The 130656-nt window shown below is 44.1% G+C and overlaps 1 protein-coding gene across 2 annotated transcripts; it reads left to right on the forward strand.

The window, feature by feature from the left end:
* The first annotated feature begins 36080 nt into the window (after positions 1 to 36080).
* Positions 36081 to 120373, forward strand: MAMLD1 (mastermind like domain containing 1). Of its 2 annotated transcripts, XM_075107047.1 has the most exons (6): positions 36081 to 37778; positions 85847 to 87116; positions 87330 to 87574; positions 116137 to 116283; positions 117789 to 117870; positions 118163 to 120373. In XM_075107047.1, the coding sequence occupies exons 1-6, from the start codon at positions 37725 to 37727 to the stop codon at positions 119179 to 119181; spliced, it is 2817 nt and encodes a 938-aa protein (XP_074963148.1). In that variant the 5' UTR covers positions 36081 to 37724; the 3' UTR covers positions 119182 to 120373. The 2 variants fall into 2 exon arrangements, with proteins under 2 accessions (XP_074963148.1, XP_074963147.1); XM_075107046.1 differs by having other exon boundaries at positions 85847 to 87574.
* Positions 120374 to 130656: the final 10283 nt, after the last annotated feature.

Genomic DNA, 130656 nt, shown 5'->3' on the forward strand with positions numbered 1-130656 from the left:
AATAAAGGAAGTGCCAATAGTTAAAGCTATAATCATCAGAACTCTAGGGCAGATAATCGACACCTATATGGCAATTTTCAATTCAATAAATAAAGCTAACCGAGTTGCCTAACAACGCCATTGAGCTGCGATTACAACTGGCAGCATTATGTAACTGTGACAACCAGACGAAGCGGGGAAAAAAATGAGAGAAAGAGAAATGCATATGTATTTTCAGTCTTAGTTACTGAAGGAGTCTGGGGGATGGAGCCCCATATCTGAAAGCTGCAGAGAGAGCATACTACAATCCATTTCGGATACTCCTCAGCAACACCCCAGGGATCTGCACACACAAAAAAAGGGGATTAGACAAAAGCACTTTTTTTCCCTGCCATGAAAGTGGCACCAGAACCATATTCTTTCCATTCTTTAAATAATGCAGTCTAAGTACACTTAAAGAACCTGGAGGCATGGCTAGCCTCGGCTCTAGCCACCAATATGGAATTTTGCACTGCAATGTTCACATGCTCAAATTTACCATAGCAACCTCCACATCACATTTAATACACAGAGACATCCCTCCTCTTGCCTGTTTAAAGAGCCCTTGTTAAGTGGTTTTGCTGTATTTTAGATGCCAAGATGTCGGTAAGATTGATGGAAGGGTGCACAATCAAACTTGCAAGGAGAGCCTAGCATCTAGCTCATTATGTAAGAGAATTAGCAAGGCAGTTCTTTTGACATGACAGTCCATTATGGCGGCTGTCAATCATACCTTAGCATATGCTTTTTTTTGTCCTCTTCAGTGATTTTTTTTTTTAAAAAAAAAAAAGGTTGTTCCATTCCTGTTCATCAGTAAGGCAGAGTGTAAATGCTTTGTGTGCATGCACAGTAGCTGTTACAGATCTAGATGGGCAGTGCTTTCTCCACAGTAATCACTGGGTGAACATATTATTATGCATGCATGTGTAATCCTTACTCGTGTGGCTCTTTGTCCCAATTACATGTGCGCAGAGGCTTTAATCTGCTATTGCTTCCCATCTATCTAATAGTTTCGGTCCTTTCATATGAGATAGTTTTGCTTAGACATTTTGGTGCAGAAAGTCTAGGTTTCTAGGGAAAGCTGGAGGAAAATCCATCTAGAAGGGCAGCTGTATTTATTCATTCCCTCTTCAGGAGAGAAGGAAAACTTGCACTGAGAGTTGTCATAATATGACAGCGATACCAGAATAATATCTGTGCCTCTACCACTTTTCATAAAAATACTTCCATATGACGAAGAGAGCTTAATTCACTAAGCCTGAAAGATGGTTCAGTGTTGTAGTGGCTGGTAAGTGGGGAAACAGAGGCACAGGGAATCTCAAGTTTCTGACTCTAGTTTGATATCCGTCCTGAAGTCTTCTACAACTGAGCCACCTCCTGTTAGAAAGGAACTACGATGGAAAGGAAACAACTTCTGAGACAGGCTCTTTTCATCTCCAAAAGAACATCTGAAAGGGGAGGAAGGGGAACTAAAAGGACAGATTGCCTCTGAAAAATAAAGAAGTTCATCTGTAAAGCCACATCTTGACTGGTGCGCTCAACTGAGGGAGATGGTAACTGGCAGTAATGCAAACTAGGGAGCCTGGGAAGTTAACATATATCAAACAATAGTGCATTTCCAAACACAGAATGCTTATTGAGGTAGAATTATCTTTTCATGTTAATTTTAAGAAAAAATTACAAGGCAACTCTTATAAATTGTAGCTGTATCTGCATTTGACTCACACATGTACAGCAAGCAGTACTGTTGAGACTAGATGTACACTTTACTAGATGTGATTTTGGTTCATTTATGGTAACACACAGATAGGTTGGACAAAGAAGCTTCATTGTTGCACACCCATCTTTCTGCCACTCCTTCTTTCTCAGTATCTTCTTCTGCCCATGTAAAACTAGTCTTCTGGGGCAACGTGAAAAATAACTACTAACACAAAGCTGCACCAATGGGAAAGAGGTAGCACATCTATCCTAGTAAAAATGAACTTCCAGAAGGGCGTTAGTTCACTGGGAAAAACAGGTTCAACACAGTAAAATGCTTTATCTTGGTTATCACTTCTATTAGGGTGAGTGGGAAAGTGGGATTGCACTTCAAAAGCACAGTGAGAGAGTAAGCGTTTGGAAAGGTTTCTTCCTAAAGCAAATGTTTTCAGAAAAGCTTTTTAAAATGTTCTCCAATTTCTGTCCTCCTAGTTTATCTAGGAGTGATATGTGAATATTGAAATAATCCGCCTTATTTAAATAAGACTTGAGGTAATTTATATGTATTACTTGTTTTTATGCTGTTACTTATAAACCTAGATAGGACTGGGACATCCTTGTGTATATACACACACCATATAAATACAGATAAATTACACCATCTGCCCCAAGGATCATACTGAATATGGCTTCTGTCCTGGAAATTGCTGACTGAGGCAAATACTATTGCTCGCATACATGGGCAATGATTTCAGGGAGGTCGTCCAGAGCCAAGGCTTAAGAGACCTTCCAGACGAATAGGTCTTGGACAGTTGGTGTCATAAGCAATGGCCTTAGTCTTTCTGCACAAATGGACCAAGCATCATTGACTTCATTGGTACTGCTCAGATGTGCACTGGTGTGCAGATGTTTGCTTCTGACCTTTCTAACATTCTTTTCCATTAAAAATAAAGAAATGATGCCCTGAAATACTAAACAGGAGTCCACTCACATTATTCTAGCTGACTGCAGGTTAGACTTTTCCCTTCTGTGCTATCATTTGATATTCCTCAAATAAATACTTACTATTCTTTTTTTTTGGGGGGTGGGGGAGGTGGGCGTGGATATATATATATTCACACACGCACATATACACACAACCTGTCAAACAACTTCCAAGGATGCTTCGTTCTACTATTTCGTCCTGAACCAGCCATGTGGTGACTCTTCTCCTGATCTGGTCTGCAATGAAATCAATGGGAAGTGTTCTGTTAAATTCATTTGGCTGCAGATCAGATGCTGCCATTGAAATCCATAATATAAGCAGCCTGGTCTTTGTGATAGCTACCATAATGGCACAGTGTGGTCCCAATCCTGCAGTCTTGCTCTGGGAAAATCCCTATTGACTTCAATGAGAGCTTTCCTTAACTAAAGATTTCACAATCAGGTAATGAGAAGCAATGAGCATACGCAGCCCTCTCTATTAGATCCTGTAGTCAGACTACTTCTGATAGGCTTCTATAAAGTGATTTTCTATGGCAATCTGTGCTTGCAGCAGCACCTGCTCTGTTAGTCTCTCAATTCTTCACTTAACAAAACAGCTTGACACTGCAGGTGAAAGATTCTGAAATGTTTTAATTAACTAGCTTGAACACCATTTGATTTCTATCTCCCTAGATGTTTCAGAAGTTCTAAACTGCTTGATTCCGTGACTGCCATCAAACAATATTTGAATGTATGAAATAGGCTTCTATAAGAGGAAAAGATGCTGAATTTATATTGGAAAGTTGATAGCAGGCCACTGTAAACAGTGTGTTTATGCAGCTCATTACCACTGGGAGATTTCCCTGGCAATATTTCTCTGGCTGCAAGAATAGTTCCAGAAATCATGGGCCAAATCTTAAGCTCTGATTTAGTCAAAACTCCTACTGATCTCAGGACTTTTGGTTTGGGACTCATCTTGAGTTTTAGAGAATGAAATAAAAGATCAATAGGAAGAGCAAAAAGAAAAACCACCTGGGGGGTTTTAAACTATTCATTTTTCAGGTTATAGGATAATATGCATTTCAGTGGGCTGACATTGTTCAGAAGCAATCAGAGCTCTCAGTCATAAAAGAACTTCTCTGTCATACAATGAAATAATTACTGAAATGTTCTGGCCATATTAGCACAGCTCAGCTCAGGAGGTCACTGCTGAGCACCTACTACCACACAAATAGGGATCAAAGAAAGGCAATAAAACACAGCGCCGGCAATCTTTCCGAGACAGCCCACACCAAGGGCTGCCACACCCTTCCCCGGCTGTTCGCTGCACAGTGGAAGAGCTGGAGATAAGGGCTTGTCTGAGTGCAAAGAAGTAGGTTCCTCTCAAAGGGCTCAAAATGGACCTGTATTTAGCAAGGGCATAATCTAGCAGGAGTAGCTATTAGCCTGGAGAAGACCGGTTTATTTGCATGTATCAGCCTCAGAGCTATTTGCTTACAGGATTTGAAAAAATGTGAAAAATAAGCATGTGAGAGGGAGGAGAGCCATCAGATGTCTGCCGTGGCCAGCGGGAACTTTTTTTTACTCCTGCCAAAATGGTGAAAATATACCTTCAGTTAAAAAGATAAAAGCTAAAATTCTCCTGTAATAACTTGCCTCCACAATCTGAAATATCACAATGCTTATAAAGCGATGAAAGTGTAACGGCAGCAAAGCCGCAGCGGACATTTGTGGAATCCAGGGTTTGAACGTGATTTAGTCTATATGGAACGAGTTTTAAATGCTCTAAACATAGTAAGAAATAGCAGTTACCAACAAATCTTTAATAATCAGTAAAGTGCTACTAGGTTAAAAAAAAGTCTTTGTTTGTTTTTTTTTTTTCTTTTTAAATCTGGGATTACAATTCAGGTATCTTTGCAGAATTATGTGTATTACTGTTCTGAAGACTTAATCTGTAGGTTTTTCCCCCTCACATTAAGCACAGTAAGCTAAATGAAGTGTTTTGTGCCCCATTGTGTCTTTTCATAGTTTCTGAACAGAAGCCAATTTAAATAGTTAAAATCCATTTACGGGTAACATTCCCCACAAACACGGCACCACTGAGACTATTTGTCTTTCTGAACTTGTGCTACTGCTCACTGCATTAGCAATTTAATCAGATTTGTTAATGAATAATGTTTCGCTTGCAAAGTATATCTTACGTGCATTAAGCTCTTAATTGCGGAGTTGCCACAAGCCCTGGATAAAAGGCAGCGTGCGCTGAAGAATCCAGGAATCCAGATCACAGCTGGGTTCCTGCTCCCCTTCGCTCCTTGGTGTAATTCCCACTGGCTGGGTACCAGACCCCGGTAAGGCCATTCCTGCTTAGCTGAGCTCTCTGGGTGAGAGCCCATTACTCGCCTGCTTCCCTCCAGTGCTTGGTGGGACTGGGAGTAGCAGGGCAAAAAAGGTGATTTTTCTGGTGTGGGATTTTTTGGTGATTTTTTGGTTTTGGTTTTGGTTTGGGGTTTTTTTTTTGGTAACTGGAAACAGGGGAGACTCCTGAAAAGAATTTAACCTGATAGAGTAGTTCCCACATTGCTAATCACAGTACCTTTCCTCTAGTCTTGGAGTTTTACTTTCACTCTTCAGCTTAGCATTATAAGAAATAAATCAAAAAATTCAAGTTTGATGTAGGTCTTCGGTTAACGTATTCAGTCTTGAGCTGTTTTAGCCTGATATTTCTTAATGCCCAGCCCTTATTTTCATCTTAAAGTTTCCTTCATGTCTTTTTCTTGAGTGGATTTAATTTATTAGTTAAATACATTTAGAGTTGGCCATCATAATTCTACACACTGGGCAGTCTTTTCTATTAAAGTACAAGCTGATTTTTACAATCTGGCTAACAATAAGTTACAGTATTGTGTATGAAACTAGTCATTTAATTGCAACATAGAACAGTGGAACAGAAGTAGGAAGTGAGATTTTATTTCTCTTTGAGGTTAAACACTCCATTTCTCATTTTCTTATCATGTTTTCAGTTTCATAAGCCTTTGAGATACAGCGATTATATAAAACACTGGTTTGAACTATGTCATAGAAAACTGTGCCAAATTTTTTTAAGGCCTGGAAGTACATATAAACGTAAGTTTTTTCTCATCATATCTGGTTTTGTGGGGTTTTTGGAATATAAACTAGAATATTGAATCAAATTTAGGCACTTGTTTAAGGACATAATGAAAAACAGAATTTATCAAGTACGGAGTCAGGTCCTGAATCCAGGTATTAGTGATCACTTCCTTCCTCAATTTGGTTGACAAAACACTTCTGCAATGTTTTTAATATATCCATTTTCCTCCACAGCGATTTCATTTTTTTTCCAGGGGAGGCCGGTATGGTCTCAGGCTGGATTATCTGAAAATGCCTTCCTTAAACCATCCTTTTCAATACTGTGCATTGTAACTTCTGTTGAGTCATTTTGAAATCTGTCTGACTTCAAAGAAACAGGAGAGACATGCCGCGCTGGGGTGGTTTCATAGGCTGTCTGCTTTGTGCCTTGGCTGTTGGGCTTTGACCCAGCAATGCGAGGAGCCCGTGGGCTGTGCTCACACCAGGGTGGGAAGCCATGAAGTGTCAAAAGCGCTCACGGCCAGTAAAATGAGCTTGGTGTTTGCTGTTCCTTACCTCAGGTGAAACCTCGAGTGGCTCAGCTGTAAGCAGAGGTGAAGCAGTATGCATGTGGGGGACCACTCGTGAAAGCCAATATAGATACCTCTCTTTCCCCCTCAGCCCCTTCCTGCTCTGTGTTGCTCTGCCCCCAGCAGTGGAGCTGTTGGCTCCCGGCCCCTGAGCACTTTGTGGGAGGCAGCAGCTAATGGTCCTCCACTCCCTGAATGTGATCAGAAACTGTCTACACACATCTTCCTCCAGCTGGCTCGGGAGGCAGCAGCCTCAGGTGAAAGGTGGTGCTGACAGCTGGGACTCCTGGCAGTAGCACAAGGCACTTACTCAGGCAGCTCTGTATTAAATGTTCCCCTCCGCCTGCATTCACTCACTTGCTCCTGCCCTTTCCCAGCTGATACTGGGAATTGCCCTGCTCAAGTGGTGCTAATTCAGGAGTGCGGTGCTGGCACCCTAGCCTGGGTCCGTGAAAATCTCCTGGGTTTTTTCCTCTTTTTTAAAAAAATATAAACAGTTTACCTTGGGCTCTCCTGCAATGGTTTCTCAGGTCTGGATCAGCTCGTGGCCCAGCGGTAACGCAGCACCACGGCTGCTTCCCAGGCAGGGCTGGGGCTTGGGGCCCTGCTCCCTCAAGGCTCCACCACCAAGCACCACGTCCAGCTGGCTGGGGCCACCACCGGCGTGTCCCCATGGCAGAGGTGAAGAGCAGCACTTGCTTGTGCCATCAGGCTCTGGCCGCAGCGGGCGCCTGGGGCTGACGCTTTAACAATGTGCACAGTGAGTGAGGCAGGGCACGGGGCCAGCGCAGGCCAGGGTCAAACGCACGCTGCAGACGTCACCATCACTGACTGCTCTTCTACTAGCCTTTAGTTCCTTCCTGGTTTTATTTATTCCTTGTGGTGAGCACCAGCTGAATGCTCCATTTTATCCCTAGCAGGACAGGGCACACCCAGTGAGGAAAGTTCATCGTGGCTCCAGCCAAGCCGGGAGTCTCTGCGGGGTTACTGTCAACAGTAGCTAGTGGGGCTCATGTGACTGGCAAAATACGACGAGTAAAACTTAAAGAAAGAGGCAGAGCCAAACCTGTCAGCTCTTTCCAAAGCAGAGCTAGGTAAAACTGCTGTTTATTGGGTTACACCAGCTGCTATAGCCCTTTCTTCCTAGTGTAAAAGCACAAAGAAACCAGAATGTGACTGAAAACCTGATCTTGTGTATTTGCTGCTCTGGCACTGTATTTTGGCTGTCAGAACAATAGAAATTGTTGAAATTAATATATATGTGACTGTGATTACTATTCATTGTGTTACTTCTCTGATGCTTACATACGGGTGGCGCACCCCAGTATCTCCTGCTGATTCTGAAGCTAACTACCTTCTGTTTTGAGATTTCTATGCAAGTTTATCTGGATGCTCTTCCTAATCACTGTAAGGCTTTTATTTAGCACCCATCACTGTGTCAAATTCTTTTTAACTTCTCCCTTCCAAATACAATGTATACCTGGGAGGCTGCTGAGCATCCCCCACCCCAGGAAGAGTCACAACTTGCCCTTCAGGTGATTCCTCTGCAGCCTCTGTGGCAGAGAAGAGTATTTCAACATGTTGCTAAGCTGACACCATTTTTCTGAAAGCTTCCCTCATAAATCCAGCAGACTTGGAGGAAGTAATTGCTCCATATTTGGCTGAAGATAACTTCTGACACCGTGTAATGTTTTATAAATACTCAAGAGGCAGGTTTTTCAGGAGAGAAGGCACACTACCTATTATTAAGTGCATGAGCAGTCAGCTCTCTCTGATTGTACCCTGGAATTTAGAAACTTCTGGAGCTTTACTTCAGTAGAACCAGGATTTCACCTTTTTGGTAGACATGGGACACTCTCAGCAGTTCAGTATGATTATCAACACAGTCACATCCACACAAAAATTATATGATTTCATTTCTTAGGTGTGTTCCTGCTTGCAACTAGATACCTCTTCCCTAATATTCCTTGGGTAGCTCTGGTATCTTTTTATGTACAGTCCTATTTCCTTTCTGGACACGGTACTGAAATATGACCAGGTGCCAAGCCATGGTGCCAAGGTATAAAGTGCATATGAAGAGCAGCCTAGCTCATCAGCACAGCAACTAGTACCATAGCCAAGAGTCAGTGTACAGATTACATTTTTGTGTGGACTGAACTATGCTATAAACACACAAGAGAGAAAAATCCCAAGTCAATGAGAATAGTTACATACATAAAGTCATATTTATTTCCTTGGCTCAAGAAAATGTGGCTAAAACATTGAGGGAGATCAAAGAGGCAAAAATAAACTTAAATAAAACAGTAATAATTGGTGAGTCCAGCTTCCCTATTATAAACTGGTCAAATGGGACAGAGCAAAACAAGTTCTTAAGTCCTTCAGTAATCACAATTCAAATATCTAGCTGCAGAGCACACAAGAGGGGAGGCTATTCTTAGCTATGTCCTAACTAACCTAGACAAGTTGGCTGAAGATGTACCTACAGCTGAACCACTAAGCATCTGTGAGTACAGTGAGAGGTGCTGTATTTTGTTTGAAAACAAAGCTTCCTCTTTTGCTAAGAACACATGGAAATACCTGGCAAAACCTGATTTTTAGAATACTTTAGGAAATGGGCAAATTAGATCTGACAGAATAGTGATATGTAAAATAATGAATGTAAAACAAAAGGTGCATCAGGGAATTCTGACACCTTTCATCCTAGCAAAGCCAAAAGCCATGCAAGATGTGGAAAGGTATTTTTCTTTCAGGCTATGGAATTTTTTGCTTTTCCTGGCATGTTGTTCCCACTCAGTGAAGTGGGAGCCTCTCCTCCATCCGCATGCAATGCTGGGTCTTGCTTGCACAAGACTTTACCAGTGAGTAAAGTTGCTCAGACTTCATACTCACAAAGTATTTTTTTTCAGCCCATGTGTAATGGGTGGAACAAAATATTGGGACCTTACTAGTATTCAAGAAAGGACAATTAAATGCTCAGAAACAGGTCATGAGCTTATCTACAGTGATATTAACTAGGATAAAAATCTTAAGAGAATTAAATGCTTATGATTCACAGCGTAAGTACTGACTGATGAGACTTAAGGAAATATTTCCCTTTAGGGCAGGCTTTTCCATAATCAACCATTACAGGCACACTTCGTCTGGTACACGATACCAGACTACAGGGACAGCTAGTGTGATCCAGGATGGCAGCTGCCATCTTCCTGCAAGGTAAAGTCTGTGGCTGACAATCCCTGCTCTCTCAGAGACATGCCTACTGCTAATGTAGGGACCATCTGGGGGTTTCATCAGGCAAAATGGGGTTTTCCACTTATTTCTTTTTCCCCATTTTAAGCTCCTGCCCAGGTAACCTCATTTAAAAACTTCCAGAATTACGGTGTGGGTTGATTGTTGATCTGATGTTACACCCAGTTAGCCAGCGACTGGTGTGAGCAAGGAGTGTTTGCATACATGTGTGTTGCTATTAAAGACCAGGCTGTGGACTCTACAGAATATAATTTCAAGAGGAGTTCCCAGTTAGCCTGAAAAAAAACCAACCTTATCTTGGCTGTATTGGGAAGTTACTTATTATGGTTTGCTTTGGGCAGGGTCTTGTTTCTGTAGTAATCACCTGCCTTGCTTCAAGACCAGTAGAGGCTGCAGGTGGGACTGGCAGGAGGGCAGGTGGGATTTTGAACAAGTGTGGTCCTGTTAGATCAGCAATGAAACCTGTCGTCTCTGGCCACAAAGGAGAGGGGTCCTGTCAGGCTGCTGCTTCTACGCTGTGAAACCAATCTATGGACACATTTGTAGGAAAATGTAGGGCTGTCTAATATAAGCGAGTAGCGGGGGATCAGCAGCTGGTGTGGGTGCTACATCTTGCACGTCTAAGGAGCAGCTTCGTACACTGACTGAAACAGCTCAATATCCACAGTAGTAACATGATCTATAACAAGACTCCTGTACTATGAAGGCATTAGAAGTTGAAATCAACTCCCTTTTCTGTTGACAGATCTCTATGATCCTCTCATTGGAAATACCGAAGCCTGCAGTTAAAACGGAAATATGTTTAAGAAGTATACTTTGGCCTGTATTTGCCTTGGCTAGAGGCTGAATTGAGTACAGCGTGCAACTGTGATGCAATGAAAGACGCTTCAAGAAAGAAAAGAGCATCAGATGTGTATGTTATAGATGTAAATATCACTAGCAGAGCTGCACTGCAGAATAAATTGAAAGGTTTGCAATGGGTTTCTGTCAAGAGGTTGCATAACGGTTAGAAAGGCAATACATGGTTCAAATTCACAGTTCACGTCCAGAAATAGCAGGAGATGGAAAAGTATTGATTTATATTAGTGACAGTAGAAAAATAAAGGAAATAATTGAGCTACTACAGCTAGTTTAATGTTAAAAGAACTGTGTTCACGTTCCAGTTGCTTGCTGCTACTGGGTGTCAGGGTGACTACAAGTAGGGATGCCTGTATTTCAACCACTGACTTCCATCTTTGAGCTTTGAGGGCCAAATAACTTAATTTTAATAGCAGTCAACACTGAATTTAATGGCATTAGTCTGTATTCACCTAGTGCAACTGGAAGCAGAATTTTGTCTTAATAGGAAACAAAACAAAAACAAATCTATATTTTTACTGGATTCCCTCTAGTAGCACAATTCTACTCAGCACTGGAGAATGGGGAAGATGTCAAAGATGCAACTATAACCTCCTATATGCTGATCAGTCTATACTGGCTGACCCTGGATGACTTAAAAATGATCATGAGATCACTCCAGTGTATACTACTGGAATGGAGTTTACATGAAATGGAGAATCACTGGAACAGCGTACCCTACATACCCCTTTTGTTCCCAGTTTAAATCACTAATGAGATTGGAAAGGCACAGAAATAATTTCTACTTGGTTTTATCCCTGTACTAAGGGAGGTTTTTTTCTGGTCACTTAAAGCAAAATCTGTTCCCTTGTGCCACTTGTGCAGGATCTGGCTTTCTAACAGGGTTTGTAAGTCATTTGTGTGGGGGCTGCATCTAGACTGAATGGTTTAGGAGAGTTCCCAGTGGGTCTGAGTCCCCCAGTCACCCAAACTGGTACCCGTCTGCCCAGGCAGCAAAGCTCCTTTCTGTGAAATCCAGGTGGTAGATTGCTGGGTGTCCCCTTGACATGGGCTAGCAAGACAGCTGAGGCAGGAATTTGAAATGGGAATGTGCTCCTGTAGCTTTCAGTTGAGCCTGAGCTTGTGGTGTAAGCATCGGAAAACACCTAAGCTGAAGAGCTGCATGCAAAGTGACCTCCTGCTCTCTCGGCTCCCGTTCTCTCCATTTGATTTCTCGCCTATCTTTTCGGAGCAGGAATGCTGAGCTGAAGCAGGCTGGGTTCCAGTTTAGTTGCACCTCGCACAGGGTACTGTGCTGCCCTCTGTTTCTCAGAATTTGGACAGAATTTGTCTTGCCTAAATGCAGCTTCTCTTGCAAGTGTAGCTGCCTGGAGAGGTGTACCTGAATGTAACTCCTGACATAACTTAGCCCTGGACCAATAAAAGGTTTGTAAATTAGGATTAGGACTTTAAATCTTACGCAAAAATTATTCAGGAACCAACTAAGGGTGTGAATCATGTTTTGCAAAACTGTGTTTTCATCAGCCTTCTTTGCACACTTAACCAATAAGTCACTGACTTCTCTAGCTGAAGTTACGCTACAGTGAGGTAGCTTCTGGCAGAGGTACCACAAGTCTGCCATAGCAGACTTGCTTGTATTCCTTTGGAAAGATCAGGTGTGTCCAGGGTTCTGGGGGTGCTGCTGACAGGCGTGCAGCATGTTCTGCCATTTTGCACCAGTCCATCTGCCCTCGTAAGTGGCAATGCAAAGCATCAAAAATAAGTGGGATTTCTGGGGGAACCTAGGCTTCTTCCTAAAGGAGTACTAATGTTGGCTGCTGCAAGAGCAGATGGGATTTGTAGGAACCCCAAGCTCCATCTGTTCACAATAGATTTGATGAGCCCAAGATCCAGGGCACAGCTGAATGCAATAGCTAGCCCAGCATTGTCAGCTGGAGGTGAAGAACAAGTGGGTCAGAGCAGCAAGATTAGAAAACAGACGGTAAAGGCTGCTTTCTCCAGCAAATGGCAAAATACACTTCTCACTGGTAGAAATATACCTGCAGTAGAACCAAAAGTCTAGCAAGGCCACCTTCTAAATATGACTAGCTATCCTTTGAACAGCCTTATTTTACCTTCTAAGTTGCCTACAGTTGTGGCTGCACTGAACAAATCAGCTAGCCGACTGCAGCGTACAACCTTTTACTTAGTGGGTGGAGCTGGCACAGCAGCATTTGTAACCTCAGAAGCTTGAATAACCCAGTTTCTAAAATCATCGCACTCGCCGGCCTATGCAAAGAACATATAATTAGAGCAGCCTCGACTATTTCTGTTGAAACAGCTCTTGCAGCTTCTTGTTAGTTCTGATAACAGGAATGTTGCTGCTTCTGCACTAATTGCTCTAACAATCTTCTGAGGGCTCAATCCTGCAGTCAGTATGTACGGTTCCTGCTGAGCATGCTGCCCTTAAACCTAAGGGACTGTCAGCCCTGGCAATAACAGGGAGAAGGGCTGGCTGATGTTCTGCAAGTTTTTCTGCATAAGAGGTAGAAAAGATATTATGACATGTTTTTGATACACTTCTTCATTGTAATCTGCTCAGATAAACATGTTTGCTTCCATCAGGATCTCCACAGCTAACTTCTATCAATGTTCATGAGCTCAGCTGTGACCTTCAGGAGCAGCCTTTCTGTACTGCAAAAAAATAAGCCCCCTTGGGTAAATGGTGAGTTCATCTAAGATAGCATCCCTTTGCTGATTAACTCATTACTTCATATGGTGAGAAGATGCTAAAGCTACCTTAACTCTCTATTACCTTTGACATGTTTACCATTCTCCAGGATGGGAAAGCTTATGCCTTATTTGGGCTGTGATTCTCAATTACCACCTGATATTTCCACTTCTGGAGCACCAGGGCATAGTTTGCCTCTCCATGGCATAAATTCCTAGAACTGCTCAGCCTCAGATGAGGCCACATTTGCAAGCGAGCTTGTTTTGTCAGCTGTATCATCTTGCCACTGCAATCTCAAACTATAGCTGTGTGTGCACAGAAGACAAAATCAACCACGTCTCCTGAAATGCCTCCGATCATCAGAACTTCCCTTCTAGAGCCTCTGCTGCTGTTGGTGGGGTCAGGCTAATGTATTAGCAAGCCAGGATCTCGCCCATGTAACATAGGTTAGAGTGGTGTATTTGAAATACTTTAACACAAATTTATCAGTCGCTGCCTCCAGGGAATTTGCCTGATATGTTGCAATCATCTGGATATTTTAACAGAGTTTCAGTAGACTTGCATCAAAATCATTTTGCCATCATCTTGACATAGTAATGTAGTCTCCAGTGACTGCAGTGACATTATTTTGCCATCATCTTGATATCATCTATTACAGCATTGTGGTCCCCATGCTCTGGCATTGCTGAGTGCTTTGCCTCATTATATTATTTTCATAAGCTTGCTCTGAAATTAGTGCGAAATAGCTGTGGTTTTCATAGCAAGTTACATGCAGAGGGGGAGTTCCCTGAAATCAGAAAAGATATTTCAAGTATACCAATCTGCTATTTTAAGAACACTCCAGATTTTTAACATTTTTCCTTTAAATGACCAAAATGTTTAATTCATACAAAACCGCCAGAAAAATGTTCACTTAGGAGGTAAATGATGTTTTACTCAGAGTTTGGCAGGAGTACTGAAAACTGGTTCCAAATTATGTTTTGTTCAATTCTCCATCATTAAAAGCAACATAAACTTACTTAATCTTTTTGGGGTGTACGCTGGAGGAAACATTGCTTATTGCAGCTTGAAATAGCCACAGTATTCTTGTGTTTGTGATCCAGCAACTCCTGTGTTTGGACTCCAGCTTATTTTGATTAAGTTCAGTCCTTTACTATATCATTTTAAGTTTTGATCACAAACATATCCCAAATATCTTCACAGGCACAGATAATTTCAGAAATGGATAGTCTTGTTGAATTATCTCAGATAGGGAAAAGCTTGAGTTTGGGCTTAGCCTAGCCAGGTTTAGCTAAATCCATCTTAAACTCAGCTATTTTTTGTGCTTGAGACAAACAGCTTCTCCAAGGGGATTGTTCATGCGAGTATGAAGTATGTACGTAAGTACTTGGAGAATCCAAGAGTGCAAGAGACAGATGTAAAGATTCCCACTTACTTCAATGGCTTTAAAATGGCTTCAGTACCTTTACATCAGGCCCTTAGAGAGGGTCCACTTGTTAATATTTGTAGAAACAGGAGAAAATTTTAAGCTTGGTGCATCGGTCAGTGCACAATGGTAAGCCTCTGGCAATCCTGTAAGTATTGGAGTTTGAAATTTCAGTATGGAAAATGCTGCCTGCAGTATTTCAGCTCTCTGTAAACACTAGGAATGAAGAGGCGCAACACTGACACAGCTGGAGAGCCAGCTGACACGGGACCTGACGCTAAATAGCAGTTCAGATTTTGTAGCCTTTCTGTAAGTTGCTGTAGAGCCCCTGCTTCTTAACACCCTGCCTTGGTGTTCTCATTCCACTGGTCTCTTTTTCACCTTTATAGTTAATCACATTTCTAAATAAAATAACAGTTAAAAGTAGGTGTCCAATGAAGGCATTAATCCTTGTTTTCATGCCTTCATAGGAGGCCATCAGATTATAAACATGAAGTTGGAAAAAGATGAGTTTGATTATTTCTTAATCAGGGGGAAAAATAGCTGGGGGTTCTTTCTTTGCTATTGATGTTACCCTTTTCAAAAGTACACGCATAGCAGGAGTTTTAAAGTTTCAGCTTTTAAAGTATGTTGTCTCACATTCCAGTACTGATCCTTGCAGTATTGTCTCTTGGTTGGCTGCCCTTTCATTTCTCTTCAATTACAGCTCCCTCAAAAGCTGTATAGAAAAAGATGCAAAAGAATAACACAGGCCATTATTCTAGGCTTTCAGTGGTGATAGACTCCACTATAGCAGACATTCAAATAATGACTGAACTATCACTTCCCTCAGAAGCTGTTCTAACAAAACACCACCAACAAAATTCATGGCGTTAGTTAATGTTTAATTGTGACAAGTTATGGGATGATATGGAATCACTTTTTGTTCAAAACCAGAATTATCTCATGGTTCTGCTGGCTATATTAAATCTTCATTAGTCAAAAAATGAGACTGAAATCAGGCCATTCATACACTGACATCTGCTGAGCTTGCAGATGAATAAAACTTTGTGCTTCTCCCCTACATTCAGTGGGTTGGCAAACAAATAATTATTTTCTGTTTCTATTTTGTTCATACAAAGCCACCAAATCTTGGTGCAAATACATGCGATAGTAAATCTCCCATTGTCCCTGACCGGAGCCATGTCTGTGTCTGTCGATATGCCAATTGTTAAGTCTGTCCTGAAAAACGCTGCCCGGTAACCCTGTTAGTATGCCAGCAATCATCAATGTGGTCTGTTTTATGGGGCATGCTGGAAAACTCCTTGTGCTAGGGAAAAAGTTACTGACAGAAGCAGCCGCTGTCCCCAGGTTGAGAAAGCAGGCATGTCCATTAGCAATTCCTTTGTCAGTAGAAGGAGCAGCTTATCTTCATAATGCAGCCAAGGGAAGTCTGAATTACTATCAGGAAAACAGGCGAGTAGCTACTGCTATAAGCTGTGTGAGAGGAGAAAGAGAATGGGGAGCAGGTCGCTGGGACTCTCCTCTTCTGTAGGGAGTGAGAGGGGAGTTAGATAAAATGAAAATAGGGTCAGTGTCAAAATGAGGATGTCTAATTAAGAGGCGGCAGCAGCGGAGTGAGCAGGGGCAGGAGAAAGGGGGACAGAAGATCACACGAGATAAAGGAGTTGTGGGGGAAAGGAACAAAGTCAAAAAGCTCAAGGGTCGTCTTCTAATTCTCTGGGTTTTTTTACAAGGAGAAACGTTACTTCTGGACAAGAATCCATGCAACACTTCAGCAGCCGTGCTGGTAGGAGGCAGGAGCAGCAGGAGGAAGGTCTGGGAGGGTTTCATTGATCCTTAGCAAGGGGGGCACCCTGGGGAAAGGGACAGGGCTGTTGGAGGGCAGGAGAGGCTTTGCGCGAGGAGCGCTTCTTACATTTCAGTGTAGGTGAATAATAGTAAATTTTCACAGTGGGGACAGGCAGGTAGAGAGTCCCTTTTCCCCAAGGCAGGGAAAGGCTTTTGTGAGCCTGCGTGCCGAAGCTGGTGAGATGAGGTGTGTGAGGAGCAGCTCAGCTCGAAGGAAAAAGGGCTTTTGCTCTGGGCCCCCGGGGCTGAAGCACAGCGCAGCGTATTTAAAAGGCTTCTGCCAGGCTCTGCTTACATCTTTAATTTTAAAACAATGAATATAGTTATTCCTAATTTATTGTAGGATTCTCAGAGCTGGCAGATCACCAACGTTGTCTCTTCTCTCCTTGGATTAACCCAGCCAGCTCTCTGTGTATTTCCCTGAGCTGCTGCTGCCAGTGTTGTTGTTTTGAATCCTGCAGCACCAGCTAAGTCAATCAATCACCACAATCAGTGCTGGCATCAAGACACAAAATAACATGGAAAAAACCCACTCTCTAACCCAGCGAAGGGCTGGGTGGCACTGTGAAATCAAGAGCAGACGCATCCTGCCAGTGGCTACATCAGCTCCTCGTTCCCCGCTGTGTGGATGTGTGTGCGTGCACGTGTGTTGTGGCTTTTCTCTTTCCTGCTACAAGTTTCAGAAACTTGGCCTGATATACGAGAAAAATGATCTACTAAAGCAACAAAAAATTTAATGCATCCTCTTTATGCCTTAAATCCAGTCCAGGCTAGAGCAGAATGGGGGACGGATTTGTGATTAAATAATTAGTTTAACTTACTCTTAATGCACACGTTATTAGTGTGTAACTAAGTGTTGTTAACTGAATGAAATACATTGTGTAACAGAACACACCTCCTTTACAACTGCCACCCTAAGAAATATATCAGTGCTTATACAGGAGGGGAATGCAAGAATTCTTGTACACTTTCCTTATTTACCAGCAGACGAGCTCTGCCTTCTTCTGACATGCCCCCCCCCCGCCCGATTGTATTATTACAGCAATGTCAGCTCACACTGTATAAGTTCAGATACATTAACTTTCTCATTTATTGGCCTTCTGCAGCACTGTGGCTTCAATGGGCAGAGATAGAGTAAGGTTTGTCTGGGGCTTTTGGGGGTGGTAGGGACATAAATATCTTTGTGACTGAAAAAGTGATCAAGATTCTAGAGAAAATTTTAATGGAAAAACTCAACAACCGTACTGTTTAGTGCGTTCTACACGTGGCTAGGTCTGGGTTTAAATGCATTTGTCACAGGGATAAGTTCTTGGCTAGTGGCCAATGATGCAATGCCTCCACTTTGCCTGGGCATTACCTACACATTGTGCAGACGCTCCCGAGCAGGGCGGGAGGCATAGTGGGTAGGCCATGATCTGCTCTATGAGAATGTAATGTGGGCTTCAGCATTTCTGGATTTTAATGACAAGTGTCCGGTACTTTCTGTTTCCCTCTGAAAATAATTCTTAGCTGAAGATTAGTGTGCAGGTTATGTTTTTCTCCCAGCAGTTAAATCTCCTCTGGAAATGTGGAGCAGAACTATTCTTTGAGCAAAGCCTCTCTGTGGCCTTCAGAAGCACTGCCAGGCTGAGCACGCTGCCACAGGCCCAAGCAGTAGGTGGTAAAAACTTGGACAGTTGTGCTGCAGCTTAGCAGGGAAAAGGCTGCTAATTTAGCCCCCAGTTCAATAAAGCATTGAAACGTATGTTCAAGTACAGAAACGCCTGCAGGAGGGATGGCCTCTCTGCTTGAGGTGAGGCACCTGCTTAAGCGCACTGCTGAGACTGTGCCACTGAGGGGCTGGGGCAGGGATTGCTGCAGCATTGTGCCATGCCAGCATCCAGGCAAGGCCTCCGTTTCACCAGAGTGAATTATCCTTTCAAACTGGGGGAAAAATAGTCCTAGTAAAGTGAAGCGGATTTTGAGAGGTCATCCGTCTGCAACTTTAAAAGCATAATTTCCAGTCAGTGTCAGTCTTGCATACTCTTGAAAACTTCCAAGGAGATGGGTTCTGCAACCTCCCCAGGCGACCTTTTCCAGTGCTTAACTAGCCCTATTATTACCAAGTGTTTCCTAATGTTTAACCTAAATTTCCTGTGCTCCTGGTTAACCCAAACCCAATACTTCTTACCCTATCCACAGTGGATAACGAAGGCTACTTACTCCTTCCCTCTTCATGTGCATATGTATTACATAGTAGTCCTTCTCAGCCTTTTCTGCAGACGATATGAGAACATTCTTTCCAGTTCTCCTTGCAGGTTCTGTTTCCTAGACCTCTGGCTGCTCTCAGTGTTCTCTGCTAGATCTTTTCAGTTTGGTATCTTTTTCTGAAGCTGAAATGTGTTGCCCCAAACTGGGTACACTGCTCCAGCTGTCAAAATTCATCGTATTCTAAGCAAACATCCTCAGACTAGCCTGCTATCGCCCATGCTGCCCTTCTCACTTTTACTGTATGCAGAAAGTAAGTCACTCTGTTCTAACAAACAAGACTGCAGTAGAAGCATTTCACAGAAACAAATCCAGGGCAGATGCCTGCAGAAAACTACTTAGCAACATCCTTCCAGTTTCACAGAGAATTTTGTAGGTGGAGGGAGACCGTATTTTTCCTAGCTCACTTACAACCATGAGGAGGCTGATACTGGAAAGCTTTAATAAAGTTGAGATTTATCTACTGCTTCTCCCCTATTCCCACTGAAGGAAATTAAATTGGTTTAACAAATCTGTGTTTTTGACAAAGCCATGCTAGCTGTTACTCATCTCCTTGTTATTTCCTGAGTGGTTACAAATAATTTGATTGTTTCCGTATTTTTCCAAAAACTGACCTTCACTCACTGCTCTTTAATTCCCCATTACAATCTTTTCCCTCCCTGTAAGGAAAGGCACTGTGAGCCAGTTTTATGTCTTCTGGATATTCACCCATCTTACATAAGCTCTTAAAGATAAATCACTAACGGCTCTGAGATTGCTTCAATCCAGTAGGATATGGTCCAGCAGGATACCTTAGGACGAATTGTATTGGACCCAGCCAATCTGAAAGGTCTGATTTATCTAAGTACTATTTAATCTGTTCTTTCCTTGTTTTCACTTGTGTTTCTACCCCTTTGTCACTAGTGCTGTTTCCTGCCTGATCTCATTTGACTCTTTTAGTAAAGATTGCAGCAAAAAAGCTTTAAGTTCTCAACATTTTCAGCATCACCTGTCAATAACTTCCCCGTCTCATTCAATAGCAGGCCAACACCTTTTTCTCATTTTCCTCTTATTATGAAATATGTTTGCAGCATGTCTTCTTGTTACCATTTTTGCACCAATGTCTTCCCTGTTCTCACCTGACCTTCCCAGTTTGGGCCCTACACTCCCTCTTTCCCTTCTTCCATCCTGGTCTTCAGTAATCTGACCTAGGTTCAACTTTCTACGCACTTCTGGTGTTTGAGGTCAGCAAGGAGTTCATGATTTAGCTAAGGTGGTTTCTTACAACACTTCTAATAATTTTGCTGCTTTGGGATAATTTGCACTTGTGCCCTTAATAGAACTATTTTAAGGAACTGTCAACTACTCTGAGCTTGTTCCTCATGAGATATTGCTTACCAGTTCTCTTGAGTTTGTTTAAGATGGGTTTCTTCAAGTCTGTCGTTTGTATTTTGCTGTTCTTTTCCTCTTCCAGAGGCAGCGAGTTTTCTCATTCTATGATAACTATCACCCAAACTGCCTTCTATTTTCATATTTCTAAACCTCCTGACTCTTAAAATCAAGAGTAAGGAGCCTTCCCTTCAGTTGCTTCTCCAGCCTCAGTAGGAAGGCACTGGCAGCATGGAGTCTGTGTCCTGTGGTACCCTGTGTCCCAGCAGGTATCTCCATTAGCCTCCCTGCATGTGCCCCCACCGTCTCCAAGCCCAGTGCACTCTATGTATGATTCATCTTGCTGCCCTCCAAAAGAAGTAGCTCCGTCCATCTGTTCCTTGTGGCTTTACTCTAGGCACCCTACACACCCCCATTGTGAGAGCACCTGCGTTCATGCCTCCTGTTATCATCAGCTAGGGATTTTCAACTGGTTCATCTCTTTCTACAGTTTACACTGTGGAGTGAACGTGTCTATGGACAGCACTTCATCATCCTTCTTCTCCCTGAACAAACTGTGATATCTATGTTAATATTCTAGTCATGTGAATTATCCCAACAAGTTTCTCATGCCAATTAATTCATAATTTTGAGCACGTATTAAAACTTCCAAGTCCTCCCCTCCTGTTTATTCCCTGTATTTCTTGCATAAGTTCTTGTTATTACTTTTTGTGATTGCACCCAGCATATATCAGGAGTAACTCTGTGAAGGCAGCAGGTCGTGTTGCGCTGTCATTTACATGAATGTCAATCCAAATGATTCTACTGATTGGCAAGAAGTTATTTCAGATTTACTTTCATGAGCGTAAAGGAAGAATTTGGCCCATTGAAATGAATTCTATGTGAAATAGGTCTAGGCCAGGAGGATTAAGCATGTTTGCCTAATTGCTAGATGTGTTATATTGTATGTAATCAGTGTAGTGGCAATAAAATATGATTGCCACACCCAGCATATTTCATCAGAGAGCTTTTTGGATCCTATAATTGTCCTTCCCTTGCTACTGTGCTGACATTAATAAGGTGGTGTTTTACATAATTGGGAAAATAAATTTTAAAAAATTTAAAACTCTAGCTGAGGTGTGCATGCGAGCAGACTATACCATGTAGTTTGTGCTACAGCAAAGCAGCAGAACGTGAGATAGAAAAAGTCGGCTTTTGAGGTTTTATTACTTTTTGCTTTGTGATGACTGGCTTCGAGCCCACACATTTCTTGAATACACAATAGGGAGTTGGGCAAGACTGCAGAAATAAATTTTATTAACACACAATCACTGCAGCACCAGACAGAATAATCTCCTTTAGTCTCCTCTAGCTGGCAGAGTCCTCTTTGTACCAGGTCAAGTCAATTAGCAGTATAATGTACGACAGGTTTTATTTAAAAAGGGTTTAATTAAAGTTTTGTTACAAAGCTCATACAAACTAACAATCTGTCTTTTAGGGATATGTATTATCTAGAAATTGATTTTAACTTAAACACTAATTTATTGACTGTCCCCTTTAATAAGTATAATTCCTTGGAAGATATTAAGGTCCTCCTGCCCCAAATAAATTCCGGTCCTGATTCAGCAAAACACATAATTACTAAGGACTTCAATGAGGCCACTCATGCACTAAAAGCTGAAGGTGTGCTTCAGCACTTCCCTGAATTGGGGCCTTACTGTACAACCACTGCCCTGATTACACACATTGTTCAATTCAGCCATGTCTTTACTGAGAAAGGGATTTGAAAGAATTAGTGATGTCTTTAAAATATCTCATACAGGCCATTAAAAATGGGAACATGCTCTTCTGCTAGATACAGTTGGTTTTTCACTAGTCCTGGCATCTTCTCAGTTCTTACATCTAAATACAATGATTTACCTGTGTATATATTTTTCCCAAAAAATATTGACCCCACTAATGCTTTTTTCTTCTCTCTGCAAGAGAGCAAAGGCTGTCTCCCCAGCAGATGTAGGTAAGTATAGCTGCATTAACGTAAATGGAACTACGTCAGTTTACGCCAATTGAGGATTGCACCCCAAAAGTTTAAGTAGACTTTCTTAATGAAAATTGGCTATGTGATTCTACTGATTGCTTACTGCAAACTTTCACCTTATTCTAATCCCTTAGAATAATAATACCCCCAAAAGCTGAAGAATGTATCACATTTCAGGGTACCTTATAATTCATCATTGTATATGGGGGTTTTTTTATTTATTCACAAGCTATATAATCTAGAATAAGAAATGGGTCGATAGAAAGGATTTCTGTGTAGAAAAGATCTCGGGTGTTTTCCTGGCTCTCTCCTGGGCAGTGTGGATATATTACATCAAAACCTCTGGATAATTAATTTGCTCAACGGCCAGCAAGAGAGGCAAACTGGGTTCTGTAATCAGCCTCGGAGACACCACAGAACTTGCTACACATTCGTAGCATGTGCAGGAGCCGGGAACGCTGGACCCTGCTAGGGCAGTCGAAATGGGTAGGTCAGATGCCCTCCCTGTGCTGTGAGCAGCGCTGGGAAAGACCCAGCAGCACCCGGTGTGTCAGCTTACAGCCGTGAATGCGCAGCAGTGGCCGGAGACACCAAGAAACCTTAGAAGGCATCTGTCTTCTTTTCACAGCATAACTGGGGAAGTTGTGCCTTTTTGTTGTAATGTTTATTACCAAAGCAAAGCCCCCTCATTTTTTATTTTTACTTTTTAAATCTTTGAGACACATGGAACAGTGGGCCAGAATTTGCTTTGATTAATCTCCAATCTGGTTCTACTGTGTTATTCCCCATGGTATAAATCTAGACCGCAGCTGGTAAGGGGTTGTATGCTTCAAAAAAAAAAAAGTCACAGCGCCAAAACATTCAAAGTAGCAAGCTTATGTTGGCTGCTTCTAAGTCTGAATAGTCTGAAAACCAAAATATAATTCAAATACTACTTTTTCTGCAGCCTTCTGCCTGAGCCCAACGAAGGTGAGGCAGGGAAGGCAGGTATGCATTTGACATGTGTGACAAAAGAATAAAATGGTGGGCAAGCAGAGGGAGGGGGAAACAAGTGAATTCAGAAAACCTGGAGAAAGAACCAGAGAAAAACTTGAATACAGAAAAAAATTCTGTGAGACAAGTCCTGCACTGATGGCTACTGTCACAGATCCCCTGATTTCAATGAGGCCTCTGACAGTACAAGCTGCTCAGGCTATTTTGTCTTGATGGCCTTACTTGTTTCAGCATAGCTGTTGGGTGGGGATGCCTGGCCCTAATATACATCATAGGCTGCCTGCTAGCTAGAAGAACAGGCTTGCTCATTTAAAATTGAATCAGGCTTTGAGCTTATGCATGCAGCAAAGAAGCATAAGAAATTAAATAGTTTGCAAAAAAAAATCTTAACCAATCTGATAGGTTCTCAAATGAAAATCTTCAATATTTGTCCAGGATTAATAGCCCAATCATCTTGCAAGTTAAATGCACGCTGGCCATAGCATATTTGACAAAAACTGAAAGCGCCTATGAATTGTTCTGCGAGCCCTAGCGCACAACAGGGTGTGGGGCTCTGCTGGAATAGCCATCAGGCTCAGGTGTGCTGGGAGGCACAAGGCATAGCCTGTGCTCCCAACAGAGGTTACGAGGCTGAGGGAGGTCTGACCCATGCAATTAAAGAGAAATATTTTCACTGATTGGATTTCTTGTTGGCCAGTCAAGAAGCATGCGGTATTTTTACTTGCCATTTTACAAGTGTAAGTCTATGTATGACCACGTTGTTCATAGTATACAGGATTAAGGGAGAGACAAGTATTTAAGGACTCGAGTACTATTTTCCTGGCTCTGTGTACATACACACACAGGTGTGTGCTAGATGTGGTGGATTGGCTGTGTTTGAACGTGTGCACACCCTTACAAGTGTGAGCGCTGACGAAAGGTCGCGGCTGATGGTATGTGGCAGCGAGAGAGGCAGGGTGTCAGGGCTTAGCTGCTGTGTAAGCTACTGTCTGATGTTGCAAGATGCTGAACACTAGCCAGTGCCAGGTGACTAAGCTCTCAGGTACATGGTTAACTTTTAACGTCCTGCAGCAGGTTTAAAGTTAAGTGTGTTTTTAAAAGTGCAATTGGGTTTGGGACCAAACTGATCAGCATTTTAAGAGTTCAAGCACAAAACTGTAAAGCAGAATAAACGCAGGCCTCCATATGCAGGAGCCTAATGAGTTAGCCCACTCTTTCATCCACCCTTTCCTTCCCTCCCCTCCAGAAACAGTCTCACCCAATTTTACTGTACTGTAATGGAAAATAGGAACCAGAATGAAGTTGGGCCTCCTTTACCAATTTTTTTAATGTCCAATTAGGTCCCACAGAGCTTCTCTCCAAGTGATTTTGCCTCTCTTAGTCAAAGTACCCATGTGGGAGAAAATACGAACAGCATTAATCCTAACAGACACGGTACAGCAGAAGAAAGAGTTGCGATGAGAAATAAAATATCTGCAAATGACTTTAGCTACCACCCGCTGTCCTTTTAACGTTTAGAGTGATCTTCCTCTGAAGAAAAAATAAATTAAAGTCAACACACAAACTTCCTCTGCTTCCTGGAATTCTTACATATTTTCACTATGATAACATGATTTGTGTGTGTGTAAATGCAAGGAGAGAGGCAGCCGAAAGCTGGCGGAGAGCCCCCCTCCCCCTCCAGTCCTGGGAGAATGCCTGAAGCATGAGCTCAGCTGTTCAGGCTCCGTGCATGGTGTCATACACTTCCACAAGCAAATTCACAGTGACATTAAGAAAAGAAGATCTGGGGCCCTAGTCTCAAAAGTGTTCAGAGTGTCCATGAGACAGCTTCTACATAAAGGGCTGTTTATTTGTTGAATTATCAAATTGGTACCCGTGGAGGGGGTTGAAAATATCTGAGCAGTCCTGGGGTTTTCTTTGGTACGTTCACAAAAATGTGTTTTCTTCTATGTTAGTTTTCTCTGACAGAAACCCAGGTCTTTGTATTTTTGCTTCTCCCCCCTCCTCGCTCATATATAAATACCCTTGAAAAAAAAGGTAGCCCACAATTAGCCATTAATTAAGTCCTTCACAGGTTTAAAATAAATAGTTGATGAAAGCTTAGGAAGAGGATCTGAGCACAAAGCATATCTGTACGACATGGTGTGCTTCTGAGAGACAGAATTTAAATGATTTGCATATGGCCACCTAAATATTTAATGGTTTTGCCGTTTAGGAAAACAGGCTTAAAACTATGCTGTGCAGTCTATGATCTTATCTGGCTCTGCTGGCTATGTTGGGTCAAACGGGGTGTTGTTTTGGGGGCCTGATCCTGGAATTTCAGAAGCTGTCGGAGCACTTCCCACCATTTTAAACTGAGGCTCCTCTTTGGTGTTTTATCTGCACGCAGCTGAGGCTAGTACACGTTCAAGTTTCTAAAGCTGCTGGAGTGTTTGAGACCCTTTAAGCAAAAACCTGACAATGTTGTTCCCTTCACAAAGAAGTTTCACACCAGCATCGTATCAGTTCTCAAGCTGCCTTACAGCCCCTTCTTTCTTTCCCCTGTCCCCATCCCCCAGCCGTGGCCCACTATGTACATGCTCCCAAACTCAGCTAAGCATTTCATGAGTGTGCAGGGCTGAATGCACATTCACAGGAAACAAAACCGTGAGATACTTTCAAAAATGCAGACACACAAAACACTTCTAGACAGCTACGGGCAGGTGCGGAGTTCACACTTCAGATGACTGTCCAGTTTTAAAGCGCAGGACAGAGGCGTTCTGATGAGACTGCTCTTGAAGGCCACAGTAAAATATTAACCGAACAGAAAGGTTAAATAAAAAGAAACAGCTCTTCCCAGTGGAATTGTAGCATTCTCTCCTCTTCACATTCTTTTGAGCTCATTCATTCCTTTGAGCTGCAATAACAAGTCAGCTATTTGTATATGGTGAGACTTGTAATGGAGAAGAGAGAGAAATTCGCTCAGAAGCAAAATCCTGTCTTGCTGCACTTTTTGCAGTGATCACTACGCTTCTTCCCCAGCCACAGATAGACTTCTCCCCATTTACACTTCTAGGCAGCCTAACTCTTTGGCACAGTCCCCTGGTCCCTGTGATTTAGAGACCAGGTCTCCCGTCACAAACACACACCCTAATAACCAGTGTTTTTAAAGCCCTCACTCCAAGTACTCGATCAACTAAACACTGGGGCTGAGGAGGCCGATAGCCCTGGGGATTCTTAATATCATGCAGAGTCAGGTTTTACTGGCCCAAAATTTTCCTAGTTACCCAAAATTCCTGTTAAGACCGATGGGAGTTGCAGGTGCTTGGAAACCTCTCAGACACTTGAATCGCTTCATCATTCAGCTGCAGCCTCGTCTGGACAGGAAGACAGTAACCTTTAAAGAGCAACACTTCACAACCATTAAGCAACTAATATTTTATGCATTTGTATCAGTTGGCTCCAAAGCCAACCTTGGCAAGTGTCTGGGGCTTTCTCTTGAGAGTCATTTTTTCTGTTTATACTGCTGTTCTGTTTAAGGTGTTTAAGGGTTGTTTCCCTGATCCTTCTTCATTAGAGGTAATTGAATAGTTTAGAAGCCCGATCATTGTTTGGCTGAGTCTTCCAGTCAACAACCCACTGATTGAATAATCGCTCACAAGATACAGAGGCACAGAAAGATAAGTTTGTCACAATTTTCTAGCACTCAGAACATCTTCAAAGTGCTTGGCAGACCACTAATTATGTTTTTATAAACAGCTGCAGATTCAGATCTTGCTAAAATGCAGAAAGATTCCTGTAGCCCGTCATTTCAATTTCCCTACAGCTTCACTGGTGACTTGGGCAACAACATCCTTCGCACAGGCTCCTCATCTGGGGAAAAAAAATTCCCTCCAGTTGCTTTGCAAGCAGGTTCTGTGCAACCCCAGGTGCCAGCCCTTCCTGCAAGCTTCTGAGCAGCTCCATGCTCTTTCTGTGCTAAGAAATTTCCTTTCACCACCCCCAGCGAGACAGAGTTTACCTTCTGCCTGAGGCAGAGCTGCAGCTCAGCCATGCCAATTATAAAAGATGCCTCCCAAACGTGTATTCCTGGTTTCCAGAGTGACTCTGAGGTGCTACCACACCTATCTTTAGAGTGGCTAAAAGTTACCAAGAGGCAATGTGGTCACAGGGAGTCACATACCATGGTGATGAGCATAACATGAATTGCTAACTAGACGGTCACAGACACTTGGATTCTCAACCCAGAATCCCTAACTGACAAAGTCAAATCTCTTTTTTTCCTCCATACTAAAAATATGTGAGTGAATTGCCGTTTGGCTGTCCTTGCACTGCTGGGACACACCGTACCTTGCTTCCCTCATATGCATTATGCCCAAAGTTGTGCTTGCCTGTTTCCCTCCCTCTTCAGACTGCATGGGCAGTCCCAACCTGGGGTGGAGGTAGTCAGAGGATCAGCTGGCCAAGTTGTACGGACAGGTTCAAAACGGCTGTCGTAACAGGGATCATTAACACTGAAGATGTGAACCATCATATTCAAAGACAGAGCTTTCTGGAAAGAAATGTGATAATTGAACATTGTACCCACTGTGTTTGTATCGCAGTTTAGCTGGCATCATTTCCGTATCAGAGGTGAGCCCCAGCTGAGAAAACTGCTCTTAGCTCCATGCTGCTCCATTTTGATGTCACTGACTTCAATTCAGCTGTCTTGAAAATGCTTTCCCATAGCCCCTACAGAAACCGTGATACGTGTTCATACTAGCATCTTACAAAAAGCCTTCAAAATAGTGTGAATCCTGGTGAATTCTGAATGCATGACTGCTTTCATCCTAGGACTGCTGACTCCCCAAAAGCCTCTGAATCATTGCACCAGAAATTGTGTCAAGATCTGTGATAAGTGTCCAGAGGGCGATGCAGCTAGAGCAGAGTGGTGTGACTGCTCCATACAGGGAAGGGAGTACAATAATTTGGCTAGCAGGCTAGCGTTAGGGTCACCTGTGCTATAGGTATTTCAAATCCATCCAATTAAACAATGTTAATTAGTGGTGGTGCTTTTTTCTAGAATAGTCATAGCTGTTCTTCCCTGTCTAACAAGGGAAGAATGCCACCAACTTCAAATGTGATTTCTAAGGACTGATTAAGGAATATTTGTTCAAGTTGGAGGAGAATGAAGTCCTACATATATGTTAATACATCCCCACTAACACAGAATGGCTTTTTGTTGTTCTCCTCTGTCTGGAACGTGAGCAATTTATAGTCTGCTGCTGCATCTAATTAGTGGTTCTGATCCCTAAATTGAAGCGGTAGAGGCTTGTGATTTTTAAGTCCAACACTTCCAGGCTCTATTATTGAAAAAAAAAGGCTTAATCAAAGACTCAAGACATGGAGTATTATGATATTTAAGTACCAAAGTCAGATACAGCCAGAAAATAAAAGCGTGATCTTAAGCAGTTGCATGGCTGTCTGTTAGTTCAGATTCACAACACAGAGAGAAGGTAAACTGCATTCAACATAGATAATGTGGGAAGAACTTGGCCTTCTATAGCTCCCTCCTTGGTACTAGCCAAGATAAAAATACATCAGGATTACCAGCATCTAGGAAACTAGCATATGGTGCTACCGCAGAGTGTAATACTAATATGTTTTAGAAAACCATTATTTTTCTCTTTTTGTGCAGTTCCTCATTAATCTAGGTGCTATTCATTCTCTGCCTGGATTTTTCCCGCATTTTTCCCATGAAAAGAGAGGATATGCTTGAATTAATTTAGTTGCCAAATGTTTTGTTCAAATAGCTGTGGCAGAAATAACTTTTAGTGGCCAGGTTAAATAGCCCCCTTCACTGCAGCAGTTAACGCTTATTGTTGCTGTCAGCCCCTCTTCATTGATTCAGGATCATACCGCTATTAGTGCTGAAGTGGCTTGGGAAGTTGCAGTGCTTCCTTTTCTCTCTCTCTCTCTCTCTCTCCCCCCCCCCTTTCTTTTTCCTGCAAGAGCAAGAAGATCTCACCATAATCTGGGAATAAATTGTTTTCAAATACTTTAGGAAGAGCCAGAGTGCTTAAAAGGAATTTAGAGGCTCATTTCCAAGCCGGCTGAAAATTGTCTTTGAACGAGCAGGCCTGATCCTTCACTGGTGTAAATCACCACGCTTCCGTGGGGCTGTACTGTTTACATGAAGTAGGCGTCAGCCAGGCGGCATCCACCCACCTTTTCCATCCTCCCATGGCAAAACACAACTTTTCTTGATTTAGTGCATAAGGTGCAGTTGATGCTGCTCCAAAAAGCAACGGGTGCCCAAGAGCTGCAGAGCAGAGCAGGGTGATCACCGGCACCTTTCTGACAGGGGAAATGCCTTCCTCGTCCCATCCCCAGCTGCACTAGCCATGGCGGAAGGTGGGGAGGGAAGCGGGTTCCTGTACCTCTCACAGTCTTTACCTGCAGAGGTTTGGCTGGTCGCATGAGGGCTGCGCCTTTTTCTGCTGCTCCCGAAGTTAATCTATTCTGCACTGCACAAAAACAAGCGAGGGTGAAGTGACAAGACAAAAGAAAATGCAATCCTGTTGATTCTGTCGTTTCTGCCACTGCTGTCAGCCCTGAAGTTTTTGTATTTTAGTAAACAGAGAACTCATTATGACATATAGGTGACTTGAGGAAAGTGATGGTAAAACAGAGATTTCTTTTTTGGAGAAAAACATAAAAACAAAAACATGCACCGAACACCGAGATGGGTATGCACCAGGGAGAGCACGCAGCAGAGTTGTCAGTATCTTTCACCAAATCCCACAAATGCCATTGAACTTTCATAAGCAGCGAATGACTGGACTATAAAGGTCCAAAACCTCATGGACTCTTTTGTTGGTCTGTAAAGTCCACCGTCAGCGGGCAGGTAGCCTGCTGCTGAGTCCACAGTGCGGTAGGGCACATCCTGGCAGCAGCGGCGTTTAGTGAGCAGTAAGTCAGAGACACACCCGTCTCCACCCAGGAGCGTTTCCCTTGGGGAAGGGAAGGCAGCGGAGTGGGTAGCTGCGATTAAAGGCATGAGCGCAGCAGGAGGACCAAGAGAAAGTCTATAGGAGTAGTAGGGGCACATGAAAAAACCACTGTGCAGGAATGTGTCAGGTGACCAGGAGCAGAAGGTGGGCAGGAGAACAGCAGGACCCGGGGGGACAGCCTGAGCAACGCGCGTGCCCAAATTCCAACGGCTCATGGTCGTATTCCCCTTTCTTCTAATCTGTACGGCGCTGGCAAGTCAGCTATCACTCTTGGCCCTAATGAACAGTGGGTTGCCATCCCCACCGTCCTTCTGCACTTGCATAACTTGCTTGTGACAGATCTGTACCTAAAATCAGTTAAATTCAAGCTGTTTCTTGAGCTATATGAGAAGTCTGAGGCTGTACCTGCCTCGTAACTTACAAGATGTTCTGTGAAACCTTTTGAGTCATTTCCTTGGGGAGGTGGGGGGAGAGAGTGGTGCAATTTCTCAGGACAGTGCCTTCTTATTATAAATTTTAGTAGCAAAATGTATAATTCTGGATGGATGCCGTAGTTGTGCAAGTCGTTGCTGATGTTTTATTGAACATAGAAATGTATCGTAATAGCTGGTATTCGTTCCTGCACTGAAGGGAAGTAGAGCGTTATTTTTTGGCTCAAGAAATCTGACACTAGTTGAGACAACACACATTTTTATACAAGGCTGCAGCCGCTAGCAAATGGATGCATATTTATATGACAGGATATGCTCAGTAGCCCTGGGAAACCAAGATTTGAAATCAATAATTTCTAGTAAATCACAAACTGACATTGGCAACATCCTAGTCTGGCTGAATATCTGTATCATCACAGACACTCTTCTTTAATAAACAGAACATACAATGTTTCACGCATCGGTTTTGCATTTTCTTGACAACTGCATAAAAGTATAATTTCTATGCTTGATCCAAGGGATCTCTGACAAAGGGAAGAGGGTAACATTTGTTTCTGTGGGCTTTATGGGTTTTAAATCTCAGGGCCAATTCTGCCATCAGGTAGTTTATGAATATTCATGCAAATTGTTTTGAGTTGAAGAATATGTAACTTTGCCATGTATCTGGCATGGAAAAAATAGTTTGACAGTCATGAAATAGAGAATGCTTTAAAAAATAGTGTCAGCTCTAGCAAGGGCAGGACAACTCTAGGAACGAAAGGGAAAATTAAGGGAGAAAGGTGTATGTTTTCTGAGGGAAGCAAAATTATGTGACCCTGTCTTAAAAATGATGAATATAAAACTATTTTTGCAGACTTAGATATTTAAAGCAATTTGGAGTCTCTTGTATGAGGTATGGGCCAGAACCTGCCTTTCCATTGCCTTCTAGAGGAGTTGAGGCAGGTCCGTAAGTCCCTGATCACTGCATGTGTGTATGAACTGTCTGATCCAGCAGTGAGAAAACAGCAAAACTAGAATTATTACTAAGACTTTTTTTGCATTATTATATCTTCTGCATAGTGCCTTACTCGCAGCCAGGTACAGGAGACAAATAAGGGTGTCCTATTGCCCAGGCCTATTGTTAACTTGGAAATACGGCAAGTGACACCTGTCACTGTTTGCTCCTGATCCAATACCCTTCCATGGGCTGGAAGCTGCTTCTGTGCCCACTTGGCTGCGGGAGCTCTGCAGCGACTGACAAATGTGAGAACGCTACTGAATGTAACACTTGGAGAAAAGGCATCTCCTGGGTAGTGACAGGCACTGCAAACACAGGCTCATTTAAATGATGCCTGTGTATTTGCATGTACACTTTCGGTTGAGCATATGATGGCTTTTATTCTTCACCGAGGCTGCAGGTGAAATGCGCGGTGGCCTCAGCGCTGCCATCCCGCGCCCCTACAGCCCAGCGCCTTCAGTGAGAAAGGCCAGCGGGCAGGCTGTGCTCACCGGGCAAAGCCAGCAGCAGCTGCGCGGGAGCACACATCGTAAATCAAGGGGGAAAACGTTTTATGCACCAGTCAGAACTGGAGAAATGCCATTAATTAGCAAACTTTTTCAACGCATTGTTGCTAACAATACAGCTATTAAATGTGATATCATGTTCACTTGTATCATCTTCTGTATTTTTAATGGAAAATCTTATTAGCTGCAAGACGATCAGAATTTAAATGACCGTAAGTCCTGTACAAAGATAGTTAAACATGTTGGTCATAATTCAACCTTTCTACAGAATGTTTTGGCCTTGATGAAGGTGTATCAGGTACTCAATATTCTTCTGGCGCTGCTTCCTAGCCTCAGTCGTGGTAGAGATCTGCACTCAGAGCGCTTTGCAGCTTTGTAAGGCCTGATTGCAAGTAGACATGAAGGGAGGTAAAATATTGCAGAGCTAAATCCTGCAGGCCAGAATTCACTCAAGCGAAAACGAAGTGCCTGGAGGAGGCGAACAGACTTTTGTTCACATGAAAAGATTCTGAGTAGTGGTCTTGAGTTCGGCATGTCAGTAGGGCTGGGATTTTGCCTCATGGAAGCAAGACTTGATCACACCAGTGCTGATGGTGCAGGTGTATATTTGTGCTTACGAAAGAGCTCAAGTAATCCCTTCAATTTCTGAGAAAGTCACACATAATGTTAAGCATGTGCTGAAGTGTATCTCTGAGTTACGCAAATAATTGATTTCCGTATTTAAAATGTAAGTTCAAAGTAGATCAATTTGGAACAAGCATTTGGCAACCAAGCAGCCATTAACATTTTAACCTATACATTAGTAGAAGCTACGTACTTTATGCTATGTACCTTTCTATAAAAATATGAAGAAATTACTAATAGCATTGTCATCTCTTAAATTCTGGTTAGATCTGTGTCTGGTTTTCTGTACAAAAGACAAAATCAACATTCACTTTGATTTATATAATTTCGTAAACTTGTTCATGTACCCACCACCTATACGCTCTTCCATGGAGCATAAATGTAATGACCTGCTGAAGGAAAAGTTGATCAACTGTGTTCTTCTTTCGTGTCTAAATCAATGAAGGCCATGCTGAAACCCTACAATTAACTGCTTACAAACAAAAGCTTTTTCCTTGAAGCTTCATATTTTCCTAAAAGTAATGTTTCCTTGAAAAATTAGAATTGATACATTAACAATTATACATCTTTTTCTACATGACTTATAAAATTACTTGGTGTAGCAAGTATCTACTGAGGAAATTAAAAGTATTTATTGGAGCAATTTACCTATTTTCAGGTATTTCCCATGTACTTTTACTAGGGAAAAAAAGGACATCCAATTAAACGCATTCAGAATTACCTGAGATGCTGTTTTACTCAACACGTGATGTTACTGATGCTAATGGTATAATGGGTTTCAGAAACAAATTGAAATTTTGCATGCATTAGAAATCTCATCCCCAGTATATTATAGCATGCTATGGGGGAAGTACACAAAGGACATGAGTCCACCCCGGAGGAATAATCTCATCTTTTTGTATATTCTTCCTTATCGCCCTGTTTACATTCGGCCTAATAATTACCTTTGCTGTGGGATGGAGTTACCAATATCCCAGTTTATACATCACTCCCCTGAATTTTGCACCTCATTCTCACATGATAAGGGTTTGTGCTTTGGGTAGAATTAGGACAAACTCTCCTGGTAGCTTATGAAGACTTGTGTATATCTGTAGCAGTTCACATGATTTTACTCCCCAGGAGCTTTTCTGTGCATTTTAGCTCCCAATAAACATACATTCAAAGTGTATTTCAGTCAAAGCCATTGATTTTACCTGATTTCAGGTCAAAAACATGCAAGCAGCAAGCATCGCATGAGTTCCATCCATCTGATTCTGGGTCACTGACAAATTTCTGAATCCTTCAGTGAATCTGTGGTGAATCCTTGCCCCGCTCAGTTGCTGCTTCCCTTCAGTGTATGATGTGCTGCGGAGCAGCCCTTGTCTGCTTGCACTTTTGTTGTCCTTACTGAAGTCAGGAACACCCAGAGGCCAGCCGGGAGTCGGGCACGGTTCTCCTGCGAGAACAGAGCCCCAGCATTAAGGTTACCTGGATGCTCAGTTTTTAGCATGTTTAGTTCACACCAACCTGAAGGATGCAAATCTTTCCTCTGGCCCTTGGCTGCCTCGTATTGGCAGTGCTTGTGGCTCACACAACTCATCAAGATTGTCTCAAGTGCATGATCCTTTCACTTAGTGAACACAACACTGGGCAGTTATTTAGCACATTGCAGCTTTCCAACTAACAGTTCTCCTCAGATAGGTAAACAGATACCACTTTTTCAAAAACTGTGGAGTACAGGACAAGCATTAGTCCTGTTTGGGTTTTTTTCTGAAAAGATACACTTCAGTGCACTCCTTTCATCAGTTTCTTGTTTTTTAGATACAGTTATAACTTCTCAGCTCTCAGACTCCATCTTTTGAACAAGACATCTCTATTTGGAAAGAAATTAAACTATTTTTATTAAGTGAACAAAGCAAATTATATTTTCTGTGGGTGTTAAAGATGCTAAGTAAAATAAGGCAAACTACTGTGAAATGGATAAAGAACAGGATTAATCCCAGCCAGTCAGGCCTGGGTTTGACACCCAGCCTTGAGGGAAGCATTTGAGCTACTAGGATACCTTCTGGCAAGCCTCAGCCATGGCCGTAACAACAGCCTTGATGCCCTTCGAATTCCTTCTCTTCTGCAGAATCCCCCAGCTCACCTTTTCAAAATAAGACAGAGGCATAAAAAGACAGTCTGCAATTTGCATAGGGTAGGCCTAACCTAGGAAGATAAAATGCTGCCCTGAAGAAGCCAGTGAAAGTTTTGTTATTGATTCCAGAGCAGCCAGGGATTCCCCCAGGTCAGCTATAGTAACTATGCCTGAAGAAAGGGCTCATAATTTAATCACCAAAGACCAAAGTTGCACCCCTGAAATCCCCTGCTTAGCTATTACCCATCACTGAAAATGAGTGATCTCTGCAAGGGTGTTACTTTTCTGCTAAATGCTCACGCTGCCTGCGCTTCTGCGCACACCCAAACCTGTCCTTGCTGTGACACTGTTGAGCATCCCAGCACTTACCTTACTGCTTCGCCTGATTAGTCCAGAGCACGCTGCCCCTTGGCAGCATGGGGACACTTGGCAGCGGGCTGCCGGAGTGAAATCCAGACCTCCGGACCTGCTCCAGCCTGAGCCAGTAGGTTCAAAAAAAAGAAAATGTTGCCACAGTTCTGTTGCAGACTAACCAACCGATAGAAGTACTTGTCTCGATTTGATTTCCATCTGAGAGCGTATCCCACCTTACAGAGGAGAACACAAAGCACTCTCTGGCAAGCAGACCCCCTTGGCCACTAAAGACAACAGCATCGTTCCTGCTACACGAGCAGGTACAGGCAGGACTCCTATACACCCTACTCATGTTGTCTTCCATTTGGGGAAGTCTTTTGGTCTAGTTTTATGATGTGAAGACAGCAGATGACAGTCCTTATGGCTTTCGCCATTTGTCATGAACTTTGGATGTCTGGCAAGAGTCATGAATGACACGATTTGTCCAAAACTTTGGGACGAATGACTAGTGTGCACTGTAGGTGCTGCATAGAAAAACTGACACGGACCTCCCATCATCTGCTGGTGGTGCTGGCAGGAGGTCCAGTGTATCCACAGAATGTGGGAATCCCTGTGTCCCCCACATGTTTCATACATGCATATTTTGGTCCCAAAGCTCAGGCAGATAGATGGGAGCCCTTACGTGCACACACATATACCTTCAGGGGAGGGTTCCAGACATTGCATACTGGGCAGACAGCAGCACCTCCTTGCAGGTGGAGCTTAATTCATGCATGATGAACGTGTGTCTCCACGGAGCTTGCTCATTTACGTGACTCCTGCTCAGCACGATGGGTCTTTTAGATCCTATGCTGATGCCCCAGTGCTGTGTTTGAGTCCTGGCACCTCAGGCAGGGTTGCAGTTTCGATCAGGGCAGCACAACAAACCCAAACCTGAGGTGTCAGTATGCCTCTCCTTAGACACTGAAACCTTTTGAGATCTGGCCCTCAGAGTCTGTAGAATTCAGGGTGCTCACATCCACACAAGTTTATTATTTTTGTGCTTCTTTTTTTTAACAGGCAAAATACACTGATATATTTTTAAATAATATAGAAGGAAATATCATTAGAAAAGCAAACCAACAAACTTCCAAACAACACAAACTGAAGAAACACAAGTGCTGCTCAGGGGAGCAGGCCCATTGTTGCAGCAGTCATGGGAAAGCTCGAGGCTTCAGTAAAGGCAAAACCCAATTTTTCTCTGTTGAACTGGTATTCATTATAATTATTAACTTGGTGTACACAGATGGCTTTGGTCTATAAGTTAACTGCAAGTCGAAGATGATTGCTGTATGGAAAACTTTCGGGAAAGTGAGGCCAGATTCTGTCTCTATTTGTATGTGTTTGGCCACCTTAATTGAGTTTTATTCAAATAACTTTCTTCTTAATTTTATAAAGCATAATTTACTAATATTACTATTTTAGGAACAATTAGGAAAAATTAGACATTTTATTGGAAATGGCACTATGTCCTCTGCATCTCATTCCCTGAGTCAGTGTACCGGGACAGGGCTTCTAGCATCTCCAATGTATGAGCCAGGAGTGACAGGCGTACTGATTTAGCAAGGTAATGAAATGAAATTATACCAGCAATTATTTGTGGACCCAGTGTGCTCTCGTAGCCGCCTGCCGCTTGCTCTTCCCAGTCCTTTCTGCACAATCCAAGAGGAGGTCTGAATAGGTTCTCAGCTTTCAGCCGATGGCCTGCCAGAATTAATATTCAGAGATTGCAGCTCGTAACAAGCACATTTATAGTCATATGAGAAGTGCGTGCTTTTATGGGAGCTCCCTATTCAGAATTGTACCTGTCTTCAAAAATACACGTACCTAGCACAAAGGGGGAAAACGAAACAACTCTACTGTTTCCTTCTTGGTAACCTGGGTTCACCTGTGTGAGATGAGTTTAACCCTTTGATGAGAGTTCTGAGTGCTGAATATCGGATCGTAATGGCATAAAGAGAGAGGAGACTACACTTTTTAAGAATAACTCAAACCTTCACACCTCATGCCTCAGGCTATCTTTTCAGTGCTCTGTACACTTTGATCGGGGGAAAAAGGAATCCACTAATTGCCAGTATATTTCTGAGCTACCCTACTTCTGTACTAAATGAGCTTGAGGCTCTGCAAAGAAGGCGCTAAAGATGCTAAGCAGCTTTTTGCCCGTTCGAGTACTGTCCGTGGGCTGCGCGATTTTCGCCTTCATGCATAGAAGGAAAAAAAAATAAAATCCTTGGATCCGTGAGGTTTCCAGTTTCTAAACGCAAGAAAGCGTGACTTCCCCTTTAAGCCTGGAGCCGTTCGTGTGTGTGCGAGCGTGTGTGTGTATGTGTGCGTGTGCGAGTGTGTGTGTCTCCTCCTCTTTGAGTGACACAGCACTTAGATATGCCTATCAGTAACTTAAACCCCACAAACTCCACCTTCTAAGTGAGGAAGCTGTGGGTTGATGGAAATGTAGTGAGCAGATTGAGACAGACAGTGAATCATTAGCAAACTGCAACGCCAGGATGAACTTGTCTGGAACCTAAAAGGAGAAAACAGTCTGAGAGTCCTTCGCGGTGCTGGGTTTTGCTAAATACAGCCGAAGTGGATCTAAAAGCCGGTTGATCCCCAGTCCAAGATGCTGCTGGTTTCCCAGCGGGTAGAAGCACCACGCATGGAGCCACATATTCCAGTAAGTAGCGTTTGAAATCGATACGGACTGGAAAAGTAGGAGTTGATTTGAAAGGACTTAAACGCCCGGGGAGTAGCTGCTCGCCCAGCCCCGGCGCGGCCGCAGCCGGGGCCGCTCTCGGAAAGTTTGCGGCGGCGGTTCGGGAGAGGCGGCCGCCGGGTGCCGGCGCTGCGCGGCCGGCTGCGCCCCGCAGGGCTGCGCCGGGCTCCGCGGGAGGAGCGACCCGAAACTCGGGGGGAAGGTTTCGCCCTCCTTTCTGGTGAGAGCTGGTGTCAGTCCAGGGAGAGGAGGGGGCGGTCGGTGGGCTTTAAAATGGTGGTGGACGAGGTGGTCTCCGGCGGGGCAGCCGGGGCGGGGGCAGCGGGGCCGGCCAGCCGCGGCCCGGCGGGACACGCTCCGTGGGTTTCCGTGTCATCGCTCCGTGTGGCGACGCGCGGGGGTCGGGGGAAGGGGGGGGTGGGCGCTGCCGGTGGCGGCCCGGGGGCGAGCGGGCCGGGGGGGCTGCCGGCGCGGCAAGCTCGGATATCCCTCTGTAAACACCGCCGTGCGGCCGGGCTCGCTCAGCCCGCGGCTGCGGGATTTTCATTTAAACTTCGATCGAACAGGCAGGGCAGGCTAAACCCCCCCCGCGCAAGGGGACTCCTCCGGGGAGGCGTCACGCGTGGAGAGGCTAGTGCTGGTCCGTAATATGATTTTTTTAATAACTCCCGGTACGTGCGTTGGCAGCGGCGTGCCCGGTTATTTTGGGAGTCTGAGGCGCACGTTATTTAGGCAGGATTTTGAACAAAAGGCTCCGCCGAGCCCAGGAGCCCCCGGGTATCCCTGCGAAGTGGGGAGCCCGGCGGCCAGCCTCCGTTTTGGGGAGCCTGGCTCTGGGGGCGGCGGGGCGTGTGTGCGCGGCTCGGCACGGGAGCAGCCCGAAAGTGAGGGAGACGGTGCAAGCGCGGCGTGTTCGCCACTCTCTCCGAGGCTATCCGTGTATTCGAAATAAAATGCATGCTGACTCACGATTTAAACTGTTTTGGTTTCTCATCCTGTGATTAAGATCGGGGTTTAGACCAATTGCAGGGTAAACAAGGCGCTCGCTGACTCGGTCCCACGTCTCCCTCTGAGGCGGGGGCTGCCCCTCTCCCCCGGTCAACGGGCGATCGCTCCTCCCGCTCCCTCCCCCGCCGCCTCCCGGCCTGTTGCTCGGCCCGGGGGAGCGCCGGGGCCGCGGGCACCGCGGCTTTTGTTCGGGGTTGGCTGGCGCGGGGTTGTCACCAGGGTGACTCGGAGGGATCCCGGGGAGGACGGCCGTTTCTTGGAAGAAAACGGGCTTCGGTTTCCGTTCACACCGCCGCCCCCCCGGAACAATAAATTAAAAGGCCGCTTTTGTTTTCCCCGGCGCTCCCGGCGGGGGGGGGGCGGCGCTGGGCAGCGGGGCCGGGAGGGGCGCGATGGGCCGGGCAGCGTCCGCGGTGCGAGGCGCGATCGCCGCGCCCCTTCCCGCAGGGAGCGGAGGAGCCTCCGGGCAGCGGCCGCCTGTAGGGAGCCTCCCGGCACGGGCGCCGCACGAAGAGCCTGCCTCCTCCTCCTCCTCCTCCTCCTCCTCCTCCGGCACCGCGGGGGGGGACACCCCGCAGTCCCTCCCCCGACCCGCCAGCGGGGAGATTAACCGCGTCTGGCCCCTTCCCCGCGCTGGGGGCGGGGGCGCCGGGCTCCCCCCGCCGCCGTGCGGCCGCCCCGGCCTGGGTGGGAGGGGGGTGGGAGCGCCGGGAGGCGCGAAAGGCTCCCCCCCTCTTATATAATGTGAGTGTTCCCCTGCTTAGCCCTGTAATCCCCGAGTAATGCCTGATGTCCGTGCCCCGGGGGGCTGGGGGGGGGGGCTCCCCCTCCCGGAGCTGCCCCTCCGGGCCGAGCCGATGGGGAAATAAAGCTGCCGCCGCCGCTGCTGTGCGAGCTGGACCGTATGGTGCCTCCAGGAGAGAGGGAGCCCGAGCGGCCTTGAACCTGCCGGCCCCAGCAGCTGTGTGCTGCCCCCCACCCCGTAGGCGGCGCAAGGGTGTCCCCCCGGTAGCGGGGCCCCTGAGCCCCCTCCGGGCGGCCCCTCCCCGCCACCCCCAAACCGGGCTACCCGCCGGAGCGTGTTTTTGTGTATTGCCGTGCGAGAAGCCGACAGCAAGTCGAATCCCGGCGGGGGTGGGAGGCGGCTGTCGTGCGGGGATGGTGGGGGGGGACACGCGTGCGTGAGGGGTGGGGGAGGCTCCCTCGCGCGGGGGCCGCCCGCCCACGGCCGCGCTCTCCAAGCGAAGGGCGGGCGAGAGCAGTTTGAGCAAGTTATACGCTAGCGCCTAAAAAAGCAGCGATCTGGTTCTGGCACTGACCATTTTCAGTTCTCTCTCCCTGCCATATGTTTGGGGGGGGGGGGGGGGGGACACAACCAGAAAAAAAGCAATTTGTGAAAGATGCTTTCAGCTGAGGGGAGGAGGTGGGCTGAGGGAGCGAGATACAAGGAAATTCCATGTTAGGAAAGCATTAGCAAGGGGTGACTTCTAATGTTTTCCTGCCACTGACGTTGACAGTGACACACATGTGTGGGTTGAAATTGGAACGTCACTGAGTTTTTAAACTCAACCAGGAAATAGTCTGTTGCTCAGGGATAAAAAACAAATAGTATATGTACTGTAAGGCAGGTAACATGCAGTTAACAGCTCCTCTCGAGTGACTGAGAAGCTGTTTAATGTTTAGAATTGAGCAGCTCAAATTTAATTTAGCTTTTTATTTTCAGAGGTTGGTTTGGTTTTTTTTTAACTTGAGGTTTTTTCCTCTCTATTTTTAATCCTTTTAACTAATACTTCAGAATCAGAAAAGCAAATATTGACAGGGCTTCACTTTTACTCCCTTGTAACCAAGTAGTTCAAACCTGCAAAATCAGGTTGGGGGGGATTAGTATTTTCAGGAGGCAGTTGTATTTTTTTTGAATCCTTTTGTATGGCTTCCTGCTACACAGGTAAAAGTGTTTTATAAATACAGTGTGTTTGGTTTTGGCTTTTTACTGACCTTGTTTCAAATGTTACAATGTGGTAGCATTCAGAGATTTAGAGTGGGATTAGGGAGCTATTGTGCTAGATGCTTTCTGAACATACAGAAAGATTTACTGCGAGAGTTCGTGATCCAAGGTGTCAGGTTGACACTTGTCCCCTGACTTAAATGGTCGCTAACCTGCCTGGATGCGACTGTAGGACAAGGATCGACCTAGGAACCAGCTTTGTGAGAGAGACAAAAGTTAGGAGGGCAGAAGGTAACACAAGGGCAAGGACAGCAGTAAGGAAAATCCCTGAGTCGTCCTGTGGGTTAAGTACAGTTCAACTCACTGGTTCCCAGTCACTTAATCAATAAATGTTCTATGTTACTTGCTACTCTGACGAAAGTCGTCTTAAAATAACTTTTATGAGTACGTAGCCATGGGAAAGTGAAGTAACTCTTGCAGAAGCTGTGACAAATGGATTTATCCAAACTGGGGGACGGAGTAGGAGAAGGTTGTCTGAGCTTCTTAAGCTGGGGAAAAGGCAGGATCCCCACGTTTTCACTGTTCCCTCGTGCTGGCTGTTTCTGAGTGTCAGCATTTTTCAACGTTTAGGCAAAGGTGACTATAAGTTATGATGCATTAGTAATTGGTACGGTCTCCAAATAAAGATAGCTATATCGGTTTAAATGATGCTGGCGCCTCTCCAAGGCACTCTCTTTATATCTGACACATTTGCCACTCACTTCTTTTAGGAACAATTAATATTGTACACTGCTATTTTTTCCTCTATGGGAAGAGCAGTAGTGTAACCGATTACGAAGGCTTTCTACCTGACGTTCCAGTTTGACTTGCCATGTTTAAAAAAAAAAAGTATTTTGAAGGAAGCAGAAGAGACACCAAGGGTTTGCGTTGAACTGTTTTATATCAATATTGATTTTTTAAGGGGGTTTGTGTTATAAAGAGGGAGCTTTTATCCCCCTGAGCTCTTTGGCAATTATCTTCCTGCCATAAATGTTGATACGCACATAATGGATGTAACTAAAAAACCTCCTTATCCCAGCAGAAAAGGCTGACTGTTTGTTGGAGCAGAGAGAATGCTGAGAGTGTGAATAGACAAACCCATATGTCGCTGGTGAGAGAGATAAATGATGGACGAACAGGAGTTGGTTACTATGGATCAGCACAATAAACCAATTCCCATCATACACCTCTCTTAATAATATACCAGTTTCAATGCCATTGACGGGTAACCTAGGTAGCACCAGTCAACTGTAAGTTTTTCAACTGTTCTTTTATACATCTCAAAGAACAGTTGGGACTGTTCTAATTTTTTCAGATGTTGAGTGGTAAAATTATGCAGAACTTCCTTCCTTGCCAGTAATTTTGAAGGGGAACTTCAGAGCATTGCTGTAAAATGCCAAATGTGCATGATACCGTTGTGTACTCACAGGCAGTTTTGTTTTGCGCACCCGTAAAAGGGGTGCACTCAAAAAGGTGATTGCTTAACAAATATGTGGGGAAACTGTTTAGGTGTTCAGTACTGCCCTCATTAGTGTTGTTTCAGATTGGATCAGATATTGGAAGATATTGTTTTAATCAAAAATAGTGAAAGAACAATGCTGGTTTATTTAAAACCAAAACCAAAACAGCCCTGCAGAATAGGCAGTGATTGATAACAGTTTTAACTTTCTGTAACCCATTGCAGGGCAGCCGGCACCTGAAGGGAAACTTTGCAAAACAGTCTGTGCTTGCATCACGATCTCCTTCCCATGTTCTCTATTATTGCTGCTTGCTCTTCGCACAGAAAACTGAAGTCTTTGTCAGTTAAAGGTTTCACTTTATGTCCTTGTCTTCTGGTAGACATTTTTTCATTGCAGTTGCTATGGACCGGCCTGGTAGTCCTGTTCAAAACAAAAGTATATCTCAGGGTGACAGCGCAAGCAGGGCTGATGGCTCATGGGATATGACTCCATAATTTTCAGAGTCACTAGTTGCACTACCAGAGAGTGATGCAGTCAGAGAGGGATAACTAGCAAATGCAAATGAGCTATGAAGAGTCTTTATTCCTCTTGGGAAGCCTCCTCGTTGAGAATAATTTTTGTTTTTTAAATGGAAGAAAATGTATTACTAAGTCATTACTTTCCTGCAAGAGGAAAACACTTATTTTGCACAGCATTCACTTGCAAAGTTGCAGTAGCTTTTTAGAGCTGTTTACTTTGGTGTGCATCTCGGATGAACTGAAGGGCGTTTGTTAGGCTGGGCGGTAGGAGAGTACACCAGTCTTTCTACAGTCAGGGCTCGGCCTAGCAGTTCTTTTTGATTTTATAGTAGACGAGACTCAGATTTGATCCTAGAGTTAAGGGCTCAAGGATCAGGCCCTTGAGTAGGGAACGGGGATCGTTACATGCCCGCCACCCAGCTCACTCTCGCCTGTTGGAGGAAGTGAAATGGAAACGAAGTAGGTTTAAGGATATTGTCTCTGCAGGCTGAATTTTAGCCGGCCCTTTGCCCCTGTGGGGGAACAGTTGTGCCCAAAGGGTAGAGCAGGGGAAAGAGCTATAGGTTTCCTTCCTCCCCCCCTACCATGCAGCCCGGCCAGCTGGACTGGCTGGGGGACGTAGACTGCCCAGGGAGGACACGGCCGGCGGCTGTTTCCGTGGGGCCGGTGAAGTGCCCGTGGGGCCCAGGCGTGGGAGATGCAGGGGGATGCGGGATTTCGCATGGCCCTTTACTCCGAGCGCAGCCTCGTCGCTACAATGAGCCATTGGCGAGCGCTGACCTGATTAAAGGGCTGCTGCTCACGGGAGGCTGGGGTGCGCCCCGGGCTTCGAGCGGGGGCTGCCGGGCTGACCAGAACTGCTCTTTGGGAAGGGTGGCCGGGCTGAGGAGAGGGAAACCAGAATTCATCGTCGTACCCTGTCCAAAGGGACATGTTGTACTGTGACTTGTTGAGATCCGCTCTGCTTTTCCCTGCGAGGGACTTGGCAGTCTTATTGATAAAGAAATGTTACATAAATACCCCATCAGGCATGTCCTAATTTGTTAATAATTAATGATCTGGGTAGTACAGAAGTACTGGTGATGTTAATGCACTCCCACACTGATCTGCAATCTCCACAAGCCCCCTTTTGCTTTTACTTCAATTGTAATACAGGTTTTCCCTTTTTTTTTCCTTCTTCTTTTGAATTTACCTGGGGATCCAACCACAGCTGCCTGTTGTGCTTTCCCGTTCAGGCGGGGACAGCTGGGGGCTCAGCCTGTCGCAGACATGATATAGATTACCTCTGCAGGGGAGGGTGTTAACTGCGTTATTTTTTCGCCCCATGTCAGGCAATCTACTGAGTGGCATCAGTGTTAGCCCAGGGGGAAGCCAGTTTTTTGCACCTTCCACCTTTGGAGGTAAGGTGTAAGTCGAGTGGGATGCACGCAGTGATGCGTCTGCAATTCCTGCGCCAGGATTTGTCCGCGCCGGGAAGCCAGGGCACTTTTTGCACAGCACAGAGCAAGCACCCTTCAGTTTCTGCCCTTCTGATAACAGGCTCTATTTTCCTGGATTTAAAAACCAGCTACTTTTGCCATGCCACAGCTAGAGAGATTGGAAAAAACATTTACTTCCGTTGACACACACAAACAAGAAATACTTAGTGGATATCATCAACGTGATGTGGCTGCCTCTTTTGTCTTACATTGTTCTTCTTTTGCATTTCTGCGGGAGTTTCTTTTTCTCTAGAATTAAGTGCCTCAGAACTCCAAGCAGGTTTGGGAGTTACACCTACTTGAGACACATCTATTTACTGTTTTCAGAGTAACACAGCACATTTATTCTGTTGCGGGCAATGAAATCCATTACCTGCATTGAAATCAGAAGCAGCAAGGTAACTTTCTAGTTATGTTGTGAAATATAATGCCATTGTTCGCTTTTATTAACGTCTCAAGGTTGATTATACAGTGGTTAGAAGCCTGTTCTGCTGTGCAAAAGGCTGTCTTTAATTCCAAGTGGTTGATCCTGATCAGGCAGTTAGAGCGGCTGCGGCAACAATTGCTTGGAGCCCTAAATCACATTTGTCACAAGATCTGCCTGGTAGTACTGGCTGCTCGAAGACTAGCTCCGACTTTTCAGCATTACCCTTCGGTTGGATTGCAGTGGTGAGGCACTTGCCAATCTTGCCTGTTCTTTGTGCCTAATTCTGAAAGACTGGCAAGCTTTATGCTATGTTTTCTGAAGAGGGCCCAGCTTTACTAAGCTGCCTGTCTGTCAGGGATTAATTTAACCTCTAATTACTACATTTTCTTCACAGTTTGCTGCACATGAGCGTGTTATAACAAAAGCACAAAGAAGTATGTCATTTTATTTAGCCACTACTCTGAAATTAATTTAGGGGGTATAGAGTCAGATCTGACACACTTGGTGTTAAAATAATTGTGCTGGCATTAGAATTAAAGTACATAATCTTGTTGTTTCTAATGATACAACAGTACTAGTGTAAATAGTGTTGTTAACTCGTTAGTCATAGCCACTGCAACAGAACTGATACCTAGTTACAGAGAAATACTCAATAAGCATGACAGCAAAAGTTTCCCCAAAATAATGCATGGTTTGTGCTTGATTCCCATCCACCATTTGGGTTTAGGATTACATGTCTAAGAGGAGTTCGTTGTTTTTTTCTAAAAAGGTCTTCCAAATTGCAATAAACAAACATTTACGATAGCTTGGCTTTCTTCCAGCCTGGATAATGATTTTTGAGTTTTGGTTTTGTTGTTTTGGGTTTTTTTAACATGCAGCATCTTGGGAACAGTACAAAAGGCCGTATGTCCTCTTCTGCCTGCTCACACTGCCAACCGCGATGCCGCAGTTCACGTTGCACTGAGAGCAGCATGTAGTCTTGAAGGAAGGGAGCAAGTCTGCTTCTTATGAAGTAGAGGATGGATTTCTTCTTATCCAGTTCTCTGTTCTGTAATATTTACAACCCAGGGTTTGTTGTTGGTTTTTTTTTTTCCCCCTTTGGGAAGGTTTGGGTTGGGAAATGCAGCCAATCTCCAGTTTAGGTGCATGTAGTTCACGGAACTGTTGCTGTTCCATAAGAAATTTGCAGTAGTTATCTCTTCGTCCTGCCCCGTGTTCACCACCTCTGAGCAGGCTTGTTGAAATGTCTTTGAGAATGTAATTTCTCACATAGGGTTGGATCTGCAACATCATTGGTTATGTACTGATGATTTTGCTAGTGGAAACAGACCATTGGTTGTATATTTTTGTGTCATGCATTCAAGTTATAAATCATGGGGCCAACTCAGCAGTTCTCCTTCAGTAAAAACTGTAACTGCATTGGATGGGAAACTTCCCCCAAAGATTCCCCAAGGCCAGATAATACACAGTTACGGAGTCAAATCGTGTAGCCCCTTTCTCAAAAGGAGAATTAGTGTGGCATCGTTTTCCAGGCTTGTGACAACAGTGACACAGGATTGCCAAAAAGACTAATGGAAGGAGATGGGTGATTGATTCTCTTTACAGTAGTAGATCAGGTTATTTCTCTGAATTCTTTCTTCAATTCTCTCAATACCCAAACTGTAACCAGTTACTGTAATTATTTACTCTAATAACTTCCAATCTACAAGTAAATTGAACATAAATTAAGATCAACGGATGTAAGGGACAGGACGGCTGAGTGAGCAGACAGTAAGGTGTGGAGACGCTTTTGCTGATCAGAAGTTACAGGGGTTGGCTGTTCGATAGCTGTGTGGAGTGAGTGGTAAGTCCCTGCTCTAATTTTTGTGGATATGAGTTTTCATATAACAATTTGGAGATCACCTAAGGTAGAAACCAAGCCCAAATAATGCCTGCTCTAATTTCAAACTGTCAAGATTTTTTTTTTCAAAGGGTCTGAATATCCACAGTAGTCCCACAGGCCTTGAGAAATGGAGGCAACTTTTGGAGTAAATAGTTCCCAGGTTCTTACTTGTCCATTGTAAAATGGGAATAATGTTGCTTTACCTTAACCTTCACACTAAGCATCCCTAACTAGTTAAATATTTCGTAAATCGTAAGTGCTTGTTACTAGCCATGGTCTTTAGGGACTTTTCACATAGTTGGAATTTATATTAAAAATAAAGGCAGGTACATCTTACGCTAAGACCCCCTCAGCATGAATGATAGTTTTATTTCTTTGCTTTGGCTATAATGCCGACACAGGATGATTTTTTTTTTCTTCCATGATATCACATCGCTGTATCTTCCTTTTTGCTGAACCTTCAGAATTTGATAAAGAGGGAAAGAAAATATTTAAATACAAAAATGGCATCTACTCTTAGGCATGTGGTTTAATGTTTCGTTCTCCGTCACAAATCTTCATAGGTTAGGTTTTGGGCAACAGTAAGCAAATGAATATTTTACAAAGACGTTTGTCATACACAGTTCCACTCACACACAAGGAGCTTTTTCCCCATACATTATTATGTAATATTTAGTATGTAAACAATTTCATTAGTTTAAGAATAATTATGCAACACTCATTTCATGCGGTTATCAGAACTGGTACTGAGTTCAATTTCATTTTCCTTTGACTAGTTACTTTAAATCTTACTGGGATTTTCACAATTCCAAATTTCTATATGGAAATAATTTCTGAATTCATCTGAAATTTCAGTAATCCAATAGATCATGCTGATGGTCAGGTGCTTTTAAGGACTTCACTTTTCTTGTTCTTTTAACATATTTTCTCAGTTAACTCTGTTGGTTTAAATAAAGTCACGCAGACTGAAAAAGCCCCAAGTATATACAATCTTGCAGTCAGAAATACAGGCAAAAGGTTTTGATCTCTGACTGCCAAATGGTGACTCATTAAAAAGGAATTTCTGTTCCTCCCTTTTCAAAGGGTTACTCACTACCAAGCAGTAAATATCTAGTTTTGATGCTGCTGCATTGAAATGCCTGACATTGTTGGTGTATTAAGTCCAAACTCTGTAAGATTTGATCACAGGCTCCATTAAGTTTTGTTTTGTTGTTTTTCTTGATTAAAAAAAAAGATCTGTTGCGGGATTTTCTTCAAGCTTTACCCTGTCAGTTTGAGTACAGTCTGAAATGAAATATGTTTGGGTTTTAATAACAGAGGACCCTTTCCATACTTTAAGCAGTGGGTCATTCAAATTATTTTTAAACACACAGGACCATGCAAGCACTAATTTCTTTCTAGCATTAGACAAGGACATTGGAATTCATCTAAATAAAAAAAATTCTCTTTGTCTTCCACATCAAGGGTTGTGTGCTATGCATTTTCTAATATTGCACTGCATAGACCTGAAAATAAACTGTACTGAAGAGACACAGTCAAAATCCAACCAAAGACATGGCCTTTTTCTCAATTTCCATATTAATCTTGACACTCTGAGCCATCTCCTTTGTCTTCCTGTTCTTACCTATCCTACCTATTTGATGGAAGGGCACAAAGGCATGCTTGAATCCTCCATCTCATCTCCTCTTATTTATGGATTGGTTGGTTTGAACTCTGCATAGTGTTGGAAGGATGTTTTCTTGGTTGCAGCAACCCTTGTGTTTGACCTGAAGCAGCAGGAGAGTGCGTTTAGGCTTTTCAGTCTTCATGAGAAGTGAATCTTGGTCCCTGATCCCAGAAGGTAGATCAGCCTTAATTTCAAGTGAAAGTCCTGCATCTTCAAATAAATTCCTATGTCAGTTAAAGTTCAATATTCTTGAATTCCAGAGATATAGATGAGTCAAATCTGAAGTTTAGGGCAAGTGTGAAGAATGTAAGAGAAAATGTAGATGTTTCTTCTGATGCCACTCTCCCCTCCCCTTCAGGGCTCCTACAGTCTGTCAGCTGTAACGGAGTGATTTGATTACTTTGTAGTGTTAAGCTAAAAGAATAAATCTAAGTGCCTTGGGAATGGGGAACCAATCCAACAGTCAAAACCAAACAAGTTAATAAATGTGAAGCATTTCTGCTCGGTGCTGCTGCAGAAATGCTACTTCCAGAAATGCTTGGGGCAGCCATGACTATTGGACCAGTCAATTAGTGTAAGTATGTTCACTGTACACACCACCATTAATTGAATGCTGGGGGGTGCGCTCTGTGTTTTGAAGAAGTGTGTGTCTTCTGTTGGATATAAATTATGGAAATCTTGAATGTTGCAGGCTGAATTGTGTATTGCTCACCCCCTTTCTTCCCTGCCACTCTAACATACCTGGAAAAAGCTTGACTGAGGCAGTCTTCATTGCCCTTTCTTTAAAATCATTCTGGCTCTACACATCATCCACAAATTCTTCTTTTCCCCTTGACAGCTCTTCCCTCCCTCTACCCTGGCCCCCCAGAAATCTAGCCAGAAATAGAGCATTTGAGTGAATGTCCACAGAAGCAGTCTGAAATCCAAATTACCCACTCAGACTGGTTTCTGATACCCACGTGCCGGGCTATGTACGGCCTGGAGCAATTGGTAAGGACAGTGTGCGTGGAAATACTGTGAGCTACAGCAACAGTGTCAAGTGCTGTTGTGTAAGAAAACCCCTACTACTCGCTTGCATGGAACTGCTTTTGGATGTCAGTACCGGTGCAGATAAGGCACAGATTAATTGCTGGAAGTCTTATGCCAGCCTGTAGCTTTAATTTTATCATGTCTAAGAATGGCAGTAGTGGTGGACTAGTGGGTAAATGACCGATTCTGGCTGCCCACGTGTCCTCCCTTGGAGCATCTATATTGGTAACTCTACGTCTATTATTTCAGGATTTAAAATGGTCACCCACGTTGCAGCCTTCAGCTAGTCCAGTGAATGTCCCTTCGTTGGCATTCACACCCAGAACAGGAACAAGTATAGGCCTTTGTGTGAGGACTGCAGAGAATGTACCATTGAGTGCTTTGCCATCTGCTACCCAAAACGTAGTGAAGCAAACTGTTAAACTTCACGTGGAGCTTAGGGCTTGATTAATTTAAATTACCCTCCTGTTGTACATGTTTGCAATGCCGAGGGGATTAGGTGGCATATACTTTCAAGAAATACATGTTCATTATTAAGAAAGGTTAAGCAATAACATCCAGTGGTCATTTCCTTTTGGAGCATAGCTCTGTGTCTGTAGTGTAATTTGTTTGTTTTTGCATACTGCCGGATCCCGGCAAGGAGGTAGACCAGCACTACAGGAGTGAGCTGAGCTGCTCTGTGGCGCTGGGTGGCCCGGCTGCACGGGCTGGTGGTGCCGAGCTGCTGATGGAGAGCCAGAGACCTCAGAGCGTAGAGGTGAAGAGGTCCAAAGTACGAGGAGGCAATGGTAGGGGAGAGAGAGCAGGGATGGGCTGGGACCGAAGGGAGGGAAAAGCCAAGGAGTCAGGAGAGCTGAGGAAGCCAGGCAGGTATCTGGGGGGAGGATGGAGGCACAGCAGGTCCAGGGCCACCTCAGGACTAGACTCGGGAGTGCTGTGATCCCTCATGTGCTTGGTCTGCCAGGTCCAGCATCTCCTGTTGCTTCTGCTCAAGCGGTCAGTGTTTCCTGTGTGCAAACTTGTTCTGTGTTCCTTCAACACTGACTTACAGACAGTGCTTTTCTTTATCTCCATTGTCTTTTTTAAGTTTGCGACTCTCATTTTTTCCTGGTACTCTTGCTTTCATACCTTTGTTGTGATTGCTGTGCTGGAGAAACTGGACTCTCTTAGCAGTGGTGAAGAGATACTCCAGGGAGCTAACCCTGTGTCACCTCTTCAGAGGCTGGCGGAGCTGTGGCAGGGAGCAGTCACAGCGCCGGGGCTGCGCACCTTTGATTGCCCTGTGATCACAGGCATGTGTTGGTTTGGTTTATTTTGTTAGAAGGATTTTTCTTTGGATGAGAGCAATGCTTAGGCAGCCCAGCTACTGAGCAGCTGACCAAAGCACGCAACTGCTCTACAGCGTGCAGCTGCGGTACGTGCCGGTTGGCTTTGGGCCGGTGCTAACACTGGGACAAAAGTCAAGGTATGTCTGCACTGCTGTCCTTGTGTACATTCACTGGTTCACGCAGAAATATCTTGAAGACCGCTTTCACCTGGCTAACCTGCTGGTTACTGCCGGCAGGACAGCTATGGTTGCACGAGCTAAGTTTGAGCTGTAGAAGTTTCTTAAGACATTAAGTAAATAATCTGGCACTTGACCCACATGGAACAGCAAAAGTGCCCAGAGCAGCGTCAGTAGCCTTCCCCAGGCCAGCCTTGCGGGCACGTCTGTGTGGGATCAGTGAGCCTCGCTGTGCCCGGGAAGCTGGTTCAGAAGATCAGCTGAGCTGCTAATGAACCATCTTCCCAAATCTGCTTCAACAGAAATTTGGGATCTTAAGGTGGCCTTGGATTCTGTCAGCCTAAGATGGTAATGTTCTCTTTTACAGCTGGCTCTGAAGCATTGTAGCTTCTCTGAAGTAAGGAGACATAATTCAGTGTTTATAAAGGCAGATGGGAAAGTAAAAGATTCTTTGGTTCTCTCTGAGAGCTTTTTCACACGTAGAAAGAATGAGTCACTCGACATTTCATTATTGAATAGGAGCTGATTTACAAGTGTGTATGCTCTAAGATGAATGTCGGTGGATGAACTCCTATCGTTTCCTCCATGACCATGCTGTAAATGGGCTTCAGCCAGTTTGATGTAATCCATTCTGTGGCACTGTGCTGTCTTTTGAAATGAAAGCATCATCCTTCTTATGATCTTCTGAAGGCTAGAAGGCCGATTAACATGGGAATTCTTGATTAGCTTTAATTCAGCTCTACTACTCCAGGAAAGCATAGTTCCTGAATTGCACAAAGAAAGACTCTTCAAACACGGATCCAAATCAGCGTACTGGAGATCCTGTTGGTAGGTGTGGTGACTATGATTAATATTTACTTGATGCCTTTCATCTTCCAAGTACTTTACACAGAACAAGCATTTCATCTTCACAAAAGATGTATGAGTTAGGTGAAATAAGTTGTACTGTCTCTGCTTTATTAATAAGGCAGGGAAACTGAAGCAGAGATTAAAGTAGTTTGTTCATGATTACAAAGGCCAGTGCTGAAACGATGTAACTTCTGGTTTCTATTTCTGTGTCCGGACTATAGTCTCTTTTGTGTAAGAAGAAGCAGCAGGACAAACTTTTGAGTAAGAACATCATAAGAATTCAGTGAGGCAACTTAGCAGATGTTGCAGCTGCACCTGCGGCACTTGCGCTGGTGCCCTGCTGAGTGAGGCGCTGTTCTCCTGCCTTGGCGCTGCAGTCTCTCATCACCCTTGTGGAGGCATCACCACAGATTGCTGCTTGAGTTGCAAAGCATCCGTGGACGTTCTCTTAAGCTGATATAATGGCTCGGTTTAGTCACCAGTCCGGCTGGGCCATTGGAGACCTAAGTATGTGTGGAGATTCCTGGGGTAAGGGTTTCTGCTGGAGTGAATATGGTGAGGTGCATACATGATTTTCTTCAACTCAATGACTTCTTGAGATGTTCCTTTGGAGATGCACTAGGAAGTGCTTAAGATATATTGTTGGATTTTAAGCATGCAAGCGGTCTCATTAATATGGAAAAAGTATTTGTTTGCCTTTAGCTTGGATAGGGCTACGCATAGAGCTCGATTTGAATATATGCTCAAGTGCATTGCTGAATCAGGCCCTAGTTAACAGCGAAGGCAGTGCCACCCTGAACTGCAGGCTGGCAGAGTTGTTGTTGAGGGCCCAAAGGTAGAAAACTACTACTGGTTTAAAGAGCTTCCTATCAAGATGAGTCAGTGGCCAAAGCTTAACATCTGAGAAACTTCTTATCTGAGAAGGCATCTGACCTTTTGAAAGAGAAACCTCCTTTGTAGATGCGTACGAGTGGTGTGCACCCTTTATCAAATTGTACAGCCGGTTGACTGTAATGGAAATCCTCTCCTGGGGAGGCAGCGCTGGCCGAGCGGGGAGCCTCCCTCCCTCTGGGTGGGGAACAGCAGTTGCGTTTTAGTTCCTTCAATCCCACCTTAATGAAGGAAGAGAAGATGCTCCTGCCTGCAACTGGAATCTGCTCAGAGATGGTAGCTGTAGAAGCCACTTCATTTAGTCTAGATTTGACTGTAAATTCAGTGTCCTGTTTCATGTGGAGTAACGATTTTTACGCTGCAGTGAGGAATCACTTGGTGAGAGGAGGGAGACAGGAGAGCAGAGCAATGCAGCCCTGCTCTCCTTGTAAGGCCATGGTTCAAAATGTTTAATTAGTTGTTTCGAAACGGTGGCTCTTCTCCTTTGAGGAAGGAATGATGTATCAGCAAAAGCTGACCAAATTGATGTAGCAAATCAATTCTATGGTAATCCGTTTATTTAAACTTTGGTACTTAATTTTATAAGCTCTTCTCAAGTGTTCCTGTGCTCCCGTTCATTAGCCGGTATTCTTTTATGCTATTGCTTGGAGGTTTGTGCTGCAGATAGCAAAACGGCCAGGACATGCCACTCAAAACTGCCTCTAAATGTAATTCAAGCAGGTCTGCAATAACAGTGCTAAAAGAAGAGCTATTTAGCAGCATTATTAATGGGCAAAGAGTTCAGGCAGGATTATGAAAAAGTAAATTTTTATTAAGAGTGGAGGAGCTAGAAGAATGGACTGATTGCCCTGAGTCCTCTGGGCCCTCAAGCAATCAATTTCCCTTTCTAGTATTCAGTTACTTGCTAATTGTATTGATTTTTATCAAATATGTGTACAAATCAATTTTATATTTTAGTGCTGTTAAAAGCTTCCTTCCTTCCTCGCAGGCAGTGCTGCTCTGATCATTCTCATTGTCTTCTTTTATTTTAATGCTTTTATCTTAATGCATATTTTCGTTAGGACACACATGTTTTTCTTTAGGACGTTTAACCGGGTAGGGACTTTACCTAGATGTCAGGGCTGGAGCAAATAGGCGTCACTCGGACCAAACCTCTGTGAGCTCAGTGGAACTGTCTGCCTAAGTAAAAATTGCAGGAAAGGGATGTGTTGTGTCGTAAAATGGGTGGGTGCAAGTGACCATATAGTGTGACCCCCTGAAGAGCAGGAAGCACTGCTAGTGCAGGAGGTGGATTGTGCTGCGGAAAGATTGTAACTGGAAACAAAGAAGGGGATAAATGCTGAACATGACGCACTCCTATTAAATAAACATGAAAATGAAGTCAGGGCGACAGAAATTAAACTCCTGAAATAATGTGAGCTGTTTTATCAGTACAGCCTCCATCGTTTCTGAAAACCGAGTCACTCAGGCACTTCAAGTAAAGTGGATGCTGGAGACATCTCTAAGCAAAGTGAATGTATTGAGCTCTGAACAAAATAAAACAACATTCTCCATTTGTGTTTGTTTATGCCCATGGCGGTTTAAATTGTTCCTGTCAAACGTACCTATTTTCTGAGATAGCACAGGCTGGCGCTCTCTTTTTAATGTGAGCTGCACATTTCGGAGTTGAGGTGAATCTCTGTGGCTGTGTGTGTAAGCCTGAGAAACTGACTCTCATAACTGAAATGATTGGGGTATGTACAGCGCTGCCGGAGATGGTGGGAGAGACTTTAACTTTTAATGGTGTGAGCAGTAGTCGTGAGCACAAGGAGAGTTAGAGCTCCGCTTTTCCACTTGCCTCTGACTTAATATTACACTGCAGAGTTTATGGGACTGTGTTTTCTGCTCTTACTGCCAAGGCACTTAAAAAAATAAATACTCATCCTTTTCTTCAGGAGGGAAGAGTTGCATTAGCAAGTGCCCAGGTATATACATGTATCCAGTAAAAATACACTTTACATTAAATAATCTAATACAGTGGTAGAAGCATAAAGCATTTTGTATTTTACATTGATGACTTCGCTCTTTCTGGTTTTGTTCTCCTCCCTGGTTCCACTGATGTTTCTTCATTACACAGCGATCCCAGCTGCCAAAGCCAGCGGAAAGCACAGGGTTCTCGGCCTCTCTTGTCTGCCTGTAACTGCTCCCAAAGACAGTGGTGCTGTGGTACGAGAAGATACCCAGGCCCTCCTGCCGCTTCCAACAGCACGTAGGAACCTGGGTGGTGGGTCACCAGGAGCCCCCAGCCAACAGCTCAGTAGGAAGCAGGTGTCTTTTGTGCCCCATAACACGCTTTTGCTGTGCTCCCCAGCTGCCACGGCAGCTTTTCTTGCTACGGTGCTTGGTATTTTCAGGTCCAGCGTAGGTACATCAACTATAATCATGAGTATAATGTTTTAGAAGCTGGTTAGGAGAAACCAGTCTTATTCTCTTTTGATCTCTGTGTGCGGTGAGATTCCTCCCTGCATTCCCAGCTAGAGTGCGGGGGGACGTATTCTGCTTACGTGAATAGCTGCCTGCCCCTGGAAGCTGGCAGGCTGCGTAACCCGAAGGGCAAGGGCTCAGCGGGAGGAGAGCCTCTGCTAGTGCTGCCTCTAGCTCGGCATCATCTCGCAAACCGTGAGCGTGTTTTTGTCGTTAGGTTTATGCAGCACCTCTTGTACGAGAAATCACAAACTGGATAAGCTGTATGAGGGGTCATTATAACACAGAGAAGATAAATGTACCGGTTCTGCTGGAGGCTGTCCTCAGGCTGTTTGTTATGTGTCTCTAACACTGTCACTACATCACACACTTCCTCGATCTCCGTATTACCCTACAAGCCTGTCTAATGGGATCCTCTGTTGCTGATTCCAGCTTACCCTGACCTACTTCTTTCTTGTGTCCCAGCAAGCTGTCAGGAGCTATCAGAGCACTGGGAGCTGAAATAAACACTCACTGAGGGGAAAAGCAAGGCTGTCTCTAGTGAATTTAATTAGCTTTGTTTAACTGGCTTGTTTGCTTTGTAAATCACATCATTTTTAGTCAAATTTAAGGGATAAAAAAATCTGTAATTAAAATCAAATGATGCACGATCTTATTAAAAGTCAAGGATTTTGGAAGTTCAGTACAAAAAGTCATTTAGTTTGTAACACATTTGCAGCACTCTGAGTATTTTAGGGGGAAGTGGGATGAATTTGAGATGCTTTTTGGCTTTGGGGTCTTTCTTCAGACAGGAGGGAGATTGTTGTTGTTGTTATAATTGAGTCGATACCTTTACCTTTCCTTGAATTTGAAAAAAAATCACAGTTGTTTTTTTTTTTAATTCCGATTTGAGTCTTCTCATCAATATTGCAAGCCTGCTGGATAAAATTTTTGATTCCAAATAAAGATTCTTAGTGTTTCTTTCTGTCATGTGGCCTAAGCATTAGTTTATTATCCATAGTTTGGATCCCTGCTGTTGTGTGAAGCCATGGTTTAAATCACAGCTTCCCTTTGTACTTCTGTTGCATTTCTGAGCATTAGAACAGAAATCATTGTAATTTTGGCTCTGCCAGACAAATGAAGCATTGACTGGGCAAGTCATCACTGGGTTGAATTTGAAAGTGCTTAAAGTGTTTTTATCAGACAGTATGTTATGTCTTTCAGGTGCTTTACTGTATTTCAGTGTGGCACATATTTCTTTTAACAATTGATGTTCTTGCTCTTGTCAGCATAGGGTCTAATCCTCTTGCTGTTGAACATGATAAAAGCCCTATGAATTCCTAATATGTCTTATCAAAATCTGGCTAAAATATAAAGCGTCTGACCCCAACTTCTGATCCTTCTTCAGCAGAAATATGTTTCTTCCTTGCACCATGCATGCATATTGATAGAGCCTCCTGAGTACATGGCTTATAGAAATATACCCGTCCTTGTGCTGAGCTGCAGCATGAACAGAAAAGGATTAAAGGACCACTGAGAAAGAAATGGGTATGGATGAACTTGCAGCGTGCAAAAACGTAAAATACAGGATCAAATGACTACCCGAGAGTATGAGAGGAATTCAAAATCTGTTTCACAAAGCTGCAGTACTTCTTCCAGTCCTTTGAAAGGGTTGCAAGGTAGGCCAACCTGTAGTACCGCACTGAGAATTACTCGTGGTAGTAATTTCATTGAGGAGTATAATGAGCAGCCCGATTGCTCAATGACTTCTGAGTAACTCGCTGACTTACTGATCGCCTGGAGATTTCGAGGGGAAAAAGAGGAACGTTCTTTCCTCAGCAGGAGTTTCGGAGGTGCCTTGGCTCCACCGGAGCGCGTGGGGCAGGAAGGTCTCTGCCGTGCCAGCGGTGGGGTCGTATGGAAGTCTTACTAAAAGAAACACACTGGGAGGCTTCAATGGTTTGACAAAATTGAATCAAAACGAGAATGGCCAGGCGAGTGGGGTAAACCAGCACTAAGCTGTTGAAGTCAAGTGAACAAAGTTTGCTGAGTTACGGCAGCAGGGAATGAGGCAAGGAAAGCTGAGACACCCTAGTTCGTATTGTCACATCCCACATATTGTCAATGACTCCACTGAATGGAGACCAGAAAATATGAAGTAATATAACTTCAGAAACTTTGCTTGCATTCTGCTGCTTTACCAGATCCTGTCTCTCCCTTGTGGATTTAGGTCTTAAGTATTTTTGGCATCTGTAGCTGCGATGTGTAGAGTGGGAGGAATACAAGTACTTTTGCTGGGTCATCGCTCCACAGAAAGTGGGTGATGCTCTAATGTTACATGGCTTAGCAATCCTTCTGCTCCCCTTCTGTTTGTAATAAGTGACAAAAGTACGGCTTCTGGCTTGATAAATGGGTTCACAGTATTCACAAGTGGGTGAGGTGGATATCGTGGAGCTTTTATCGTAGGCATGGAAGCAGACATGTTTTATAATCTGGTCCAGTGTGAATAGCAAGAAGAATTTTATGGTCTTAATACCCTAGCAGGAAGATGAGTGGTGGAGCAGTGACATAATGAGGGGGCTAAAGCTAAATGCCCTCTTGGACCCATTAGCTGCTGAGTGCAGCTCACTGCAGCTGAGAAACGGGCGTGAGGACAAGGAGGCTTCGGCACTGTGGGAAGTGGGAAGTTAGTGTGTTTAGCAACAAATGTGATTAATAGATGCGTGCCTGTCATCTCTGTGATAGCACCATAGCCCCTCCATTCATCTCCTGGGCCACTGGGGGAGGGGAGTGGGAGACCAGCTCCGGGCTCAGAGGGCATGTTTGCTCTTGGTGTAAATCAGGGGCTGAGAAAGGGATCTGTCCCGGCGCCTCCCTCTGCGCTTAAAAAAGTGCCTGGCATGTTTTGGGTACCGCTGTAATCTGAATAATAAACACTCAATTCCGAGCTCCTCATATTTGGCTGAGGTTGTTCTGTTAAATGATGCTTTGCTTAGAGGACACGGAAAGGGGCAAATGTTCAGTAAGACTTGAGTCGTTTAACTTAAATCAACCTCCTCCTACCCACTATTGACATATCAAGAGAACCAATGAGGCATGTTTAATTACACATGCACCGAGTTTACAATTAGTCTGCAGACAGTGATTTTTTTTTTTCCTTCTGACGCAGCAAGGAAGGATTTGATCCTGCACGAGCTCTTATTAACTGTAATACGAGCAGCGCTGGGTTTTTTTTTTCCATTTTAAATGTAAGTGGAATGTTTTTATCTTCTAGGTCAAATGATTTAATCTGATGCTCTAATGTTACATGGCTTAGCAATCCTTCTGCTCCCCTTCTGCTTGTAATAAGTGACAAAAGTATGGCTTCTTGCTTGATAAATGGGTTAACAGTATTCACAAGGCAGGTAATAGAAATCCATATTAATAGGTGGAAATTGGCTCTTGATGCCAGGCAGGAGAGTCTAATGAAAGTATTATTGTTTTAGCTTCCAGCTCCTTTGGAAGCTGAAAGCTAAATGCCTGTATTACATTCTTATTACCTATTTATCACACCATATAGCTGAGTGGATGTTTATTAAATTACATTCATGTTTAATGACTGTTTGTATACTTTTCACTGAACATGTTCTCAAAGGAAATTTTCTGGAAGCATTTCAGAAATGCACAACTATTTTCCCATTCTCTTTTTATAAAGTAAAACCATTGTTGCCAACTGTCAATATACAATTGGCTTGGAAATTAAATTGTTTCCTCCTAAGCTGTAAGAACCAGCTAAACCTGCTCTATTTAATTTAGGAAATAAATATTTAAAATTCTGAAAAACACATGGTGTTCTTGGGTAGTGTTAATTCTATTCTAGTCTTTGAAAATACCCAAGATCCCAAGAGTTGGGCTTACCTAGTTTCAGCTTTAATTTAGCATTAAATTGCTTCATCGGGGATTTTATATATGACCTGCTGTATGTTTGTGATTCTTTTAAGAATATTTAAAATAGTGCTGAATACCATCAAAGATAAGAAATTAGGAGCCTGTTTTTTAATATACCTACTTATTGTGCTTCTCCAGTTTTGAATTCTTATTTTCTTATTAAGCAGCACTTTCAATTCATTCCACCTAGATTAAAAAAAAAAAAAAAAAAAAGAAATGGGAAAAAAAACCCAACCCCAAAATCCAGCACAGCTCAAATATTCCCATGTAGCTTTGACCTGGAGAGTGCTGGGATCTCAAGGGCTTTCTGCAAGTTCTGGGAGGAAAAAAAGGGAAGGTGAACTTGCATTTTCTTCCACCTATATTAGCCACAGCTCATCCCCCTCGTCAGAGCACTGTGACCCAGCGGCATGGTGGGAGCGATGCAGCTTCGGTCACAGTGTGCGTCAGGTGAGGACCGTGGCTGGTAGCCAAGGGCTCCTGGCTGTGCCTCTACCTCGTCCGGCCGTGTCACAGCACATCCTTTCCTGACCCAGTGTCCTGCCGTGGTGCCTGTGTCCTGCGCTTACAAACCAGCCAAGAGGGACGCCCAGCTTTTCTGGAAGCTGCATTTGCTAGTCCTGGGCTGCAGACACCCATGGCTGGAAATCTGTGCCAGTTTATTGAAGCAATCCCAAACAGGAGGTTTGACTCCTGCTCTCACACTGAGAAATATCTGTAACATGTAGAAATCTGAAGTGTGTATTCTTTCACTTCACCAAGTTATTAGCAGATGCCTCAGAAATACCTAGGGCTTGGTGCAGATGACCCTCTTGTGCTTGTAGAGAGCCTCAGTGGCTCTTGCAGGCACCCTGACCATGGGTGAAGGCAGCCTGAGTGCCGGTGAAATGCAGGGGCTCCTGCCTATGACATCCTGCCTGGAGAATCAGGATGTGAGATCTGGACTCAAGTGGCAAAGACCAAGGGGTTTTTAATCAAAGACTTTGATAGCTCTTGTCTGCTTGAAGTTTAAGTTTGGTGGAATATTGTATTGATCCAGCAATGCAATCTGTTAAATGCTGCAATCTGAACTGTGTTTATATTAAGAATAAATAAATCAGAGCTGGTACATGCATTTCAGCTCTCTGCTGTGCAGATAATAATGCACTCCCACTTCTGTAATGAGCAGGTTAATCACTTGATCACTTTTCCTAAAACTTTGCTGCCACTGCCCTTTGAAGAACTAATCTTTGCCACCAGTGGGTCCTAAAAATGGACAGTGAAGATACTTTCAAGTTGGAGAGACTGAAAAAGAATCTGTGTAAAAGAATGTCATATTATGCTCCACTTAGTACTGATCTACGTTATTAATTTAACAGAACAATTCAAAACATAGTTGTAATCATGCTACCGAGTTTCTTAAATGGTGGGGAGAGAAACAATAAATCAATCTCCTAGAGTATGTGCAGCATATGAGAAAATAATATTTTGAACAAATTTTAGTAGGTTTATTAGGTTTTCAAATTTCAGCTATCTCGCAGCAGCAAATATTAACATTTTAACAGCCATTGCAAGTGCTCTTTAGATTTTGTACATATTTATGTCAAAAATATATATACACTAAGAAAAGTCAATATATATGTGTGTATGTATGTATATATAGAGAAACTCCATCTCTGTTAAGCATTTTAGATGTCATAGGAATAAGCTCTTTAAACTGTTATCCTTTCCATTTCAATAATCCTAAATTCCTTTTCAATACTTGCACCTCTGCTTTACCTTTGTGTTCACTCAGTTTGATAAAGGCTCTCTGGACTAATTAGCTTCATTTCTGCTTATGGCTGGTCTCTAATAGTTTTCATTCTTCTGGCTTCTCAGATCTTGATCAATGCTTCAGTATGTTTGCTGTAAGCACTGCAGGGAATGATTGTTCTCTTTTCTGCACCTCAGTAAAACACATGGCAGCACTTTACTGGTTCCCCGATTTGTAACACCTTTAAAATATGGATCTGTTTGAGTCAAAATGCATACAGTGCTTTCTTAAATCATATTGATAGAAACATTGTGTAACAGTACAATAGAATTTGTAACATCGGAAGCCATCTGAAAGACATCCATAAAACCACTAATATTTTCTGACCTGCCTTAATTTCTTTTCTTATGCCAGACATCTGTAATTGGCTGTGTTAATTTTTTTTGTTCAATGAAGTCGAGACTTTGCCAATTGGTGTTTGGGCAAGTCTTTTGTAAGATTTCTTTTATTTTCTAAAGTTATTATCTTACTCTCCAACAGTCTGTGCATATTTGAGTTATGTGAGCTTGGATTCTGTCTTGGAAGTCAACATGAAGTGCTTAGGATGAGGTAGAGATCTCGTAGATCCTACACGTAACATGAAAGCAGTTTGTGGGACTGCAAACACCAGCAAAACCACTTACGGGTTTAGTGTGTTTGGATAGGGAATGCCCAAGGAAATGTACTTCCGGGCCCCGTGTCGTCTGCAAGCCACGCTGACGCACACCGAGGGCCTGCGGAAGAGTTCAGGAGCGGCAGAGCTTGGTGGTGTAGGGAGCAAGGGAGAAACTTGTCCGTGGAGCATTTCTGTTGAGATAGTTTGTTAGCTGCTTATTGACTGCACAGGTCATTGGTGAAAGGTCAACAGCTCTGCTGTGTCGGCAGATAAAGATAGAGGAATGGCATGTTGAGGTCACATTGGAAAGGAATTCAGTCACGCTAAAGAAAGAACATTTTAAACCTTTATTTACTCAAAAAGGGTTGTGAGGTATTGAGCTCGCACATTTACAACCCTTCAGTGTAAGATTATGAAACCTTATTCTCAGCTTTCCCTACGAGTTTTCCCCTTTGCTTTACAATCTGTTTTTAGAGTTGAACAATTTTTAGCTTGTTACCGTAATTCCTTGTGCCTGCTTTTGTTTCTTGCAAACCATTAGAAGGATATTTTCTTATGCAAAAAAAGGCTGGTAATTTTTCCTGAACTACCAAATTTTGAAGAGATGATGCTCTGATTAATTTAATTTTTTTTTCCTTTTTTTCTCAAAGTGCCTATAGAGCATGCAGCACTGTTTATGCAGTTTATTTCTATTTTGTTTTGCTTTCTTTTTTTTGCATGGCAGAGCTGAGATTTAACACATCTGAAAGGTAAACGGTTTATGTTCAGGAAAGAATTTAAATGAGGACGACTTAGGTCTTTTTGGAACAAGGGGGTGACACAGATTATCAGCTGGTGTGTGCTGTGGTTTAGGCAGGCTGGGAAAACCCACTCCTTTTCACTTTATTTACCTCCATTACAAACCAATTTAAATGAAAGCTGATAGGCCATTATTATACTTTTAAAAAAGCGTTCTGATGCAAGCAACTTAAGTTCACACTTTTCACTAATCCAATGCAGATTTGTTGTGCAGGTAAGGTGTAAGTAGATGGCTAGCTATTTTCCAGAGCTGGGAGCCAAAACACCTTCCAATAAACATGGTACTTTCTCTAATGCAAAGTCCTGATCCAGACCTTCCCTGTCACCAAATTCCACTTAATCCCTAAAGTGGTGCGCAGTCCCTTCAGTAAGGGAGCTGTACCCAGACACAATGATAACCTTGTGGAGAGAAACCTCTGTCAATCCCTTGGCGAAGTGGGTGGCAAAGAACATGCTTGTTTCCTATGTTGGGTTTGGCATAAAGGCAATATGAGAATAAGATTTGCCTTTATAGAAGATGTGAGAAAAGCTTTGTATGTTGGAGACAGTGTTGCTTTGACTGATGATTTCAATATTGCCACTTATTCTGGGCTTCTAAACTTAAAATTGCATTTTAAAAAAATCCATGTCTCTTTCTCCAGTGACTCAAAGCCCCTGAGTTTATGATCAGGGTAAATTTTTTAATATTTTAATATTAAAACTAATAAATTCTGCCTGTTAGATGTCAAGACTGCTCATGTAGTTTGCTTCCCCCTCCCCCAGCCTCTCTGCAAAGCACTGTGTAAAGACAAACACTTCTGCTTTCATGCAGTTCCATGAACACACTCAAAACTGCTCTAGAGAAGATGCTAAGGAGCACGTCCAGGCTCTGGGCGTGTCCCCGCCAGCATCCTTGTGCACCCTCTGCATCAGCGCTGCCAGCCAGGGCTTCTGCTTGCTCTACTTGATAGGTTGGTATTTTCAAGTGCAGCCAGTTACTTTCTGTACCAGGGAACACGGTAAAAAATAAATGTTTCACTTGTGTTTTGCAATCACCTTATCTCTGATCTTCCCCAGCAGCCCATGTGTGTGGGTGGGAGATGATAGTATTCTTCCAAGCTCTGCCCATGGAGCAGGGTCCACTGGCCGGAGGCGGCTGATGCACCCTGCGCTGGCACGGTCGTAACAGGACAGAGCAACAGAGAGGCTGCTTCCAGCTATTGGTGTAAGACAGCTGTGGTGGGGGCTGCGTTTTTGGTGAAATTTTGATAATATATGGAAGAAAGTCTTTCAGAGGCTAGGACTGATGTGATGCCAAGTGCAGGATTTATTTTGTGTTATTGATGTGTGGCAATACTATGATTCCTCATAGGTCTTCTGAATACTGGAGGAGAGGGGTTAGAGGTGTGTATGATGTCAGATCAAGAGTGACTGTAATAAAAAAAAAAGACCAAAGTAAAAATCACTAAACTAAATTTTAGTTTAATTTATTAAGAAAAAAGGAGTCTAGAGGGTGCAAGGGATACACTGCTATTTGCCTGTAGTTGCTGAATCACATCCTGCTCCATCCAGAAGTAACTACATGTTGGCATCTAAATGCTGTTGAGTCACCTCTGCAATATGAACTGGTGATTTACATTCATACATCAGAAAAATATCTCTGTTTAACAGTTAAAAAAAAAATAAAATCATTAAAACCCCTCTTTTGCAAGGGGCCGCCCCAGAAGGAAAATCTCTGCAAGGGGTTAAGATTTCCATTGGCAACAGGCAGGGAAAACTTTGTGAGGAACCTGCCCCACGTAGCTGCTGGGAGAGGGTGCGGAGATCGCAGATACCCAGCTGGAGTGTTGGCCAGAAACACATCCAGGCCGTCGGCGCTGAAAGCGCAGGAGCTTCAGCTCCCTCTTTTACTATTGCACGGTCCCGAAACCTGAAGCGGAGCCTGGGGAGCAGACTCCTACAACTACCAGCAGAGTAACTTGCCAGCACCATGCTCAAAACACCGTGACTGTGTTTTCTGGTGTGCGTGCCCTCCTCTTGCAGAGAATCAGGCCTTTGTCTGAACAACTCCTTTCTCCTTTTCTTTCCAAAGTTTTCAGTTGGCGACTAGGAAGGCGGGGGGTTGGGGGCGCAGCCTGCAAAGATGAAGCAGCTCATGAAAAGAAAGCTGCTGAATAGGCAAATTGTTTTATCTGGATGGGTTTTGTGTTCCTGACTCTGCGTTGCAAGGGAAGGTACAGTAGGGACAGTGTTCTGGCTCCTGGGCTCCTGCTCCGGCCAGGAGATCGCTCTTCTCCTGCTGCTTCTGATGCTCAAAAGCTCTCAGCGTGTGTTATCTTTTTCCTCCTCCCCCTAAAGAAACCCACTCGCTGCTGATGGCATTTCTATTTAGTAACGGCCATGTTTACACACTGTAAAAAATGTGAACTAGTCTCAAGGATTCTGCAGCTTTGTGCGCCCCCGCAAAGTGGTATTTCCTATGGCAGTTGACTCCAAAAAGGTCCTGTGTTTCCAACCTCGTTTGCTTGACAGTCTGGAAAGAAAACTGCAAAGTTAAGGATAAATCATCTGCTGAGCTTTAGGAGAGAATTTGAAAGCCCAGGCTCAAGAGCGGGGATCCCAGCTTGCTCTGGCACTGGTTGAATCTTCTGCTTCTCTCTTCTTCCTTCAGAAAAACTTTAGGAACAGCTGATGCTCTGGTCAGCTGGTGGTCGCTTGGTAGCCTGTGTAATCCCGGGCTCCAGCATAAGATGTGTTGATAGTCTTTGAATCGGAGAGGCGGTGGCCTCTATATTATTAAAGGTCATCAGGCATCTGGTACGAGCTGAAGGGATTTTGTGCTGTGAAGGCAAAAGAGCAAAAATGATGTTTAAATAAAAAAAAAAAAAAAAAAAAGAAAAAAAGAAAAAAAGAATGGCAAATTTAGTGCCTCAGCTTCAACACTGGGGAGGGACTCTAAGGTGGGATGCATGTGCCCAGGCAAAAAAAAACCCTGATTAAGTAAATCCTGTTGATTCAGGGCCCTTGAAAAGAGAATTCCTCATCTGATGCAACTGGGTTTTTCTCCCATCCTGAACTGTGTCAGTGAGACACTGAGATCCTCATCAGCGGTGGGGAATGGAATGGAGCTGCTGGCTTCTTACATGTTGAAACTGTGATTTAAAAAGAAGGGGGGCTTTAGGGCTGCTGGAAGTTTTCTGGCTTTTAATCTGAGGATAAAGTGCTAAGGCATCCCCCCTGCTCAAAGGCAGAAAAACAGGGAGCAGGACTCTCCGCAAACACAATGGCTCTATCTTGCTCTATTATGCCACAAAGGAGTGGCTTGCTTAATCTCCGAAATTAATAGAGCAGAGAGGAAACGGCTCTTAAAGAGATGTGTGTCTGCTTCCTTCCTGTGCACAGCACGGGGAGCCTGGGGCTGTGAGGTAATGTCATTTCACATAACTAGAGGGCTCTTCTTATAAAGGACAATTACAGTAAGTGTAGCGAGTCTGGAATTTTTGACTTTTCAGTATTTTTTCTTGCTACGGTGGTGGGGATTTTTGTTTAAAATCTGACATATTATTTTGGTGAAAGCTGATGCTGTGAGAGTTTGTCCCACGTTTGATTTGTTTGATTTTCAAGAGGTTTGGGGTTTTTCTTGGTGTTTTTTTTGTGTGTGTGTGTGTGTGTTTTTTTGTGTTTTTTTTTTTTTTCTTTTTGGTCTGCCTCTTGTTTAGTGACACCAGAGAGAAACCAGCCTGCTGTTCCCTGCCACGCTTAGTACAATAGTCTAAACACGTTTTGAGCCGTTGTCCTAGGAGAATGTCAGTTCAACCAGAATTAACGGAGTGTATTCTAGTAGAACAGCTCCTTTTTCACACAGTGTTGGCCCTTTATAGCAGCGTGTTACTCTTGGTGGGAAGCCAAATCGACTGATAAGCAATGGACTAGATTTTCCTGCACGTGGTCAAGGCTGCTCACATCTATCCAAACGTTTTTAGCTTTAGGAAAAAGACCTAGTACTTAAAAAACTAAACCCCACCTAGCCATTGTCGCTTCGGAGGGAGTGAGAGAAGAGGAAAAAATGGCTTGCCAAGAAGCCTTCAGGATTTTTTAATTGCTTCAGGGAGAAGGATGGGAAGAGCAGGAAGAGATACCACAGGGACCAGGGCTCCTGGGTACCGTGCTGCCTCCAGCCCGTTTGACTTGGGAACAGGCGGATGATACTCAGCATGTTCCAGGAGCTGACTTTAGTTGGACAGATGAAGCTTTTCTCTGCTTTCATTCCTTAACTTTTGTTAATAATTGATGTGTGATACTGCACAGAAGAAATAGCCCTCCAACACTGCATTTTAAACCACTGTCTAGAGCAGCGTAACATAATCCAGCCATGTTGTGTATCCTGTGCATTTATTAAAAAGAAAGGATGCATGAAACGTTTGTTTTCTGAGTCACAATCAGGGGGAATCTGTAATAAAATGACTATCTATAAAATGCAGGACAGTTCGTTCCCTACTAGCACCATGATGTATTTTGCATATGAACAGTAGGTTGCTTTGCAGAAAATGTGTTTTTGATATAAAGATTACCAGTGCTGCCACCCCTCTTCTCTTGTTTATTATTGGACTCACCACAGCAAAATTGCCAAGCTCCAAGTGCTTTTTCAGCTTTCATTCAGCTGCATGATTTGTAATGACTGTTGTGAGCTGGGGAAAGGAGGAAGTTTAAATTTGGGCAGTTGTGCATCTATCCACAGTTAACGAGGCATCTAATTTCTCTGCAAATTCAATACAGCTTTACCACAGTTCTGGCTGTAGCTGCAAGTATGCTGTAGTATTTTTCAATTTGATTCTGCACCTTTGCTGTTATCTGTGTGTGTTAAGCTCCATCTATTTTGGATTTTATTTACCTGAAAGATGAGATAAAGAACTGGCTTTGTATCAGTGCTGCTCACTAACGGCCATGGAGGCTCTGCAACCTTTCGGCTGCCTGCCTCCACACTGCCTATGGACGCTCCTAACCAGATACTGAAAAGGGCCAATGTTCCGTGGAGGTGGTATCGCTGCAGTGTCCTTTTCCTCTCGATGCGTTTTCAGGAGCACAGAGTAGCTACATCCATCTGCCTGAACCATCACTTTAACGCCCTGCACCAGATCTCCCTTCCAAGTGTCAACAAAGCTTAGCTTCAGAGTTACTGCAAGCTCTTGGGTGCAGGGACCATCTTTTCTGGTTTTGGGCAGATGCGTAGTGCCGTACAGTTGTGACCCTGTCTGTCTTGCAAGGAATTACTGTGATTCACGTAATACTGACTAAGAACAGACAGCAGCACAGCACAAGGTGGGATGGCTACAGTTTAAAATAGAAGATGGCTTAATGAAGTTCTTAGGCTAAATGCCAACATAAAATTAGCATTTAACCACCCCCGTAGTATTTGCCTATTAATTGGGTGTCACCATCTATATTGGCATAGGTTTTAGACATTGTTACAGCAATATTAACATGATTGAAGTGCATTGCATAAAATTATAATATCCATCAAAGTTTTGTCCTGGTTAGTGCTTGGATCATCCAGGCCACAGCTGGGAATGGTATTATTTTACTTGTTCTATTATAGACACCCAGACACATACGCAGCCCTCAGACTTACAAGAATGTGTCTGCAAGGTGAAATAATAAGCATATACTAGACAGTCCACAGGATTATCAGGCTATTTAAATGAGAAGAAAAAGTTGGGGGCAGAGATGAGAAAGGAGGGAATTATACCTCTTGTAATGACACCCTCTTTTACCTTCCAGCTGGGACTTCTGAAACCGGATCAAGGCACTGGGCTTTCTCTTCTTAAAGCCCGGCCCATGCATCCTGGAGCAGGTTCAAGAGAGAGGATTTCCATCACATCCTCCTTTGGACTTTTTTTTTTAAACTAAATCTTAAAGCAGTGCCTTTCATTAATTTTGATGTCAAGTTTTACCAACTTGCAAAAAGTTTCCCCTTCCGGCTGTCCTCCCAGAACAGTGGCCCTGAACTGCTGTTGTTGGGCTTCCCTCTGTGGCCCGGGCCTTTCTGAAATCCCGTGAAGCTCTGGAGTCCAGTGTGTGTGGGGCCACCTCTTCGTTATACATCGCAGTGCCTCCCGAACGTTCCCATACAGTCACCGTCTCTCTTTGGGGGCCCACACGGCTGGCCTGTGATAGCTCTGCCCATTCATTTTCCCCAGCTCCGTTTTTCTCCCCACTCATAACCAGCATGGAGTTAGAAGGAGGCTGGGGCTAGATGCAGGCTCAGGGGTCCTGTGCCGTACACCACAGCAATACCAGAAGGCAGGCAATTTGCATTTTAATAACTCCCTCATTATGTATTTGTCTGATCTTGTCAATATTTTGCATTTTTAAAATTTTGCTGACTGCAGACGTTGTGGACGAGCAAGTCGATAATTAGATTGCCTGATTTTAAACACCTCAGTTATAAATCAGAGCAACCCATTTGTATAGCCCAGTGCTTTGGCTGGAAAGCAGCTGTCCTGTATGTGGAAGGCAAAAGATTTGAGGAAAGCATTGCATGGAGACGTTGTTAGGAATTCCTTGATGAGCATACTTCAAATGTGGGGGGTTGATCCTTTTTCAGAAATAAAAAAGTTACAGGAATTAAGTCTTTATTACAGGATGTAGCATCACCTTGCCTGTCAAGTGAACGTGGTTCTTCCTGCACCGAGTAGGAGTGCCGCAGACTTCACCTTCAGTTTATTCCACCTGTCTAATGAGGTTTTTTTTTTGGTTTCACCTAAAGCTTGAGCTAACAGCAAAAAGATTAAATGCAAATTGCACCTTCAGGGCCCCCTTTGAATCGCACAGCACAGCTTGCACTGCAGCTGATGCTAGGTTTATCTCGATTGTTGTCTAAAGCTTTGGAATTATAAATGTTTGTGTTAGACACATACTTTCTCTTCCGTGTAGTGCAGTTCTTTGTATTGCACATGGGGTTTGAAAACAGTCAAATATGGTGAGTGCAGAAGCGATAAAATCTCTTTATATGCGCAGGTATGCAGAAGGTGAGAATAAGCGCTGGTATCATTATAAAAAATGTGGTGTGATCATTTCATTCTCAAAAGAGCTAACTGTAAGTAGTTATACAGAGAAACACCCACTGGAACCAGCTGAAAAGTTTCCAGTTGTTTCAGCAGCCCAGGTCCAGTTATGAAACAGAATAGAGATTATTCTGCATATAGAATATCGCAAAGACACTTTTCCTCAGTGAGGAAAAGACCAAGTTTGGTTTTATTTAAAAAAATATTACTGGCAAGCACTGAGATACCCAAACTGAAATGTGTTTGATGCATGAAGCAGTGGAGAGCCTGGACCCGATGAGACCTGCAGTTGGCAGAGGAATGTGGCAAGATGGGTCCTGGGAGGACATCTGCACAAGGGGCATCCAGGAACAAGTGAGCATAGAAAAAGGCAACTTTTGGTTCTTTAAATTTGTGTCAGGAACCAAGGGAAAGTTGTGTTCAAATGTGTTGGAGAGGGAGGCAAAGACGCATTAGAGGTTGCATTATTTCTCTTACTGTAAATAGCTTTTTGTTCAGCATGGAAGGACAGCAGCTCTTCCTGGGGTTGTTTGCTGTTCTCACGTGACTATTTGATGGTTCAGCTCGTTAATGGACCAGGTTTCTGTTAAAAGTATTTTGTTGTTTGACAGCAGTGTGCTTCAGAAGCCAGGACTGTATTACATGCTGGTGAAGGCGGCTGCTGCTTTCTCATATGGAGATAAACATAAACAGATATTTAAGGGGTAACAAAAATTCCTCCTTGTTCTTGGATTACCCTTAGAGTTAAGCACAAACCATTAGCAAGTGAAGCAAATGCACTTGAGGTTAATTCTCCTTCCCTCCCATTCAATCCAGGAGCTTCTACGCATTTTAGGGGGGGAGGGGGGAAGCTTGACCTCTTTTAGAAACCCAAAATTAATATGTGGCAATGAGAGATCCAGGCCGTGGCAATGCGAGAGCTGTTTAGGAATCCCGTTGCAGCTCCATTTTGGCATAATTAAATGGACAGTCCCGATGAACCGGTGGTTTTCAGAGTTGTTGTGCAAGAGCTGCCAGAGGCGCCCTCCCGGCAGCGCCCCGTCCTGCCGGGCGCCGCGGCACCCACGCCGCCCTGGAAGCGGGAGGTACTTACTGACAAGCAAAATCTCATCTTGTGCAACTGCTTGGTGAACAACCGTGGTGACACCGTGTCTGGTCAGCTCACACTGCCGTTCTTGCAGGGAATCGCAGTTTCTTCGCTGGGTTGAGGAATCGGGCCTTGCACTTTGCTGGTGCAGCTCGCTTGCAGGCAGCCTGCTAAGGTCCTTCTGTGCAGTTTGGTTTCATGTCACACATTAGAAACACTATATCGTAAATGAGCAAAGTTTATTTTCAGGGAGTTACTCATATTGACACTTCTGACATTGTCTGTCTTGTTACAGAGCAGATTTGTCTTGCAAAAACCAGGAAACGCCGTGTAAGGGAACACGCAGTGCGCTGCTGGAGAAGAAACTTGCTTAAATCAAAAGTCTACCCCAATGTCACCCAATTTCTCCCATGCGTTATTTTTGATGTCTTGTTATGTACTAACATCAAATACTTCAAATTGGGTTCAGTATTGTGAGTTAATTCTTAATTGGTCGTGACCAAATATAACACAGGCCTGATTTTTCAAAAATTATCAGGAATACAAATGGCACAATCCAGAAGATACTGGATGATGATCAGTTAGGGCCTGCAGATTCTCCAGCGATATGATAAAGTGAATATAAAATGCTGCCAGGCTAGAAAAGTACTATTTTACATCCATTGCCCAAACGATTGTGCAAAGAAGCAAGGTGAAGGACTAGGTCTTCATTGGTTTTCTGCCTTGGATTTTTTAATGGAAGCAAAATTAAGATGACGGTAAAAGGTAGAGGGAGAAATATAACAGCTGAAACCTCCTAACTCATGTGCTTAATCATAGTACACCTTTTTGTGCATCAGCGCCTCTCACGTCTGTACAGAGCTCCAGGAATATCAGTTCTTTAACAGTCTTTATGTTGGTACCAGGAGTAAAAAATAGGTTGAATTTTTAAATTCTTGTTGATCTTACAAAATTAATGCAGTTTAAAATGCGCCATTTGTTTTAGATTTGAGTACAAATAGGTATGATACAGGGTGTCAGCCTTTTTCATTAAAAAAATTAGGCAATATGTTTGGCTTTTTATTTGTTTTTGGCTCTAGATCTGACTCAAATGTTTGTGTAAGACAGGCCGCACTAAAAAGTGCAAGGTCAGGTCTTGGTGTGCTGCTCAGACGTGACATGGAGGGAAGGGGAAGAATTGGTGTGATACGCAAGGTTGACATTTCCTGCCCATTTCCTATATCATGTCTGGCAAATCTAGTGACTGAAGCACAGGAAACTAGGTGCAGTTTCTCTGCAGTGTCCGTAAGCAACTTCAAAGGCAAATAGATGTTTTGTAGAACTGGAGCTCTTTTCCTCCAAAGCAACCACGGCGGTGGGATGAGGTGTACGGGGCTGGGTATGCACAGCGCCACGGTGTGGTACCAACGGCACTGGTGGGCACTGGGGGGGTCTCTTCTGAAAATTTGGTTCAGAAGAGAAGTTGGCTCTTGGTTAGGAGCTCAGGAATGGGAGACTTGTGAAATGCATATCGATGCTCATGATGCGTGCTGGAAATACTGTCAAGGATCAATGCTAAGCTGGCAGGAGCTTTGCATAGCAGTAATTATGGAGGTGAGGGGTTGCAGCCATGGTAAGCACTTGGAAGTCCTCAAGTTACTCCATTTGAACAACTTGCACTCCTACAAAGTAGTACCTCTGTGCCACTATGAAATAAAATGGTTACCCTCAACGACTTTTTAGGGGCTAACCTGCTCCAATCTCCATTGCATTTGCAATCAGTCAGTGCTTCTCAGATCGAGTTCAGCAACTTCCACCTGGGGGGCTGTCATTTCATAATATAGAGGACAGTCATCTTACCATGTCTAAGACATCCCTGTTCACCAGCAACTAATAAGCTAAGGAGAGTTTCTCTCGTTGCAATTCAGCTTGAGATTGCTGGGGCTACCTGGGCGCAGCACATGCAATGTCCTGCGAAGGTCCCAGCGTGACCCAGTGCGGTGGGTCGCATTCATGCAGTGCTCGCCTGCGCTAACTAGTCCCAGAGCTAGCTCAGTACAGCCTTGGCTTCAGGATGTGTGAGCCCCAGGGAGGGAAGATGGTCTAAAGTGACAAAGTGACCTCAAGCAGCTCTGTTGAAGCAAAGTGACCTCACCTCTTTGGGCTAGGGTTAAACTGGAGCTCCTTCAATTACCTCAACGCCCTGAAACTTGAAGGTGGACACAACACTGTGTTTAGAGACAGATCAGAGCATTCCCAGCAAATCCAGACTTTTGTCCCCACTTCACAAGGTCCTTGCAGCTCCCCAGTAATGCTCCATAGTGCCATCTGACATGATAGTTGTTTCCTGATCGTTACAGCAGTTATATCCTCACTAGACTGTACAACTGTAATTGAAAGAGGAAGTTCCTCCCCTTCTTTCAGAAAAAATGAAGAGCTACCCACCCTCCCACTCTGCATTTTAGGAGATTTCAGAGTTCTTTCAGGTTTGCAAAGTTTGGTGCGAATGCTCGCGTGTGGCTCGCCTGGGCAGCAGCTGGCCACCAGCTGCTATCTAGGCAAGTTGGGTTCCTCCAGCCCCTTCTCCTCCAAGGCAGACAGGGCTTCCCCACGCACATATCTGCTGGCAGCTGAAGCCCTCTGGAGAGGAATGGCTGTGTTCTTGACAAATCACTGGATTTGGTGATGGCTGTGATAAGTTACTACAGAAAAAAGTTCTACCTTCACTTCCCAACACTGGGAGAGAAGCATATTCTTGGGCTTGAAAACTTTTAGGGGAAGTAGTGTAATTCTTGTGGGTAAACTGAAATGTCATAACTAAAAGGCAACAACAGCTTTTTTCATCCTAAACTAGGTACATACAGTTTAAGTGTTCTGACCTTTCAAGAATGTGTTTGCTCAACTCCAGACATCGTGTCTGTATTAGAAAATGGAAGGTTGATGTTCAAAAGTATGCAGTGAGTTTTCCTGTAATATCATTGTTTCTTAGTAAAGGGCAAGTCTTGCAACCCACGTTTTTCAATTGAGGAGCCCTTAGTAGGATGAGGACCATAGCCCAGGATGCCAACCTCATATCCTGGGTGGAGGGGAAGCCTCTACTCATTTAAAAATTAAGCCCTATAAGAAAGGGCTCAGAAAAACAGAAGTACTTCTAGGTTTTTCTTCTTTTCTCCTTAACCTGATGCTCGTGTTACATAATGCAAATATTTCAAATTAATAACTCTGATATTCTTGATTGAATACATGCTATGCTTAAAAGGAAAAAATAACAACAACAACAAAAAAAAAAACAACCAAAAAAACCACAAAAAACCTGCCAGTTTATTGTAGACCTAGAGCACATGTGCTGCTGCTTGCTCCAGTGCTGCTGGAGAGCCAAGGGACACCCTCCTAGCCCTGATGCTGTTTCCCCAGTTCTCACGCCTCCCAGACATCCAGCCATACCTGTGGTAGGGTAGAGGAAGCTAATGAGCACAGTTTGTTTGGAAAGTCCCATTATCATTTAAAGAATTTTAATAACAGAGTGTTTGATAGCATGTAGTAATGGGAGAGAAGATAAATGTAAATGGGGAAATGAGGAGCCCATTTGTGAAGCACTCACAAGGTCTAAGGTTTTCTAAGGGTTTTCAGGTTATCTTGTCCCCTTGAAATTAAATTGGAGCCAAGTGTCTCGGCTCATCTGCAAACCTCAGCTAAGGCACTTAATGAAAAAAATAGTTCCTTTACATAATTCCCTTCCCTTCACCATTAACAGGATATATGGGTTTCCATCAGTACTTCCTCTGTAAATCAAGATATCGGAGGCTATTGTCTCCATATGCAGCTCCAGCTCAGTGTGGAAAGCTTTTCAGATTTGAAGCTTCAAAGGTCAATCATCTGGTTAATCCTGCTATTCCCATGATGAGTTTTTTTCTCTCTTTGTGGTAAACCTGTAGTTTTGAAATGCCTGATAGAGATGACTCTAAAATGTTTCCTATGCACTCAGACTTGACCCAGCTGCTATAGTTGCATGTTGGAACTGGTGGTGCTGCAGCCATTTTCAGAAGTTCCTCTAGGGAATGAAGGAGCAAGCTTGGGGCCGTGCCCCAGCCCCCCAGGAGGCTTCTGCGAGATAGTCCCACTACAGTCAGCAGTAACTTTCAAGCTCTTTTTTTCACCCTGCAGTTCATCTTCTTCCTAGAGTTTTACAAAGAGACCAAGACCATGTAAAGTATTCCTGAACCGAGCAGCATGCTTCGTTCTGTGTATTCAAAACTACCTCCTCTGTTATGACAGATAACTGCAGTCTGGCTACAAAATCTGTAACAGGGATTGGTAACCCTCCAGGATGATACTTGGCACTCAAGAGCTAACACATGTTTTTGTTACATGAGCATGAGTCTAATAAAATGGCTCACTGGTTTAATATGCCTCTTCGTAAAAACAAGACGCAGTCGGATTTAGAAATTGTGATGATTTGGCAAGTTCGATTATTAACTTCTCTTGCAGGGTTAAGCTTTGACCAGAAGTTTGCCATGAACCCATGGGCACATCCTGCTAGGAAACAACGTGCAGAAATCCTCCACTGTCCTCCTTGATTTATCTACACAGTGCAAACTCGGAATGTAGAGCTGTATTTTCCCTGGAGGAAGTCACGGCAACCTCCATCCCCACTCCGGAGCAGAATGCTCTCATATTTTAATATTTTAGTACTTTGATACAGTTCTCCTCTGCTCAAGATGTTGCATCTATGGAGACTTTGGCAGGCCCTGAACTGGCCTGTTATATAGTCTGCTTTCACCATGTTTTGGGAGAAAAACTGAATGTGGTGAAGAGCCCAGGCTATGTTAGCTATGCAGTGTCCTGTGGGATTGATTGTGAACACAGCAGCTAAAGATAGAAATGCACCATAGAGATGCTAAAAATACTGTCCAACTCTACGGTGGTTGTTTAGCATTTGGAGCGCTATAGTTGGCCTTACACAAAGGGAAGATGGAGTTTTGCAATTTGAATATGCAAATGAAATCCTGATCTTGCAAATGTGCAATCATATGCTCGAATCTAAAAAGACCGCTTGTATTCCTGAAGTTAAGCATTGGCAAGATTAAGAGTTTAATCAGTCAAATACGGTGTCATCAGAAGTTAGTGTAATTGCATGGCAATGTGGAGACCTTGCTTCAAAAAACAACAAAAAAAATTATGTTGCGTGATTAAGATCAGATGTTTACATTCCACGTGTTGATACTTGGAACCGTGTTGTCTGATAAATCATCTCTTATTAACGCAGTAGGTTACAAACAGTTTCTTCTTTACATTTATATGCATGATTCAGTAAACAGTATTTTAATATCAGTGGGAACACATGCTATGCTTCATAGCTTTCAACTGTGTGACCTTTAAAGGCAGAACAAAGGCTTAGAAATTAGAGTTTACATAAAACTGAGAAGTGTAGAAAGCTTGAAAGGCTGTGTAATTTACTTCTGCAGCAAGAACACCATTTTCTCTAACATTGTTTGCACAAGTCAGCATTTATGTTGTCAATTTGCAGTGATGAATGTGTGATTAACATTGCTTCTAGGACAGAGGGGAACTGGTATCTATAGCAAGTCGAGAGGTTCTCTGGTTAAAAACCAAGTAACTTAAGCATCACATTTTCTGCTGGAGAGAATTTCTCCAAATCCTCTGTATTTTTAATTCACTCCTTTAGTTAATAATATTGAAAGGGCAAAGAGTGAAATCCCATCCTTGCTGAAGTCAGTGTCCCAAAATATTTATTTCACTGAGGCCAGGATTCCCGTGGCTTTATACAGGATGAGGGCTTCAGGGCTGGGCGGTGGTCTGGGATTGGTTTGGGGTTTTTAGTACCACTATTTTGCAGAATCCCTTTAAAGGTCCCTGGGCAAGTAACAGGTACTGTTCAAAGAGTGTTGTAGGAGCCAGAGCTGCATGCTGGTCACCTCGCTGGGCCAGGAGGAAGGAAGCCTACAAATAACATGTTCATGCCAATGAACTCTGTTCCTATTCCAGTTAGTGCAGGCTGAAAAGAGTGGAGTGTAGGTAAAGATGAAAGTGGTAGGACAAATGAAGTAGTGAGAAACAAATGAAACATTCACTACCAGACTCTTCTGCTTTACTAAACATTTCTGCTTCTGGCTGTACAAAGAGTTCTCTTACACCCAAGTTCAGTGGGAGACTCACTAGATTCGTGATCTTTTTACTGTAAGCGAGGCTTGGTTTTATGGCTCTGTATTAATCAATAAACTGTTTATTGCTTAATTTTTTGAAAGGCAGAGGAACATCCAGGAGGCCTGGAACATCCAAAGGCCCTGGAGGAATGGGTGGGAGAGGAGCCATGCGGGGTGTTTCCTTTCCTTGCCCGTTTGTTCCATCCTCCTTAGAGTTGTGCTCCAGTTTCTGATACCACTTAGGAGAAACTTCAAACTGCTCTTTTAAATGTTTTGTCCCCCACCAAGCCTAGAGAAGAGCTCTGGATGCAGTAGTGCCTTGCCTTCTGATACAGAAAGTAAGCGGAAGGCCACTCAGCAGTCAGACGTAAGGCTGCACAGGGTTAGCGTTCAGGCGCAGCCACAGAGGTGAGGTTGGAGCTATTATTCTTTGGGGGAGTAAGTGTGAGTACTTCAGCTGTTGAAACAAAAATGCTTTTTTTCCAGACTGAAATCCCATTGTTTCTTATTTTTCTGAGAATTTGAGAGCTTTTTGGCCCCAGGTTTGACCTAATTGAAGGCTTTGCCTCCAGGCTCTTAATTCCCCAACCATACCTTCTGACAAAATGGAACCTGTAGTTTAATAAAACCGCAGGAGTAGGTCTTCTGGGATTTTAAAAAATAATGCAATATGTAGCATAAAAGAAGTGTCAGACTGGGTTTTACCTGGTTGTCTAGTAAATGGTAAACCTATCTCATAAATTAGGAACGCCTGTTTCTTACACTTAGCTCCTCTTAACTTGTGGTCATTGCATAACCGTGCCAATGTTAGGGGCTAAAAAAGAAGAGAGAAAAGTGTCTTTCAAATCCCAGTAGACCGAAGTAGCAAAAACATCGCTTTTTGCTCAGTGGAGAGGATCTGCAATTCTCCAGCCTAGCTATTGCCATGAGAAATTAATGTAGTCTACAAAATTACTGCAAAGTGTTCCATAGGACTTTGAAATTAATGGACTATAAAAAAAGATATAAAACAATACTGCTGGTATTAAAACTGAGGTAAGATGAGGTAATAGTGATGGAAAGGCGTTGAGTCTAAGATTGATCTTGATTTACAGCCAGATATGAAAGAAATGCTCTTGTACTACAGCTTAAAAACTGAGAGACAGAGAACTTGTTCTGTCTTCAGCTGTCTAGTTAATAACACTTGTCATTAAATGGAATGTGGAAGTTACAGCCAAACAATATGCGTGATGTGATTGCTGTGAGTCTTCAGATGACTAATTAAGAGGCATCTGTACAGGGATCTCCTGCTACCAGTACAACACAGGAGCAAGCAGTAGTCCTGTTCATCCAGATCCATTTGTCAACAGCAATTTTTCTCCTGGAAAAACTTCCATTTTAACAGTGCCATTAATATCAAAAGCAGATGAATTGCTAAGGAAAGGCAAGATGGGGAGGCTCTGAACATTTGTTTTGATAGGGCAGATCTCTGTTGGTGCCTTTTAAATGAGATTGGTAATTCTGTCTGACCTGAAAAGGAGCAAAGCTATGGTTTGGGTTTCTTCCTTTTTCCTTTTATTTACAGTGAATGTTACTTGGTCTCTTGCATGTGGCTGGCTTGTGTGGGATGGCAAAATAGGTATCATCTTGGCTATGTTTTTTTCCTCCTTGGAACTGATCCTACACTGATATCTTCACACAGATATTAGTGATGTTTCCTGTAATTTTACACAAGGGTAGTCAGAAGAACCTTGCTCACAAACTTGCTGCTGTGTAGGCTGTAAGGTGTTCCAGTTTAAAGCAGGATATACATCAGACAGATTTCTGTCATTATGAGCATAACTGCATTCACACAAACCGATACAAGAAAATCGTAATTGCATTTCCTTCCCTTTAATTTTTGGTTAATATTTAGGAAAAAAACCTAATACCTTAGGCTCTTGGCAGTCCAGGTTGAGTTTCCTGTTAGTTTCTGTGGTTTAAGCTTATGGTAAGATCACATCTTTCCGGTTTTGTATAGTCATGATGATTTGGATTTTTGTGCTTACCAGCAAAACGATGCAATTCTGAGTATTTGCAGCCAGGATTACTTCCTATGCTGCATGGTGACTTGGGGAAGAAGGCCACATAGATGAAAGAAAGTGCCAGGTCGGCACTCACCATCTAAAAGTTCACATCTATTCAACAGTCAAACAAGAGACCTGAGTGCTGCAGCAATGTAACAGGGGAAGCTCCTGTATTTTTGAACTCACAACAGGGAGTGTTGCCACCTTTATTAAAGGAAAGCACGCACCTTGTTTTCTTCTTTCTGTTTTAACACAGCTTGAGGTTCAAGCTTCACTGAGGGAATAACTGGAGAAGATCACAATGAGTGGTGACAGTAATGGGGCAAAGGATCACAGCATGCTCCTGTCAAGTCAACTGATGTTTGCTCTACTGATGGGAGATCAAATTCTACAAATGTAGCAGTGGTGTTTAGGAGGTGTTTTACACCTGCATAGCCTAAGTAGCAACTTCCAATCTATGTTAATATGCTTATTTTAAAGATGGCAAATTTCAAATTGCCACTGTAAATTATAAATTGGGAGAAGCTGTAGTTCCACGTAAAAATAATCCACATAATGCATGCAAGCTAGCTAATAACCAGTGTCCTTTCATGGTTAGAATGACTGCTTACATCCTCGGTTCCTCTTCCTACATCCTCCCTTCCAGTTGCCTATTTCCATGACCGTGATGAATAGAAGGAAATCCACCCTGTGAATTTTCCCTATTCATAATCCTTTCTCCGCTACCACACCTCATTACAAACGGATCTGCCACCTTTCCAGCCTATAAATACCCAACAGACCCCAAAGCAGGCTTTACCCTGGTACCCCTTAGCTGGGGAGTTGGGGTATTGCTGTTTTTAAGCATAGTGAAGCACATCTCTGGTAGCTTGGAATCGTAATGTGATCTCTTCCCTGACAATGTGAAATGACAACTTTATGTCCATCCATGCTGAAATCGCTTAAAATCAGAAGGGTCAAACAGCCTAAAGCAGTAGGAAGAATGTGATTTTAGCTTATGTTTAATCTTAGTATGGAGAAAGTGAACGGTAGTTTTAATTGCTTAGGCCTCCTTGAGTTCTCCTTGTAGCCTAAGATGTGACTTTGATAAAGCATACTTCATGTTCCTCGCAGTCGTGGACTGCTTTGGCTACTCACTGGTCAGCAGGAGGCATTTTTTCTTGGATTCCCATATATAATGGAATTTCTGTTACCAAACTGCAGTTGGCATGCATGAATGGAAACTTGCAGATGTGCTAAATGCACTTAATGCAGTGCCAGGTTCTGCTGTAGTTAAATGGGATCTTTGCCCATGAGCACTTGGGTTTTGTTGCTCATGTGCAAGCCAGCCTGCTACCGAAAGCAGCGCGTCTGATAGCTCAAGCAGGGCTGTAAGTAACTGCTGCCATTTAAAAGGTAATATTATATCAGATCCACTTTCCAGACTCCAATCACACAGTCAAATTCTCACCTCTTGTTCATGAACTGACCTCAGAGATTAGCAGGACATTGAAATCTATCTAGAGCGTGGATAAATGAGCAACAGAGAGCACAAACCTTTCCAAATTGTATATTTAAGGCACAGGAGAAAAAAATTGTGATGTTTGCTTGTTTTATGTGGAAAATTGCCAGTTTCATTTTCTCATTACATGACTGTTTTTGTCAGAACAGATAGAAACATTTTGGGCTGATGGGCAGATAGCTCTCGCTGAAGCTTGTTGAAGCCACAGAGACTGAAGTCTTGATCGCTGAATGCTGCAAACAGTTTGCTTCTGGCAATACATACTTTTAATTTTGGCAGTGTTTAGTGTTTGAAAGAGACAGGGAGTGATAGATTCTCTGGTCGGCTCTGTTGAGCAAACCTTAGACTCAGGTCCTACACTTTGCAGAGGGAAAAAAACAGTTTGCAGTATACCTTGAAAATAATACTGGAAAAAGACTTCTCATCTCAGGCTGCTGCGGTGCTCAGCCCTTCCACCAAAAATTAAACATGCTCTCTCTGTCAAAATAATTCAGATATGCCACATCTTAGCAGCCTGTTGATGACCTGGAGTCCCCAGGTTTCTGAGGCACCAGTGTCTTGCTCTGAAAGGATTTGTGCAAAGCTGCCCCAACACTAGCAAACCCTAGTATCTGTGGTGGGATGGAAATTTTCCCCACCTGCCCTGTATCTTTTTACCATAATTTCTCTCTTTTCCTCAATCAAGCAAACAGAAAAGCCAACTCCTGGGATTTCCCAACAATTACAAGGGTCTTGAGATTCCCAGTGAAAGAAGGTTATCTGGCTCCCATTCTGGAAAACCCAGTTATGGATCCATAGATTTCATGCTATTAAACCAAGAGAGTCTCCAGCAACGATGGTGCATGCTGGAGACAGGGGGGGGTGGACTAGCTGCTGAAGGAGGACGCAGCGCAGACTCTACAGACATCGGTTCAAAATGGCAGCATCCCATCAGGCTCAGCTGTAGCTTGAAGAAGCTGCGTAGGTGTGGGAATCACTGCTGTAGGTTGGATCTCTCAATGGCAGTGAGTGGGGTGCGGTGGTTGCAGATCAATAATCAGTAACCTGCGGTTGCTGTAAATCAAGGTTTGAATCTCTGACAGGCTGCAGAAGCCAGGAAGAGGCACAGAAATACCTCACCTAATGTTTTAACTATCATTTCTGCATTACGTTGACCTAAGTAGGAATCTCTGGTTAGGCTTGGCTTCTTTCTGGCAGAAGGGGGATCATTGGAAAGCTGGAGAAGCGAGGCTCTCCCGAGCGGGCCATGGTGGCTCTTTCCTCCCAGATACCGTGCGGGCGAAGGAGCAAGTGATGGGTGGAGAATTAACAGGAGCTGGCAGCAGGGCCATGGGGCAGCCAGGCTCACGTGGAGAGCTGGAGTGGCAACTGAGGACAGCTGATGTATTAAAGAAAGGAGGAAAGCTGAGCGAGAGCGAGGCAGGGAGCCAGTCCAGAGATGCCCATTCGGTTGGTTATTAAAAGCCAATGGAACCACCACAGTGTGTATTTATTAACAGTTTGATCTCTCTGCTTCAGTTTTTGCTACTTCCAGCCCTCCTTTCTCCCTTTGTTGAGAAATAGTAAGTTATGCAAGGCCAGCAGCACCTCCTGAGTTTGGAAAGTGCCTGACGCCAAAAGTCACCCGAGCGGGCAACTTCAGAGAGCTCAGTCTAGGAGAGGGTGCAGCCGAGGACTAGTTTTGCATGCCAAGTCTGCCTTTTCTTCCTTGCACAAGAGAAGCCTGCGGAGCACTCTGCCCACACATAGGGAATCAATTCTGTGTAACAAGGTACCGTGTGACAAATTAGATGTTTGTAACCACAGCTGTATAGCTTCCTTGGATGGAGCAAGGTAAAGTTATTATTTATTCTTGTTATACTGCCATTGCGAGCTAGCAGCACTACTCACTTGTGACTTGGGTCTTTCCCAGAAAGACAGCCTGTTGGTTTTGAGGGGATATTAGTGCTGGGATCACAGAATCACAGAATGGTAGGGGTTGGAAGGGACCTCACTCTCACTTCTAAAAGCAAATCTGAGATAGTGGAGACCTCATAACCGGGTATTCCCCAAATCAAAGGGCCTGACTTTGTTTCCCAGGTATTCCTGAACAGAAGTTAGCCTGTGCATGCTAATGCATTTTAATGAATTTTGACAAGGTCACAGGAGCCTATTTGCTGTTTGTCTGCTTTGTCCTTGCTTGCACATATGAATGAAGCTTTTCCCATACTTAGCCGTATACAACCTCCAGTCAGCTTAAGTGTGTGTGTGTGTGTTTATATTTTAAAATATTTCTGTTCATTTGTCAGGTATTCAGTTTGAAACAGCTGCGCAATATACTAATCAGCAGAGAAAGGGGAAGAACATATTTTGGTGCTCCTCTTATTTCTACTGATTTTGTCAAATAGCACAAGCCCTCTTGAAGGTGAGAAAGAGTTGGAATAAATCAGCTGCTTCCTGGTGAAGCCAGGGCCAGATGAAGGGAATGGGCAGTGAAAATGTTTTTAGTATGGGAAGAGTCTAGCACAGGATAGATAGGCTTTAAAGAGATGGTCTTGAGACATCTGAGAGCACAGGAAGATCTGCAACAAGCAGCTTCTTGAATAAGTTAGATCAGGAGCTCCTGGTCCTAAAAGTTGTAATGCCGCGGTGATGATGATCTCCCACCGTTGCTGTTAGCACGTCTGAGCCAGCCAGCCTCCCTGTAATAAGAAACTGCACTGGTCCCCTGCACTGGTCAGGGCTGCCACGTGGCACGTCCATGGAGAGCAGTCACTGGGAGCTGGGGAGAAAATGCTGCTCCTCACAGACAGCCCCAGCGCAGAGCATGCTGCTCGGGAGTAACCACCACGTGCACTTCAGTGGGGAACACTGACGCAAACCTCTCAGCTAGCCAGTCCAGCCCAAGAAGGGATTTCTGTATGTAGTTGATACTTCATACTTAAGTGCCTGGTTAAATACTGTAGTCTATTTTTTTCATTTGTGATATACTTGAAGCAGAGGGCTGATGATACCTGGACCTCCCTTCTAATCAAGACCATTCTATGATTAGTTGCTTTAACGATGGTATCCTTCTCTCTCACATTTGGGGCTGTGGTCAAATCTATCTTAAGCAAAAGCAATGCTACTAAATTGTGTGAAGTTATACCTGCCTGCACTGGGGGAAATTGGTCTTCTGGATTTTATGGTCCCTGTGTATATATTCACCTGGGAAATAGGAGCCTTGCTTTTCAAGACAACATAACACCCAGCTAATTTCACTGCCTCTCTTACAGCCAGGCTTGTCACAAGGGCTAAGCAACAGCATCCTATTTAAAAATCCTGTCCCAGTTTTGGAATGCCCATGCTATCTGAAAGCTATGGCCTGTTTATATCTAGTAATAGTCTTGGGGAAATGGAGTTTTGTTTTCCCATCGCATTTACTCCCCAGTGCAACAGTTAAAAAACCTATTTTTTCAAAGTGTTTAGAAAGCCCAAATTTTTCCCCAATAACTCAGAGCATAGGAATGTCTTATGGCAAAAGAAGCACTGGCAAGGACATGCATGCCAGCATGTCAGCTGGCCAAGTATGGGAGATCCCCCACCACTTTCTGCCTGAAGGTTCCCAGGGTGCAACTTGGGAACACACTGTGTTTATTTTGGATGTGTGAAGCCTCCGTAAAGATTCTCTGTACATGTCTGGGTTTAAATATATGAAGTTATGCTCTACTAACATGTTTCAGCCTACACGGGGCGACATCTGTTGAAACATGCAACTCTGGCTTAGTTTTAGCAAAGAAAATGTAGGAAAACAATTTCATCCATCATTAGACCAACACTTGGGAGAAGATTTAGGCCTTGTTCCATTTCCTAAAGCTAAGCAAAGTTTGGCCTCATCAGCCCAGAGAAATAATCAAATCGCTGATGCTTTAGCTGTCTCCGGCTGTGATGTACAGGCAGCTCTCGCAGAGCAACGATTCAAACCACACATAGCACTGCTGACCGAAGAGGGCTGTCGGGCAACCAGCGAACGGCGCTCTGAAAGCAGCTCTCCCCGTTCAGCGTTGATTCTCACTTGGCAGTGGTTTTTGAGTGCAACCCATGTTAAAGCAATGCAACTGTATGTTGCAGGAGAGAAGCACTGATTGCTCTAGTAAGGGATAACTCTTAGAGGGTATGGGGAAAATATCTGTGTAGAAAGGTCTCTTTGCCACAACGCCGTTCAAAACTGCTGTGTCTGCTGATGGAAGGTAGGCGAACTCCTCCTAAAACCTGATGGGTAGCTGTCTGTAGTACACAGACCTGATGGAGAGATGATCACGTCCAATTAACTTGTATCCTCTTACTCTCCTCCAAATGTCTAAGGTGGACACTAGCATGGCAATGTCTGATACTAATCCTAAACTGCATCTATAGCCTAAGCAGCTGTGGGCACAAATCTGCCATCTTCTCTCAGCCCACCAATTTAGAAATAAGTGATGAGCAAGCACTTGTGTGAGTCCAGCTGAGCGAGGCACTGGGCAACTCTCCCATGTTCCCAGGTCAGAACAGTGCACGTTTGTGGTCGATTGCCTGAACATAGGCTGATTTTAGGGGCGGACACCGGCCGTTTGCACAGTGACCTTGACGTGCACATTGCAGAAGGAGCCACACACAGTGTGCCCACCTTGTGCCCTGAAGCGCCTGCAGACCCTACAATGATCATCCTGTGACACTGTTGTCTGAGAGCACCAAAGCTGCTGGCCATTGCGTAGTGACTCTTAGGCAGAACTGTGATGTGCTTAATTAGTGTAAAATTTAGAAGTTAGTCATACCCACCACAGCCCTAGAGTCGATCTGGTTACACTGGGGTTAGGTGGTGGGGCTTTTCTGGTGGTATGAGCTGTTATTAGATGTGAATTTTTTTTGTGGTTCTAGATGACTGGCAGCACTTGCAACTGTAGGCCAGGGCTGGGAGAGGCCTTACTGTGAGCTGGCTGAGAGGAACAGTGACTTTCTATGGTTTTCCCATTGCTGATTAGATACTTTTCTAAATGCTACCTCCCTCTATTAATAAACAAGGACATAATCATTATTTCCCTTAACTTGAAGCATCAATGTTAATGTCTGATTAATCCTATGACATACAGGTGATGCTTGTTAAAATTGAAAGCCACAGTTGATTATATTTGGAGGAGATTGCTATATCACACTGAATTAGTATTAAAAGCATTGTTTTCAGTTTCACTTTCTGTATGTGTATAAGGCAGGTTTTTTCCCTAAGATTTATGGATTTAGGACTCTACCATTTCTTATAGATCAAGATATTTATATAACTGTATTTTGAAAACACTTCCATTTTTATGAATGAGCTGCAATCCTTCAAAAGAACAAAGCCCATACTGCCTTAGACTTATTTACTGGTTTCTGAAATCTAAAACATCTGTGATTAGGAAGCTTGAAAGTCTGTTTAGATAGACAGTTGAGAATTCGTTTTGTTTTGGTTTGTTTAGAAAGTATGCCAGTTATTTCAGATGTTCTGCCTATAAAGAATGTAAAACAATTTAGTTGTCTCAGGTCTGAATTTAATCCGAGTCCCTGGCAGAAGGTCACTAAATTCAGTCCAGGGTTTCATTCAGATCTGCTATTGTTTAGACCTAAAAAATGTAACCATAAAAATGTTGGCATGTTTGCTATTCAGGGAGTATAATATCTTAATTGAAATGGTACCAGAAACTATTTAAAAAACTTCTATTACAGTTCACATGACAGATAGTATTTTATAGCTTTAACATCTGTTTTAAGGCCAACATGTGAGATTTAGCCCGTCTGACTATAACTCTTTTGATTTCAGTGAAGTTGCACCCACTTAAATCCTGATTGAATTTTTCTCACATGATTGGTTTTTTAATTGTATGATTTAATTTTCTTTATCTCTAACCCAGTGTTATATTATGGAGCTTCAGAGCATGTTAGAATAAGGTCAATAACAGATCCTTTCTTCTTCCTTTTTTTCTTCCCAGTTACAGGGATCCATTAAAAGAAAACTGGAAGATGATAGCTCTCCTGCCTCCAGTGGCGTGCCTGATGTCATTTTCCCAAATGACAGTAAAAGACTTTGTCTTGATGACGTAAACCTTGCCATGGGCCAAGGTGCCAATCCCAATGTGGCGTGTCCAGAAATGCAAAGTTCTCCGTTCTCCACCAGTCACAGTGCTTCTTCCCTGGGAGTCGCAGGTCATTCGGTGCTCCTCGAAAACAATCACATGAATGGCGGTGGCATTGGTTCCCCGTTTTCAGTGCCACCCAACACGGAAATAAATCAAAAGTCGTCAATAGGAGGGCAGAACAATAACATTGCCCACTATGATGAGAAAGGAAACAGCTTACAGTCTGTGGACCAAGAGCTGCAAGATCTGTTGGAAGAGCTGACGAAAATGCCTGATCCTTCTCCCAACGACCTGGATCTGGAGAAGATTTTGTGCAGCAAGGCTGAAGAGCCACTTGGGCTCAATCATCCTCAGCCAAGCATAAGTACCACTCCAAAGTCCTCGCCACAGAATTCCCACTTGGAGAACCATGTTGCTAACAAAGATTTTTCTCCAGGCTGCAATCCAGCCAGTGGAGGATCTCCTCAGATGAGACCATCATCTGCTGGAGCTAACTTCCAAGTTCCACCCTCAAACAAACCTGCTGCATCGCCCATCTCTACAGCAGCTCAGAGCAAGAACCAGCCACCACCTATGCTTCCAGTACCCTTACCCAACATACCTGGCTCCAACTGGCACGCTCAGCAGCTAAAGCAGTTGGCAGCTAGCAAGCAGGTGTCTACTACTAAGCAACAAGTACAGGCTCCCAGCTGGCCAACTATGTCTCCTCCTGGTCTCTCTCCACCTTACAGGGCAGGATCATCCCCACACCATCAGCCTTTCAGTCCTCAAAATGTTATGGTGTCTGGCATGCCTGCAAATAATTTACCAGGAAACAACATTCAGAGTCCTCAAAACACTCTGCTTTCAAGCATGACTTCCAACAACACCCCATCCAATGGCCCCTCTCCTCCTTATGGGTCTGAGAAGCTCTCCAGTCCGGCTCTGAACCAGCAGCCCTTCAGCCCACAGAGCTCCATGCTGCCCACTCTGACGGCAGCCAGCTTACCAGCCAACAACATTAAAAGTCCACAGAACAACTTGGTTGCCAGCATGGCCTCCACAAACACTGGACCTTCTCCACCGTACAGGCCAGAAAAGCTGTCAAGCCCAGCTCTGCATCAGCAGCCCTTCAGTCCTCAAGGTACATTAATCTCTAACATCACTCCCACCAGCAACCCCACAAGTATGCAGAGCTCGCTTTTTAAATCGATGACTACAAACCAGTCCAAAAATATGAACATTATTATGCAACAGTCATCCAGTAGCTTACAGCCAGGTCTGGTGAATGAAAGCCCTGTTAGCCAAGACCAGTTTTCTTTCAGTAACACCAAACCACTGTCTCACTTTGCCTCAGAGTCAGCTACTCAAAAGATGTCACCTCTGACAGCAGGACAAGGGCAGCAGTCTCTCATTCACTATCTCCAGCAGCAGCAGCAGCAGCAGCAGCAGCAGCCGCAGCCGCAGCCGTCTCCAGCCACGCAGCAGTCCCAGCAGGCTAACAGTAGCCAGTTTCTCCAGCAGCAGTTTCGACAGCTGATACAGCCACATCGTATGCAGAGACACATGCAGCCTGCATCATTGCCATCTCAAAGCAGACAGGTGAGAACGTCTCTTCTATCTTATAGGGCTTACGTGAAAATACCGAGTCATTTATTTTCTTATTTTTACTTTCCTTTGTGGTTCAAAAGCAATGTCACTAAACTTCTGGGGTGTGCGCAGTGTATACAAGGACAAGGCGGTAACAACATCCTGGTGTTACTAGAAGTAACTTTATTTATTTCAGTTGAAGTGTACTGTAATTTCACCATGCATTGTCTTCTTCTAGCCCAGTGGAGAACTTGATGCTATAAGGCAAAACACATTTTGTACCACCAAAAGAAATTATTTTTATGTGTATAGGTGGTATTCTTACTTAGCTTATATTGTAAGATGTTGAGATGTTCCCATACTATGTTTCCCATCATCTCTTTAGTGGGAATATATTTTTCCTTCTTAGTGCCCTTCAATAACTTAATCTCTGTGTTATGCTTCTGAGGCTAGAAAAGACCAGGTGGGGTGAGAAGTGAAGTTAAAATATGACTCCTTCATGGACAGCAGGTCAAACAGTACAAAGAGGCAGACTTGAAATACCTGTTACCAGCATTCACCAGAAGCAATGCCCTGCTTTGGATGAGGGCCATTCCCCACCCTTTGTTGATCTGCGATACCAACCCAGCTGGTAAATGCAAAATGCAGCTGGCAGGAGAGACACAGCCCTGATTTCTCTCCAGCAACCTTCTTCCTGAGACTCAAGGAGCAGTGCGAAGCACTATCTGCTACTAACCTGGGTAAGAGAGGTTTACTGTGAACAGGGACTTCAGAGCAAGGAAGGGCTCGGGGACTCAGTCTGGGAGCAGCTGGGATGTGAGGAATAGCCATCTTTTTGTTACGAACAATAGTAGGAAACAGATTGAACCTCACCACTGAAGCCATGTACCTTGTTAGGCTGAACCAGTACTTTGGAAGTAGAATCCTTCAAGCTGCTTAGCTGTGCACACAGGCAATCCATCAGCCCCTTGTGAAGGACTGAAACACTTCTCACCCCGCAAACCAGAGGCTGATCTCTGAAGCTCTGCTAGGATCCACTCAAGAGAGTGGTGCTTAGCTGGGGAATACACTCCAGAGCCTGGGTTTCTTTGCTCTCCTTCCCTGCTAAGTGACTGGTTCTTACAGAGGTGGATTTCTTCAGTGTAGGTGACTTGGTGTAACCTTGCCCTATGATATCAATGAGAAATAAGGGGATAGTTACTAAATGTCAGCTTCTTAGTGGTAAATCAATGAGGTGCATTTCCACTGTGCCACTTTACGATCAACTCACTCTTTTCCATGTTGTGCACGCTCAGTACTCCTTTGCTTCAATACAGCAGCTTAAAACAGCTGTGAAGGACTGGCGACTTGCTGAATTTGCTTATCCAAATAAATAACATGTAATGCTTTGCCATATATAGTTCACTTTAAAGGGTTATCAATAGAAGGCCCCTAATTCAACAAAGGCCTGAAGAAGTTCTGTTGCTTTAAGGATGGGAGGACCCTGTTTGTGTTCAGTGGGACCCAAATTAAACACATAGCAGGGGGTCCTGCTGGCTTGGGATCTAGAAGTATGGATAGACACATGATTGAAAGTGAGTAAGTTCCTGCAGCTTCATGAGTTACTACTGCCCATCAGATGTTTTACTCTGGAGGCAGTGTGGGTGAAGAATACATTCACGGTGTTTTACTGCACCTCAGATGATGGCTGGTAAGTTGTTAACCGCAGTAACATGACCAGTTTTGGTCGTATGTCCATAATCTTTGAGCACTTTTTTTTTTTCTGGCTCCCCCACTGGGTGTGTGGAATTGCCACATCCCTGCTGGATTCCTGAGGTTTCCTGTGCCCTAGTTCTCCTTGCTTTGCATTTTTATCTTACAACTCCAAACACCCTACATCAATGATTAGCCAAAAAAAAAAAAAGGGGGGGGGGGGGGGGGTTTGGAGAAAAATACCTGCAGTGAGGCTCTCTAATTGGCCAAAATGGCCCTTCTTCCAGCGACTTTCCTAGTGCTCTGCCTGTGCTGCATTTTTAGCTGATTCTCACCATCAGAGAGACAGTTGTTATACTTTTGTGGCTATCAGTAAGGATCAAGGACAGTTAAGACAACGATTACAGGTGATGAGCATTTTACATTTTCAGACTAGTTAGGTAAGCTTATGGTGCCTCCCTCATTTTACAAGTAAGACTTATTACTATAATTATACACCAGATGACAGTGCTTCAGTTTTACAGTCTGTTGAGCTGCCGAAGAAAGATGGTGGATGTTCAGGAGTGGAACATTTTGTTAGGTTTTGAAAACTTTGTGGCAAATCTCATAGAAGAAAATGGATCCTGAGTGCTGATTTAAAATAAAAATTACATGGAAAAAATATTCTAGGTAGGAAACCTTAAAATTCTGGGATACTTGCTACGTTTCTTTGAATCTAGCATGTAGATCTGTTATTTGTCTGCAATAGATTTCTTATTTACATTGAGACGTTGATACTGAAGTTTTGGACCCAACCTGCTGTGTACCAATTTTACTCCATTATAGCAAAGTAGCTTCAGTGGCTGTGGTTTTGATTTCCAGCAGTGTACCCGGAGCTGAATTTGAGATTTGCAGAATCTCCGTGCCAATTCTCCCCTGAGGCAGGTGATGAATGGGACTTTTCAAGCAGAGAGCAGTTGTTTCATTAAAAGGCAAAATATTAAAGATTCAGAAGACAGGGGAGACAACTTCTGTATCTTCAAAAATTGGTAACCTTCTGGTGGCAAATTGCCTTTTTTAGCCTCATTCACAGAAATTTGCTCAAAGGAAAATAACAGCATTCTCTGGAATGTTGTTTAGTGTTTAAAAGTCATCCCCTTACTCTGTGTGTGTGTTTGCAAATGTGACTAAAATTTATAAAAAGAAGGCATAGTACTCTCTTCTTTTGAACAAGAGGTGCAGCTTTGTACAGAAGAAGAATGTGGATGGTGGCCAGTTGGAGGGAGAACAATAAACCATGAAATTTGATCCTTGTAGCAGGCAGAGCAACATGGGGAAGAGAGCAGCGGCCGGGACATAGACCCAGAGTGAGCTTTTTGCTGTTGTTTTAATGCGTATTAAAGCAAAGACTCCATACTCCAAAAGCTGGGTTACTAGTGGCACCTCACAGCTCTACCATTTTTGTACTTAATGATATATCTCTTAAGTGTAATCAGTCTCCATCCCAGATCCTGGATTGCCTGGACAACTGGTAAATCTGATAAGGGCTAATATTTCCCATCTGAAGCGCTATGTCTTTATTGTCGAGCATTGACAGATATTGATTGAGGCACTGACAGTTTGCATTGTGCGATATTGCAAAGCCTGCTGGTGCTAACATTGCTCTTGTGGATATGTGCAGGTTTTCATTTTACTCATGTAGGACTGATACTCTCTGAGTTAAATTATACTCAAAGGTCTGGGCTCATAAATCCACAATATAAAGATGGTAGTAAATGCCAGAGAGTCAAAGTTAGTCTCCAAAACTATCACACACTGTTTTCTGGGCTTAAGCTTAGCCATTTGACTTTATTGGCAGTTTCCAAGCGTATGAAAAGCTGCATTTGCCCAGGCAGGTTGGATAGTTGGGCATCTCCCTGATTTTCATGTCTAAATACAGTTTGTACTTGCAGATCTCCTATTCTGGCATGTCAGATATATTGGGCCTAATTCTGCCTTCAGCAATGCTGATACAACATCACCACTCCCAGAAGAGCTCTTCTTTTACTCCCACCAATATAACAGACACAGATCTTTGCGAAGGGAAAGGAGGTTTCCCCTGCAGGCAGGAGAATGAGCCGGTGATCTCTGCGGTTTAAGTCAGGCTGGAATAAAAGAAAACCTTTGGGTGGCCATTACTTTTCCAAACCCAGGTTTGTCTGGGTTAAAATTTGAGAGCCTCAGAGAGGAGGGCAGTATTGCCCACTGCTCTGCAACATGGTGAAAACCAAAACACAGCTTAGAAGGTTGTTTTTTTGGGGGATGTAGCTAATAAATAGCCATTGTTTGGGTGGGACACACTGTGCATTTCTGAGCTCCGCTTGCGCTGTAGGAACCAAATGTGCTATTCTTAGAGCTCTCCACATTCCTGCTGACATCCAGATAGTTGTATACTGGATTGGCAGTGAAGGGTATGTTTGTTTCAGCTCCATTGCCAAAAATGATGGTAGAGGAAAAATTATAGGAGAAGAGACAGGGAGAAAAAAAATACTATTTGCAGTAAAGATGGCTATATTTTACTACACGTGGACTGCATATGAGATAGTGAGGAAGATGCTGAAGACTTAAAAAACCTTTGAAAATGACTTGTCAGTGTTTCTTTAACTGTGGTAAAAGCAGCAATACAGTATCTGAGTTGGCAGAGTAAATTATAGGTTGCAGAGAAACACCAAAACCCCTGAGCTAGATTAAACATACTAGGGGAAAAAAAATTAAACAAAAAAAATCTTATATCTGAGCATGAGTTCTCTAAATATAGAAACAAAACTGAAGAAGAAATGCACTGTTATAAAGAGCAAACTGACCCAGAGCTTATATGTCAAAGGTTAAATAAATATAATGGAATACAAAATACAGCTTTTATTAATATAAACAGAAATTTTAATACCACAGACTGATTCCTGGGTGTCCTATGTTATGTGAAGTTATTTCTGCCCATGAAAAGTCAGCGCATCATGACTGTTAGATGAGACTGTTCTGATTCAGCAGCACTTTATGTTTATAAGCTCTGATGCAGATTGATTAAGAGTTTGAAAAAGCAGATAACACAGCCCACAGCATTTGAGTACCTACAGTCCTTTTGTAAGTACAAGAAAAAAACATGTCTTATTTGGAATTTCTGAGATGCCACAAAGAGTCTTCCTAACACATAAAACAACTACAGTTTCATGTATTATTAATAAGACCAAAAGTACAGGCCAGATTTCATCTGCAGTTTCAACCCCCTCCCCTTTTTCTTTAAGCATCATTCTCTTTAAAGCCGCTTTGAATGAAGTTCCACTGGTATTTCCCCATCATCCTTCTCCTTTTCCTTCTTCTTTTCCTTCTTTTCTTTCTTCTTTTCTGTTTCCTTTTTTCTTTGTCTTTTTTCTTTTTTCTTTTCCTCTTTTTCTTTCTTTTTCTTTTTCTTCTTCCTTTTTTCCCTCTTTTCCTCTGGAAAAAGTTTTTAAAATATTACTTCTTTTTTTTTAAAACTAATGCTGTGGAGAAGAAAAACAGATTTGATTTCAAAGGGCAATGGTAGCACAATACCGAAGCAAAGCCTTTGAGGGAGTGGAGAGCTTTTGAAGGCAAAGCAACAAGCCCTTCAGCTAATTAAGTGCCTGTGAATAGGCGAATAAAGGAAGCTGGTGATGAATCTGGAGTACAGGGAGCAATGAGGCTGAGCCTGGAGTTTGACCTCTCCCCAGATGTAAAAACATCTTCTTGAATGGTCATTTCTGAATTTATATTTATCCGTGCACTTGCAACTGAGTTGATTTTTTTTTCCAAACTTGGAGATTCTCCCCTCCCTTCTTTCAATCGAGTCTGAAAGGAGCTTGACTGAAAGTATTGGACTGCCATCTTCTCCCTTCCCCTCCCTCCCCTGCAAATAAATAATGTAAGATAAGTTTTGGAAAGTAAGGAGTAAACTTGTGGAAAGAAATGGTGTGTTTGGCCTCAACAATTTGGCCTACAACATTTTCAGAAGTGCAGTAATCAAGATAAACAACTTAGTGCACATCTGATCTTAGCCCATTGCTCTTTTGCAGTGTTTTTTACATCATGTATGTTGTCTTCTTTTGTTAGACTACAGGTATTTCAAAGCATTCCCCTGTTGTAGTGGAGCTCTTGTAGCCATGCCTTAACTTTCCCAGTTCTTTGGCTTGTATTTTAAGACGTTTACAGGCATTGATATTTCTAGCAGCTCTGCCTAATGCACTCATCATTCCTTCCAGTTTAGCTATCTGTTGTGCTGAAAGCACTTTTGGACACCACATAGCACATCATTAGGGGAAGCAGTCTGCAGAGAAGCTTGTAAATAGACCAAGTCCTTCTGAACACTGCGTAGGGAGCATCCTCCCCCACCCTCACTATCAGGCCTTTTGGACCTGAAATTAATGTGGACACTGCATCAAAGCTGCAGCACTTTCCTCAATCCAGCCAGGTCTTTCCCTTAGTTATGACCTGTTTAATAAAATGGGTGGTGCTCTGCCAGCAATTTAGCACTTAAGACACAGACAACTCTATGGGAATCCCACGCTGGATAAATTAAAATCCTCTTGGAAAGAAAAAAGAGGCTCGAGAGGTACTATAAACACCAGTGAGGGGTGCTGGGGGGTATTCAGGGAAGTCCTTCTTTTGTTACCTGCAGGACGATGAAGTGACGTGCGTGCGGGCTGACAGGGTATTTTCCGGGTTTTCAGTGGAGAAAGACAAGAGGAAGTAGTACTTACGTACTGTGAACATGTAGATGGAAGTGTGACTTATCCCAGAGAAATTTAGGACAAGGCGCTGAATTTCAGCCTGACGCTGCTTTTAATGAGCTTCCCGGTGCCCAGGACACATGTCAGTGCTGTGTCCCCCCACGCCGTGCCCGGCAGGGCCGGGCGGCCACGGGGTGAGCAGAGGAGAGTGTGCCATCGCACAGAGGCTCTGCATTAACTCTAAAAAAAAAACAAACTTGCTTTTGTGGTTTTGAGCTTTATGCAACAGACAGTTGTTTCCTTCTGCTCTGCAGTGGGGGGTGGGAAAGAACCTCTTCTCTCAAAGGTGTAGGGAAAGTGGTGGTATCATGCTAAAAAGTGTCTGATTCATTTGATGTGGAACCGTATTCTGACACCCATTTGTACCAAAACCACTCTGATCCTGCCAGCCTAGGTGGGCAGTTTCAGGTTTTCTAGGCAGCTTGGTAGCAGTACTCGCAAGTTTTCCTGGACTAAACATCGGCTGAATCAGGCCCCAGCTGCAGATTTTCTTGCTTGCTTTTTTTTTCAAGTAACCCACTTTGCTTTCTTTATTACCGCAAAAAAAAATAATCCATATGCAGGAATCTTTAATTTACAAGCAGTTGAGCAAAAGGATTTGAACATCTATCTTTTCTCAACTGTGCTCTTAGATGCAATGAAGTTATAAGCATCCTAGGAATCTAGGGAAAGACCCAGGGACCTTCTCACCGTGTGGCTTCATAATGAATGCCATAACTTCCTTGTATCGTTCTTGAAAATAACAATGTGAATAGTGGTTAGTGATGGGTAAGACACTACTTGCATCCTCACTTCCAAGCCAGTGCACTCATAATTCTTATACTGGAAAAGTGTGTTCATGGCACGGTGTGCTGATGAATAGCAATGAGGAAATGGTTTCCATGACCCTGTTGTACACCCAACTCATTTAATCGGTGCTGTAAATTCCCATTAAAATCAGAACATCTTAATTCCATTTTTCCCCACATTTGTGGACGATAGGTGTGTTCGTTGTCTGTATTTTCTCTGTCTTTCTTAGTAAATGGCAGTTTGGGGAGCTTATTTTGAGCTAACAGCAGCCTGGCTTTCAGAAAATGTGCTCACTTCCCTAAAACCATGCCCTTCTTACTACCTCAGATTTGATGCTGAAATTAATAATTAGTTTTAATACTTTTTGCTGTGATACTGTGAAAGCACAGTCTGTACCCTTGATTTTGGGGTGGTTTCTACCTATTATTGTCTTGTAGTAGTCTAAAATTACATCTGTATTCCAGAAGGCAGAAATACAGAACCAAAGTCTAATTTAACAATTAGAATAAAAAGCAAACAAAGAGCTAAGAGAGTCCCTCAGATGCTGTTAAATCATGTGCCTGGCGCCGGACGGTGGTTCGGCAGGGTGGGGTGACTGGAGCAGCCGACTTTGTCCTTCTGCTCTGCTCCTCTGTCATTTCTGCCTGGCTGCAGTAAACACTGCACACAAAATAAAAGTACAAACATGTTTTGTTTCAGATGCAATACCTAGAAATAACTTTCCTGGTAAAATGAACTCAGTCTCTTATTTCTTTTTCTCTGGGCATTTTGGAGAAATTTCAGCGTGTGGGTGGGGGAAAACAAAGCCATGGCTGTAAACAGGAACTGATATTGTCTCCGTGTCTGAATGGGGAGAGAAACTGAACTGGCCTCGGTGGTTCTCTCGTACATCTGCGAGTCTGGAAACACTGGGATGATTCACAGTTTGCTGATTAATACAGGAGCAAGCAAAATGGTGTGAATTAACGGCCATTACAGAGCTGCGCTGGATGGCAAATACCCCCCTAGAACAAATGATGTTTCATGAAGATTGCTTAGAGGAAGAGGTAATGGGTCTTAAATACAAATTAGAAGCAGTCCCATCAAAGCTGTTAACATTAAGGTTTGAAAGCCAAACACTATTACGAGCTGTCTTCAAAAACTGTACGTTTAGGAAGCATATCAGTCTGCCGTGTGGGCTGTGTAGTATTTCTGTCTCGAGCACTTTGGACTATTTCAAGCAGCCGGCACTAATAATTGATAGAAATCCACAGTCAGAATGTAGCAGCTCTTCCTCAGGCTTTGAAGGCTAATCACTCTATTATGTGTATGTTTTAAAGTTAATTTTTTATAGCATATTTAAAGGCAAATATTATCATTATCAGCATGTAATTCTTAAAAGCACTACTGTTAACAAAAAGTAATCCTATATTACATTCCCTTTGCATATGGGAATGTTAAAAGAAGGAGATAGGAAATACATTACTTTAGCACAAATAATATTCTCTTTTTATCCAGCAAAATTATTTAACATTTCTCATTGAAGTAATGAAAACGCAGTAACCTTAGATCGGTGTCAGACAAATGCGGATGTGAATACAGGTTATGGACAAGCTGAGCCAAGCTCTTTTCCCCATTACAGAATTGATAAGAGACCCACAAGGAGGGTAGCCCTGTAATGTAGACAAAGTAGTGTGATATCCTGGTCTAAGACATTACATTAACAGCTTGATCTTGTAGAGATTCAAACACACACACCTAAATTTACACAGTGGGAGGTCATCCCAGGACGACTACAGGATTATTTCTGAGAGCGCAGTGAATCATGTACGTATGTCTTTGTATGCTCAAGAAAGACCAAAAGTGGAGAAGGACGCAGCAAAGGGCGCAGCAGTCGTGGGCAATGGCATATTAGTGCTGCGACAAAAAAGAGAGAGTTGGAAGCTTTGATGCACCGTTCCTACGTTTGCTCAAATTTACATTTGAATTATTTTGGGCTTTTCTGTTTTTCTTTTTTGGGGGTTCCTACCAGCATGTTGTAAACGTGCCAAACTTTGAATAAGTTTATGTTTTAATCAGTTATGGTTTAGCCAGTGATTATTTGCAGTCCTGTGGGGTTTGTTTTTTACAGTCATGAGTTGCAGAAGCAAAATTTGCCCCGTGCAGGAAGAAAAGCTGCCCCTCCTCTCACTCACAGCAATAACAAAAGCAAATGGAGAAGAAAAAAAATTCTTACCAAAGACTTTTCCCTCTCTTTTTCTTTTGTGATTGCAGGCTGCTTATCTTAATGTGTTTCTTCCTTTTCCAGAAAGATGAGGACATACTATCCTGGGATACCAGTAGTATGTATCCCAGTCATAAACAAATCCATTTCTCTCAGTACTTAAATACTCAGGGCTTTTGGAAGCTTCTCTTTGCATAATAAATGTGTTTAATATTTCCTTTACTCTCCAGCATTATTAAATATAAACTGTTACTGTTCTGGATTGACGGGTAGTTTACACAGCACTTGTATTTGGATAGTCTGTTTTCTTTTACCATTGCTCCGAAGGGCGTGTTTAAGCAGTGAATGAATGATCGTATGAGCATTATTTTTTTGTTTCGTACAACCCCCTTTTTCTCCTCCTTTCCAGCTCAGTCAGCACGCTTTCTGCAGCAGCATCTTAGTTTTCTACGTGGAAATGAGGCGTTTAGCAGAATAGATGCATAACAAGGATGAGATACTTTTTTCTCCTTTCCCCCTTCTCCCAAGAGATACCCTGTGACTTCCTCTATTAGTCCATTAATCGCCGTAGCTCAAAATTCAGTCTGATCAAAGGAGCAGAACGAGGTTGAAAAGTGCAGATTCTGGCAATTGACTTGACTGTTTAGATTCCCTGCTGAGCTCATTTAGGGCTGGAATTAAGCTATTCCTGCTGTATTTTTCGTCTTTGGCTCAGCAATAGCGCTGTGCCTAGCACCGCACCGGGGGAGTGCTGAAGGCACCGTGGCCGTTCCCACAGCCCGGACCCAGCCCGCGCCAGAGAGCAGCCTCCAGGATCTAAAGAGCTGAATCTCCCGGTGCCAGGAGAAAGCTGAGTAATCTTGTCTTAGTTTGATAAGAAGGTCTGTGTTTAGATTGCATTAGCTATTTGACTGCAGAAAAAGTGGAGAACCTGTTAACTGAAGGTGCCGGAGTCAATATTGATGATTCTGTGTTTTTTAATTTAAGCATCAGGTTTCTGTCTCTTGCAGCTCTCTTTACTGAGGTTGGTGCGTGTTATGAGTGGGAAGGAAAGCATTAAAAACCTATGTAAATGGGAAATTTGTAAACAACGTGAAGATTCTTGTAGAAGTTTTCTTTACGATGTAATGACTCACTTAAGGAATACAGTTCTTTCCCATGCCTGTTTATACGCGCAGTTAGAAACGTGCTGTTTTCTTTCATTAATGCTCTTGTTGGTTCTTGTTTGCTTAAGGCAAAAATGCAGACTGGCCATACCTCTGTTGTTCGCTGCAGATTAACATCTGATTTTGCAATCCTTACACATCTCAAATCCGTGTTGACGTAACCAGGAGTTACAAGTTCTCCAGGAATAGTGTTGGACTCTTGATTCATGATTCTACAGTTCCCCGAACTGTGCTAATATCTCTCAAACAGAGATAGAGTAATTTGATGTGTAAGTTCTTATCTCATTAAAGTGAATTATTGTTACAGAAATGTGAATGGCGTTCTATTTTCAGAAAATATTATTTATTTAATGGTGTAAGAGTGCTTAAGGTCAGCAAGAACAGAGAAATGCTGATAACATCACCATAGACTGTGTGATGGTCCTGAAATGTGAGTAAATCTTTAACTTAAAAAAGTTTAGTGAGACATATTGGCGTTTTCCCACAGTTCAGGACTTTGTCTAAAATCCCCAACATTTATGTATGTTGTATTGTACTTCAAAAAAAAAGAAGAAAATAAAAACCGATCATTTAATAAGAACTTTTTAAATTAAGAAAAAATATTGGCAGCGAGGGGGAAACGGACAAATCATTTCATGCCCAGTCCAGAGTCTGAGCTTTTTTCCTACATAGGTGGCATAGATCTATATGTCTATAAATATTAATTTTTAAAAGAACTGTGACCTTCCTCAGGGACCTTATGTGCAGTAAGATTAGAAAGGGACTCCTGACTTGGTTGTGCTGCTCCATTCTAGGTTTACACACTATATAAAACTACTGTGCTTTAGCTTATTGAGGTTTCCTCAGATTTCATAGTTTATAAAGCATTTAGCAGTATGGTGAGCTAAAATCTTGCGCTCTCTCTGATTTCTTATTTTTTCTGCTTACAGTGACTTTTCATAAGATGAAATGCTGTCTAGCTGCATTTAAAATACACGTTTTTGCCTATTTCTGTCTTGATTAGCTAGAGGGAGGGTACGTACCTGCTGTCTAGATTACTGTCAAATTTAACTGAAAGTAAAGTTGAATTGTACTCTCTTCTCCTAACAGAACCTATTTTCTCCTTCTGACTGGGTACTAAAAGGCTTTTACTGCTGCACTAACATTTTCCAAATAAAACGTTTTTGCCAATTTCTGAAGAAATATCAGAACAAGTACCACTTTAGACATGCTGGGAGGAGCCCTGCGCCATAGATTATAAACTGAAACAGTTGGCCAGAATAAGGAATTAAAGTAATCCCTGATATTAGGAGCATGAAAATGAGATGACCTTCTGTATATGCCCTGTGTTGAATTTCTAACGCAGTTGCACTATAGGCTCCCCTTTATCGCTGTTCCTCCGTACCTATGCTGTGCAGAAAACAAAAGACCAGGCATTCATATGGGAAGCTGGAGCACATGCTTGCAAATATTACAGATTTTAAATGCATTGTATTTTTAACAGTAGTTCGTGATTGGAATGACAGGAAGGAAATGAGCAGAAAACATCCTATTCTATCTCTATATAAAATCTTGCTTGTGAAAGATACAGTTACCACAATAATGATCGGACGCTAATTGATTCATTGTGCTGGGAGACAAGTGCTGAGCGGAGGAGCCAGCGGGGTCATTTTCTTGCTCCAGCTCCACTTTGGTTGTTTGCTGAGGAAGGGCAGGAGAGGGTTATAAAGCTGCTGCCACTACATTCAGTGCATGTTTTTCTCAGAAAAGAAGAGACACCGCCAGCCAAGATCTCTTTCCTTTGGAAATTGTGGCTGGGAAGGGCCCCTTTGGCTCAGGAGACAAAGTGGGCAGTCAGACAGCCCCTTTCCTGAATCCCAGGCAGGCACCAGACGGCTGAAGGAAGAGAGGCACCAGGCTGAATTAGATTGCCTGCCTGCTTTGGACAGTGAGGCAGAGGCAGGCTTAATTGCTTTGCAGCTGTTCATTTTTTCCCCTTCTCCCTCCCCTGCCCTCCTCTCCCTCCTCCCAGCTGACCCCAGCAGCAGCCGCAGCGCTAAGCCCCAAGGAAACCTCGCCAACTTGGGGAGAAGTATCAAAGGTTTCAGGACTCGTTTTTATCAGCCTTTAAACCCTTCCCTCAAGTCCAGCAGCAAATGGGGGGAGAAGGGAAAGTATTAAGGAAAAAAAGACTCTTCGGCATAACCTAGTAATTTGTCGCTTTTTTCTGGGTTAGTTTGTACAGTGGTTTCTGATCGCTGCCGGGGCTGGACAGGCAGACGTCTCAGTGGCATCCTTTCGGGAGAGGCAGCTGGGTGTCATCGCTGGCAGGTCCTGGCATCCTGTCCAAGCGGACAAACCAGGAGAGCCTTCGAACGAGCCCCCTGCAATGTGGCACTCCCCGCAGCAGGATTTATGAGACGTGAGATTTCCTCTCCGGAGCTGCGATACCGTTTACAGAGATCTCCCAGGCTGGTGCCTGGCAGCGTGAATGTCAGCTGGGGCTGATTTGATGGTGCTCTCGCCGGTAAAAGAGCCTGGACACTGAAATGTTCTTGACCTGACTGTTAACGGAAAAGCTTTTTTGAACCTCAGAGAACTTGCAGGGGTCTCCAGCCCTCGAAAACTGGCTCAGACTAGACTTGCAGATTTGCATGTATTTCATAATCCCAAACTGTCTGAACCTCATGTTTGTGCAGGAAACAGAGTTTGTTTTAATTGCTCTCACTCCACTCCTGGATTTAAGCATTTAAAAACGTGCTTCCATGCCTTAGCAATGAGACTGCAGTCAGCTTTCAGCTCACCTGGTTTGCAGAGAGGGGCTTTGCTCAGCTGCTGCTCAGCCAGCCTTCCTGGGTCTATTCACCTCCAGCAGCAATGTCAAGCTAACCCAGTTTTGCAGCTGGTATCGAGCGCCAGAGGCAGGCTTTGTAGACGTCTCTTTAATTTCTGCACTTGTAGAATTTAGTGTATATTTTCCCTCCAGTTCCACTGACTCACACAGTCCTTGGGGGCAGAGGCAGGGGGAGAACAAGAAGGCTGTAACACAGGTCTAATTTACTCATCTGGTAAAGCCAGTCATCGAGGAGCCTTTCCCCTCTCTGTCCACAAAGATAGTCCCTCTCGGGAGCCTGTTTGCCCTCACAGTTATATTTATGGCATCAGTAGTTTTGTACTTGACTGTTCTCCTAGGCCAACTGCATCTCCTCAGCCAGGGTGTTGAGTCTAGGCAATAGCATTAAAACGTGAAATGCCCCGGTGAGCCGACAGTACGACGCAGGGCGCGCAGCCCCACACTGGTGGGGAGCACGGGCTGCCGTGGCACGCAATCTTTTTATACAGGACGTATTTGCTGCTTGTTTTTTATGATACCCGTAACAGCATAAGCCAGGACTTGAGGTGGTCACCAGTGCAGGTTTTTGGTATGTTTCTTTTAAGGCACAAAACCATGATGGGGATCTTTGCTCAGGGCCACTGGAGAGATGGAGGGTGTCGTTCCTGGGAAGATAGCACAGCTACCAGATGCTTTGGTGGTCAGAGGGATTTGTGTCTGTAAGAAATGGATTTGGAAATAAGGTACAGTAGCATGTAAGTGACTTTTTTTAATCTGTTCAACATGTAGCCTACAATAGCTCTGCCAGCTAGATTTGAATTAAAACCGGCTCCGCAAGCTACAAAGGCTCTTGAGCCTCATTGCCGAGACCGGAAATCCATTGTGGCGTCCTGATTAGTGCTGGTGAAATCGGAAACCTTTCTCGGGGCAGATAACAATCTCACAAATGAAAATATAACCTGTTAATCCTGAATTTTAGCAAGGATGGTTATGCAACTCCAGGCCAAATCCAGGATGTGTCCTATCCGTGTGCCCCTTGCTCAGAACGGATTTGCTGATAGGGAAGGGTGGGATTGCACCCCTGCAGCACCCTCTCCCACAAGCACCCCTGCTTTCCGCCAGAGGCAGGAGGAGGGGTCCTGGGGCGTGAGGCTCAGGTCAGGAATTAGGGTTCGCATGTTGGAACCAACCCCTCTGAAGCTCTTGGCTGAAGTATCTTAAGACAGGGCCTCTATTTAATGTTCCTCCCCATGCCAGTTGCTGCGGCCAAAGGAGGGGTGGTCTGGCTGGGGCCATCCATGCTTTTGCAGTCCCATAATAGTCCCTTTAATTATGGGTAACAATGGGTTTTGTTTTTTCCTATGTTAATAACAAGTTCCAGGGTATAAATAACTCTGCAATTAAAACAAAACACCTAACGATTTACTATTTGACACCTATGCAGTCTGTTGGAGCCTTGGGTGTGCACGGAATTTTTCCTCCTGCCCTGAATATTTTTTAATTGTTTTACAAAGACCACATGGATGTTCCAGTCATTAAGAAATGCCAACCAAGGTATATTTTGGCACCAGGGAGCAGAGAACAGATAGCTACCCCTCTGCTGAGACCGTAGAGAGCTCTCCTTTTGGAGGTGTAGCCATGGTTTGTTTGACTACTTCTGTATATTGACCTTTGTTTTTTAAGAAAAACACAAGCGATCAGGATTGTTTTATTGTAGGAGTCATTAGCTCCTTCAGAGACTTTGCAGTGTCTGTTGATAAGAGCAGCACATGTGTGGCCATGTACTGCAGTCCATGAAACACCTCTGCCGCTCTGCTGCGTTTGGATGTTTGCAGGCAGATGCTGCACATCCCTTGCTTTCTACATTTGGAAGAGCCAGGCTATATGTAAAAATGTGTGGAAATAGGCCTGGGGACCCTAATCACATTGGCCAAGGAGATACAGGCCATGGGGAGAGGGGAATTCACCTCTGCTTTCAGTGGGGAGGCATGGAGTGCCGTCTTTCATTTGCGAGACTGGCTGTGATGTGTTTGATGTGAAGCCTACAAATGGCGTTGCTTAAATACACAAACGTGCCTAAAAATGTAAAAATAAAAGCAGTGCTATTTTAAGACTCTAGAATCAGGGATTATAAATAGCCCAACTGGTGTGTTACTCCTGGCTGGGTGTGCCGGTCCTAAAACATCACCACAACTGTCACTTCCCTTTGAAGCAGTTTGTCGGCTAATCACTGCGGCAGCGGAGCCTCCTTTGCATTTCCATGTTCCCTCGATAAGCACAGGTCAATGATAAGATGCTCTCCAGGCTGACGTGTCCATCACACAAACCCTCGCTTTGCCAGCTTGGGCCCGCGAGCACACACAAACGGAAGCGTGGGTGCGTGCTGGCGGGGAGCGCTGGGGAGCTGGGGTTCAGTGGTGGGAGGTGGCGTTAGCGGGGTGAAGCGGAGCTCACTCAAGCCGTGGAGCCGGGGCTGCTGAACCCCAGACAACAGGCAAAATAGTTGCGTGGTTAAGTGCTGGTTTGAGACTTGTGAGATGTGGGTTTAGTGCTGTCCGTTTTCAGCCTTCCTCTGCAGCTGGCTGGGATTCATCTTCCTGCTCCCATCATTTAGGCTCCTCCTGTAGCCCGTGGAGGAAAAGGTCTTTAGAGGGTTTTCGCCTCACCCTAACGTGCACCTCCGAGATGTGATGGATGGTCTGTGGTGAGGGAAGCCTGGATGGCACGCTTAGGCTTGAGCCTTGTCTGCTGGAGGTATCTTTATTCTCCATCTTTGGAAGCAGCAGCAGCTGTGGTGATCCAATATAGAAAAGTCAGTGAAGTTGGAAGTCATATAGGTACCTTAAATAGCTGACTTCTCCCTCAGAAAGCTTTTTCATTTCTGGCGGGAAAGAAGTACCTTTGATGGTGGGCCTCAATACCATGGGCGAGCAGCTCAGGGACAGACTCTTCTCTGGCGGCCGTTTCCGAGAGGAATTCTGGCCGACTCCTCCACTGAGTAATGATATGTTTATTTGCAATATATGGAGCCAGGAGACGTCTCTGGATGATAGGGATCTGGAGACTAGTAAACAAAAGAAGGCAAGGTTGGAACTCAAACTGTAAGAAGGTTTGTTTGGGTCTAAAGAAAACAACTATAAAACCAAATAATGACAGTGTTCAAAAAGCTCTGCAGTGGTGTATCTCAGGACAAGGTGCAAATGTATCTGCCAAGCCCCTGCACTGGTAGGATGCCAAAATCTGCATTATTCTTACAGGGAGCTCTAAGTAGCCTGTATCCAGAAGGTGAAGAAAAGGGAGCTCGTTGGCCACTCCTTCTTTTTGTAATATATAGAAAAGGGCCAGGAATCTCTCCTGGTGTAGCTGAGTCTTCCCCAGAAAGGGGGAGCTTATTTCGTGTTCTCTCAGTGGAGGAAAGCCTGCAAATAGGCTGTGTCTAGCATCTCTAAAAGAAGCAAAACACCCTGATGTCTGCAGGTTTCCAAGAGTTCATGCTGAATTCTTTCTCTGTAGTCTGCTTGATGCAGAGGAGCTGTGTCCTGACGTGATGCTCCCCTAGTGCAGAACAAGCCACTTGTATTTTATGGTGATAGAGAAGATTATTTCCATCAAGAAATGGGGATGGCAGCAGTGACAAATAAAGATCTTATGGGTTCAAATCCGATAAGCTGACAGCTCCATTTTCAAACCTGGTTGTCTTGAACTAACCACCTAGAATTTTGGCAATCTGCTGACTGCCGTGGGCACCTGCGTTCTCTGCACTGCTGACAATCAGGGACCTTCTGCGGGGGCGGGGGCTGGATGTGGATATGAAAAGTTGCAGTAAGTGCCAGGTCAAAAATTAAAGCGTTTGTCTGAAAGCGAAGTTGTTACTTCAGTCTGAAAGCCGGGATGTCTCCCATTGCTCTCAGTGGTCAGAGTTGCTCCTGGAGGGCAATAGGAGGACTGATTTAATGCTCCGTGTCTTTTTTCTGTTATGCTGAACTCTTAATTATGCCTGCATTTCACTGCAGATTAGCAGTGAGTGTGGTGCGGAGCCCAAGACCCCTGGGGTGCAGCGAGTGCCCAGATCTACTCTGCCCTGGCCCTAGGGTGTGTTTACAGACGAGATCTGTGGCTCTGCGAGGGTGCACGCACACACGCACACTGTTACGGTATGAAGAAGCTCAGTTTGCTTTTTATTCCTCCCCCCCCTTCTTTTTTCTATAATCATTGCAAAACAGGAACAAATGAGTGTGTCACTTTAAACCATGAAACCACTTAGTCCGTAAAGACAGATTTGGCGTCTTTGTGCTGGCAGTGACAGGCGCTCCATAGTGATCCCACTGTTCTCCCTCTGCCCCGCACCCCGCTGCCGCTCCCCACCCCCTCCGAGATTCGCTCCGTGTTTGCCTGCCTCTGTTTTTGTGGTTGGTAACCAGCAAAAGAATGGAATGGATTTAATGATTTGTTGGCTGCGGTGCCGGCATGATTAAGTCAATAAAGCTGCAAGCTGAAAACAGACAGTGTAGTTACAGTATATGACTTTAACCTTGTTAATGCATGTTTATGTCCTCCTGCCCACTGTATAGCTGTACATTGCATAAAGAAGATCTAACCAATCTTTAACCCATTAAATAATTCATAAAGTGAGAGCAGACATCAGCTACTTGCAGAGCGGATCAGTAACCATGGGGTCAGCAATAACTTTGGCTCCCTGGACCATATCCAGCATGTTTAAACTCTGGTGATGTCACCAGGCAAGCTTCTAACCTTAATCATTTGGATGGGAACAAAGGGAAGTTAACTGTTGACATGCAGTGTCTCCACAGAAGAAACGCTTGCAAGTGCTCTGCAACACCTCTGCCTTGCAGGGAACATGGACTAGCTCCAGCCTCCTCGCTTCTGTTATATGCTTCCCTCTTTCCTTACGGCAAAAGCGCGGCTGGCCAGATGTTCAAAAGCGCATGTTTCCTAGACTGCTATTATCTTAAGTGACAGAGGCACCAAAATCCCACGGAATTTCAGGGATACATTGGCTGACTTGAGAAGATGGTATTTGGAGGCACTTGGATAGTTTTTTCATCATGGATAAATTTTGAATGAAAAGTATCTCCTGCCTTGGAAATGAAAGAGAAGGATATATAATGGGGATGGAAGGAGGCAAAAGCCAGGGATGCAGGAGAGGATGCGGAGTGAAGCAGGACCGTTCTCACTGCAGTAAAATCTCTTGCAATAAGGTATCAGGCAGGACTTGCAGGAAAATCCTCAGATTCTCACCCATAACTCTCCCAGGCAGCCTCTTCTCCTTTTTCTTGCCAGTCAAAACATAGGGCTGACTCCTCCTAGCACGCAGCCCTCTTTACACAGCTGGGCATCGAGGGATTCTTGAGGTGTGGTGATGTCCGTAGTTGCTGCAGCTGCTTCTTTTGCTGGCACGTAAGGGGTGAGTCATGGGATCACGGGGCGTGTGGCCGGGACATGCTGCGCTCCACTGGTCTGTGCCGCCAGGTTAGAGGCCCTAGGGGACGATTACAAGTTAGCGTAGTTTAGTGCTGTTCTGAGACGCAACCAGCTGTGGCCGGACCCGGAGGAGAGATGCAGAGAGGAGGACACGACAAAATCTTGTACGCAGAGTGAAGTAGAAAAAGCCCTTCCACCTCTCCCCGCTGAGCAGCATGGGGCACGGTTCTGCTGCAGGGCTCTGGGGTCATAACCCAAGGGCAGCGTTTCAGGAGGCTGCAGATGTGACCTCCACGCTGTCCCAGGAGCTGACCCTCATCCTCCTATTCAGCGAGTAACTTTCATTCCTTTTGGGGGGAAACTGAGACAGAGGGAGAAATGAAGTGACTTGTCCATAGTCACCTGAAGAACCTATGTATGATGGAACTGGAAACTGAACCTGGTCATGTGAGCCCGAGTCCATACGACTGGCTTTTATCCTGTGACTCAGTCACGAAACAAACTCACTGTGCAAGATCATCTCCTTTAGAGGTGGCTTGGGAGTGCACCTTTAATGATCCCATTTTCTACATCTCCTTCGGACAAATTGCATGCTCACAGTCTCATGAGCTAACCTTCCACTGTGTGTCCAAAGGGACACTTGCCTGTGCAAGGAAACTCGTGGGAGGCTCATGTGCCTATCTGCACAGCGTACATGCAGGTGCGTTTGCAGACAGACCTCTATGATGTGCACGTCTTTATGTCTAGGACTACTGGAGCTATTAAAGGCACATAGGTAAAAACTCTCGCACCGTTATTTGTGAGCCAGATGGCTGAGTACAGCGGAGCATACCTCAGAATCCACTACATCAGCCCAGTAGTGAATTTTCCAGGTGCCAAACGATACGCACCTTGAGTTGGAGGTTAGAGCCGGGACCTTCAGTCTGCTGTTGGCATCATCTGCAGCCAGAGACCAGGACGGAGACTGACCCCTAGAGCTAGGGCTGATTGTTCTCAATCACTCATTTATTCCCTGTTGCTTTATGATTGTGCTAATGAACACACTCAAATTATTTTACCCTGCTTTTTTTGTTTGTTTATTTTGGTTGGTTTGGTTTTGCCATAATCCAGAGCAACAGTCTCTGCTATGGAGAAGATGCTCCAGAATTTATGGCAAGTCAGATCTGATCCGAGTTGAAATTCCGTGTTCCGTTTTCTTTGTTTTAGCTTGGAACATTGTGTGACGCGTCTGAAAATCTTTCCTCACCGGTCTATTGATTTCAGTGAATGAACCCACATACACCTAGTGATGTTTTATTATCACTCACCCACCACAGGGTATATAGCAGCTGGTAATTTTGTGCATTGACTGCATTTTTTTTTCTGCTTGATGGAAAACAGAGCCACTCCAAGCGTATGCTAATGCTGAATGGGGGGTCCCAACTTCTGACCCACAGCTAATATCCTACAAGTCACATGAAGCTACCAAGGATTCTTGAGCTGGAGTTTGAAATGCCTATGGTATCAGCAAATAAACACCATTAATTGCTTCTAATACGTCGTGCAGTGGTTAAATGACAAGATCCTTATTAATATGCGTGTATATCAGCCTTTTCAGTGTGTGTGAAGGGGAGTATGAAGTGGTAAAATTATTTAAAATTAGTGGGGAATATTTACAGGAAGGCATAAAGAACTGTCAGTTGAGGAAAGCAGCATTTTATGTTCTTGTCCCGGATGACCTTGCTCCAAGGACAGATCGGAGCTTGATGAAATGAAGCTGCAGATGGCTAGTGATCTCAACTCTGTAATAATGAAATGACACAAGAAAAAAATGAGACATCTACAGTTTGTAAATACAATCTGAATGGAAGGGGAAAAAAGGAATTTTTAAGGGGAGATTGACTTGACTTGGTTACAGCAGTTCAGCTTCGGGTGTTTTAATAATAATTTCCATTTTAAAAAATAATGGAATCACTCCTTCTTCCCCATACTCAAGGTCACCTTAATGCATTTTTCTTTTTTAACACGTCAGTATCTTGGTTTTAAAAACTTGATCATGAGGACTACCTAGTCACAGCCTACTTTGTATCCATTATTTTAGCATATTATTTATCACTGCATTTTGTTTTGTAAGTCGTGGTGATTTTTGGCACGTGGTTGGGCGATGTGATACAACCATTTTAGGTGTTTGAATAGTTTCATCTGTTAGGAAAGAGTAAGCTTGTGAGAGGTTTAATACTGAAAAACTGATGTGATACTTGGTGCCAGAGCATGCTCTGTTTCTGCACTTACATGAGAAATCAGAAGTATATACTGTTGAGTTTTGCATGTGGGCAGGTTTTCATGCAAAGAGCTTCTCCGTAGCAGTTAGGCAGCCAAGTGCTAATGGAAGTTAACAAGACTTGGGCATCTGCCTCTGCAAATTGAACCTTTGCATGAAAAAGGAAAAGAAATTCATGGAAACATTAACTTAGAGAAATCAAGGGATTCGCAAGTCTCTGTGATCCAGACCACCTCACTGCATTTCACAGAGCATTTCAGAAATGGGCAGGTAAAGAACTGATTTCCCCCACTAGCTCGAGATTTCCTGACTTTCACTTTGTTAGAGTGAAATCCCCACTCTTTTTTTAAACAGGTCTTTTTTGCTCTCCCTAATACATAAATTGACCAGCCAGTCATTGCATTTCTCTGTAGCAGCTTCTGCCGGGTGTTGAGCTAACCCAGCTCCTTTTGAATCTCATCGACACCTCTGAGAGCATGCCTTGACATAACACAAGGATTACTTGAGTCAAGCCACTTTATAGATACGAGATGTTGTAGTTTGTCATCACAGTTAGCGCAACCTTGTAGAGACAGGCAGAAGGACTACCAGCCGAAATTGGGTGAGATAAATACAGTTTTAGATGATCTCATTGAATTTATAGGCAGGCTGCCCTCCATGGGAACGAGAGCCGTGGTGTCAAGGGTTGGAGAATCATGATAGCTGTACAAGCCAAATATAAATATTTTGTTCTTTGCAGAGAATTCAATTTTGGATCTTGACTATATGTTATATAGACAGGTACAAAACACCCATCTCTGCAGCTTCGGGCCTATACAAATAAAACCAGTAACAGATACAGTTTATGTTGAAGTGTGGTGATACAAAGACTGGTGGGGATGAGTCCAGCCCTAGAGCACTGCTCTCAGGTGGAAGAAAAGTATGTTAATACTGCAGGTACCCATTGCCATCAGGGGTCTGGCAGAGCCTCTGTGGGTCTCTAGTCCTCCTGAAAGGTTTGCCTTTCACTTAGGATGGTGGAGCAAAGCTGTTCTTTGGGCTGCCTTCACCCATGGCCTGGGAATTCATCTGGGCCAAAGGATCTATTTGCAGGGCAGCTGCTGTTGCTGGAGTCTTTATCGTGCCTCCTTACAAACACTGCAGCCCCTGGGAGGTTGTGAGTGTCTGTGATACACCAGTTCTCCCATCCGTGTTGTGCCTCAGGCTCTTGGCTGCTCCCAAAGCTGCTTCCCATGTTCTTTCTAACAACATGGTGCTGGTAACAGCATCGCAGCTTGATTTCAACTTGCCCGCTAAAGGATGCATTTTCATCTAAGAGAAAAATCACTCTTGCAATAATTCACTCTGGATTTTCTGTCTTTCTGTTGCTCTGATTGCTGCTGCTCTTCAACAGCATGTTTTGATGGATGAAACCAGCTCTGAAAATATTGGCAGAGTCTTTGCACAAAAGCTTTAACTAAGTAGATTAATTTTTTTAAGAGGGGAAGTGGACTCAGTTTCTATCTTATTAAAATTCTGGGTGCATTTTTAAAACCACTTTGGATACTTTGATGGGATTTTGTTTTGTTTTGAACAGCATGCAGCATAAGAGCAGCTATAGGGAAATTAGTGTTTCATCTGCTTTGCTTGAAGGGAGGAGATGCTGGTACAATTGCCAGGTGTGGTGATCTTGTCACTGCTCTTAGCAAAGAAGGAGGGCTACCTTTGAAGGAAACTGTGCATGCTCATGCTGTATGAAAAGAAAGAAAAACTTAAAATAACTTTTTTAAAAAAAAAACAAAACCGTATACACAAGGATCACTTACGGTCTTCAAACAAAGCCTTTTCCTGACTGACAGCCCCCAAGATAAGCTTAGAAACTTGAGTCTGGTAGTATTTCACATGCTTGTATATCAAGTAAATGGGCGTAAGATGGGTAAAAAAAAAGATGCACTGAGCTGCACAGTTTGTTTTATCAATGTTCATACATTGTGTTAAAACAAACATGGAAACAAACAAAAAGCTTTGGAGCGTTTCTGAACTGAAAGGCTGTTTTATCTTGAAGAGCATTTCTGAATTGTGAGCAGAATACGGAGGAAATGACAGAAAACTTCCAAAAAGCAAATGGAGAGTTTTGTTAAAGGCAAGAAGCAGATGCGAGAGGCATACGTAACCCCTGACTTCTGTATGGCATCGCACAGACACCACACTCTTGAGGGGGCTGACACGATCATCCTGCCAAACCACGACCCTGCATTTTGTTTGCTTCATTTGTATACATTGGCCAAACAGATTCACCGTCTTAATATCTATTTGGCTTAACAGTTGTGGAGGCAATGATCCTCCTTTGTAAAGGTGGCATCACGGTGTTCTATGGGGCCACACAAGGTTACTAGACACCAGGAGCCTATGTCTGGCTTCTCTGTAGATCTAAACGTGAAACACTTAAACCGTGGAATTCTATGGGTGAGGCAGCTTTAATACTATTAGTGTTTTAATTGCTTTGTACTGTTGGTGGAGTCACTGTGTCTAGGAGTCTTAGTCCTGGACTTCAGAGCGAAGTGCTGCTGCCCGGGCATGACGGCCCCACCAAGGAGATGCAGCACACCTACTAGATGGGAGATGATGCACTGGCAGGCAGGCGGGAGCACAGGGGAACGCGGAGGCATTAGTTTGAAACTAGTATTTGCATTTCCTCCGCAGAGTACAGAACTCCCCATACGTAACAGATGTTCTTAAAATACAGAACACAACTCGGTTAATGAAACTTCACCCCACCCCTAGAGAATCGCTGTACCTGCTGTGAATACAGATCCACCGAGAGTCCCGGGCCAAGCAGCCTGAGCGGATCAGTGCCACAGGCTCCTGTCAACTCCTGTAGCCATGTTTTTCCTCCCTGGTTTTTTCTTGGGTTTTGTTTTTTTTTTTTTTGTTGTTGTTGTTGTTGTTTTGTTGTTTTGTTGTTTTTTTTTTTAATTCTGTGATATCTCAGTAAATACTTCAAGCTAAGTTATCTTTGGTTATCAAAAAAGAACTGGTGGAAAGAGCTGTTTGTCCCTTTCTCGTATTTACAGCAAACGTCTACCCTGAGCAACCCATTTCCTTTTATGCTGGGGTGCTGTGGTTCATCTCCACAACCCTTCTGTTTTAAGCTCTGTAATTACTGGATTCAGCTGGATGCCCCATTGAAAGTGGAGGGAATATTTCTCAAATCAGCAGTGCCTTTTGAAATGGAAGAAACTTTTTAAATGCAGATACTAGATGCATTTTTAATTGGACACGTTTCCATTCTTCCACTGCTGCTAACGCTTTCAGTTAGGAAATGCAGTTCTTCCCCGACTCTGCAAATATCTACCGAAATTTGCAAAGCTGCCTGTCTCTCTCTCAGTAACCTTGCTGTGACCTGGTTATCTGTTAGAACCACAAAGAATTCAGTCTCTAATTAGTCCATCTGTTAACTATTGAAATTCATGGCTTAGTTTTATTGTCTGGGTCTGTAACATAATGCTGAATGGTCTCACCTGGCAGCTTATTTCTTATAAAGCAAATGTGCCTTTCCAAGAGCCATTTTGGTGCAGATAACTGTCTTTTCAGCATTGGACAAATGACTCTGTCTAGCAGCCTGCAGTCCCCTTCATGCCCTCGCTGAAATAAATTGTACATCTCCAATAGCTCTGGGCTTAAGTCAATACAATTTAACATGTACATTTCTTTGTTATATTCTTTGGAGTTACACCATAAGAGCAGATGGGAAAGTTTAATAATGATAAATGAGTTTAGTGTTTTCACATAGTCCTAAAAAACAATGAATGCTCTTTATTAAAGATTAGAGGGATTTTTACATATTTGCCAAAGAGCGATTAAGGCTCTAGCTCAGATCCTCAGAAAGTCTTGCTTTTAAATTCTTTCTGGACTGTTTGTTAATGAGGATTCAGAGGAATTAGGGACCATAAATTTCTTCATTCTCGCTTAAGTGATGCCACAGAGTGATTACTGAATGTATAACTAAGTGCTGAGGGCTGGAGTTTATCAACCATGTTCACACAGAACAGTCCATCTCCACACTTATTTACTGCAGTTGTGCATCTCGTATGTAATCAGATGATGGGGCTGGGCAGGTCAAGCTCGTCAGTGGGTTTTTAGAAGGATGTAGATTCATCAATATATGTGGTAGGTCTCAGTGGGACTGCTCGCACATGTTGCACTGAGTGTGTGCCCGAATGTTTTGCTGGACCAGACCCGCGCTCAGTGCAGTTGGACGCAGTAATCTGCAGATGCGTTTGCCCAGCCTGAGCAGCCTCCGCTGTGCACCGCCTGGGAGGGACTGGTTTCACTGGGCTGTGCGGTAGCTTTTGTAGTTACAGTCAGCGGCTGAATGTGGACACAAACAGTACACGTACCTGCAAACCTGGAACCTGGATCTCTCCTCCCTGCTCTTGAAACTAGTGCATGAGATGCTAAGCCAGAACTGTGAAGCTAGCCCCAGTGCCTTTCTGAACAGAGACTGCCACATTGGAAAGCCCAGGGAGTGCTGCAGGAGCTCCGGACCTGCTGCGTGACAGTTTGCCTAGCAACAGAAACACATGCTCTCCAATTCCAGGTCTGCACGGCATGCCATTTGGTCAGGGATTCTGCCCGTTTGATGTTTTAATATGAGTTTTTGGAGGGAAAAATGGCAAAGCCCCTGATACCTACATGCAAACACATTTTTTTTAAAGCTGAAGAGTAAGAATTGTCTGTAGCCATCTGTATCCTCCAGTGTAGCTTACAGCTGGCTCAGCCGCCCGACCCTTTGGGTGTGAACACCCTCTTCCATCGTTCCCGACTTCGACACTGGGATCCTCCTCTCTTTGCTGTCTTCCTGGATTTTAAAATGGGATAGTCCGAATTATAGACAAGTTAAGGTTATGGCTCTTTTGGCTTGGCCTTACTGTGGGAAGGAAAGTGATTTTTCTTGGGGAGTGATGAAAAGGAAAAATGGTTAAAGTTCCTTAACCTTTGGTACAGATAGCGGTGTCCTTTAGACTACACCAGAGCTATTCTTAGTCATGACGTTTAAGTGGTTATTTTTTATTGTAAGGGAATACAGTAGTTCCCACTAGTGGTGAAAAGAGAGAACTTTTTCCTTTTTCTTTTTTTTTTTTCTTTTTTTGGCTTAACCTAAATGTGAACTGTAGAACGCAAGATTTTGAATTCATCCCTTGTCTTCCCATCTGTGCTATTTTGTCCAATTACCCCAAAAGAAAAATTTATATCTATAGATTGTTTCTTCACTGGCTAATTAAGTGTTATACAATTTTGCTCTGAAAAACTCAGCAACCCATTCTGTGTATTTGCAGATGAACTTCACTGATTGTCAATATTGCTATAGGATGCCTGCAGAAAGTCCCATATAATTAAGCTGTTGTACTGCCATAGCACAAAAGCTGCAATTAGTAGTGTGATTTACACTTCTTTACCATTAATAATATGGAAAAATCAACATTATTTTCTTGATGATGCTTGGGAGAAATTAGAATGAGGTGGACATGATTAGGAAAAGAGACTTTAATGTTATGACTTGTTAATGCAATAGCCCTGAGCGAGACATCAGAATGATTGTCCTTGCACTAAACTCATTTGCTTCAGTAAGCACAGACCCTCTGCACGCAAGAAGACAAGTTTGGAGGAAATTGGATAGATGGCAGGGATTTTGGTGGTATGAGCATTTCAGTGTCTTTCATGTGCAGAGTACACAAACTGAATCCCTGCACTTTCAAATATTCCCCTAGAGGCAATCTGCATTATTCAAAGCTTAACTATGGCTGCAGAATCCTGTCTGACATGAAAGCACAGTGCTAGCTTTACATGAACTTTCATATTTACATCTGTAGTACATCGTATTTACTTTTTTCCTCCCCTCCCTCTTTTTCTGTGGGAGACAGGGAGTAAAACAGGTAGGAGGGAAGGGGGAGGAGGATGGATGTCCAGCGGAATTGTTAGCAAAGCACCAGTAATAAAGTCTAGTCTTATGAGACTGCCCATGAATAGGAATGATAATGAGAGCAGTGATGAGCTGCAGGTTTGTGTCTTTTAGTAAATTATCTAGCAGGCATTTACATTTCATCAACTGTGCTTTTGCATAATAGACCGAAGTGCTACAACAAAAGGAGGCACCATAAAAATGAGTAATTTCAGTGACCTTCTTGGTAATGGCTTTTGCAAAGAATATCTTGGAAGGAGTTGGGTGATTCCTCATGGTGAAGCTGCTGTGGAAGGGTGCCCCAGGCCCGAGAAGCTTGCCTGGTGACAGATGCCTTCCAAGGCTTTCTTCTGGTCACTCTGAAATATGGCTCGTATCCTGTTTTCTCCATCTGAGCATGCTTCTAATTGTCAGATGTCAAAAGGCAACAACCATTTTCTTCTTGCTTATCTCCTGATAACATTGATTCTTAAACAAAGGATGTGGGCTTCCATTCTGAAAACAAAGGAAGCATGGCGCAGCTAAGGACGCTGGATATAATATACATACCTTTCCCTGCCAATAATAACAAAACATCATAAATAATGTAGAAGCTGGATGTGAAAATGGAGAAAGGAGAATACACTGGTACTGCCGTTCCTGGGTACAGCACTTACAGAATCTTGTCCTCTGTGAGGCCTTGACTTTTCTCTTGTATTTCCCTGACTACCTGCCAGCTCCTGAGATGTTTAGATGTATTTTTTTAATTTCATCGTGTTCTTGTGACTTTTTTTCACAATGCTCTGTCTTTGGAGGCAAGCCCTCAGCTGCTGAAATCTTTCATTGAGGACTTACAGCGAGGCCAGTTGGCACCAGGCAGGAATCAGGCCCACTGCATTACTGATTTGTGCCTGGCCATGACCTGACCCTGCGTTTTTGCATGTTCTCCTCTCCTTTCACAATTACGTCTTCTTGTTTGTCATGGAACCCATGAGAACCACTTCAATCCCAGGCCCACGTCTTTCCCATCTTTCCAGATCCCTGGTCTGATGGCACCTTTCCCCCCTTCTGCCTTTAGTTTTCTGTTTTCTTTTACTGTACGCTTCTCCTTTATATCCAGTTGCCAAATCCTCCCCTAATGCAACTTTTCTTTCCTTATCTCTTTCAGTGTAACAGTTGGGGAACTGGTGGGAAATGTGATGCTTTACTCACATCCCTTCTGCCAGCCAGGCAGCCATGTGACTCCGGTAATGGTAGTGAATCAGTCCTGTAGCCTTGGGCTAGTCACAAAGAATTTTGGATTAACGTTTTGCTTCTCTCACATCTTCTTGTGCTGATCCTCAAAAATCAGAGCAGTCCCTTGCCCCTCACTGTCCTCACTGTGACATGCAGGTCCTTGTGAATCCACAAGGTGTTTTGGCCTTGGGACAGCCAAAGGCTGGAGAAAGGGCATCAGCAGAGAGGATGAGGGCTTCTGTTGTTATCTCCCTGATGAGATTAATTTTCTTTTTTCATCTTTCTTGGCAGGATCAAAATGCTGGCATTGTTGCCAGACTTCAGGAGCCGGGCTCCATCCCAAGCGGAGGCTCTGTGCCGGCACCAGCCACGGTGAATGGATACACAATGAGGAACCATTTACTGAAGCAGCAAATAATGAAACGGCAGCTGATGCAGGTATGATGCCGAGAGCCTCTGTGGGTTCCTGTGCTGTCCACCTCACTGGGAAGGACAGGACTAACTGGAATGGGGAAATCACCAGTCAGCAAACACTAAGGAGTGACCCTGGAATTGCTGGGTTGAGTCAGACTAGGGCTGTGGTGAGTCCAGGATGTCATGCCCAGGAGAGGCCTGGGCCAAGTGCTGCTCAGCAAGTCCAAGTGCAGATCTGCCCACTCGTATGCAAGGGAAGGATTCAGTCACCACCGTATCATTGCCGTCATCCTTGGTCAGCCGCAGAGTTGGGACGGAAGATGCAGAGAAGGGAGGCTTGGAGAGTGAGTCAGCCCCAGGAGCGATGTTCTCCATGCTTGCCTTTCTCTCTGGTTCTCTGGGGATTTATCAGAGCAGATGTTAGCCTTCAGTTTGTCCTGGACTTTGCTGGTGTCTCTAGCAACAGAAGTCCCTGTACGAGGTTTGTAACATGCTGTGGGAAGGGGCAGGGGTGGGGGAATCCCACAGACGAGTTGGGTGGGGCAGCACTGAACATGTGCCTCTGACTTTCTGACTGTGCTGCTGGATTTGGGTCAAGGAGGCTCATTTCTTTGAATGGGAAATGAGAAGTAGCTCAATAAAACCCTCAGCCAAGTGCTGTCCTGCTCATTGATCAAACTCCCTTTTAAAACCAACTCTGCCTCTTTGTCATCAGTTGGCTTCAAGCTTATCTGTGATGCTCTAGCACAGCAGGAGTTCAGCCAGGCCTCAGCTTCCTCCATCCATGGAGGGGTCCCAGGTCGCAGCTGCTGTCCACAGCAGGGACCAGAGTACAGTGGCGGGATCTGGGGTTAAATGGTGGGAGACACAAATCAGGTCACTTGGAGAAACCCAGCAATGCCTTGCTCAGGGCGCGCCTGCGAAGGGTCCCTGGCTGCCTGTGGCTCACTGCTGTGTCCTGGTTAGGAGTGGCAACCAGCACAAAAGGTGATGGTACGCACAAGCAGAGCCATCCTTCAGACAGGATAATGGCCACCAGCAGTCTCCTGTTTGTCAGTGTGTCCCTGCAATGCTGCCACAGATCCTGTTCACCAAAAGACTTTTGGGCATCTTTTGTCCCTGGATCTGGTACTTCAGAGAACGCATCCAGATAGTCAGCACTAAAGGTGCTGGGGAGACGCCAGGATTCCTGCAGCCTCTGGCTGTGCTGTGCTTCACTCATAAGCTGGTGAACACGAGGGTCTCCATGTTCATCCAGCTTCCCTTGGGCCTTGGGCCACCTGCACAGCATCTGCTGAAGGTTGCGCTTCCTAGTGCTGGGCTGTTGTCATGACACCTATGCAAGAAGGGGCATGGCAGCAATTAAGATCCAGTCTGAAATGAACCGTCTGTGTGAGCCTCGTCAGAGGTGTGTGTGTGTGGTTACTGGAGAGGTTGTAAATGATGATGGTGGCTACACTTCAGGTGTCTGCTGCTATTCTTGTTTGTCAAGAGACTGAAACTTGACTATTATGCCCCTTGTTTTCCAGGAAAAACAGAGACAAAACATGCTGGGAGTAGCATCTGAGCAGAGGAGTTTGTTTGCAGCTCAGCAGATAAATCAGTTTCAAGGTAAGGAGGGAAACGGCGTGCTATGAAAAGCCTCAAGGAGCCAGGGCCTGGGGTCTGATTAAATACAGGGCGCTTAATGGTTCTCTGCCCTGAAATAAAAGCATTTCACATTTCATCACATACCATGAGATTCACCCATTTCCTTATTGCTCCAGTAAGAACTGTGTTACAAAGAACACAGAGGAGAGGCCCTTGTAATGAAAAATAAAGATGGAGCAGCAGCCTTTTAAGGCTCTGCCATGTTTCCAGGGTGAACGTGTGCTCAGTGGCTAACGTGTCTCTTTGTACGCAGCCGTGCAGCAGCCCATTCCCGCTGACTGCAGCCAGGTGATGCCAGCTCCTCCACCCAACCACCGCATGCTGCCGTCTAATCCAGCCATGCTCCAGAGCACCTTGGGCTCTGGCATGGCCCCAGCCACCGCCAGCCAGAGCAGCGGGACGATGGTGATGATTCCACACAACCCTGGCAAGCAGCAGGGGATTTTTCCGCCTAATTCTGACTTTAACATCCCGCTGCGGCCAAGCCAGAACTCGCTGGGCATGAACTCTGGGTGCCAAACAGTACATAGCCACTCTGCTGTGCGGCCGGGAATGCCGATGGCAGGCTTCAGTTCTGGTTCTTTAGCAAATCACTCTGCAACTCAGCAACACTTGAGGCAGCCAAGTATGCCGAGGATCCCTAACGTCTACCCCAACTCATCTGCCCAGATGTGGACGCCGGCCGCTGTGCCAAGAATGCCAAATCAAAGCCAAATGGATACCAGCATGCAGCAGTTCTCCGGTAACGCTCTCTTCTCCAAACAGAGCGTGAGACCAAGTACACCGGGTCAGCAGTTCTCCCAGCAGGCTGTAGTGCCGCCTAATCAGATCGCTCCCGGCGTCCAGGTCAGACAGATGCAAAAACTGAGCATGGGGCAGCCTGGCCAGGGCTTAAGCTCAATGAGTAATCAGAACTTGAGACACAATTTAACCAGAGGACCGTTGCCAGCTATGAATGTTATGAAATCAATGCCACAAGGAGTGTCCAGTTTTAACCAGCTCAATCCTGCCTCGGGCCTTGGCCCGCCAAGCTACCCTTCCTCGGGCCAGCCACCCGACGCCTTCAACAGGATGAGCGCCGCTGCCGAGCTGCCGCAGTATGACTTTGTGCCCCAGCACAGCAACTCGATCATGCCCGCAAACTGCAGTGACACTGACTTCCTCGACTCCCTCATGAAGAACAGCAGCAGCAACGACGAAGAGTGGTTGAACAATCTGACAATGATAGACGACATTTTGGGACAGCACGCTCAAAGCTCCGGACATGTTTAGCTCGGAGAGAAGTAGTCTCGTTGTAAATAACATATGTGTGGCTTTTGAACATAACAGACAACCCATGAAAGCCACCGCCTCTTTCAATACAGAATGAATAGACTCAGCCAATTCTTTGCCTGCATCAAAGTTTAATATTGGCAGTTTTTCAGATGACTGTATATATTTGAATATTTTGTAAATTATGTTTTCCTAAACCTTAAATGTAGAAGTATTTATACTTCTTTGCTGGACTGTGTGTAAATAAGTCTATAGGATAACTTTTGGTTTTATTATAGGGATTTCATTATACCTTGTTATAAATATGCAAATAATATTGTTAGTTTCAGTAATACTGTGTATTACAGCATAAAATACTTATGTTTTTGACATAACTTAACACATGAACTAGGGGTGTCATTGCAACCAGACTAAGCAGCAATCAGCTGTGGCATCTGTTCTCCCATATCAAGAGGAAGGATTGACACATTGCATTAAAAAAAAAAAAAAAAATCCATAAAAGGAGCTGCTGATGCCCTCGTAGCTCAGTCTCGCAGCCCAGTTCCGGTTTGTAGGTCCTACCCAGGCTCCCAGTGCATTCAGGAATCTGCCCGCAGAGATCCATTTGCAAGATCCCGGGCACGTTCTCAGCGCGATACACTCCAGTAGGTCGCTTCGACGCTGGCAGCGCGCCGCCCTGGTCCTGCAGCGGGCGTGTGCTGGTGGCGTCAGGGCTGCCGACGGGCGCGCGCGGGCGTCGCGGGCAGGCGAGGCTCTGCGCTGCCGAAGCGGGCTGCGCTGGCGGGGAGGCGCGGGGCCGAGGCTGCCCGGCGACGGTTCCCTTCAGCGAAAAGGTAGCTCTGGTTTGCGCACCTCTGCCATGTATATTTGTAGTGTACAGGTGATTTGTTCCTGGTTTTAAGGCTTTTCATAATTTCTGTTTTAATGTGAGACTTTTTTCAGGGGAAAAGTCTATAAACATTAATAGTTAATTTTTGATGTTTTTCTGTCAGCTACTATTGTCCTATGTATATTTAAGAGTCTGTTTATAAAAGATTCACTGTACTGTAAACTTCTTAAAATGTTCATACTTTGTGTAATCATATTTTAATAGTCACGTCATACTTCGCAATACATTTGTAATATAACGTCAGCTTCAAGCACAGAATGTTTTTTTCTTCATACCATAATAAACTGCCGGGGGAAAATTGCATATATTTTATGTGCTCGTTTCTCAGCTAACATTTCGTACCTGCAGATATTTGAATTAATTTGATTTGTCCAGGATGCTACAACGTCAATCTAATAACATGTACAACTGTGCGTGTGCCATTAGTAGAAAAAAATGGATGAGACAAAGAGTTGGAGCAGGCTTTAATTTTATTTTAAGAAGGGATATCTTAGGCCCGCTCTCCTTTTCCAGTGTAATTATAGGTGAACGTGCAATTAATCTCTGTTGGTTTTTATTTTTACATAGCACCATGTTTATTTAAGTCACAGTTCTTATTTCTAAATGCCCAGATCAATTGGCCCATCAGAAGATAAAGCCGTGCCCGGGGTGAGGTGGTGAGGAGGCTGGGGGCTGCGGCGCAGTCCCACCTTGCGCGTTCAGCGACGCCCACGAGGGCAGCGGTGGGTACGGCACGTCCCTCCTTCAACACAGAAACCGTCTGACGGGAGAGCTGGTGCCTGCGCTGGGGGAGGCGAGGCTGGGAGGAGGGGTAGGAAGCAACAGGAAGATTTTAGCAATCTTAAATAAATGCACAAATAGGATCTGTAGGTAAAGCTGCCTCATTTAAACAGAGCCAGACGCTGCCCCAGCTTCCTAGGGCTGGTGGAGATGTGTCAGTGCTGCCCTTTGTCCTGGGCACGCTGTGGGCTCAGCAAGCCTGAGGAAATCTCCTGGGAGGGATCTCCCTGGAATTGGTCTGTGCTAGAGGGAGGGATTTGGCAAGGTTGTTCCCAGCCTGGAGTGGGTCCTTCTAGAAGGCTTTTCTCCAGAGCTGGGTGGCAGAAAACAGCTCCTGAGGTCAAAATGAGAGTGGACAGTCAGGGTTTAAAGCAGTCGGGCACAAGCTCTGCTGCCAGTGCTCAGGTGGGCAGGAGATGTCTCCCGAGCACAACCACCCCAGGCCTTGTCAGAGACCCGAGTGGCTTCGTGACGGCAAAGGCAGGTCCTCGCAGAGCAAGAGGCTCCACGGGAATGGCCCCTAACGGGCTTGGTCTCGAGAATGGCACGTACTCGCGTGCAACCTGGGCGAGGAGGAAAGAAGCCAGTTTTTCCAGCAGAGGAAATCAGCCCCACCAAACAATTGCCTGAAACAGGCTGTAAAACTCGGCGAGTGTCTGAATGAGACAGAAATGCCCACTCGTCTCCAGACAGCAGAGAGGGGGAGAAATGCCTGTGGGTAGGTCTGTGGCGAGGACAAAGGTGAGTTTGTTTGCCTGCGAAACCTGGCAGCGTTTCAGCAGCTTTTCTGTCGTGAGCTGTGTCCTGCCAGGGAGCAGCGCTGGCTGCGGCCGGGCCTTCAGCGGGGCTGACCACAGGTCTGGAGCCAGCAGCGCCTGGCCCCCTCCGGGTTAGCAGCACGGCAGTCACAGATGGCAGAGAAGGCTGCTGCCCACACGCTCGTCTTTAGGATATTAATAAACATAATGAAATACCCTCTTTTCATTCTTCATTTTGTTTGTGTCAACGCACCTTTCAGCTTTTCAGTTCTGCAGGATGTGGGTTAAAACACAGAGGGGATGTCTTCAAAAGCCAACTGTTTCCCCCAGAATTTACCGAACAGAGTTTATCTTGTACCTGAGTTGTGTACCCACTTGTTCTCGCTGTTCTTTTTGTCTAGCTTTTGAGCTGGTAGAGCTTTTCACCCCTCCGCATCCTAGTTCCTCATGTCTCAAGAGGGAATGATGATCCTTCCTTGGCACAGAGGGTTTGTGAGGAGTCAGGATTGTATCAGGTTTGGAAGGAAAACAGGACTAAGCAGTATTATTATCTTGCTCTCTCTGGTTGTACTTGTAACTGCTGGTTCTTAAACATATCTTCTGGGAGGTTGGCGCGTAACCGCGATGGCCAGTGCTCTGCTTGGGTTGCAGCCCAAGAGCTGGGCTGCTGCCTCTCCCCTAGGTCAGCGGGCAGCTCGGGCTGGAGCACAGAGCGCAGGGGCATGCAGGGTGAAGGCATGATGACCATGGGGCAATGTTTCAGCAACTGGAGCTCTAGCATTGCAGTTCTGGTTGGTGTCGGGCTGTAACAGGTAATACCTCTATCACAATAAATTGTCTGTTGCATTTTGCAAAAACTACTGTGCTTTGCCTTCCCCTTTTCTTCTCTGAGTTTAAAGTGTGAAAATGCCCAAAGTCTGATCCTGCCGTTGCTTTCATGGTCTGTATTACTAAGGTGAATAGTTACGACTAGTGAGGGAGTAAGGCTAAATACGTCTGCACAGTTCTCCCATTGCGTTCACCAGACGAGCAGATCACACCACAAGGCATACATAGGCTTATGCCACGAGCCAAATTCTGCTGCCTTGCAAGTAGTGTAAACATGGAATAGGTCTCCTGAAGGCAGTGATGTAGCACGGGACTTATACAAGCATAAATAAGAGCAGCATCTGGTGCGGTGGAAGTGCAAAATGAATTTGGATTTCTAAAATAGTTACAAGGAATGAAGTGTCTGACAGCACTCGCTGTTGAAAGCTATCATTTATTTCCCAAACAAGTTACGTCACCAGACTGCCCTCATAATTATGGCCATGAAAACAGAGGCAAGGCAGTAAGCTTTTTCCTCTTGGATTCTAAAATAACATCAAATGCCTATAAAAGCCAGAATTTCCAAAGACCTGAGCTCACTAAAAGTCTGTCTAAAAGGTTAGTAGCATAGGTGAGTCGTACTTCTTATGGAAAAATTCTCTTTGTGGATTTTATTAATCTAAAGCAGCCCATTTTTGACAAAGACAAAACAGAAAAACACGCTCATTCCTGTCAGAAAGCATGCAGGGAGCGCCTAGGATAGATGACATGGGAGCCTGGATCAGGCAGTTTCCCCGGGAAGCCTAGCCCTGACTTATGCAGAACCTGAGCTCTGCTGCTCGGTGGCTCTCCAGGATTGATTACATGTCTTGCTTAAGAAGCGTTCAACAAAGGAAGCTGCACTGATGTTGAAGTGTAAGGTCAAGTTCCCCTCTTGTGTAGGATGTGTAAATCAGGAGCTATTCCACCGCCTGCAGCAGGGTAACCCCTGATTTACACCAGTCTGGGAGCAGAAGCGAGCATCTGGCGAGAGACTGGCACTTGCCTCGTGGTCCTGCCGTGGCAGCCCCGCGCTGTGGGAGGGGTGCCGCAGATGTGCAGGGTGACCCCAGGAGAGGACCCGCTCGGCGCTGGCACCTGGCTGCAGGGCAGGCAAGGACGAGGGAAGGCGTGAGGGCGAGCGGCCGGCCGCTGCGCCGGCTCTGCCTCCTCTCCTGCCACGTGTCTGCACTGACGCGCAGGTGGCACGTGCTCCCGGGGGGACACTTGGCCCTGGCACATCTGTCCAGCCATCTCTTCAGGCTAAGCTCAGGTTTTGGTGCTTAATGCCAAATTAGTGCCTGTTTCACCTTCTATTCTTTGCTGTATACATAGCAAATTAAAAAAAAAAAAAAAGAGTCTGGAAGAGAATGAGGTGTTTTAAATACCAATAAGGGTCTCTCCTGGGCAAGCTAAAACACAAGTACTGGTTGGCAGCTGCAGGAGTTACTGAGAACTTAAGACTCCGGCTGGTCAAGAGGTCTCCTGTGTACAATCCTGCATAAAACCGGGGAAAGGCGCCTTATTAAAGCAGCCAGGCTGAGACCAGTAGAGCTGTAGTTAATCACAGCCATTTTCTTTGCTCCGTCCCCGCTCACTCGATGGGTTTGTAGCACTGCGCAGAACAAATACACTGTTTTATACACGTCTTGATCCATTTCCCATTCCGCAGCAAGTCTGAGACTTGGCTTTCATCCTCGCTCTGCCTGAGGCAGCCATTTGCCTGACACGGGCGCGCGCTGCCTGCGCTGGGCTGTGCGTGGTGGCGCTGGGCTGTGTGCGTTGGGCTGTTCACCCTCTTTGTAGCCAAGCACACATGACCGTGCACATGGTGGGGGCACGGAGCCTGATTTCTTTGCTTTCCTGAGTTCAGGAGGTAGAGATGGTTGGAGTTTAATATTTTCTTTTTCTTGAGGTTGGCGTGACGGTGGTCTGGGTTGCACCATGGCTATGCATGAATTAAAGCAACCCACAGCTACAGCAATGATTTGTCCCCACAGCCCAAAGGGCCCTTTGCTGCACAGCTGAACCCTGCTGCCGGTCTCATGTGTCTCAGAGCCAGAAACCAGTGAGAAGCGCCTGGCTTTTGTGCATCACATTGTTTTTGTCCTTATCAAGGCTTATGACGCTGCAATTTAATGTCTGAGATTTAAACACTTTGGTTGGATTAGAAAAAAAGAAATGCCATTTTAAGTCGGATTTGTATCAAAAAAAGACATTTTAATGGTTCTGATGTTGTCTTAATCCCTCTTCAAGGAGCAAAACCACCCAAGTACTGACCCTGCTTGGTTTCACATCCTGGAGCTGTGCTGTGTTTGATGAATGGCTGGGACAGGCAAGACCTGGGGCAGTGGCAGGAGGTGGTGAGACTGGCCTATTTTCACTCCCTGAGGGGAAACCAGCCTGAAGCTATAAAGTTGTGAAATCTCTTTTTTTTTCCCTTGCTAATATAGAGCTGTGCTTGACTCCATCCAGCTGCAGAAACATGCTTTGTTTCAAGTTTACAGACTGCTCCTTGTCAGCCCCGCTGGCTTTGTACAGCAGCTGAGGGGAACAGAATTACCTGGCAGACCAGGACCTGTGTTCCTTTCCTCTTCTCAGCCCATAAATTATTATTCTCTTTCACCTATTAGGTGGCTACACTATTTGCCTAAGCAGTTCCCATTAATCCCCTGTTTGAGCCTCACAATCTTTAATAAATATATATATTTTCCTGTGCCCTTTCAGGATAGTTGATGATGTCCATTAGCAGCGGGGGACTCTGAGGCACAAAAGGCTCAGGACTTGAATCCCAAAGATATTTAAGTGCCTAATGAGGCAGTCAGACACCGGTAGGATATTTCAAGTGTAGTTAAGCAGGACTGGCAGCCACGTCTCGCCGCCGGTAGGGTTGTATTACTGTTGGTTGCTGTGCACAAGTTTGGACTTTGTTTTACAGATCTGGGAGGATAAGCTGGTTGTTTCTGTATGGCCTGTTGTGGGCAAAATGGGACCGTGACTCAGGCCCCTTGGTGTCTTAATTTTCCAACCTCAAGAACCAGTCAGCTCATCCCAGCCGGGGGAGAGCATGCAGCTGGGCAGGTAGGCAGTGGAGGGTGAGCCATCGATTTCACTTCTCTTCTGTGCAAGCTCTTCACTTTACTCAGCACCTCGTTCCCAGCTCTGGGACACAGCACACCTTGCCCTGCCAGAGGGGCTGGGCTCGTGGTGAAAAAGTGAGTGGTTCATTCTTCGTGGTGAACATCCCTGCCAAGAAACTCGTTGAAAGTGCCACTTGTGTATCCTGAAGAGGAGGTGGAGTCCTGCTTCTGCTTCAAACCTACAGACCTCTACTCCGCTAAGGTTTTTGGCTTATGACCTGTGGCTGAAATGACGTACTAGTATCCCACGGTATACCACACTAATGCAGCAAGTACCCAGGCAGCTAGCAGGGGACAGAGGACCTGTGGGGATCAAGCTCAAGAAAAGGGTCAGATCAGAGTTCTGATCTGTCTCCAGAGGAAGCAGAAGGTGCCTGTTTGCAGCAGGGATGATGGACACACGGTCAGATGGGGAGCAGCCTGCCTTCAGCCTCAGTGCAGCACAGCTCCTCCCGCGTGCGCCGGGGACTCTTGCTGCTCTGGGTAGCTGGGTGCAGCGTTACCACGCTAATGCCAGCCTGGACATGGCCACGTTGCCAAAGTGGGACTGCTGTGAATGTAACATCGCTTGGGGTGAACCTGAAATGAAGGAAGGAGGGAGAGGGAGGGAGAGGGAGAGAGAGAGGGTGAACAAGTGTGCTGGAGACATTTCATGGCTAAGACTTCACTTACAGCCTCAAGTGGCCCCTCTGCACAGGGATGACCTTTCCCCAGATCCCACGGTCACCTCCCCCAGAGCCTGCGCACGGACCAGAACATGCAGAAATGTAATCATGTCCCTGTGTTAGTGTACATCTGGGAGAGTGGTTGGGTAGGTTTGCACAGCCGATTTGGCTTGGGATACTCCTTTGCTACTCTGCAGAGTCCTTTCCTCTGTTTGGGGAGGCTTTCCAGCCAAGTGGTGGCTCGTCACTGGAAATCAGAAGCTGCTAGAATCCCAGCCGAGCTCTGCACCTCAGTTTACCTACCCATAAAACTGAGATACTCCCTCTTCCACAGAGATACTTTGAGGGGTAATTGGTTAACACTGATAAAGTGTTTTGAGCAGGTAGGACTGTAAAAGTGCCAAGTATTATTATTAGTCCCATGTCTTTGCTTTACTGTGTCAACCAGATCAAAGAGCCTCCTGGTATTGTAGCAGCCTCCTGCAGCACACACTCCCCATGCAGCACAGGCCACGCAAAGCAGCTCAGCCTACAGCTGGCCTTTTCGGGCCAAAAGCAGCAGTTCCCGCTGCCTGCAGTGGGTGACTGAGTATCCAAAGAAAAATTTAAACTAAATACTTGTAAATGCTTGGCTGCAACGGGCTGAGTTTTGCTGCATGAGTGACTGAGAACGCAATCCCTTCTAGAAAAGGGAGATGAAATTTTACACCAATGAATTTCAGGCCCCACTCTGAGCCTACCTGGTAAATTAGTGTTTTGTTGGTGTTTCACAGTTTTTGTGGGCAACTGTGCATTTGTAGTTATTTGCAGCCACTTAGGGACTGAGTTTATGCTGTTCAGCTACAGGAGTACTCCAAGAGGGTATCTGCTCTTAGGTTTGCCATTCAGCTTAACATGTTACTTGTCCAGTTTTTCCCCAAACAGTGGAAGTGATTTCTTACAGATCTGGCATTTATAGCTGTTCTGACTTTTTAACTAAGGCATGCTTTTTTGGTTTGTGTTTGGGTTTTTTGTATCTCCTCACATACCTGTACAGTTCCTTTATTTTCTTCACATAGTCAGTCCTTTGCACATATGACGATAGCCTTGGACTGCAACATCTGGCTGTAAAGAATCGTTGATGGGAATCCAAGGCTGTAAGAGGTGAACCTGTATTTGGAAGTGACCCCCTTCTCCCTGGCTGTCTACTCTGTGAAACTTAATTATCTTGAGTCCCCTAGTGTATTTAGAGTTTGATACAATTAACCAACAGTTCAAAATCATCTAGTGAGGGGTGTGTGCCTAGACACACAGAGAAATGATTGCATCAGACTCATTCTCAGAGGAAACTGGCTAGAAGTGAGTTATGAATGCAGCATTCAACACAGAGGAGCCAAACGTTATTTACTAGAGATAGCAAAAAAAGGTCATTGCATCCTGGAATAGTTACCAGCGTGTAAGCCAAAAAACATGCCCACATCTCCAGCTGCTGTGCCAAAAGCTAACATGCTAAGCCATGTGTAGATCTGCCATCACAGGCGCACTCTTTTCCAGTGCTCCCTAACTCACAGGGATGTGTAACTGCTTCACCATGTTATCCACAGTTTCAGCTTGCAGACCTCTCCATGACTGACTGTTTTAGAAGCTCAAATGCCTGACACCTCTTGAGCTTCTTATGGATGGCTAATGCGCCCAAGAGTGTAGCAAGACGCTATCTGCAACCGTGCTTGGCCTGGCATGAAATCAGACAGGGAGGCTCTTTTTATCTTCTTGTACCTTGAGGTCTGATCCCAGTATAATATTTTCATTTTAATTGTCTGTCAGTAGGTAATTTTATCCCCGGTGTCAGCACCCACAATAAGCATGAAAAGAGTTTTGCCTCTGGCCGTGGCAGTAATGATAGCTGTAGTACCTTTTGACCACATCCTCAAACTTAAACTGTGAGCTGTTCTACAGAGCAAATATATTCTTTGTGTATTTTATCCAGTACCCAACACAATGAGGCCCTGGTCTCTAGATGCTACCATAATACTACTAATAAATAATAACTCAACACTGAGATTAACACTGCCACACAGAGACTTTCTGATTTGGTACATTAACTTCTTATTCTTTTCATGCTGTGAATGTAAGCTGTAGCTGGAGATACAAAGTGCTGTGAAGATTACTGTAAGTACTCTGATCTTCTGAACCCTGAATGGAGGTCGCTGTTGTATAATAAATTGCATTAAAATATAAATGAAAAGAAATCATGTACAATTTTTCCAGCAAGAATTATTCACAAGAAGCTTCATGGAAGAAATGACTGCATTAGCTCCAATAAAAGCCATTATTTCTTTCAGGTGGCTGCTTGAAGCTTTGCTAATTGTCTGAAGAAACCCATATGAGCATCTGATGTGATATTCAGGGTTTCTGAAGACCCCACTTGACTCAGTGATTTTGCAGAACTAAGAGGGGTTTTGTTTCACTCATTAGATCAACTAAAGAAATTCTGCTTCATAATAAAATTATTTTCTCTTATTCACTAGAGTGCAAAGATGAGTCAGGCTAGCTGATCCACAGCAGCATGGCTCTTTCAGTCCCACGGGAATGATCTTTGGTCCCATGGGAGTTAAGAGAAAAACCTTCATTGACTGCTGCAGCAGAGATTCCTGCTAACACCATGAATGTCAGTTGTTTTTAATCCTGCCAATAAACGGCAATTTACCCTAACAATGGGAAGAAACTTGTACCTGAAACCCAGTTTCTCTTCTCCCCACCATGACATAATTAGGCAAACAGACTATGGTGGTGGGTTTTCTTTTTTATTCTAAAGAATAACATCTTAGAGTAAAAATATTAGATCAATTTTCCCTACAAAACATAGTCAGGGGAACTTTGAATTAAACAAAATCAATAAAGCATGAGCTTTGGGGAACCCAAAAGAAACTATATTCTCAGTTCCTCTAGCTATGCACTGGTAGCCTCTGCTGACACAGGCTTGAATCCAACCTGAAGTTCATCACCAACACCTGAGAGTGTAGAGTTTCTTCTGAATTAATGGATCAACTGGGCTTTAGAGAGAGAAATCAGTAAAGCTTTGGTGGGTAGTGGTGCCTGGAACAGCTTGCCAGCTCATTGATTTCCTGTCCTGCATAAGCAGCCACTTCTGTTGACAATATGACACCAAATACTCCCATGGAAATCAAGCAAAAAATGTTCTGGTCTAAACAGATGCATGTTTCTAAAGAGGAAAGAGCTTTCCCGGTGCTGATCTTTCTGCAGGCTCTCTGGCTGGTCCTGTGACCTCGGGATTCTGCAGTGTTCAGCAACTGCAGCCTGCTGCCCAGAGCTTGGCCGAATTTCCTCCTCTTTGCTGCGGGGGAGCTGTGCTGTGTTTTCAGAATGCACAAATATTCCACTGTGAGTAGTTAATGCTGGTGAAAATGTTTCTCTTCCTGCCCTATCAGCTGCCGTGACTCAGAGAATCATAGAATGTCCTGAGTTGGAAGGGACCCCCAAGGGTCATCAAGTCCAACTCCTGTCCCTGCAGAGGACAGCCCCGAATCTTGTACTATAAACCAGAGTATTTCTGCATAGAGCATGTACTAACTCTGTTCTGTCAGCCCATCTCTGTTGTGCTCATTGGCATATTTAAAATAATGCTTAAAATAACTCTTACATGCTGAATTCAGACACTACTGTACTTTAAGTTGTACGTGTGTAGACCTTGACAATAGAAGGAGGGTGTTGGGGGCTCATCTTACACAGATTTTTACGCTGATAAAACTGTTTGATGGCAACGCACCATGCTTTTACAAGGTATTTTGACTTTAACCCCTTCACTGCTGCCGTCTCAGCTGCCCTCTGTCACTGGAGTTCTTTTGGGATTTGAATGAAACCTCAGAATTTCAGAGAACTTCAGAGCACAGAGCAAAAGCAAAGCACTTAGGTATTAGTCTAAAAGGTCCTTCTGTTTTATGAGCTATATTTACACATTTAACAGGTAACTTTCCATTGCAATTTACATTTAAGTGTACTGGAAGCTTATTCCTTTGTGTGCTATTTAATTTAAAAATATTTTCTTCTATTTATCTTAATTTGGGGCACTGTTCTGACAGTATTAAAATTAATTCAACTAACAGTTCTGGTAATTCAGTGGATATTACTAACTTCCGTTTGTTTGGTTCTTTTCATCCAAATTCATTCCAGTTCTCTTAAAACCTTTTGCTCACTATGCAAATTAGGTATGATACATGTGAGAATGAATTTGCTTTCCTCTGAAATGCAGCAATTTCTCAAATAAAACATACTACCTGCTTCTAATATTTGCATGGAGCAAATAATGCGGGTTTTTTTTCTAACTAAATATAGAATCATCAAGTACCCGATATTAATTGTGTCTGTCTTTGAAGACAAAGAGTTAGCATCTAATAGGA

Source organism: Phalacrocorax aristotelis, chromosome 11 (genome assembly GCF_949628215.1).
Source record: "Phalacrocorax aristotelis chromosome 11, bGulAri2.1, whole genome shotgun sequence".
Lineage (NCBI taxonomy): Eukaryota > Metazoa > Chordata > Aves > Suliformes > Phalacrocoracidae > Phalacrocorax > Phalacrocorax aristotelis.

Bases quoted from the DNA above. Each gene is read 5' to 3' on its own strand.
- MAMLD1 (XM_075107046.1), top strand. From the start codon at position 37,725: ATGCTGCTGGTTTCCCAGCGGGTAGAAGCACCACGCATGGAGCCACAT. The intron at 37,779-85,846 runs GTAAGTAGCGTT...TTTTCTTCCCAG, and splicing joins GCATGGAGCCACATATTCCA to TTACAGGGATCCATTAAAAG. The intron at 87,575-116,136 runs GTGAGAACGTCT...CTTTCTTGGCAG, and splicing joins TGCCATCTCAAAGCAGACAG to GATCAAAATGCTGGCATTGT.